This window comes from Oncorhynchus gorbuscha, unplaced genomic scaffold, assembly GCF_021184085.1.
Source record: "Oncorhynchus gorbuscha isolate QuinsamMale2020 ecotype Even-year unplaced genomic scaffold, OgorEven_v1.0 Un_scaffold_1034, whole genome shotgun sequence".
Lineage (NCBI taxonomy): Eukaryota > Metazoa > Chordata > Actinopteri > Salmoniformes > Salmonidae > Oncorhynchus > Oncorhynchus gorbuscha.
Window position 1 is genome coordinate 76,148 of NW_025745941.1, and position 144,179 is coordinate 220,326.

A 144,179-nucleotide genomic window follows, 5' to 3' on the forward strand; every position below is an offset into this window, starting at 1 on the left:
CAAAATATGCAAAACATTGATCATATTCTGTCAAATTGGAGCTGAAAAACACTGCATAAGATTCCTCCTGACCATTGGAGGCCTTGATGCAGGGCTTTACGACACTCTGTAACATTGTATCAGAGGTCATTTACCTTCAGGTAGACAACTACAGGACTAGACGGTAGTAAAAGGAAAAGTGTGAAAGGAATAGGCGAAGTCAAAAATGTGATTGTTTTCCAAGAGACTAACTGATGGATAGCATGTGTTGAGTAGTCTACATGAGATCCACAGAAGACCATGTTCTTCCATCAACCTCTAGTACTACTAGTACACCGTGGGGTGGCTAGGGAGGGTCTCTTTACCCAACTGTGTCACATGTACTCTTCAGAAAACATAGGCTGAGTTAGTACAACTATAAAAGTTATTCCACTGGCATGCCTGTAGGCGTAGCGGGGAAGACACAAACAATGACAAACGTGGCCATTTCAATTTCAGTCTGCTTTCACTAGCAAACAGAACAAACCAGTTGGGAACAGTAGCCCTCTTTGCACAAAAAGTATTCAACCTGATAACTAGTCTGTGACCTTGGCCTGGAACAGGTACTTGCCTGTAACCAGAGTTACAAACGTGGTGGCAAACTCCACTCCAAGCTGTTTAACATTCTATCAAAAAGTTTTCGTTCAAATGTCGAAGAAAAGTTAGGAGAACTACGCTATAAAGATGTCAACGTTTCCATGGATTTTCAGAGTTTTTCGTTGGTGCGATCTCATTGATACAGTACCCATAACGTTGACTGTGTTCATTGCTGCAGTCAAGTTACTGTAGCCAGCTAGTAATGAAAATAAGTGATCTCCTCCGAGCGGTAACCCCCCCCCAACTGCATTGCAAATAATAGATTTACTGCAATTGTTGTATCAAATCCTCGCTAGATTCTTTCAAATTAATTCTAAACATACTTCTTAGATAAATGAATATGCAAAATGTAGCTAGCTGCTAGTTAGCACGAAGTAACACTAGCTATTTGCTAGCTAGTGTCCATGCAAGCGAAGCTAGCTCGTTAACTATTGCCTTTTTTTCTGTAGCTATGTCCCATTACAATGTATTTAAAAGGAGTTAAATAGCTAGAGCAAAACAACTCAACAGCGTTGCCGATTACAGATAAAATATGTTAAATCGCTGTGACTTTTGGCTATGAATATGGAACGCGCACCACACAAAGGAGGGAATGTCTTCTCCTCGAACGACAACAACAATCCCGGTCAGCTTTTTTCCTCCTACACGCGCCGGGTAAGATTGTAAAACTAGAGCAACCATATGGTGCTGGTCTTTTCGTTTATTTGTCACGGAGTCAGACATAATAAAATATAATCTGCAAATGAATATGTAAAATGTAGTAATGATTACCTGGTCCTGAACTTTCATATTGGCTCATTACTCCTCCGTCAGCCATATTGAATATTTAAAACAAATGCATTCAGTCAACTATAGAAGCCCTCCCACCCAGGTCGTCACTGTTTGACCACGCTAGAACCGACGGAAGTAGGCCGACAGTGCTTCAAAAACCTCAAACACGATTTTAAACACTTAGACCCGACTAACCACCAACCCTAACATAATCCTACAATTCGTTTTAGAACAGATATCGTCTGTTCTAGCTCAGTTCTGCATATACTTTAAAAATAAACTTTTGCCCGTCTAGCATGTTCATCTAGTCACGAGCCTAACACTCACCTGGCATTAATTGAGACAATAACACCACTACAAATAAACCATGGCAGAGTGTAGTAATGACGTTTTTCTTTCGCAAAGTGGAATAGTAGCATTGACTATGTTATTTACGCGCGTGTATCTCTTCTGGCTTGAACTGTGCGAGTGCATACAGTACATGCCCATACTTGTAGGGATAGACAGACGCTCAATAGGATATTGACTGCCTTGTCAAAGTGTGTCTTGCTGTAGTCTTCTATCCATAATATAACAAGTAGATAGTATGTATGGGGTAAAATATTGTGATAAAAAACACCCAGTTCAGTAGAGATTAATATTTTGAGTTCCCCTTACAATGTTAAGTGCTATGCGATTTGATTATCATAATTCCTTTTATTTTTATTCTGTCTTCTACTCTTTTCTCATGTTTTCGTTAAAGATGTGATCAACTAGAATCCAGGTCAGTGTTCTTAGGCATGAGGAATGAGATAAAAAAATACAAATAAAACAACCAGATAATTGCTTTAACATTTATTGCAATTATAAATGCTTTGAAATGGATTGCGTTTGTGCTCCAAAAAATGTACAGCATAAATATTTTTTGTCTTGAACAGTAATCTAGTTTAGATTGTTTTGTAGGTTAGTTGTTGCATTTTACAATCAATGCAACAAACAGCAGACGTGTGTTACTCTACTTGCACTGCACAAGCAATGCAGTTAGGCTGAGGCAATATTTAAATATTTGTGTTTTGCGTCCATTTGATTATACAATTGACTATGAGAAATAAACTCGTTTGAGTTCAGAAATCAAAGTGCACATTTTCCTTTTCCATTATAATAAAGCTTAGATATTTGATTTAGATGAGTATTTACATGTCCGAATGATCTATAACAACTACCTATAGAATTATAAAGGTCACCCCACTTCTGAAAATAAAAAGACCACAAGCGATGTTCTAAGAAAGGTGGCTTGTGTAGCAAGTGTGCAATTTTAATTTATTAGCTGAAGAAACATATTAACATTGGATTGAGTTTCTTTCATACTATAAGTGTGACACTGTCTTTGATTGGTTAAGAGTCACTGCTTCTGTAACCATTTGACTTTGATTCTTGTTGTGCCCTCCAAGCTGCAACGATGTCATCGTCCTGCATTTCTGCCTCAGCCCGAGCCCGAGACCTCTGCCTAAGCTCGCTGAGGAATCTGTCCACATCTTCTTCCTCTTCCTTTTCTTCCTTCCTTTCTATCCTCCCCTCTGTCTCCCCTCCACTCTCATATTGTGAGTGATGAGTAAACTTCCTCTTCGATGTATAACTCTCCTCTTCTTCCTCTTCTTCCTCAGTGGCTGTGTAGGATCTCCTAGTCCTGTAGCTGCTGGAATCCGCGCTGTTGGAAGAGAATTTGCCAAGTACACGTGACTCTGTGTCTGCCTGGAATCTGGAGCGATATCTGGATGCGACTTCATACTCCTCCTCTTCTTCTTCCTCCTCAGACGAGTCCCTCCGACCTCCGAAGTTATACACGGAAGCAGATGGCCCTGGATCAGTCTCGTCTTCTGCACTATAGGACGCTGGTTTTCTTGAAGGCGGCATGACGTTGGTTAGCCAATCATCAACACTGGTGTTCCTTTCTTTCTCCAGAGCGGTGGAGAGATTTAGGCAGCCCGAAAGACCATAGCTTCGCGTAGGTGCTTTCTTTTTCTCGGGTGCAGGTGGAAGAGACGTCTTTATCTTTCCCGTTAAATAGTCATCCTCCTTCTCTTCCTCCTCTTCGCCCTCGTCCTTGGGCTTCTTCTTCTTATAGAGTGTGCTGCGCTTGTTATCTTCGACGATCTTCTTCACCCCATAGCAGGCCATCTTGTTCCTCATCTCTGACTGCATCTGCTTGTCCATGGAGTCCAGCTTCTGTAGGTTGACCTGGTCGGCAAAAAGGCTGTAGAGGGGCACGCTGGTGGTGGTGATCTTGCTCCTGCGGGAGCCCAGACCGGAGATGCTGGAGAGATTACTGGTAGAAGAAGCAGCACTTCTACCAGAGAGCACAGACTCGGCCCTGCCAGCACTGACACTGTGATGAGCCAGCGAGCTTGAATAGGACGCTCCACTCAGCATAGAAGCCTTGTCATCGTCCAAGCCACGTCTCGCTGGCCCTACCACACTAGATGTCCCACCGAAACTTAGCACCGATCCAGCCTGGGACGGGGGGAGGCTCATCTCACGCTCCTTCTGGATGAGGGTCTCGGACACCACATTGGCGATCCAGTTCTGAATGCTGGACAGGTCGACCATGGGCTCCCCACCAGGTCCCTGCATTGTGGGCACTGGGATCATGGGGACTTGGGGAATGCCCTGTGGAATTCCTGAGCCCATAGAGGCCTGAGATCTGGTGCTGCGGGCTTGGGATACAGAAGACCTGCCACTCAGCATGGACATGTTGTCATCATTGGCAACACGTCCGGCTTGTGAGCCGTCAGGCTGGGCGAAGAAGGCAGAGAGTGGCAGGGTGCTTCCGCTCATGGAGCTCTCTGTCTCCCAGCCACACATGGACTGACTCTCCTCCAGCGTCTTCCGCGAGCGCTCCAGGAGCTCCTCCCGCCTCTGTCTCCTCTTGGCTGTGGCCGAGTCCTCGCCACGGCTCATCTCCACAATGTCATCTTTTGTTGCCTTGTTGTCCTCTCCAAGCCGCTTCGCCTGTTTCATCTTCCAGGTCTGGTAGGCTGTCAGGTTGACGTCCTCCAGTGCCGGAGTGCGGGCCTCAGCATCGCCATCTCCCTGCTCCCCACTGCCCCATACACCCACGGCTCTTTTCTCCCCATCCCTCCCTTCGTCATTCTTATTCCAGCCAAACTGGATCCTCTTCACCCTCCAGCGCTCCAGGGGAGTTAGGTTCTCCTTGTTCCTTTTGCAGAAGTTGTACATGGAGCTGGTGTCCGAGAGCACGCTCTCCACGTCGTCCTTGATTGTCTGCTTCTTATTTTGTATCCCCTCCATCGCCGTGCTCTCACTGTTGTTGTCGTCGTCCTTCTTGCGGTAGCGCGCTGCCGCCTGCTCCTCGATCTCCTTCAGACGCTGCTTCCATAGGTCAGAGTAGCTGCTGCAACTGGCCGTGGACACTGACTCTGAGGGGGGGTGCCGCGGGCGCCGCTTCAGGCGCTCTTTCATGGCCTGGACGTCCTCACTGGTCACGCTCTCCAGGTCTTCTGTTTCCCCAGGACCCCGCATGCCCCCCAGGAGAGACTCCTCGTCTCCGGCATCGCTCATCAGCTGATGCTCCCACCACTCCTCGCTCTGGTACTTCTCGTTCCTCCTCTGCCACTCGCGGATCATGCTCATGCCATCTTCATCCCCATCCTCTGCATCCTCCCCACCGTCGCCAGCGTCTTTTCCAGGCAGGGCCAGGCCCTCTGTCGTCTCTGCCCGTTCCAGACCCATCTGCAGCCCTCCAAAAACACCGTCCCTGAGGGCGGCGGCTGCGGCAGACGAGGCCACGCTACTCATCACGCTTTGGCTGTCCTCCTCCTCCTCCATCATGATGGAGTGGGCCTTCACGCCCATCATGCTCTCTTCGTCGTCAAACAGGTGGGCGCGAGTGTGGGCGTCGATGACGGAGCATTGGCTGAGGGTGTCGTCATCATCGTCATCACGCTCCTCTAGTAGCATCTCGTTAAACTGACGCAGCTGTTTTAGGAAGCCCTCGTTGGGGTTGATGGGTCGCTTCTTCCTCAGAGTGGTCAGTGCCTCCATGATGGTCATGTGTTGGAAGATCATGAGGTAGGCAGCCACCAGCACAGCGGAGCGGCTCTCGCCCATCATAGAGGACACCAGAACCTTACCTGCAGGAGAAGAAGACAAAAACACACTTCCCATTGGTTACACTTGACATAAGAAATAACTATTTTCCAGGGTTTATATGTAGTTAATTAAAGATACATTTGCAACGTAAGGGATAAGCAAATGACAATACTGATTTCATGAATCTGAAAGTATTAGGTACCAGTTTGATGATAACAGCTGTAGCTGTAGGAGGCTAATACATTTTATGTGCAGGTAGAGCCAGCATGACGTCTGCTCTGCAAGGACACTCTATAACCAGCAGAGGGCTGTATTCCCTTCCAGTTGTGACTGTATCACTCCTAAACACTGTACCCCCCAGTTATAAACTCTGACATTATAACCCATGATATGATAACCCCCAAGGTGCCAGGTTTGAAATGTGATACGTTGCCTACTCCCTCCCTGTAGCGGAAAGGACCGCGAGGCCCCGCAGACCCAAACCTATGACATGAATACTAGTTACTACTGCCTGACATTTAACCTAATTCTTAACAAATATGTATTTATTTAACTAAAGCGGTCAGTGGATCTAATCTATTTGGGGTTTAATTATAGTTGGGGGGGGGGGGGGTTGAAAAGCTTTAGAAGATGATTCACCCGCCTAAACAGAGTCCAGATATAGCTAGGCTATCCCTGTCCATTGGCTCTGAGTGACCTCCCTAAAATAAGACTGACGGCCACCCCTGGTTATGATGAGTAATTAGGAGTAGTCTATAGATTAGTCTAGAATCTAGATGGAACTCCAAGTAGTCTCTGGATTGGTCTAGAGATGGAATTCCAAGCCTCATCATCACTGGGTCCAGTTAAACCAAAGCAAACAATCCAGAGATTGGTTCTACTATGTCCAGGTCAGCCCAGACTCAAGGTCAATGGAAATGGGAGAAAAACATGAGATCACACGAGAAGACGTTCATATCGTATCCATTAAATATCCTGGTAATAGCTCTCCCTCGCTGTCTGGTAGGATAGGTGGAAGTTTCACCATATTACTTTCATCAATCAAATCCAGGTAGATCTACAAATGTATAGGGTGTAGGGTCTGAGGTGGGTCCATTGAGAATTGGGCCTTGATCCACCAATAAGAACACACAAAAGAACACTGACTCACCCTTGTGTGTCAAAGGGCCTCATCCAGGAACTCAGCGCAGGTTCTGAAGTGAGGGGAGATGTCAGACTCTGCAAAGTCATCTACCTCGATACCCATGTAGCCGATGTTCATGCCAGCGTAGAAGGCCTCCCCTGTGTAGACCCCGGTACCATGGGCAGCGTTCAGGATGTGGGTGATACCCATGCGCTTCAGACGAGCTTTATTGACAGCCACGGATCTGCAAAACAGAGGAAGGAACAAGCAACGCTGTTGTTGTTGTGGTCATAGAGTCACGGTTATGAAATGGCTGGTAAGAACATGGACAAGTTTACTGATCCGAAATAGACTGCAATGCACAGGCATTGCAGAGTACAAAGTATTATAAACTGGGTGGTTCGAGGGATGAATGCTGACTGGCTGACAGCCGTGGTATATCAGACCATATAACATGGGTATGTCTCTAATTATGTTGATAACCAGTTTATAATAACAATAAGGCACCTCTGGATTTGTAGTATATAGCCAATATACTACGGCTAAGGGCTGTATCCAGGCACTCTGTGTTGTGTCGTGCGTAAGAACAGCCCCTAACCATGGTATATTGACCATATACCACACCCACTCGGGCCTTGTTGCTTAATTATACCATAGGAGGTGAACAGCTATCTATCTGTCATTCTATTGACACTCAGTGAAGTTGTCTATGGTGAAAGTGAGGTGGGGGTAAATCTAGTTGGAATGATGTTCCATGAGCTATGCATATAACACTGTATTTTGAAGGGCGGAGCATGTGTGTGTGTGTGTGCTTGTGTGTGATTGGTGTATGGGGATATGTAATGCATACAGTAACTTCCACGGCACAGTGAGTGACTCACTTCTCAGCGATGAATATGTTGTTCCACACCTCGTCCACGGGGTTGTTGGGGGCCTCCAGGCGGTCCTGTACCATGGCCCGCTGGATGTCCATCACACAGGGAGTATTATAGGGGCTGCGGTCATCGATCATGTCCTTCACCCGGTTGTACAGGTCCTCTACCATCAGCTGTTCCGCTGTCTCCAACATGCTGTCTGGGGTACTCTCTGCCCTGATACCCCGTTGTGGGAGCTCTGAGGAAAGGAAAGAGCAGACTATTCAGATACACACACACACACACACCCTAGTGCCTAATCCACAATATTACATAATTCATTGCATCTAAACGTGTAACCATCTAAAAGTAACCTATTCAAAGTTAGTTAGTTAGGAGCATAATTGTGGTGTGTTGGGGAACGCATTACCCCAATCAGACAGTCTAGCTATGGATAATGGCTTGGACGTCTCTAGCTGGATATTGCCATAATGAACACATTGTATTCTCAGGTAAGAGATAGAGGTGATTACTCTAACGCTACAGTATAATCAAATCAAACTTTATTTGTCACATGCGCCAAATACAACAAGTGTAGACTTTACCATGAAATGCTTCCTTACAAGCCATTAAAACCTCATAAGGATCCGCCCCTTTAATTATGATTTTTTTTTGTCTAAAATGACATACCCAAATCTAAATGCCTGTAGCTGAGGCCCTGAAGCAAGGATAGGGCTATTCTTGATATAATTTATAACACATTAGATCTGGTAATGCAAGAGAAAGGTCATAATGTATTATTCCAGCACAGGTTCCATTTAGATTTTGGCCACTAGATGACAGCAGTGTATGTGCAAAGTTTTAGACTGATCCAAAGAACCATTGAATTTCTGTTCAAAATGTTGAATGAAAACTGCCCAAATGTGCCTAATTTGTTTATTAATAACTTTTCAAGTTCAAAACTGTGCACTCTCCTCAAACAATAGCATGGTATTATTTCACTGTAATTGCTACTGTAAATTGGACAGTGCAGTTAGATTAACAAGAATTTAAGCTTTCTGCCAATATCAGATATGTCTATGTCCTGAGAAACTTTCTCGTTACTTACAACCTCATGCTAATCGCATTAGCCTACATTAGCTCAAACGTTTCATGTGGGACCCACTGATCCAAAAGTGCAGTTCAAGAAGAGTTAAGAAAATATTTACTAAATAAACTAAAGTAAAAATGTTTTTTTTTAAAGTAACACAATAAAATAACAATAACGAGGCTATATACAGGGGGTACCGAGTCAGTGTGCAGGGGTACAGGTTAGTTGATGTAATTTGTACATGTAGGTAGGGGTGAAGTGACTATGCGTAGATAATAAACAGCGAGTAGCAGCAGTGTAAAAAACAAATGGAGGGTGGGGGGTGTCAATGTAAATAGTCCGGTGGCCATTTGATTAATTGTTCAGAAGTTTTATGGCTTGGGGGTAGAAGCTATTAAGACTTGGCGCTCCGGTACCGCTTGCCGTGCAGAAAGTCTATGACTTGGGTGACTGGAGTCTCTGACAATTGTATTGGCTTTCCGCTGACACCGCCTATTATATAGGTCCTGGATAATAGAGCAGTGCATTGCATGCTGTATGTATACAAGGTCTCTCTGGACTGTCTTGGATTGATTATTTAACTGCTTTTTAAGCAAAATACAATTAACCCTTGTATGTAATATCTTTGTCAGTCCAAAGAGAAGTAGCTTTGTCCGAGACATTGTGTAACCAACCGAATGGCCATTCGGGGACAAAATGGGACAAATACAATATGTATGTGGAGACAGGCACACGCGATGTGCTTGGCACCAGTACAGTATTTTAACTAGGCAAGTCAGTTAAGAGCAAATTCTTATTTACATCGACAGCCTACCAGGGAACAGTGTGTTATTTTGACCTTGTCAGCTCTGGGATTTGATCCAGCAACCTTTTGTTTACTGGCCCAACACTCTATCCACTAGGCTACCTGGCCCAACACTCTAACCACTAGGTTACCTGGCCCAACACTCTATCCACTAGGCTACCTGGCCCAACACTCTAACCACTAGGCTACCTGGCCCAACACTCTATCCACTAGGCTACCTGGCCCAACACTCTAACCACTAGGCTACCTGGCCCAACACTCTAACCACTAGGCTACCTGGCCCAACACTCTAACCACTAGGCTACCTGCTGCCCCAAGCTGCTCTGTATAAGGTGAACCTGCAAACAGGACTAGTGGTGGCTGTTTTTCCCCGGCTTTCTTTGTGGTTCCACCCTTCAACTTTCTTTAACCTTTCGAGAGCTTGGGACTATAAGGTTCTATCTGTATTTTAGTCAACATGTAGTTATTGAAACAGCCTTGTTCTGTTCAATGTTCTCTACCTATACAGTAGTCTAAATACCTCCGTTTATGTTAAGTTCAAAAGAATACAAGATAAAAGTAGTTCAAACTACTCATTCAAACCAATGAGGGTTCAGAACTTCAAAGCCAATTATCTCAGAATCATCTTTTTCTAGATAGAACCTTATAGTCCCAAGCGTTCACTTTGTCGACAGCCATGCTTCTCTAGGTGAACAGCATTTATAACATTGTATTCTGCCAAAAAAGCTTTCATTTAGATGTTTTAAATCATAATGTTCAGATCCACTCACCAAGACAAAAAACAGCATGTGAGTTATGTGTGGTTGGTGGAATGAATCTGTGTCTCACCCTCGTTGATGATTTGTTTGGCAGCTATAGCTGAGGACAGGTGAATGGGCTCCATATAGATGCTCTCGGCATCTGACCCTGATATCATGGAGAATCTGGACTCAGAGATCACGGAGAAACTGCAAAAGTATAGAGACATAGTGATAACCATATAAATATAATTACTAAGCAGACATGGGGGGGGCAAATATATGTAATGTCAAATACTGGAGGTGTGAATGATTTAGCCTGACATGCAGGGTGAGTGGAGTTGGCACTTTTGGGACATTTGAACAGCTTTGAAAATTCCAGAAAATTATGTCATGGCTTTAGAAGCTTCTGATAGGCTAACTTACATCATTTGAGTCATTGGGAGGTGTACCTGTGGATATATTTCAAGGCCTACCTTCCAAGTCAGTGCCTCTTCGCTTGACATCATGGGAAAATCAAAAGGAATCAGCCAAGACCTCAGAAAAAAATTGTAGGCCTCCACATATATCGTTCACCCTTGAGAGCAATTTCCAAATGCCTGAAGGTACCACATTCATCTGTACAAACAATAGTACGCAAGTATAAACACCATTGGACCACACAGCCGCCATACCGCTCAGGAAGGAGACGCGTTCTGTCTCCTAGAGATGAACGTACTTTGGTGCGAAAAGTGCAAATCAATCCCAGAACAACAGCAAAGGACCTTGTGAAGATGCTGGAGGAAACAGATACATAAATATCTATATCCACAGTAAAACGAGTCCTATATCGACATAACCTGAAAGGCCGCTCAGCAAGGAAGGAACCACCTGCCAAAACCATCATAAAAAAGCCAGACTACAGTTTGCAACTGCACAAAGATCGTACTTTTTGGAGAAATGTCCTCTGGTCTGATGAAACAAAAATAGAACTGTTTGGCCATAATGACCATCGTTATGTTTGGAAGAAAAAGGGGGAGGCTTGCAAGCCGAAGAACACTATCCCAACCGTGAAGCATGGGGGTGGCATCATCATGTTGTGGAGGTGCTTTGCTGCAGGAGGGCCTGGCACACTTCACAAAATAGATGGCATCATGAAGGAGGACATTTCTGTGGATATATTGAAGCAACATCTCAAGACATCAGTCAGGAAGTTAAAGCTTGGTCGCAAATGGGTCTTCCTGTAAGGGGCGCGTGACTGGCTGCAGGGAAGTCAGGCGCAGGAGAGCAGAACTGGGTAATAACCAGAGCAGTTTAATAAGCAAAACCAACCGTACCCAGAACAACAAAATATGGGTATAAAATATCCCGTCGTGAACCAGTCACAAGTGCACAAGCACTATACATCAAACAATTCCACACACAGACATGGGGGAACCAGGTGTGTGGGAAAACAAGACAAAACAAATGGAAAATGAAAGGTGGATTGGCGATGGTTTGAAGACCGGTGACGTCGACCGCCGAATGCCGCCCGAACAAGGAGAGGAACCGACTTTGGTGGCATACTTCCAAAATTGTGGCAAAATGGCTTAAGGACAACAAAGTCAAGGTATTGGAGTAGCCATCACAAAGCCCTGACCTCAATCCTATAGAAGATTTGTGGGCAGAACTGAAAAAGCGTGTGCGAGCAAGGAGGCCTACAAACCTGACTCCGTTACACCAGCTCTGTCAGGAGGAATGGGCCAAAATTCACCCAACTTATTGTGGGACGCTTGTGGAAGGCTACCCAAAATGTTTGACCCAAGTTAAACAATTTAAAGGCAATGCTACCAAATACTAATTGAGTGTATGTTAACTTCTGACCCACTGGGAATGTGATGAAAGAAATAAAAGCTGATAAGTCATTCTCTCTACTATTTTTCTGACATTTCACATTTTTTAAATAAAGTGGTGATCCTAACTGACCTAAGTCAGGGAATTTTACTAGGATTAAATGTCAGGAATTGTGGAAAACTGAGTTTAAATGTTTTTAGTTTAAGGTGTATGTAAACTTCCGACTTCAACTGTATGTATTTGATCCAGGTCTAGTGTGCATCATAGTGTGTGACAGTAGTAATCAGTTCTTGTGAGCACTTCTGATGAAAGACGTTCTATATGCTATAAAATTGACATGGCTATACTCTCTACAAATTGACCAGATTGTGCTTGGAAGCTGAATTGAAGTTGGACAATACATTTATTTAACACACTATTAGAGCCCTTGTCACGCCCTGACCTTAGATATCCTTTTTATGTCTCTATTTTGGTTTGGTCAGGGCGTGAGTTGGAGTGGGAATTCTATGTTTTGTGTTTCTATGATTTTCTATTTCTATGTTTTGGCCGGGTATGGTTCTCAATCAGGGACCCTTAGTTACCCCTTTTCCCACCTGTGTTTGTGGGAAGTTAACTTTGTTTGATGGCACATAGGTTTGTTTTGTATTGTTTATTGTTTTTTCGGCGTCATTTCAAATAAAAGAGAAAATGTACGCTCACCACCCTGCACCTTGGTCCAGTTCCTTCAACAGCCGTGACAGCCCTGGGTGGGTCATTTCCCATTACAGAACTACAAGAACAGTGGGTCTCCACGTATGCTTACCTGCTGGGGGAGGGACAGCGGAGATAGTGGGACTGAATAGATTTGACCTCAGTCGCCTCCTTTTCTCTCTCTCCATCAGGCACCGTCTGATCGCCCTCGCTCGGTGACGCCATGGCAACGCAATCCTTCCTTTCTTGTCTTCAAGGATGTGGGAAACAGAAATTTCTCTGATTCACAGAGGAAATTCAGTGGTGAAACAAGCTCAGATTAGAATTCAAGGAATGTACTAATGGACAAAACACAAACTATTGCAGACACATACACACAGAATATGGTTGATAGTTACTGTGTTTTCACTGGATTCCCAAACACAATTATGTGTGTTATGAAAGCAGACATTACTCGTTCAAAAAAAATCTAGTTCTTGATCCTGGAAAGATGTTCCAGGAAACCTGAATGTCTCTGTCATTACCATAACATTAAAACCTGAATGTCTCTGTCATTACCATAACATTAAAACCTGAATGTCTCTGTCATTACCATAACATTAAAACCTGAATGTCTCTGTCATTACCATAACATTAAAACCTGAATGTCTCTGTCATTACCATATGTCTCTGTCATTACCATAACATTAAAACCTGAATGTCTCTGTCATTACCATAACATTAAAACCTGAATGTCTCTGTCATTACCATAACATTAAGGAAACCTGAATGTCTCTGTCATTACCATAACATTAAGGAAACCTGAATGTCTCTGTCATTACCATAACATTAAGAAAACCTGAATGTCTCTGTCATTACCATAACATTAAGGAAACCTGAATGTCTCTGTCATTACCATAACATTAAAACCTGAATGTCTCTGTCATTACCATAACATTAAGGAAACCTGAATGTCTCTGTCATTACCATAACATTAAGGAAACCTGAATGTCTCTGTCATTACCATAACACTAAGGAAACCTGAATGTCTCTGTCATTACTACAACATTAAGTGCAAACCTTGCCTCATAAGAAGTGCATCATTCTAACATATTGCTATTTCTTCACAGCCACATAAACATCTAAGACACACAGCCTCCATTTGTGGATCATGACAGACTAGAGAGATGAAAAGGGCTGTATCAAATGTTCATCACATAAACCCAATAAATATGATAAGGTACGTATGCTTCATCACTCTTAACCCTACTGATAGTCAACAGGCAGTCACTTACTGTCACATCTGAAAAACTGCAATCATCTGAATGTGAAAGCATGAATGTGTGTATGTGTTTTGTGTGTGTATGTGTTTTGTGTGTGTGTGTGTATGTCAGCCTGAGTATTTATTTTTAGCAACAAGGACAGCTGCACAGAGCCTTCAGGCTCAGTGGTGTGACAGAGCAGTGAAAAGAGAGTGAAGATACCACAGTTATGTCCCGTAACCTCCCCTCCCCCCACAAAGGTGAACCTAACCTCGACCCCTAACCTCAGATGTTGTCTCTTACCTGAGCTGGTTTTAGCTGTGGTCCACCTTTCACTGTTGGGACGTTGGGACTGTGGGATTGTAGGGGGCCGAGAGAGAGACCTAAACCAAACTTATAAGAGAGTCCCCAACCCTATCTGCCGCCCCCTCCCCCAACCTTACCACTTTGTGGACACTCCCCCTGACACCTTACACCCCTGTGACATCACCACAGCTTCTCTCAGAGGAACATTATTAACCCTGTGAGCCTGGGGTCCAGCCAAGTCCAGATACAAAGGTGCAGCAATTGGTTAAAGACACACAAATATCTGTTTATTTAGATGGACAATGGATGCACGTCTGATTCGTCTTATAAATCTGTTATTATTTGTGTGTGTGTGTGTGTGTGTGTGTGTGTGTGTGTGTGTGTGTGTGTGTGTGTGTGTGTGTGTGTGTGTGTGTGTGTGTGTGTGTGTGTGTGTGTGTGTGTGTGTGTGTGTGTGTGTGTGTGTGTGTGTTTGATTGTCATTCTATTTAGGGGGTCTGCAGTCTGTGTTATCTCCAGCTGACAATGTCTGGCTCTAAATATATATATATATATATAGAGAGAGAATGCAGGCTAGTCACTGGGTCGGGCTCTTACACCTACCTAAGGACACACAGAGACACACACTGAGACACACACATAGACACACACACACTGAGACACACAAGGACACGCACGCACACACACACACAGAGATACACACAGAAACACACACACAGAGACACTAACACACACCAAGACACACACACATACAGTACCAGTCAAAGGTTTGGACACACCTACTCATTCAAGGGGGTTTCTTTATGCTAATTTCTACATTGTAGAATTTTTTTTTTTTTTTTTTATTTCACCTTTATTTAACCAGGTAGGCTAGTTGAGAACAGGTTCTCATTTGCAACTGCGACCTGGCCAAGATAAAGCATAGCAGTGTGAACAGACAACACAGAGTTACACATGGAGTAAACAATTAACAAGTCAATAACACAGAGAAAAAAAGGGGAGTCTATATACAATGTGTGCAAAAGGCATGAGGAGGTAGGCGAATAATTACAATATTGCAGATTAACACTGGAGTGATAAATGATCAGATGATCATGTACAGGTAGAGATATTGGTGTGCAAAAGAGCAGAAAAGTAAATAAATAAAAACTGTGGGAATGAGGTAGGTGAAAATGGGTGTGCTATTTACCAATAGATTATGTACAGCTGCAGCGATCGGTTAGCTGCTCAGCTAGCTGATGTTTGAAGTTGGTGAGGGAGATAAAAGTCTCCAACTTCAGCGATTTTTGCAATTCGTTCCAGTCACAGGCAGCAGAGTACTGGAACGAAAGGCGGCCGAATGAGGTGTTGGCTTTAGGGATGATCAATGAGATACACCTGCTGGAGCGCGTGCTACGGATGGGTGTTGCCATCGTGACCAGTGAGCTGAGATAAGGCGGAGCTTTGCCTAGCATGGCCTTGTAGATGACCTGAAGCCAGTGGGTCTGGCGACGAATATGTAGCGAGGGCCAGCCGACTAGAGCATACAAGTCGCAGTGGTGGGTGGTAAGGTGCTTTAGTGACAAAACGGATGGCACTGTGATAAACTGCATCCAGTTTGCTGAGTAGAGTATTGGAAGCAATTTTGTAGATGACGTCGCCGAAGTCGAGGATCGGTAGGATAGTCAGTTTTACTAGGGTAAGCTTGGCAGCGTGAGTGAAGGAGGCTTTGTTGCGGAATAGAAAGCCGATTCTTGAATGATAGTGAAGACATCAAAACTATGAAATAACACATATGGAATCATGTCGTATCCAAAAAAAAGTCTTAAACGAATCAAAATATATTCTATATTTGAGATTCTTCAAAGTAGCCACCCTTTGCCTTGATGACAGCTTTGCACATTCTTGGCATTCTCTCAACCAGCTTCACCTGGAATGATTTTCCAACAGTCTTAAAAAAAAAGTGATATACTTTGTTTTTATTGTAGGAACACAACGGAAGTACAAATAAAGTAAAACAAAAGAACAACAAAAAAAGATCTGTCAGTTCCAGCCCAGCGCTCGTCACACCTTCATCATATTACTTACATTGACATCTTGGAATTAGACCTTTTTCAAGTACGAAATGCATTTTTCCAGTATTCCTGACCTCTCTGCTCTTGTGTTCAAAGGTCATATGCTCCATGCGGTGTCTTTCTTTTACAATGTCTATCCATTGTGTCACTGTGGGAGGGTCTTTTTGTAGCCATTTCCTAGTGATAGGCTTTTTACTGGCTGCCAGTAGGACCTTCAAGAGGTACTTTTGTCTATTGTGTAAGTTATCAGCTATTTCACCCAAGTACAAAGAAATTAATGTTTGTTCTATGTCAAATCCTATTATTTTTTCCAATGAAAGATCTTATTTCTCCCCAGTAGGTTTCGATTGTGGGGCAAGTCCAAAAGATATGAGAGTGATCCACCCTCGATAGGCCGCATTCTCTCCAACAATGTTGTAGGGAACCAGTCTGTTTTGATTTCAGTTTAGGTGTTATGAAGAAACGTATAACATTCTTTCAACAGAATTCTCTCCATGACCTTGAGTTGGTGGAGCTTTGTTGAGTCTCTAATATGTTCAACCATGTTTCATCAGTTATTTCAATGTTAAGTTCCTCCTCCCATTTCTTTTTATTATAGTTTTTAGAATGTTTCTTTGAGGATGGAATACCAAAGTAGAGATTTGAGAGTTTTTTTGTTACTCCCCAAGTTGTATGCGTTAGTGAATACTTGGATTAATTTTGGAGGTGTCTGAGGGTCAGTCACTTTTTATCTCCCTTGAGAAATAGTGTCGAACATGTAGGTATCTGTAAAAATCTTTTTTATCCGAGCCATGTTTTTTACTTTGGTCCCCATTCCCAGTTATACCTGCTCTTCTTGTGGGCTATAATTATATACTAGGGCTTGGGTCTTGTGTACGTTAAGCACATACCCTGAATATGTTCCACATGTTTATAAAACATTCATCAATCCAGGTCCACTTGAGCATGGGTCTTTAAGGAATAACAGAACGTCATCAGTCTAGGTCCACTTGAGCCTGGTTCTTTAAGGAATAACAGAACGTCATCAATCCAGGTCCACTTGAGCCTGGGTCTTTAAGGAATAACAGAACGTCATCAATCCAGGTCCACTTGAGCCTGGGTCTTTAAGGAATAACAGAACGTCATCAGCATACATGCATATCTTATGTTCCCTGCCTCTTATTGTTATTCCCTCTAAGGTTGGGTCCTGTCTTATTGCCTGTGCTAATGGTTCCAGGTACAAGGAGAAGAGTGTGGGTGAAAGATTACAGCCTTTTCTTGCCCCTCGCTCTAATTTTATTGTTCGTGACAAATGTCCATTTTTTCTAGCGGTCGGACGCGAATATAGTGTTTTGATGCACTGTGTCACTTCTTCGTTGAAACCAACTCTTTCCATAACTTGGAATAGGTAATACCATCCCACTGAATCAAATGCTTTTTCTGCATCTAGGCTGATTAATATTGCACTTGTCTTATTCTGAGTAATGTGGTCCATGACATGTAGTGTTCTCCTTATATTGTCCTGTGTCTGCCTATTTTGTATGAAACCAGTTTGATCTCCATAATTAAATTCTGGGATTATGTTCTCCATTCTTTTGGCTACAATTGATGCATATAGTTTATAATCCGTGTTAAGAATTGTGATAGGTCTATATGAACTGCATTCCTTCTTACCTTTACCCTCTTTTGGGATTACAGATATGATGGCCTCTCTCCATGACGGTGGGAGACCCCCCTCCCGCAGAGTCCAGTTAAAACAGGTCTTAAGTAGAGGTGTTAGTTGTTCTCTGAAGGTCTTGAACCATTCTGAAGGGAAGCCATCAGGGCCTGGAGACTTGTTTACTTTTAGTTGAGATATTGTTTATTAATTTCTTCGGTGGATATTTCTCAAGGTAGTCCATCATGTTGCTCTGTCCCAATTGAGAGGAGATCAAGTGAGTTTAAAAAAATGCTTTATTGTCTGTGCATCTGCCCTCTCTGGTTGCTTGTACAGATTTGTGTTATATGATTCAAATGCATTCTGTATTTCATCAAATTTGCATGTGATTTTCTTTGTTTTGGGGCTTTTATTTTGAAAATGGTATTCTGTGCTTGTTGTTTCCTGAGTCTCCATGCTAGTAATTTGGTTACCTTTGAGCCTGCTTCATAATATTGTTGTTTCCTGAGTCTCCATGCTAGTAATTTGGTTGTCTTTGAGCCTGCTTCATAATATTGTTGTTACCTGAGTCTCCATGCTAGTAATTTGGTTGTCTTTGAGCCTGCTTCATAATATCGTTGTTTCAGGAACCTGAGCTTTTTCTCTACTTCTTCTCTATAAATCTGGTCAATTTCCTGTTTTACCTTTTGAATCTCTCGTAATATAAGAATGTCTTTGTATTGACTATGAGATCGTTCTAAGTTTCTTAGAACAGCGTTTCCTGTAATTTCAGCAGTTTCTGTGCTTTAATCATTTTCTTGAGAGATGATGTGGCTATGATCTTTCCTCTAATTACCGCCTCAGCTGCATCCCACAATATAGCAGGAGATACTTCCCCATTATCATTATTCTCCAGATAGATGTTCAATTCTGACTTTATTGATTCCTTGAATGCTGGATCATTCAGCATGCTTGTATTAAGTCTCCATAGAATATTTCTTGGTTTGCTATCAAGGTGTAGAGTTAGGTAAACTCTATTATGATCTGATAAGTCGCTCTGCCAGAGCCTACAATCCTTAAGCCTGTGTCTATCTGCACTGTACATGAAAAAATAGTCTAACCTGGAGTATTCTGTGGCGGGCTGAGTAAAAAGTATATTCCTTATCGGTCTTGTGGGTGTCACGCCATACATCGAGCAGTCCTAGATCCTGCAGTATCCTATTGATTTTTTTAGCAACGAGACTAATTTTCCTATTTTGATTTGTGCTGTCCAATTTTGAGTTTAAAATTGTGTTAAAGTCCCCTCCACATATAAGAGTGCCAGAGGTTTCTGTGGCAATTAAATCAAACACCTTCCCGTGGAAGACCATGTCACTTCCTGGGGATGCGTATACATTAAATAATGTAACTTCCTGTAGAAGACCATGTCACTCCCTGGGGATGCGTTTACATTAAATAATGTAACTTCCTGTAGAAGACCATGTCACTTCCTGGGGATGCGTATACATTAAATAATGTAACTTCCTGTAGAAGACCATGTCACTCCCTGGGGATGCGTTTACATTAAATAATGTAACTTCTTGTAGAAGACCATGTCACTCCCTGGGAGTGTGTATACATTAAATAATGTAACTTCCTGTAGAAGACCATGTCACTCCCTGGGGTGCATATACATTAAATAATGTAACTTCCTGTAGAAGACCATGTCACTCCCTGGGGTGCATATACATTAAATAATGTAACTTCCTGTAGAAGACCATGTCACTCCCTGGGAGTGTGTATACATTAAATAATGTAACTTCCTGTAGAAGACCATGTCACTCCCTGGGGATGCGTATACATTAAATAATGTAACTTCCTGTAGTAGACCATGTCACTCCCTGGGGATGCGTTTACATTAAATAATGTAACTTCCTGTAGAAGACCATGTCACTCCCTGGGGATGCGTTTACATTAAATAATGTAACTTCCTGTAGTAGACCATGTCACTCCCTGGGGATGCGTTTACATTAAATAATGTAACTTCCTGTAGAAGACCATGTCACTCCCTGGGGATGCGTTTACATTAAATAATGTAACTTCCTGTAGAAGACCATGTCACTCCCTGGGAGTGTGTATACATTAAATAATGTAACTTCCTGTAGAAGACCATGTCACTCCCTGGGGTGCATATACATTAAATAATGTAACTTCCTGTAGAAGACCATGTCACTCCCTGGGGTGCATATACATTAAATAATGTAACTTCCTGTAGAAGACCATGTCACTCCCTGGGAGTGTGTATACATTAAATAATGTAACTTCCTGTAGAAGACCATGTCACTCCCTGGGGTGCATATACATTAAATAATGTAACTTCCTGTAGAAGACCATGTCACTCCCTGGGAGTGTTTATACATTAAATAATGTAACTTCCTGTAGAAGACCATGTCACTCCCTGGGGTGCGTTTACATTAAATAATGTAACTTCCTGTAGAAGACCATGTCACTCCCTGGGGTGCATATACATTAAATAATGTAACTTCCTGTAGAAGACCATGTCACTCCCTGGGAGTGTTTATACATTAAATAATGTAACTTCCTGTAGAAGACCATGTCACTCCCTGGGGTGCGTTTACATTAAATAATGTAACTTCCTGTAGAAGACCATGTCACTCCCTGGGGTGCATATACATTAAATAATGTAACTTCCTGTAGAAGACCATGTCACTCCCTGGGAGTGTTTATACATTAAATAATGTAACTTCCTGTAGAAGACCATGTCACTCCCTGGGAGTGTTTATACTTTAAATAATGTAACTTCCTGTAGAAGACCATGTCACTCCCTGGGGGTGCGTATATATTAAACAATGTAACTTCCTGTAGAAGACCATGTCACTCCCACTCCCCTGGGGGTTTACATTTAAATAATGTAACTTCCTTGAGACCATGTCACTCCTGGGACCATGTCAGTCCGTATATATTAAACAATGTAACTTCCTGTAGAAGACCATGTCACTCCCTGGGGGTGCGTATATATTAAACAATGTAACTTCCTGTAGAAGACCATGTCACTCCCTGGGGGTGCGTATACATTAAATAATGTAACTTGCTTGTTATCCAGTTTACATTTAACAAGTATAAATCTACTCCTCCTTGTCTTTTATTTCTGACATAAACTCTAAATTAACTGAATTTGGTGTCAAGATTGCAACTCCCCTTCTACTAATTTTGTAAGAAGAAAAAAACGTATTCCTATATCCCATTTTCTTGAGTTTCTCGTGTTCAGGTGGATAAGTGAGTTTCCTGCCAGAATAGTATGTCAACTTCTCTCCCGTTTCATCTCTGCTATTACCTTACTACTCTTGATGTCACTCCCCAGTCCGTTTACATTGAGACTTATGACCTTACTTCTCTTGACGTCACTCCCCAGTCCGTTTACATTGAGACTGATGGGACTGATGGCCTCCGGGGTTTGAGGAGATGAGCCTGTCCGCAGGATGGGCCCCTCGCTCAGATATGAAAATGCGTGACGTCACAAACAAGACCTGGTGGAACCAAAAATAATAAGGGCGTCTATTTCGTTGCTTATTCACATCGGTTAATTACAAGTTAAAAGTATATCGGTCATGCTTGCATATCATGAATCCTCCCCTCGATACGCCCTTCTGTCGCCCCTTTGTCAATGTGTCATTAATCCTTAGCTAATATATATATATGTTATTAACGTGACGCTACTTAGTGTGTTCATAAAGAACACACTTTTGGCTACTCACCCTTGTTCAGCATTGGGGGTAAAATAGGGGACATATTATACCTATTGCCATGTCAACCGTAACAACCCAACATCTTAACAGCTCGCGGTAACTATTAATTTGGTTAAATCTGATTCAGTGTCTTCCACCTTCCCGTTGGAAATGCCTGTGAGTGTCTCTCGGATGTGAACGTCCTCTCTCCGAGGTGGTTTCCCTCTTTCTCCATGACCGTGCTTGTCGACAACGATCCACAGGAGAGCCTGCTGGAGTCTTTCCGCCGGTGATGTCGCCTTTCTCCTGGCGGTATACTCCACTGGGATGCCCCTCGTCTTCAGATCCTCAGCTGCCTCGTCTGCATGCTCGTATGTCACCATGAAATTTTCCAGAAATACCTGCATTTTTGCCGGGAATGGTGTTTGGAAGCGTATACCCTACTCTTTAACTTTCTTAATGGGGGTGTAATCTTTCCTTCTTTTCAGTATTTCTCCCGCTTAGTCATGATCAAAGAACACTCGTTGGCCTTGGAAGCTAACAGGATTTTTCCAGGTTACATGTAAGACTTTCTCTTTGACTGAGAATTTTAGGAACCGTACTATTATGGGTCTTGGTGGGGCGCTACTGAGAGGGTTTGGGGCCAGAGCTCGGTGTGCTCTCTCAATTCCCAGTGTCGTCAGTGTCGTCTTCAAGTATCTCTTTGAATCGACCATCCACAAACTTGGCCATAGAGTCTTTTTCTGCGCCCTCTACTACATTAGAAAGTTTAATGTTGTTTCGACGTGAGAAACCCTCGAGTTCTGTCACGTTTGCCTGTAGTGCGTGTTGGTTTTTCAGTGACTGTTCAAGTATTTCCTTGACTGTGGAGTTCCATGTGTCTGTTTGCCCAATGCGCTGTTCTGCCTCTCCCATTGTTAGTATAATTTCATTATTCCAATATGTTTTCATTAATTGAATTCACTTAGTCTATTTTTTGAGAATTTGTAAGATTTTTATTTGTATAAAATAGACAGAGACCAGTCTTATCAAAAATAGATAATAGTATTTATTCTCGGAGCGCACTGCCATGTAACCACAAACAACAGTTTATATACAAAATATGACATCATAGGTATTCTTTCTCCCGACAGTTCAGAAGTTTTCATCCATCACCATTCAGCAGACAGTTCCAGCTAATGGAAAACCTAAGAAGACACATACTGCCTTATCTGAACATTCCAGAGCTAAGTTGATTCGGTTCAACCATATGTTAATTACCCTTTCTGCTTACTTAAAAAAAACACTTCCAATCTTCTCCAACCTGTCTGGAATGGTATTTATTTAATGTAAGTACCCCCTGTTTCAGGCTCCACAATCCCTCACTTGTGAATTCATATTGTTAATATGATATAACAAAACAGAGTATAAGTTTACTTAGTTACAGTTCTATTTAAAATGGGGATATTGTTTAGTCATTATTCATAAAATTCCTAACACCCATTCTTGTAGATATGCTGTGAAGTTCTTCTTTGTTTTCTCCAAGTTTCTGGTTAATGTCCTTCTTGAACTCATTTATGTGTGCAGTGTGAAAAACTAGGTTGTGTCACCGGAACCCCCTTTTCCAACAGTCTTGAAGGAGTTCCCACATATGCTGAGCACTTGTTGGCTGCTTTTCCATCACTCTGCGGTCCAACTCATCTCACACCATCTCAATTGGGTTGTGGTCGGGTGATTGTGGAGGCCAGGTCATCTGAGCCAGCACTCCATCACTCTCCGTTTTGGTCAAATAGCTTTTACACAGCCTGGAGGTGTGTTTGGGTTATTGTCCTGTTGAAAAACAAATGATAGTCTCAGTAAGCACAAACCAGATGGGATGGCATATCGCTGCAGAATGCTGTGGTAGCCATGCTGGTTAAGTGTGCCTTGAATTCTAAATAAATCACAGACAGTGTCACTTGCAAAGCACCCCCACACCATCACACCTCCTTCACCATGCTTTACGGTGAGAACCACACATGTACTCTGCATCTCACAAAGACAGCGGTTGGAACCAAAAATCTCAAATTTGGATTCATCAGACCAAAGGTCAAATTTCCACCGGTCTAATGTCCATTGCTCATGTTTCTTAGCCCAAGCAAGTCTCTTCACCTTTTAGTGTCCTTTAGTAGTGGTTTCTTTGCAGCAATTCGACCATGAAGGCCTGATTCACAGTCTTCTCTGAACAGTTGACGTTGAGATGTGTCTGTTCCTTGAACTCTGTGAAGCATTTATTTGGGCTGCATTTTCTGAGGCTGGTAACTCTAAGGAATTTATCCTCTGCAGCAGGTCTTCCATTCCTGTGGCAGTCCTCATCATAGCACTTGATGTATTTTGCAACTGCACTTGAAGAAACTTTAAAAGTTCTTGATATTTTCCGTATTGATAGACTATAATTTTTCTTTGCTTATTTGAGCTGTTCTTGCCATAATTTGGACTTGGTCTTTTACCAAATAGGGCTGTCTTCTGTATACCACCCCTACCTTGTCCCAACACAACTGATTGGCTCAAATGCTTTAAGAAGGAAAGACGTTTAACAAGGCACACCTGTTAATCGAAATGCATTCCAGGTGACTAACTCATGAAGCTGGTTGAGAGAATGCCAAGAGTGTGCAAAGCTGTCATCAAGGCAAAGGGTGGCTACTTTGAAGAATCTAAAATATATTTGTGTTTGTTTAGTATACACAGCTGTCATCAAGGCAAAGGGTGGCTACTTTGAATAATCTAAAATATATTTGTATTTGTTTAGTATGCACAGCTGTTATCAAGGCAAAGGGTGGCTACTTTGAAGAATCTAAAATATATTTGTATTTGTTTAGTTTGCACAGCTGCCATCAAGGCAAAGGGTGGCTACTTTGAAGATTCTAAAATCTAAAATAAATATTTTGATTTGTTTATCACCTTTTTGGTTACTACATGATTCCATATGTGTTATTTCATAGTTTTGATGTGTTCACTATTATTCTATAATGTAGAAAATAGTACAAATAGAGAAAAACCCTGGAATGAGGTGTGTAGGTGAGTCCAAACTTTGGTTCTGTACTTTACACCCTTTCTGCCTCACCCTATGAAGAACCATCAACATATCTATTATCAGTTCTGGGTGTGCCTTTAACTCCCATTCTTTCAGTGCAACCAGGCTGGCAGCAGAGTCTGAACACAAAATTACTATTTTAGGCCCCACTTCTTCCACCCATCCCAATGTCCACACTAGTGCTAGCATTTCAGCAGAGAAGACTGAAACTCCATCAGACAGCCACCTCCCCTAGTATACCGGAAACAAACCCTGCTCTCCCACTGCCTGGATCCTTTGATCCATCTGTGAAGATACCCAAGTAAGGATCCCAGGCCCACCGCAGATGGGCCACAACTTCACGGAGACCAAATGCATTCCACCTCATGAAGCTGGTTGAGAGAATGCCTAGAGTGTGCAAAGCTGTCATCAAGGCAAAGGGTGGTTACTTTGTAGAATCTCAAATTATTTGGATTTATTTAACACTTTTTTGGGTTACTACATGATTCCATATGTATTATTTCATAGTTTTGATGTCTATTATTCTACAATGTAGAAATTAGTCAAATAAAGAAAAACCCTTGAATGAGTAGGTGTGTCCAAACTTTTGACTGGTATAGTACACACACACACACACACACACACACACACACACACACACACACACACACACACACACACACACACACACACACACACACACACACACACACACACACACACACACACACACACACACACACACACACACACACACACACACACACACACACACACACACACACACACACACACACACACACACACACACACACACACAAATACGGAGAGAGACACACAGACACACATTCAGTTTTCTGTCGACAGGTTGGCATTTCACTGACATTTTCATTGGATAATGACGTGGAATCGCATCTGCCCTTTAAATATTTGAATCCCAGCTGCGATAGATGATGGTTATTTTAGCTTTCAGTGAAGTGCAACACTCGCTACTAGGGAATTCCTGCCAGAGTTGATCAGAGGTAGTGGTGTGTCCGTGTTCAGGAGAATGGACGAGGCTGAAGTGGAGACAGGTCAGCAGTAGGCTTTATTCACTGCTTGGGAAAGATCTTGCAGCAGGGGACATAGCTTCCAAAACAAACAACATAACTCACCCACCCGACCGTATCCAATGTACAGAACAGAAACAATTTGACCTGACTGCTTCTACGTGTCCTATATGGCCTTCACAAATACCGCTGTTGTCTGTGTTATTGTGTGTGTGTGTGTGTGTGTGTGTGTGTGTGTGTGTGTGTGTGTGTGTGTGTGTGTGTGTGTGTGTGTGTGTGTGTGTGTGTGTGTGTGTGTGTGTGTGTGTGTGTCTATCTCGTTAGAAATATAATTTCAGTCTACCAGTGTGAGCACTTATAAGGACAGGAGAGTTCCACACAGTCAAGTCAAGGCACAAACTTGAAGCGGCACAGCAGAGTACAACAGTGAACAGAACAGTATGACAACACAGAGAAAAGCACTGTACAGGACGACTGATGGTAGTCAGTAGGTAGTCAGTAGACGAGCTCCGAGAAGACGATCAAACTTGACTATCTAGAGGAAGCAAAAGTCGTAACAAGGTTTCCGTAGGTGAACCTGCGGAAGGATCAGACTAACCACCTGACTTCATAGAGAGGGGGGGGGGACAAGGGGCGAGAAAAACCAAGCAAGAGACATTAAAAACATCAGTCATTTAAACCTGAAAAATGTGCCAACACGTAAAACAGACTCACCAAGGTTCTTCCACAGCGCCAGTGTTTCAGACTAACCAAGGTCCATCCACAGGGCCAGTGTAACAGACTAACCAAGGTCCATCCATAGGGCCAGTGTAACAGACTAACCAAGGTCCATCCATAGGGCCAGTGTAACAGACTAACCAAGGTCCATCCACAGGGCCAGTGTAACAGACTAACCAAGGTCCATCTACAGGGCCAGTGTTTCAGACTAACCAAGGTCCATCCATAGGGCCAGTGTAACAGACTAAACAAGGTCCATCTACAGGGCCAGTGTTTCAGACTAACCAAGGTCCATCCATAGGGCCAGTGTTTCAGACTAACCAAGGTCCATCCACAGGGCCAGTGTAACAGACTAACCAAGGTCCATCTACAGGGCCAGTGTTTCAGACTAACCAAGGTCCATCCATAGGGCCAGTGTAACAGACTAAACAAGGTCCATCCATAGGGCCAGTGTTTCAGACTAACCAAGGTCCATCCATAGGGCCAGTGTAACAGACTAACCAAGGTCCATCCATAGGGCCAGTGTTTCAGACTAACCAAGGTCCATCCATAGGGCCAGTGTTTCAGACTAACCAAGGTCCATCCATAGGGCCAGTGTAACAGACTAACCAAGGTCCATCCACAGGGCCAGTGTAACAGACTAACCAAGGTCCATCCATAGGGCCAGTGTTTCAGACTAACCAAGGTCCATCCACAGGGCCAGTGTAACAGACTAACCAAGGTCCATCCACAGGGCCAGTGTAACAGACTAACCAAGGTCCATCCATAGGGCCAGTGTTTCAGACTAACCAAGGTCCATCCATAGGGCCAGTGTTTCAGACTAACCAAGGTCCATCCATAGGGCCAGTGTAACAGACTAACCAAGGTCCATCCATAGGGCCAGTGTAACAGACTAACCAAGGTCCATCCATAGGGCCAGTGTAATAGGAACACAGTGTTTTAGTACAAAGTATTTAAGCTACTCGTTGCATCATCTCGTACTGTGTGTGTTATCATCATTATCCAGTGTGTTAAATGGCTAATGAACTGCTTCCGATGTAATTAAACTGTACCCCGACATCTCAAATGCTCTGAGACTGGTTTATTTAACAGGTGATGCATATTATTTGTTTCTCCATGTTTCTTTCAGAAAACAATGCATATATTTAGTGTAAAAATCCTCTGAAAATATTAGACTGCCATCCACACACCTTCAAGGTTATCTTCCTAGCAACTGGGAGCGTCTTACTTTTGTCATTATAAAAGCCTCCATTTTCTAAATAGCATACATGCCCTCCTATTCACCAGGAAAGCTTGTCAAAGAAGATTTTATGAAGAAATCACTGTGAAAAACACATCTACTCAAGTACGTGGGTGTGGTGAAAATGTCTTGTTCCTGTACATAACATTAGACACTTTAACCATTGTTTGTTCCTGTACATAAGTTTAGACACTTTAACCTCGTTTGTCCACTTCAGAAGATGTGTTTTCTCCCTACTCATCTGGTCGCCTCATTTTCTATGTAGCTCAGTTGGTAGAGCATGGCGCTTGTAACGCCAGGGTAGTGGGTTCGATTCCCGGGACCACCCATACGTAGAATGTATGCACACATGACTGTAAGTCGCTTTGGATAAAAGCGTCTGCTAAATGGCATATATTATTTATTATTATTTATGTAAAAATCAATCAAATGATCACAGTGCTCTTTTCTTTAGCCTCCTCTATTTTCTCCCCTGAGAGAGAGTGTGTGTTATGTTCTGGTAAATAAGTGCTTTCAAATCCAGCATGTAGTTAATAGTCAGAGCACATGTAGCACTGCATAGTGAAGGCTGTTTTACAGACTGAAAATGATAAATGTTACCAAAAATGACCATCACTTGTTTTGAATACAGTGCAATCTGTAGTTTCATCTCTGACCAAAAATGACCATCACTTGTTTTGAATACAGTGCAATCTGTAGTTTCATCTCTGACTAAAAATGACCATCACTTGTTTTGAATACAGTGCAATCTGTAGTTTCATCTCTGACCAAAAATGACCATCACTTGTTTTGAATACAGTGCAATCTGTAGTTTAATCTCTGACCAAAAATGAAAGAAAAGGAAAAGAAGTTTTGAGTGTATGTATGTTCGTGCCGTCACACGGGACTGAAAGTAGATTGCACCTTTACTGGGTTGACTTCCTACTGTTTGCTTGGTTGAGTTCCTGAGTATGAAGCATACAGTTAAATCTGGGATTTAGTTCATGGATTGAACCCAGACAGTTCACTTTCTAAGTGTACTTTACTGTTATCATTATTATTATTATAACATTGCCTCGTTATATTTCTCGTCAATAGTGCATTTGATATATTAACGTATTTCCTCTGTAATTCATTCATTCTAATAATTACAATCATTTCTCTCTAAAAATGCATTTATATTTGAAGAAGTGTACTGCTCTCTTGGTCTGGGTGTTCAGATCTTTGGTGTGCTTCACTGTTCTCTTAATGCAGGTTAACTTCTGCCAGGGCCTCAGAACGGCTATGACTGGTCTCAGTGAAGTACAACTGCTATTCTTGCATTCGTCAAACTTTTCACCTAAATCCAATTAAATGAGTACACAGAGCCCTAAAACCTGACTGTTAAAAATCGAAGCGTCTTTCACAGAGTGGTTGGTCATTAATTCTACATCCAACAACAAGAGAGTTCGCAGGCATTATTATCTAACAATATTGAACCGAAGTACAGGTGAGTGTATTGACCTTTCAGTGACTCACGCAGGCATTATTATCTAACAAGATTGGACCGAAGTACAGGTGAGTATCTTGACCTTTCAGTGACTCAGTCCACACAACAACAGTTGTAGTTCTACAGAGAATCTATTGTTATTGTTCAAGACACTTTGCAAGTTTTTTTTCTTCATCTTGTCAGATTTTCTGCGTCAAAAGGAATCCATCTTGTATCCCGACCTCGGCTCACAGTCAAATGCTGCATCTCTGATTCCCCGCAGAGAGAATGTAGTCAGAACATGGTCCCTGCCATAGCAGCAGTGAATAGAGGTGGCAGCAGTGTCTGTCCAGCAGTGTCACTGTCATTTGGCAGGCAAGGGGGAGGGGGGGATAGACACAGAGGACTCATGTCCCAGGCCGGTGCACTCACAAAAACACATCTATATGTTAGTATATTTAGTAGGTATATTCAAAGGTCCATCCATGAGTTAACATCCTCATTTTAGCCTGGAGTAATTCCTGTTGCTGTGTGTGTGTGTGTGTGTGTGTGTGTGTGTGTGTGTGTGTGTGTGTGTGTGTGTGTGTGTGTGTGTGTGTGTGTGTGTGTGTGTGTGTGTGTGTGTGTGTGTGTGTGTGTGTGTGTGTGTGTGTGTGTGTGTGTGTGTGTGAGTATGTGTGCTAACTGGTCACACCCTGTTGCCCTGTGTGCCTGTGGTTCCAGGCAGTAAAGGCACAGCCACTTCACTCTGCTCCACACTCTCTGACTCCACCTCTGTCTCTACCACTGTCTCTCCCGGAGCACTCCCGTTGGCTACTGCCTCCATCTTCTTAGCTAGGTAGTCATCTAACTGGCTGCTCTTCTCCAGCCCTCCTTCCTCTAGCTCCTCCTCCAGCTGTATGTAGGGGCTGTGTTTCAGGTGGTTGGGCAGGCAGGGCACCAGATGCACTTGTCCGTTGTCACCCAGCACTTTCACGCACGTGTAGAAGTCCTGGGTGGATGATGGGGGCGGGGCCTGCTGGTCCGTAGGCGGGACGGGGGTGGGATTCATCATCATGCTGTAGTCAGTGCCCGGGAAGACCAGAAGCTCCGGCTGGTCGGGGTTTGCTGTTGGCCATTCCCACGAGGTCGGGAAGGCTTCCACTGGAGCCTGGCAGTAAGGGGCGGGGACTGGGGTGTAAGAGGTGGGCACTGGTGTATAAGGGGTGTGGCTGGAGGTTGTCTGGACCAGTAGTTGGCTGTGGATGGCCATATCATAATCCTCCTTCCAGACATCTAGGACCCCCGGGGGAGCCTGGAGAGATTGGTTGCTGTCCATGGTGACAGGCTCCCAGACCTCCTCCTTGCTGTAGCTTGGGGGCTTATAGCCATGGAAGGAGATGAAATGACGGTTGATCTCATCAAAGCCCCCTTTCTGAGAGAGAAGGAAGGAGGAGAAAGATGAGAAGGAGGGAGGAGAAAAGGAGAAAGGGAGGTGAGGGGATAGAGAAGATGGGAAGAGGAGGGGTTAGAGAAGATACGAAGGGGAGGAGATAGAGAAGATGGGAAGAGTAGGGGTTAGAGAAGATAGGAAGAGTAGGGGTTAGAGAAGATAGGAAGGGGAGGGGATAGAGAAGATAGGAAGGGGAGGGGATAGAGAAGATAGGAAGGGGAGGGGTTAGAGAAGATAGGAAGGGGAGGGGATAGAGAAGATAGGAAGGGGAGGGGTTAGAGAAGATAGGAAGGGGAGGGGATAGAGAAGATAGGAAGGGGAGGGGATAGAGAAGATAGGAAGGGGAGGGGATAGAGAAGATAGGAAGGGGAGGGGTTAGAGAAGATAGGAAGGGGAGGGGATAAAGAAGATAGGAAGGGGAGGGGTTAGAGAAGATAGGAAGGGGAGGGGATAGAGAAGATAGGGGATAGAGAATGAGTGGATAGAGAAGATAGGAAGGGGAGGGGTTAGAGAAGATAGGAAGGGGAGGGGATAGAGAAGATAGGAAGGGGAGGGGTTAGAGAAGATAGGAAGGGGAGGGGATAGAGAAGATAGGGGATAGAGAATGAGTGGATAGAGAAGATAGGAAGGGGAGGGGATAGAGAATATAGGGGATAGAGAATGAGTGGATAGAGAAGATAGGAAGGGGGGTAGAGAAGATAGGGGATAGAGAATATAGGGGATAGAGAATATAGGGGATAGAGAAGATAGGGGATAGAGAATATAGGGGATAGAGTATATAGGGGATAGAGAAGATAGGGGATAGAGAAGATAGGGGATAGAGAATATAGGGGATAGAGAATATAGGGGATAGAGAAGATAGGGGATAGAGAATATAGGGGATAGAGAATGAGTGGATAGAGAAGATAGGAAGGGGAGGGGATAAAGAAGATACGGGATAGAGAAGGAGTGAATAGAGAAGATAGGAAGGGGAGGGGATAAAGAAGATACGGGATAGAGAAGGAGTGAATAGAGAAGATAGGAAGGGGAGGGGATAAAGAAGATACGGGATAGAGAAGGAGTGGATAGAGAAGATAGGAAGGGGAGGGGATAAAGAAGATACGGGATAGAGAAGGAGTGAATAGAGAAGATAGGAAGGGGAGGGGATAAAGAAGATACGGGATAGAGAAGGAGTGGATAGAGAAGATAGGAAGGGGAGGGGATAAAGAAGATAGGAAGGGGAGGGGTTAGAGAAGATACGGGATAGAGAAGGAGTGAATAGAGAAGATAGGAAGGGGAGGGGATAAAGAAGATACGGGATAGAGAAGGAGTGAATAGAGAAGATAGGAAGGGGAGGGGATAAAGAAGATACGGGATAGAGAAGGAGTGGATAGAGAAGATAGGAAGGGGAGGGGATAAAGAAGATACGGGATAGAGAAGGAGTGAATAGAGAAGATAGGAAGGGGAGGGGATAAAGAATATAGGGTATAGAGAATGAGTGGATAGAGAAGATAGGAAGGGGAGGGGATAAAGAAGATACGGGATAGAGAAGGAGTGAATAGAGAAGATAGGAAGGGGAGGGGATAAAGAAGATAGGAAGGGGAGGGGATAAAGAAGATACAGGATAGAGAAGGAGTGAATAGAGAAGATAGGAATGGGAGGGGTTAGAGAAGATAGGAAGGGGAGGGGATAGAGAAGATAGGAAGGGGAGGGGTTAGAGAAGATAGGAAGGGGAGGGGATAGAGAAGATAGGAAGGGGAGGGGTTAGTGAAGATAGGAAGGGGACAGAGAAAATAGGAAGGGGAGGAGATGGGAAGGGGAGGGGACAGCAAAGACAGGAAGGAGGGAGGGGTTAGAGAAGATAGGGGATAGAGAAGGAGTGGATAGAGAAGATAGGAAGGGGAGGGGTTAGAGAAGATAGGAAGGGGAGGGGATAAAGAAGATACGGGATAGAGAAGGAGTGAATAGAGAAGATAGGAAGGGGAGGGGATAAAGAATATAGGGTATAGAGAATGAGTGGATAGAGAAGATAGGAAGGGGAGGGGATAAAGAAGATACGGGATAGAGAAGGAGTGAATAGAGAAGATAGGAAGGGGAGGGGATAAAGAAGATAGGAAGGGGAGGGGATAAAGAAGATACAGGATAGAGAAGGAGTGAATAGAGAAGATAGGAAGGGGAGGGGTTAGAGAAGATAGGAAGGGGAGGGGATAGAGAAGATAGGAAGGGGAGGGGTTAGAGAAGATAGGAAGGGGAGGGGATAGAGAAGATAGGAAGGGGAGGGGTTAGTGAAGATAGGAAGGGGACAGAGAAAATAGGAAGGGGAGGAGATGGGAAGGGGAGGGGACAGCAAGACAGGAAGGGGAGGGGTTAGAGAAGATAGGGGATAGAGAAGGAGTGGATAGAGAAGATAGGAAGGGGAGGGGTTAGAGAAGATAGGAAGGGGAGGGGTTAGAGAAGATAGGAAGGGGAGGGGATAGAGAAGATAGGGGATAGAGAATGAGTGGATAGAGAAGAAAGGAAGGGGAGGGGTTAGAGAAGATAGGAAGGGGAGGGGATAGAGAAGATAGGAAGGGGAGGGGTTAGAGAAGATAGGAAGGGGAGGGGATAGAGAAGATAGGGGATAGAGAATGAGTGGATAGAGAAGATAGGAAGGGGAGGGGATAGAGAATATAGGGGATAGAGAATGAGTGGATAGAGAAGATAGGAAGGGGAGGGGATAGAGAAGATAGGGGAAAGAGAATATAGGGGATAGAGAATATAGGGGATAGTGAAGATAGAGGATAGAGAAGATAGGGGATAGAGAATATAGGGGATAGAGAATATAGGGGATAGAGAAGATAGGGGATAGAGAAGATAGGGGATAGAGAATATAGGGGATAGAGAAGATAGGGGATAGAGAATATAGGGGATAGAGAATATAGGGGATAGAGAATATAGGGGATAGAGAAGATAGGGGATAGAAAATATAGGGGATAGAGAATATAGGGGATATATAAGATAGGGGATAGAGAATATAGGGGATAGAGAATGAGTGGATAGAGAAGATAGGAAGGGGAGGGGATAGAGAATATAGGGGATAGAGAATGAATGGATAGAGAAGATAGGAAGGGGAGGGGATAAAGAAGATAGGAAGGGGAGGGGTTAGAGAAGATACGGGATAGAGAAGGAGTGAATAGAGAAGATAGGAAGGGGAGGGGATAAAGAAGATACGGGATAGAGAAGGAGTGAATAGAGAAGATAGGAAGGGGAGGGGATAAAGAAGATACGGGATAGAGAAGGAGTGGATAGAGAAGATAGGAAGGGGAGGGGATAAAGAAGATACGGGATAGAGAAGGAGTGAATAGAGAAGATAGGAAGGGGGGAGGGGATAAAGAATATAGGGGATAGAGAATGAGTGGATAGAGAAGATAGGAAGGGGAGGGGATAAAGAAGATACGGGATAGAGAAGGAGTGAATAGAGAAGATAGGAAGGGGAGGGGATAAAGAAGATAGGAAGGGGAGGGGATAAAGAAGATACAGGATAGAGAAGGAGTGAATAGAGAAGATAGGAAGGGGAGGGGTTAGAGAAGATAGGAAGGGGAGGGGATAGAGAAGATAGGAAGGGGAGGGGTTAGAGAAGATAGGAAGGGGAGGGGATAGAGAAGAAAGGAAGGGGAGAGGACAGAGGAGATAGGAAGGGGAGGGGATAGAGAAGATAGGAAGGGGAGGGGTTAGTGAAGATAGGAAGGGGACAGAGAAAATAGGAAGGGGAGGAGATGGGAAGGGGAGGGGACAGCAAAGACAGGAAGGGGAGGGGTTAGAGAAGATAGGGGATAGAGAAGGAGTGGATAGAGAAGATAGGAAGGGGAGGGGATAGAGAAGATAGGGGATAGAGAATGAGTGGATAGAGAAGAAAGGAAGGGGAGGGGTTAGAGAAGATAGGAAGGGGAGGGGATAGAGAAGATAGGAAGGGGAGGGGTTAGAGAAGATAGGAAGGGGAGGGGATAGAGAAGATAGGGGATAGAGAATGAGTGGATAGAGAAGATAGGAAGGGGAGGGAATAGAGAATATAGGGGATGGAGAATGAGTGGATAGAGAAGATAGGAAGGGGAGGGGATAGAGAAGATAGGGGAAAGAGAATATAGGGGATAGAGAATATAGGGGATAGAGAAGATAGAGGATAGAGAAGATAGGGGATAGAGAATATAGGGGATAGAGAATATAGGGGATAGAGAAGATAGGGGATAGAGAAGATAGGGGATAGAGAATATAGGGGATAGAGAATATAGGGGATAGAGAATATAGGGGATAGAGAAGATAGGGGATAGAGAAGATAGGGGATAGAGAATATAGGGGATAGAGAATATAGGGGATAGAGAATATAGGGGATAGAGAAGATAGGGGATAGAGAAGATAGGGGATAGAAAATATAGGGGATAGAGAATATAGGGGATATATAAGATAGGGGATAGAGAATATAGGGGATAGAGAATGAGTGGATAGAGAAGATAGGAAGGGGAGGGGATAGAGAATATAGGGGATAGAGAATGAGTGGATAGAGAAGATAGGAAGGGGAGGGGATAGAGAAGATAGGGGATAGAGAATGAGTGGATAGAGAAGATAGGAAGGGGAGGGGATAAAGAAGATACGGGATAGAGAAGGAGTGAATAGAGAAGATAGGAAGGGGAGGGGATAAAGAAGATACGGGATAGAGAAGGAGTGAATAGAGAAGATAGGAAGGGGAGGGGATAAAGAAGATACGGGATAGAGAAGGAGTGGATAGAGAAGATAGGAAGGGGAGGGGATAAAGAAGATAGGAAGGGGAGGGGTTAGAGAAGATACGGGATAGAGAAGGAGTGGATAGAGAAGATAGGAAGGGGAGGGGATAAAGAAGATACGGGATAGAGAAGGAGTGGATAGAGAAGATAGGAAGGGGAGGGGATAGAGAATATAGGGGATAGAGAATGAGTGGATAGAGAAGATAGGAAGGGGAGGGGATAAAGAAGATACGGGATAGAGAAGGAGTGAATAGAGAAGATAGGAAGGGGAGGGGATAAAGAAGATAAGAAGGGGAGGGGATAAAGAAGATACAGGATAGAGAAGGAGTGAATAGAGAAGATAGGAAGGGGAGGGCTTAGAGAAGATAGGAAGGGGATTGATGGATAGAAAAAAATAGAAAAACAAATGACTCAGTGAAGCTTGAGTGAACAATGAGTTATAAGTCATCAGGTTGGTGTGTGTGTGTGTGTGTGTGTGTGTGTGTGTGTGTGTGTGTGTGTGTGTGTGTGTGTGTGTGTGTGTGTGTGTGTGTGTGTGTGTGTATGTGTGTGTGTGTGTGTGTGTGTGTGTGTGTGTGTGTGTGTGTGTGTGTGTGTGTGTGTGTGTGTGTGTGTGTGTGTGTGTGTGTGTGTGTGTGTGTGTGTGTGTGTGTGTATTTACCTTCAGAAGCAGGGGATTGATGCCTCTGATGCGTGGTTTGGGAATTGGAGGCAGAAGGAATGCTTTTATCCTACAGCAAAAGAGAGAACCATCAATACACTTTCTACATTTATATTTCATGATATTACAGCCTATGTAGCATGTGTCTGTAATATAGACGGGTTTATATATCAATACAAGATCACTCCTGCACACATTTATCTCTAAACCTGTCCTTTATGTAAAGAATAAAACGCTGTCTTAAGTATTTGAAAGAAATCAAACATGTATTTGATGTTTATATAGTTGTTTACGTGTGTGTGTGCTTCCCTACCTCTTGCCCTGTAGGATAATTCCAAAGCCGATGACTAGCAACAACATGACCCCAACACCGGTCACCAAAAGCAGAGCCAGCAGCTTATCTGTAAGGGACAAAGACAGCACACGTCTAGATCATTCCGTATGCCAACACTGTAATATGGGTCATATAACAGTGCTTCAAATTAGGAGTTGAATGTGGGTAGGTGCAGACAGTAACTGAATCATCAGACAGTTAAGAGTCCCTACCGGGGGTAGATTTGACTGGGACACAGAGTAGGAGAGGGGTGCTCCACTTGCTCCAGAGGCCGTTGTTGCGGGAACGGCATCTCACCCTGACAATGTACTCTCCTACCGGCAGATCCAGCAGCTCCAGACAAGGCTCTCTCAGCAAGCCCTTCACCTGCAGACACACAGGGGGCGATAGTGAGCTGTCAGTAGCAGTTACAGTACACATACATCATTTAGCAGATGCTCTTATCCAGAGCAATTTACAGTAGTGAGTGCATACTTTTTCATACTTTTTCATACATTTTTCATACTGGTCCCCCATGGGAGTCATACCCACAACCCTGGCGTTGCAAGCGCCATGCTCTACCAACTGAGCTACACGTGATAGAGGTGACAGAAGGTGATAGAGTAGTGTGATACTGGTTAAAGTGACAGTTTATATCTGATACTGTTGAAATAATATATACTGTTAATATATAATATAAACTGTTTAAAACAGATCCTTCACCGTTCAGCCAGACTAAACCAACTAAACCTGCGTTTCTGTTTGTTTCTGTTCTTTCTCATTCTCATCTGACAAAGAGGCAGGATCATCGGTCGTAACAGACAAACTCCCGGGTTAACTGTGAAATAAACACATCTTCCTCTTGAAGAATCAATCACGGACATGACATGCTTCCCACGTCACACGCTTAACACCCTCAAATGGTGTTGATAAACACTGCAACTACACCCCTCCCTCTCTCTCCCCCTCTCTCTTTCCCCCTCCCCCTCTCTATTTCCCCCTCTCTCTTCCCGCTATCTCCCCCTCTCTCTCTATCTCCCCCTCTCTCTCTATTTCCCCCTCTCTCTTTCCCACTCTCCCTCTTTCTCTCACGCGCTCTCTCTCGCTCTCTCTTTTGCTCTCTTTCTCTCTCTCTCTCTCTCTTTCCCCCGCTCTCTTTCCCCCTCTACCCCCTCTCTCTATTTCCCTCTCTCTCTCTCTCTCTCTCTCTCTCTCTCTCTCTCTCTCTCTCTCTCTCTCTCTCTCTCTCTCTCTCTCTCTCTCTCTCTCTCTCTCTCTCTCTCTCTCTCTCTACCTTCCAGTTGTTGGGCTCGGCGATGCGTCGGTACTGCAGCTCGAAGACCAGGGTGATCCAACCGTACTGGATGTGGGAGGGATTGGGGTAAACCCAGGACACCATGGCGGTGCGGCCAGCTTCCTCCTCCGTCTCGTTCAACAGGGTGTAGGTCAAGTTAACCGGAGCCTCTGTCTCCACTGCAGACAGACAGAGAGACAGACAGACAGCGGAGAGAGCGTTAGGACATGGACAGAAAGGGAAGAAGTGAAGCCAAGAAAACTGCATGGCGTGGGCTTGTTATGGTTGTATGCTTCACAGGGAGCAAAGAAGAGCTAGAACGTAAGGTGAAAGGAAAAGGCCTAGACTGGCAGTCACGGGGAGGGGTGAATACACAATGAACAGCAAACAGGATGTGGAGGGACAACAGAGGAGACAACAAGCAACATGCTGAGGTAATGGTACATGAATGGGGTTATCTTTTATAATGAACATGTAGAAAGGCCAGTTGGAAGGGGTATCAGAGTAAGAAGGGGAAGCTGAATCGGTTCTGAATGACACATCTCTATTGTTACCATGAGAAAAAGCCAAGAGCCTGGAGAGGAACCCTTCTATTTTCCTTCACATGCGTTACTATTCTCTGTGCATACAGAAGCACAATGTAGACATGAGTGGTGACTGTTTGCAATGTGCATACAGTATTGAACATTCACATGCACGTGTACACAAACACACACACACACACAAATCAGGGTGCTCTTTCCATCGGCTTTGGGAGTGCACTCACTGATGGAGAAGTAAGGGGGACAGAATGTCTCTGATGGGATCAGATGTGCCCTGCTGGGAGGGGACTAACTCCCATTGGACTGGGTTGAAATGAGGAAGAGCTGACGTCACACACACAGGGAGAGGAGGCGTGGCCGACGCCAGACACACAGGGAGAGGAGGCGTGGCCGACGCCAAACACACAGGAAGAGACATCACAAATATCAGACACAACAGTGGGTTAACACAACAGTCATAGGTTGAGCTGAAATAGCAACCTATTCCACATACTACAGTGTACTGAAATAGCACCCTATTCCCCTTAGGTTCTGGTCAAAAGTAGCACACTATCTAGGGCAACTAGAAAGGCAACTAGATTCAGCTGTGGGACGACTTTTGTTGGAGCTAATGGTTGAGGAAAATAATGGAAAATGGAAAATAATGATAATAATTTGTACACTGCAAATTGACCACAACTATGCCCCAAAAGAGATTGTATTTGAAAATAACAGTAATAATAATTTCATACCTTGATTACATTGAGACAACATCACATATTTCTCTTTTTATTTACATTTCTGTGAATACTTGGGAACAGATTTCCTAAATTAAACTCAATTTTAGCTGAATTGTTGCTGATTGTACAGGTTTTTTTTGGGGGGGTAAGAGAAATCGCTAGCCAGATGGTTTTAGATCTCGGGAGCAGGATGCCGTTCCAGACTGTGTGGAGCCCCCAGGTGGTCTATATCAGGGGTTCCCAAACTTTTCCACTTGGGGCCCCCGTTCCAGTATTGGGGAACAGCCTGCCCCCCCCCCACGCATGCGCCATGTCTATTTCTATGGGCACAAGCTCTGTACATGACACAAACCGTTCACACCCTTAGTTTAACAGGTTTCTGTAATTCTACACATTTTGTCATGGGGTGAAAATAACATTTATCAGTTTTAAAGCTAATTTTATTGCAATTCTATTCATTTAGCCATGTCTAATGTGTATACATGTTATATTTCAGTGACTAAAAACGTACAACAATATCTATGGGCTAAAAAACATATATAAATACACTTTAGTTGACATGGGCTAGTTGAGCTGGACATTTCTGACAAGTTATAAATAGCTCTCCAAGTTATGTAATGACTGACATGACAAGAGGAACTGATGATGTACTACCCAATTTTGACCCAGTTTGACTGTGGTCTATATCACCCTGTTCCTATATCATCCACATCCAGACAGTGGTCTATATCACCCTGTACCTATATCAGCCACATCCAGACAGTGGTCTATATCACCCTGTACCTATATCATCCACATCCAGACAGTGGTCTATATCACCCTGTACCTATATCAGCCACATCCAGACAGTGGTCTATATCACCCTGTACCTATATCAGCCACATCCAGACAGTGGTCTATATCACCCTGTACCTATATCAGCCACATCCAGACAGTGGTCTATATCACCCTGTACCTATATCAGCCACATCCAGACAGTGGTCTATATCACCCTGTACCTATATCATCCACATCCAGACAGTGGTCTATATCACCCTGTACCTATATCATCCACATCCAGACAGTGGTCTATATCACCCTGTACCTATATCAGCCACATCCAGACAGTGGTCTATATCACCCTGTTCCTATATCAGCCACATCCAGACAGTGAACTATATCACCCTGTTCCTATATCATCCACATCCAGGCAGTGGTCTATATCACCCTGTTCCTATATCAGCCACATCCAGACAGTGGTCTATATCACCCTGTACCTATATCAGCCACATCCAGACAGTGGTCTATATCACCCTGTACCTATATCAGCCACATCCAGACAGTGGTCTATATCACCCTGTACCTATATCAGCCACATCCACAGTGGTCTATATCACCCTGTACCTATATCAGCCACATCCAGACAGTGGTCTATATCACCCTGTACCTATATCAGCCACATCCAGACAGTGGTCTATATCACCCTGTACCTATATCATCCACATCCAGACAGTGGTCTATATCACCCTGTACCTATATCAGTGGTCCACATCCAGACAGTGGTCTATATCACCCTGTACCTATATCAGCCACATCCAGACAGTGGTCTATATCACCCTGTACCTATATCAGCCACATCCAGACAGTGGTCTATATCACCCTGTACCTATATCAGCCACATCCAGACAGTGGTCTATATCACCCTGTACCTATATCAGCCACATCCAGGCAGTGGTCTATATCACCCTGTACCTATATCAGCCACATCCAGGCAGTGGTCTATATCACCCTGTACCTATATCAGCCACATCCAGGCAGTGGTCTATATCACCCTGTTCCTATATCATCCACATCCAGACAGTGGTCTATATCACCCTGTACCTATATCAGCCACATCCAGACAGTGGTCTATATCACCCTGTACCTATATCAGCCACATCCAGGCAGTGGTCTATATCACCCTGTTCCTATATCATCCACACCCAAACAGTGATTTATCTCTCCCTGTACCTATATCAGCCACGTCCAGACAGTGGTCCTTGGAGCTGAACACTCCGTGGGAGGTCCTGGCCATCACTTTCATGCAGTATATGGTCCAGATGGACGTGTGGCCGCTGTCAAAGTGACAACTGTTGGGGCCGCCCGTTACATAGTCTGGACACTCACGCCTCGGCCCCTTTCTGTGACAAACAAGAAAGGAATGATATGGTCAATTCAATTCAACTCAACTCATTTCTTTGAATGAAGACGGTCTCTTAGGGTACATTGTTCCTACACAATGTGATAGAATGAAAATACCTGCATTTATTGGGGGAAAAAGCCTTGAAATTAAAAATTAATCTTAGAGTAATTCAAGGCGTTTTTTAATGAATGCAGGATTTTATCCTCTACCAATCCTGCAACAAGGAGAGTACAAGGTGTGTACTGTGTATATATATAGTATACAGTACATGGTGTGTACATATACAGTATATTGTTCCTGGTGTGTGTATATACAGTGCCTTCGGAAAGTATTCAGACCCCTTGTCTTTTTCCACATTTTGTTACGTTACAGCCTTATTCTAAAATTGATTAAATAAAATAAAAAATTCAGCAATCGACACACAATACACCATAATCACAAATCCGGTTTATTTAAATTTTTGCACATTCATAAAAAACAAAACAGAAATACCTGATTTACATAAATATTCAGACCCTTTGCTATGAGACTTGAAATTGAGCTCAGGTGCATCCTGTTTCCATTGATCGTCCTTGAAATGTTTCCAGAACTTGATTGGAGTCCACCTGTGGTAAATTCAATTGATTGGACATAATTAGGGGCGGCAGGGTAGCATAGTGGTGAGAGCGTTGGACTAGTAACCGGAAGGTTGCAAGTTCAAACCTCCGAGCTGACAAGGTACAAATCTGTCGTTCTGCCCCTGAACAGGCAGTTAACCCACTGTTCCTAGGCTGCCATTGAAAATAAGAATTTGTTCTTAACTGACTTGCCTAGTTAAATAAAGGTAGAATTAAAAAAAAACACCTGTCTATATAAGGTCCCACAGTTGTCAGTGCATGTCAGAGCAAAAGCCATGATGTCTAAGGAATTGTCTGTAGAGCTTCGAGACCGGATTGTGTCGAGGCACAGATCTGGGGAAGGGTACCAAAACATTTCTGCAGCATTGAAGGTCCCCAAGAACACAGTGGCCTCCATCGTTCTGAAATGGAAGAAGTATTGGACCACCAAGACTTTTCCTAGAGCTGGCTGCCCAGCCAAACTGAGCAATCGGGGTAGAAGGGCCTTGGTCTGGGAGGTGACCAAGAACCCAATGGTTACTCTGAAAGAGCTCCAGAGTTCCTCTGTGGAGATGGGAGAACCGTCCAGAAGGACAACCATCTCTGCAGCACTCCACCAATCAGGCCTTTATGGTAGATTGGCCAGACGGAAGTCTTTCCACAGTAAAAAGCACATGACAGCCAGCTTGGAGTTTACCAAAAGGCACCTAAAGGACTCTCAGACCATGAGAAACAAGATTCTCTGGTCTGATGAAACCAAGATTGAACTCTTTGGCCTGAATGCCAAGCATCACGTCTGGAGGAAACCTGGCACCACTCCTACGGTGAAGCATGATGGTGGCAGGGATGTTTTTCAGCGGCAGCGGCTGGGAGACTAGTCAGGATTGAGGGAAAGATGAACAGAGCAAAGTACAAAAAGATCCTTGATGAAAACCTGGTTCAGAGCACTCAGGACCTCAAACTGGGACAAACGTTTACCTTCCAACAAGACACCAACCCTAAGCACAACGCAGGAGTGGCTTCGGTGTCAAGTCTCTGAATGTCCTTTAGAGGCCCAGCCAGATCCCTGACCTGAACCCGATCTATCATCTCTGGAGAGACCTGAAAATAGCTGTGTTTTAACCTTGTCATTATGGGTTATTGTGTGTAGATTGAGGAGGACATATTTTTATTTAATCCATTTTAGAATAAGGCTGTAACTTAAAACATGTGGATCAAGGGGTCTGAATACGAATGCACTGTACAGTTATAGTACGTACTCTAAGGAGTAGGTGAGGCTGTAGGTGACGTTGTCGTCACTCTCGGAGTTGTTGTCAAGGGGATGCCACCAGCAAGTGAAGACCTCCATGTTGGGCGAGCGGCAGTAGTAGATGTGGGGCCGGGTCGTCACGGCAACAGCACCTGGGGGATAAAACTAGAGGTTAATGACTCTAACAGTCTCTATGGATATCTGCATTCACTGTCAGCTTTTTTCTAACAGACTGATATATTTTTCTATGCACTTCTTCGGTGAATACACGGATCAACAATTTATAAACATGAAGAAATACATGCCAAAATCATTCAGCTATTAAAATAATCCATATTACAAAATGTCAGCCTCTTAACATTTCACTGGGCCTCTCAGGTGCCCTGGTTGTCAGGGAAACTCAAATCCAGGTTCATGACATTTGGACTAACGCAAAAAACTGTTAATCCAGGTTTATGACATGTGGGCGAACGCTAATAACTGTTAATCCGTTAACCGTTATAGAATCTCACAAAGGGTGAGGTGAGTTTGTCTGGATGGCGATGCTGGAACAACCACATGTGATACAAACTAAGGAAGTTTAAACACAAGTGTTTTGTGAAGTTATTTTCTTCTTCTGTCATTGAACTCGAAACAGAGATCTCATATGTTTGAAAACAAACAGTTGTAAAGCATAGCACACACACTGAAGGGGGGGTCTAGTTGCACCAAAAACAAGTTGAAGCTAATATACAGGTTGGTCTTACGACTCTTGTTGAGAGCAGCAGCTGGTAGGAAACTGAACTGAACCCCAAATCAAACAGCAGGACCTCGTGAGAAGGATTACATCTCTAACAGTGATACTCAGGCTGACTGGAACAAACAGTTACTGTTTAAATCCATTTATTTCCCTGAAGAAGCACATTATGTAACTTACAGTGACGTGGACACTTATGAGATAAACATTTTATAGACAGTACATTCTTCTTTAATGATTAACCCATGATATTTTTTATGAGGCTATTAAACCATGACAAGTTTTATGAGGCTAATGAACACGACCGTCTTGAATAAGGCTGTTCAATTGACAGTTAATGTTCTATGTACAGTATTTCCCATGTCAGGAAATACAGTGTTTTTGAGGCAGTACGGTAGTGACAGACTGACTTGTGTCACACACACACACGCACAAACGCACACGCACGCAAATACACACACACGCATGCAAATACACACACACGCACGCAAATACACACACACGCATGCAAATACACACACACGCACGCAAATACACACACACGCACGCAAATACACACACACGCATGCAAATACACACACACGCACGCAAATACACACACACGCACGCAAATACACACACACGCACGCAAACACACACACACACACACACACACACACACACACACACACACACACACACACACACACACACACACACACACACACACACACACACACACACACACACACACACACACACACACACACACACACACACACACACACACACACACACACCCTGCTGTGGAGGTGCATCCAGGTAACATCTGTTGAGAGACTTATAATGAGGTGAGGTCACTAGAGAGAACAGGCCTTGACCTACCCATTGTCTAATGACTGACTGAGATTACTGGTCCATTGAGAAGTATTACTACATACTGTACTTCTTAATGGACCAGTAATCTCAGTCAGTCAGCAAATTAAACAAAAACAAAGAACCTTGTCAATGGATTTTTTCAGAATCACAAAATCCTACTAGGAAAACAGGACCACTCTGGAAACTGGCCTTATAGACTACATGTGACAGGCATATATAACAGTACAGACACTGTGCTGTACTTTAGATAGATATGACATTGGCAGTTTCCTATTCAAAGACGCATGGCAGTGTTTGAGGCACACATACAGTGCTTTGGGAAAGTATTCAGACCCCATCCCCTTTTCCACATTTTATTACGTTACAGCCTTATTCTAAAATTAATTAATTAAAAATCCTCATCAATCTACACACAATATCCCATAACTACAAACCTGAAAACAGCTTTTTAGAGTTTTTTCTAATTTACTAAAAATAAAAAACTGAAATATCTTATTTACATAAGTATGAATTTGAGGCACATAATGAGTTCATGACAACAACGAACAAGATGAAAATAGGGTCTATATACTAAGTCAACATACATACTGGTGTGTCAACCAGAGGGTCAATTTACTGGTGGGAGGAGCGATAGGAGGACAGTCTCATTGATGACGTGGATGTCAGGTTGGATTAAATGTGGAAGACACATTTCAGTTGAATGCATTCAGTTGTACAAATGACTAGGTATCCCTCTTTCCAGTTCCTTTCATTGTAATGGCTGCAATGGAATACATGGAACTTTGACTCTATGACAATGAGCCCATCCTCCTATAACTCCTCCCACCATCCTCCTAGGATGTCAAAATGTAGTAGAGCTATATGCCAGTGTTTGTGGGTGGGGTCTCATTGTCTGAGCGAGACTAGCTGTCTGTAGGTGACGTGTGTGTGCACGTGTGTGTGCATGTGTGTGTGTGTGTACATGTGGGTGTGTGCAACTAACACTGTTACTGTAGTGAATAGCCATTACCCTCTGGCTAATCCCAGCTGCAGATATCAGTAAACAGGAAGTAGAGGAAACTAGATTTAGAAAAAGGACGACAATGCCTCTGAAGATGCTCCTCCTCTCTACGTTTTCTACCATTCATGTGATCTGGATTTTGTCCCTTCCTTCCCTCCTGGGCAGTGCAGTAATCACCTTACTGTGACATGTATTTCCCATTAGTGTAGTATAGGATTAGTATTAGTGCTATGACTGTGGTAATAGAGGGGCTGTGCTGTGAGAAAAAAAAAATCAGAAAAATCACATTGTAGGATTTTTAATGAATTTATTTGCAAATTATGGTGGAATATAAGTATTTGGTCACCTACAAACAAGCAAGATTTCTGGCTCTCACAGACCTGTAACTTCTTCTTTAAGAGGCTCCTCTGTCCTCCACTCGTTACCTGTATTAATGGCACCTGTTTGAACTTGTTATCAGTATAAAAGACACCTGTCCACAACCTCAAACAGTCACACTCCAAACTCCACTATGGCCAAGACCAAAGAGCTGTCAAAGGACACCAGAAACAAAATTGTAGACCTGCACCAGGCTGGGAAGACTGAATCTGCAATAGGTAAGCAGCTTGGTTTGAAGAAATCAACTGTGGGAGCAATTATTAGGAAATGGAAGACATACAAGACCACTGATAATCTCCCTCGATCTGGGGCTCCACGCAATATCTCACCCCGTGGGGTCAAAATGATCACAAGAACGGTGAGCAAAAATCCCAGAACCCCACGGGGGGACCTAGTGAATGACCTGCAGAGAGCTGTGACCAAAGTAACAAAGCCTACCATCAGTAACACACTACGCCGCCAGGGACTCAAATCCTGCAGTGCCAGTCGTGTCCCCCTGCTTAAGCCAGTACATGTCCAGGTCCGTCTGAAGTTTGCTAGAGAGCATTTGGATGATCCAGAAGAAGATTGGGAGAATGTCATATGGTCAGATGAAACCAAAATATAACTTTTTGGTAAAAACTCAACTCGTCGTGTTTGGAGGACAAAGAATGCTAAGTTGCATCCAAAGAACACCATACCTACTGTGAAGCATGGGGGTGGAAACATCATGCTTTGGGTCTGTTTTTCTGCAAAGGGACCAGGACGACTGATCCGTGTAAAGGAAAGAATGAATGGGGCCATGTATCGTGAGATTTTGAGTGAAAACCTCCTTCCATCAGCAAGGGCATTGAAGATGAAACGTGGCTGGGTCTTTCAACATGACAATGATCCCAAACACACCGCCCGGGCAATGAAGGAGTGGCTCCGTAAGAAGCATTTCAAGGTCCTGGAGTGGCCTAGCCAGTCTCCAGATCTCAACCCCATAGAAAATCTTTGGAAGGAGTTGAAAGTCTGTGTTGCCCAGCAACAGCCCCAAAACATCACTGCTCTAGAGGAGATCTGCATGGAGGAATGGGCCAAAATACCAGCAACAGTGTGTGAAAACCTTGTGAAGACTTACAGAAAACGTTCGACCTCTGTCATTGCCAACAAAGTGTATATAACAAAGTATTGAGATAAACTTTTGTTATTGACCAAATACTTATTTTCCACCATCATTTGCATATAAATTAATTAAAAATCCTACAATGTGATTTTCTGGATTTTTTTTCTAATTTTGTCTGTCATAGTTGAAGTGTACCTATGATGAAAATTACAGGCCTCTCTCATCTTTTTAAGTGGGAGAACTTGCACAATTGGTGGCTGACTAAATACTTTTTTGCCCCACTGTACATACATACATATATATAAAGTAAGTCTTAAGATTGGTTTCTTGACTGCATAATGTTTTATCCAAAATGCAACAACAACCGGCGAATTGAATATTCATCTTACTAAATGAAGCACACTGAAAATGTCACTCATTTGTTCCCTTCTGTCCTTGATCAAGCTTCTGTTCTGTCAAAAGGGAATGTATTGCACTGTACTGTACTGGCCACATTGTCCATGATGAGTCTCCCACTGTGAGTTCTGAAGAGCTGCAGGCTACACAGACCAGACCGTGTAGGACGTAGTAGAATAGACAGCCTTCATGTCCTTCTCTCCACCCTATTCTCCCTGAATGAGTTTACATGCAGACACATTATCTGACGATGATAAACTCATGTAAGGGGAAGATGGTGGAAATAGTCTAATACACTGTTACCTTAGCTCAACAACTGCTGCCTTAATTGAACAACTAGCAGGCTAAGCAGATGGCTTAACCAGGAACAAACTGGTACCTCAGCAGCTCAGCTAAGTATATGATTATTCAGTCGCTTCCATAAACCGATATCAAGGTTTAACCAGACCAGCTGTCTTCCTCCCTCTGTAGAGGCAGCGTTGCTATGTCCGTGGGGGCCGGCAGGTAGGTTGGCCTGATATATAATTCACAACTCATGTTCTGTTTTATTCACTGAACAAGCAGCGAAGAGCAGGGTATCACACAAATGACAAGCTGACGCCCAGGTTCCACAATGAGAGGATTGCTGCCTGCCCCACATCTGTTACTCAGACTGGAGGGGGAACGAGACAACAGAATTAGAAGCACTGCCTACTTTTGTTTCAGTTAAATGTTTTCCACAGGAAGGATGAAAATGCTGCGTAATAAACCCTAGTGACTGAATAAGAAAATGTCTTCAGTCCTGGTCGACAAGGGGTGTGGACTGTGGAGGCATTTTTACATCCTAGAATAAACACCATTTATTATAAATGTAACTAGTTATCTAATTATTGATTTACCTAATCAGCAAGCCCGTGATTAGTTTAATCAAGTGGTGATGCACTGACTGTAACTAAAACCTGGGAACCACCTGGACTGAAGAACGCTGTTGTAAAGTATTCCACACTACAAAAGAACAAACAACATTGGAAGTCCCTGGACCGTTTCTAAAGAGAGAGCCACCAGCAAGACATTTGGTCTTAAGCATGGCAGTGGCTGATTCAATGGGGCACACTGGGCTCTCTGTGTCCACTTCTGAGAATTTAGACGTTTTTCTCTTGAACTGAACGCTGCTTAACAAACAACAAATGGGTGCCATACAGACTGAACCCATGGAACGACAGGAATTACCTCCTTTGCCCAAACAAAGTGGAACGGGTGGCACCAGAAATAGAATCCAATTTCAATTGGACCGCAATGTTGCGACTACTGCACAGAGAGACACACAGAGACACAGATACAGCCAAAGAGATACACAGAGACAAAGAGATACACAGAGACACCCACAGAGATACACAGAGACACCCACAGAGATACACAGAGACACCCATAGAGACACCCACAGAGATACACAGAGACACCCACAAAGATACACAGAGACACCCACAGAGATACACAGACACCCACTGAGATATACAGAGACACCCACAGAGATACACAGAGACACCCACAGAGATACACAGAGACACCCACAGAGATACACAGAGACACCCACAGAGATACACAGGGAGCCAAAGAGATACATAGAGACACCCATAAGGATACACAGACACCCAGAGATACACATAGATACACAGAGACACCCACAGAGATACACAGAGGCACCTACAGAGATACACAGACACCCACAGAGATACACAGGGACACCCACAGAGATACACAGAGGCACCTACAGAGATACACAGACACCCACAGAGATACACAGACACCCACAGAGATACACAGAGACACCCACAGAGATACACAGAGACACCCACAGAGATACGCAGGCACTGAAAGAGATACACAGAGACACCCATAGAGATACACAGAGACACCCACAGAGATACACAGAGACACCCACAGAGATACACAGGCAGCCAAAGAGATACATAGAGACACCCATAAGGATACACAGACACCCAGAGATACACAGAGATACACAGAGACACCCACAGAGATACACAGAGACAGCCACAGAGATACACAGAGACACCCACAAAGATGCACAGAGACACCCACAGAGATACACAGATATACACAGAGACACCCAAAGAGATACACAGAGACACCCACAGAGATACACAGATATTCACAGAGACACCCACAGAGATACACAGACTCCCACAGAGATACACAGAGACACCCACAGAGATACACAGAGACACCCACACAGACACCCAGAGATACACAGAGATACACAGAGACACCCACAGAGATACGCAGGCACCGAAAGAGATACACAGAGACACCCATAGAGATACACAGACACCCACAGAGATACACAGAGACACCCACAGAGATACACAGAGACACACACAGAGATACACAGAGACACCCACAGAGATACACAGGCAGCCAAAGAGATACATAGAGACACCCATAAGGATACACAGACACCCAGAGATACTCAGAGACACCCACAGAGACACCCACAGAGATACACAGAGGCACCCACAGAGACACCCACAGAGATACACAGAGACACCCACAGAGATACACAGAGACACCCACAGAGATACACAGGCAGCCAAAGAGATACATAGAGACACCCATAAGGATACACAGACACCCAGAGATACACAGAGACACCCACAGAGATACACAGAGACACCCACAGAGATACACAGAGACACCCACAGAGATACACAGAGACACCCACAGAGATACACAGATATACACAGAGACACCCAAAGAGATACACAGAGACACCCACAGAGATACACAGATATTCACAGAGACACCCACAGAGATACACAGACTCCCACAGAGATACACAGAGACACCCACAGAGATACACAGAGACACCCACAGAGATACACTGACACCCACTGAGATACACAGAGACACCCCCAGAGATACATAGAGACACCCATAAGGATACACAGACACCCAGAGATACACAGAGATACACAGAGACACCCACAGAGATACACAGAGGCACCTACAGAGATACCCAGATACCCACAGAGATACACAGAGGCACCCAGAGAGACACCCACAGAGATACACAGAGACACCCACAGAGATACACAGAGACACACACAGAGATACACAGAGACACCCACGGAGATACACAGGCAGCCAAAGAGATACATAGAGACACCCATAAGGATACACAGACACCCAGAGATACACAGAGATACACAGAGACACCCACAGAGATACACAAGAGACACCCACAGAGATAGCCACAGAGATACACAGAGACACCCACAGAGATACGCAGGCACCGAAAGAGATACACAGATACACCCATAGAGCTACACAGACACCCACAGAGATACACAGAGACACCCACAGAGATACACAGAGACACACACAGAGATACACAGAAACACCCACAGAGATACACAGGCAGCCAAAGAGATACATAGAGACACCCATAAGGATACACAGACACCCAGAGATACTCAGAGACACCCACAGAGACACCCACGGAGATACACAGAGGCACCCACAGAGACACCCACAGAGATACATAGAGGCACCCACAGAGACACAAAGAGACAGTCTATCTAGTGGACTTTGAGGTCAGGGTGTAGTGGGATGTGTGACTCACCGTCTCTGTGGTCATTGTCTGGCTGTAGAAGGTTCTGGGTCAGGGCACTGCATGCTACCCCGGGCAGGACAAGGACCAGCAGCCACAGCATCACACAGCTGTTCTCCAACGATCTGCCAACACACACACACACACACACACACACACACACACACACACACACACACACACACACACACACACACACACACACACACACACACACACACACACACACACACACACACACACACACACACACACACACACACACACACACACACACACACACACAGGATACAGTTACACATCTGACTGGGGGCCTACTGTCTATTTATATAGTCATCAACATCTGGGTTCATCCCCTGATTCAAATCCCCCTGGGAACAGATGGACCAGTGTGTGTGTGGGTGTGTGTGTTCCTGTGCCTGTGTATAATTCCCTGGGTCAAGTCTGACAAGCCCAAGCCAGTGCCTCTCATCTCAAGACTATTCATGAAGGCAGACTGGGAGTTAAATAGAGCTAGAGAGTAGTAGCTTATTCTACTAATCAAGACTAGTGTACATTTATTCAGTTATAGAAACCCCTTGGAAAAGACCACAGAGCTCACTTAGTCATGTAGGACCGGCCATTGTCCAATGTTAGCGCCGAGGGGCTAATTATTTAATTTGGCTGTCTGGTTATCAGCGGTAAGTAAATATAAACACGGTAAATAAAAGCAAAGTAAATGTATTTGTAATATTACTCAAAGGTGCTCATTCTAATTTCCTAAACATTCACTTTAAGGACAGTTTTTGTGATTCTGAGGTGATTTCAGTGATCCTAGTTTACTGTTTCAGTTGGTGGTGGACTGTTGGGGGGGTTGTTTGAGGCTGTTTGGAGGGTCATCTGGTGACACAGCAGTCAGAACATGGTGACACGTGTTCCGAAAAAAGCCCAGTAAAGTTTGAGCATTTGAGCACTAGATATCAAGCCTTTTAGAACTATACTCTAAAGACAAATACTGCACCAAAAAAGCTTAACAGCTTAAAACGGACATCAAAAAGATAAGACAACTCCCACCGGTCCCTATGTCATCAGACATTGGGGATAATCGGCTTTTTGATCTGTGGCTGAAGCAAGTCACCTGCCTCTCTTCTATCCCCAGCCCCTGCCCCTGGCATCTATCCCCAGCCCCTGCCCCCTGCCTCTATCCCCAGCCCCTGCCTCTATCCCCAGCCCCTGCCCCCGGCCTCTACCCCCAGCCCCTGCCCTCTGCCTCTATCCCCAGCCCCTGCCCTCCCCAGCCCCTGCCCTCGGCCCCTGCCCCCGGCCCTATCCCCAGCCCCGGCCTCTAACCCCAGCCCCCGGTCTCTATCCCCAGCCCCTGCCCCCGGCCTCTATCCCCAGCCCCTGCCCCCGGCCTCTATCCCCAGCCCCTGCCCCCGGCCTCTATCCCCAGCCCCTGCCCTCGGCCTCTATCCCCAGCTCCTGCCCCCCCTCTATCCCCAGCCCCTGCCCTCGGCCTCTATCCCCAGCCCCTGCCCCCGGCCTCTACCCCCAGCCCCTGCCCTCGGCCTCTATCCCCAGCCCCTGCCCCTCTATCCCCAGCCCCAGCCCCCGGCCTCTATCCCCAGCCCCGGCCTCTAACCCCAGCCCCGGCCTCTATCCCCAGCCCCCGGCCTCTTTCCCAAGCCCCGGTCTCTAATCCCAGCCCCTCTCCCCGGCCTCTAACCCCAGCCTCTGCCCCCTGTCTCTTCCCCCAGCCCCTGCCCCGGCCTCTATCCCCAGTCCCTGCCCCCGGCCTCTATCCCCAGAGCTTCCAAAAGGGTTCTTCGGGTGTCCCCATAGAATAAACCTTTTTTGTTCCAAATATAACGCTTTTTGGTTTCAGGTAGAATTATTTTGGGTTCTATGTAGAACCCTCTGTTTAAAGTGTTCTAAATGAACCTCAAAAGGGTTCTTTCTACCTGCAACCAAAAAGGATTCTTCAAAGGGTTTTCCTAAGGGGACTGTCATGTTTGTCATTTATTATCATGTCTTGTCCCTGTGCTCCCCATTCTGTTCGTTTCCCCCTGGTCTTATTGGGTTCTTTCCCCATCCCTCTCTCTCCCCTCCCCCTCAGCTCTCTCCCCTGTCGTTCCCCTGCTCCCAGCTGCCCTAATCATCATTTAGTCTTCCCCACCTGTTCCCGATCCTTTCCCCTGATTAGAGTCCCCCTTTGTGCCTCCTATCCCCTTGTTTAGCCCTGTCCTGTCGTGTTTTTGCCCTCATCAGATGAGCAGGTGTCCCAACCGGCCTGCGCCCCCCGGCGACCTGCAGTCTGTCTCTTGTTATTCCCCCCCTAGAGGATTTCTGTTATTCCCTGTTTGGACTTGAATAAACTCTGTTTCTGTTAAGTCGCTTTTGGGTCCTCTATCACCCCAGAAGGAACCCCAAGGAATGGACCCAGCCTTCAGACTCGTTAACCCGTCAAGATCCAAGGAGCTATGCTCGGCAGACACGAGCCCTGCTCGCCATGCCGTGGAGAACCTGGCCGCTCAGGTTTCCGACCCTCTGGACAGTTCCCTACGTCTCCCACCTGTTACTTCCTGGCCCCCGAGCCTCCAGAACCTAGGGTTAATAACCCACCCTACTCCGGGCAGCCCACTGAGTGCCCTCCTTCTCACGCAGTGTGAGATTGTGTTCTCTCTCCAACCCAACACATACCAGAGCTCGGGTTGCTTACCATTTCTTACTGGCCCCCGAGAATGGGGCACAGCTATCCCAAGGGCTGATTGCTCTGTTCCAGAACCGGGTTTTTGACCGTTCAGTTTTTGGTAGGGAGGCTTCTAGGGCCCTGGCTTCCTTATGCCAAGGTGAACGGTCCATAACGAATTATTCTATTGAGTTTCGCACTCTTGCTGCCTCTAGTGAGTGGAACGAGCCGGCGCTGCTCGCCGTTTTCCTCCACTCGGGAGGTTCCTTCAGATGTGGAAGCCATGTTCTAAATGAAGAGCTCATCCGGTGTTTCCTTTCCCATCGCAACCAAACTGAGCCCATGCATTCTTCGGAGTTGCCAAAGTTTTCCAGAGGGGAGGGCCTGGTGAACCTACTTCTCTTCATCTAGATCTTGTCCTTTCGGTCCAACGCAAACCCCCCCTGCAGTGCCTTGATTGACTCTGGGGCTGAGGGTTGTTTCATGGACGAAGCATGGGTTCGGAAACATAACATTCCTTTCCGTTAGACAAAGCCCATGTTTGCCCATCTTCCCAGTATCCCTACCTTTCCCAAGCTGAGACCCCTTCCTTACACCTGTTCCCCCTGGCTAGTATGTCATTCCCAAGCTGCCCCTTCCTCTCATCCCTCCCCCTGTCCTTCCCAAGCTGCCCCTTCCTTCTCCCCCTCCTTCCCAAGCTGCCCCTTCCGGGGACCACTCCTCCTCGCTATACTCTCCGAACCTCCTTCCCAAGCTGCCCCTTCCTTCTCCCCCTCCTTCCCAAGCTCATCCCTTCGAGATTCTGCAGGGAGCCCTTTTCCCCCTCCTTCCCAAGCTGCCCCTTCCTTTCCCCCTCCTTCCCAAGCTGCCCCTTCCTTTTCCCCTCCGTTGTTCCCGTTCAGCTGTTCTACCCTTCCTTTCTCCCCTCTTTCATGTCTCCTCCAAGCTCCCTTCCTTTCCCCCTCCTTCCCAAGCTGCCCCTTCCTTCTCCCCTCAGCTCTTCCCAAGCTGCCCCTTCCTTTCCCCCTCTTCCCGTCAAGCTGCCCCTTCCATTTCCCCCCCTCTGATAAGGTTTCCCCTTAAGCCTGCCCCTGAGCGCAACTATCTCCCCCTCCTTCCCAAGCTGCCCCTTCCTTCTCCCCCTCCTTCCCAAGCTGCCCCTTCCTTCTCCCCCTCCTTCCCAAGCTGCCCCTTCCTTCTCCCCTCCTTCCCAAGCTGCCCCTTCCTTCTCCCCCTCCTTCCCAAGCTGCTGGTCATCCCTTCCTTGCGTCTATTCCCAGCCTTGGCCGACTCAGGAGCGTGACCCCTTCCTTGCGCGCAGACTAAGCTGCCCCCTCCTTCCCAAGACCTCCCCATTCCTTCGACCTCTCCTCATTCCCCGGTCCCTTTGTCTGCGGGGAAGACTTCCCCAGCTGTCCCCCTTCTTTCCACTCGCAACCTTCCCCCTCCTTCCCCAGCTGCTCCTTCCCTCCTCCTTCGCTGTGCGACTGCTTCTTCCAGTCGCGTCCATCCTTGTCTCCAGCTGCCCCTTCCTTCCCGTCCTCCCCCTCCTTCCATAAGCTGCAGCCATGCGTTCTCGGGACGGGGTCACAGCTTCGGGATGTGCTGGACCGTTCACTCATCTTCCGTTGCCACCTCCTCCCCTCTGGTGAGTGGGGGTCCTCATTTATTATCAGCTTGCTCCCCATTTCCTTCCCCCCTCCTTCCCCCCCAGCTGCCCCTTCCTTCTCCCCTCCTTCCCCAGCTAGAGTCCCTATTTCTTCCTTTGTGTTCCCTCCTTCCCTGCAGCCGGTTCCTTGTTTAGTATTCCCCTGATTGTGTTTCTCCCCCTTGTCGTGTTTTTGCCCTTCCCAAGCTGCAGCCTCACAGCTTGGGCTGCCCCTTCCCCTCTACAGACTAGAGGATTTCCCCTTCCTTCCCAAGCTGCAGCCTCACAGCTTGGGCTGCCCCTGATCCTTCTCCCCCTCCTTCCCAAGCTGCAGCCTCACTCCTTGGGCTGCCCCTTCCTTTTCCCCCTCCTTCCCAAGCTGCCCCTTCCTTCTCCCCCTCCTTCCCAAGCTGCCCCTTCCTTCTCCCCCTCCTTCCCAAGCTGCCCCTTCCTCCCTCCTCCCCAAGCCCCTTCCTTCTCCCCCTCCTTCCCCAGCTGCCCCTTCCTTCTCCACCTCCTTCCCAAGCTGCAGCCTCACAGCTTGGGCTGCCCCTTCCTTCTCCCCCTCCTTCCCAAGCTGCAGCCTCACAGCTTGGGCTGCCCCTTCCTTCTCCCCTCCTTCCCCAGCTGCCCCTTCCTTCTCCCCCTCCTTCCCCAGCTGCCCCTTCCTTCTCCCCCTCCTTCCCAAGCTGCAGCCTCACAGCTTGAGCTGCCCCTTCCTTCTCCCCCTCCTTCCCAAGCTGCAGCCTCACAGCTTGGGCTGCCCCTTCCTTCTCCCCCTCCTTCCCAAGCTGCCCCTTCCTTTTCCCCCTACTTCCCCAGCTGCAGCCTCACAGCTTGGGCTGCCCCTTCCTTCTCCCCCTCCTTCCCAAGCTGCAGCCTCACAGCTTGGGCTGCCCTCGGGAGCTGGAGGATAAGAAAGGATCGGCTGTCTCTCATTCTCTCAATTCATTCAAAGGGCTTTACTGGCCTGGGAAACATATGTTTACATAATAGATAATAAACAAAAGTGAAATAAAGAATTTTAAAAAGAACATTACACTCACAAAGGTTCCAAAATAATAAAGACATTTCATATGTCATATTATGTCTATATACAGTGTTGTAACTATGTGCAACTAGTTAAAGTACAAAAGGGAAAATAAATAAACATAAACATGGTTTTGTATTTACAATGGTGTTTGTTGTGGTTGCTGTCACGCCCGGATCTGTTTCACCTGTTCCTGTGATTGTCTCCACCCCCTCCAGGTGTGGCTTGTTTTCCCCAGTGTATTTATCCCTGTGTTTCCTGTATCCCTGTGCCAGTTCGTCTTGTATGTTTCCAAGTCTACCAGCGGTTTTCCCATCTCCTGTTTTTGGCAATTCTCCTTTTTCTAGTCCTCCCAGTTTTGACCCTTGCCTGTTTCTGGACTTTGTACCTGCCTGCCTGCCTTGACCACGTGCCTGTCTGACCATTCTGCCTGCCTTGACCACGAGCCTGTCTGCCCCGCCTGCCTGACCATTCTGCCTGCCTTGACCACGAGCCTGTCTGCCCCGCCTGCCTGACCATTCTGCCTGCCTTGACCACGAGCCTGTCTGCCCCGCCTGCCTGACCATGAGCCTGTCTGCCACTCTGTACCTCCTGGACTCTGATCTGGTTTTGACCTTTTGCCTGCCCACGACCATTCTCTTGCCTATCCCTTTGGTTTAATACACATTGTAAGACTCCAACCATCTGCCTCCTGTGTCTTTATTTGGGTCTCACCTTGTGCCTTGATAGTTGCCCTTTTCTTGTGGCAACAGGTCACTCATCTTGCTGCTGTGATGGCACACTGTGGTATTTCACCCAATAGATATGGGAGTTTATCAAAATTGTAATTGTTTTCAAATTCTTTGTGGTTCTGTGTAATCTGAGGGAAATATGGTCTCTTTTTCTCTCCCTCTCTTATTCTGTCCCAAGCAGGAGTATCTGGTCACCCTGTAACACCTTATGAGTGACAGCGACCTACAGCTAGTGTTCAGCCAACCACAGGGATGCACAGTAACCCGCTACCCTGAAAGGGGAATCCTTTTCAAGTGAACCTGTTCATGCCCTCCCCTCCGCCGTGTGCTATGGGCTCTCCATGTCTTTTTGGTCAACTGATCAACTGACCACCTGACTCAACAGACCAATTAGTAAAGACAACAGTTACATGTAAAAAAAAATCCTGTGTCTGAATATTACTGTGCGTTATGACTGATTTATAAATATGTCTACTCATTGGCCACAAAGCCAATGGTCGGTTGAGTTGAACCTTGGAACAGTTGGATTTCATTCAAAAAGCGTAGCTCTACCAGACACCAGTGTACTGTATTGCTACTGTATATATGAGTAACTCCACTTGACTGTGGTCCGGAGGGAGGCGCTCACATGAGTTTTGCATGGTTAAGTAGGTTAAAATGATGAACTATGTAGGGACTTAATGTCTGAGATGGCAGAACAGCATCCCAGACAACTGTCACAGGAACAGAACTAGCTCCTTGACCCTGTGCTATACAAAACATTAGGAACACCTTCCTAATATTGAGTTGCACCCCCTTTTGCGCTCAGAACAGGCTCAATTCGTCAGAGCATGGACTCTACAAGGTGTTGAAAGCTTTCCACAGGGATGCTTTTGACTCTAATCCTTCCCACTGTTGTGTCAGATTGGCTGGATGTCCTTTGTGTGGTGGACCATTCTTGATACAAACGGGAAACTGTTCAGTGTTAAAAACCCAGCAGCATTGCAGTTCTTGACACACTCAAACCGGTGCGCCTGGCACCTACTACCATACCCCATTCAAAAGACACATATGTTTTGTCTTGTCCATTCCCCTCTGAATGGCACATGCACAATCCATGTCTCAATTGTCTTAAGGCTTAAAAATCCTCCCCTTCATCTACACTGATTGAAGTGGAGTTAAAAAGTGACATCAATAAGGGATCATAGATTTCACCTGGATTCACCTGGTCAGTCTGCCATGGTGTTCTGAATGTTTTGTACACTCAGTGTACATGTATAATACACACTTTTACATGTGTGAAACAGGACAAATAAAAGCATTCACCTAATGATTTTGTATAATTGTTTATTCAAATTCTTTGCGGTACGGAAGGTCCACAATTTCCTAGAGAGACTGGGTGAACTTTTCTGAGATTGGGTAAACTTTCCAATAGTTGCTTAGGCTACTGCAACTGTTTCAGTCTCCAGCCATCGATCATCATCATCATATCTGCTAGCCTGCTTTCATGTCTGCCAGAGATTTCCACAGCAAGAAACATGAGCATTCTTCAACTGAATGGTTCACGCCTGATGTCCTGAATTGCCCTTCGTGCCCACTCCCATACCCTATAATTCTTCTTTCTGACTGTAACGTGTATGCAGGTAGGCCAGAAAAGCTACATCACTGATTGGAAGATGAGTGGCAACCCTGATTAGAAGCACCTGCTGCTCATCGGTTGCTCACTTGTGTTCCCTGCAAATGTGGTTCTCAACTCAAATAAAATTGTACCTACACACGGAAGGCTGCAGAGCCAAAACGTCTGTGTACGCTATCCCAGATGCAGTGAAAATAATAACGAAAAGAAAAGGAAAATGAAGTAAGATTTATGAGAGATCTTTTTGCGTGCAGACACATTACACCCTTTGTTTGTCATTCTTCAACTTATGAAATGAGTTTTATTTGATCCCCTCAAAATCAGTCTGATGTTGGCTAGCGGTCCTTACCGCCGGTCCTTACCGCTAGCAGTCCAACTGATGTTGGCTAGCGGTCCTTACCACCGGTCCTTACCACTAGCAGTCCAACTGATGTTGGCTAGCGGTCCTTACCACTAGCAGTCCAACTGAGGTTGGCTAGTGGTGCTTACCACTAGCAGTCCAACTGATGTTGGCTAGCGGTCCTTACCGCCGGTCCTTACCACTAGCAGTCCAACTGATGTTGGCTAGTGGTCCTTACCGCCGGTCCTTACCACTAGCAGTCCAACTGATGTTGGCTAGCGGTCCTTACCGCCGGTCCTTACCACTAGCAGTCCAACTGATGTTGGCTAGCGGTCCTTACTTCTAGCAGTCCAACTGATGTTGGCTAGCGGTCCTTACCGCTAGCAGTCCAACTGATGTTGGCTAGCGGTCCTTACCACTAGCAGTCCAACTGATGTTGGCTAGCGGTCCTAACCGCCGGTCCTTACCACTAGCAGTCCAACTGTGGTTGGCTAGTGGTCCTTACCACTAGCAGTCCAACTGATGTTGGTTAGCGGTCCTTACCACTAGCAGTCCAACTGAGGTTGGCTAGCGGTCCTTACCACTAGCAGTCCAACTGATGTTGGCTAGTGGTCCTTACCGCCGGTCCTTACCACTAGCAGTCCAACTGATGTTGGCTAGCGGTCCTTACCGCCGGTCCTTACCACTAGCAGTCCAACTGAGGTTGGCTAGCGGTCCTTACCACTAGCAGTCCAACTGATGTTGGCTAGCGGTCCTTACCGCCGGTCCTTACCACTAGCAGTCCAACTGTTGTTGGCTAGTGGTCCTTACCGCCGGTCCTTACCACTAGCAGTCCAACTGATGTTAGCTAGCGGTCCTTACCGCCGGTCCTTACCACTAGCAGTCCAACTGAGGTTGGCTAGTGGTCCTTACCACTAGCAGTCCAACTGATGTTGGCTAGCGGTCCTTACCACTAGCAGTCCAACTGAGGTTGGCTAGCGGTCCTTACCACTAGCAGTCCAACTGAGGTTGGCTAGCGGTCCTTACCGCCGGTCCTTACCACTAGCAGTCCAACTGTTGTTGGCTAGTGGTCCTTACCGCCGGTCCTTACCACTAGCAGTCCAACTGATGTTAGCTAGCGGTCCTTACCGCCGGTCCTTACCACTAGCAGTCCAACTGAGGTTGGCTAGCGGTCCTTACCACTAGCAGTCCAACTGATGTTGGCTAGTGGTCCTTACCACTAGCAGTCCAACTGATGTTGGCTAGTGGTCCTTACCGCCGGTCCTTACCGCTAGCAGTTCAACTGCAACCAGCGGCCGCAACGGCCCTCGAGGAAAAGCTAATCCAGCATTCAGAAGGGTCACTAGGAATGATCATGTGGCCATTAATGTGGCTATTACATGTAGTGGGAACAGAAAAGTAATTTGCAGTTTGATTATTATTGCTAAACTGCAACAGTTATCCTTACAAAAATGATCTGTTCGTTTACCCGTGACATTTTGGAATGTTCAACTGAAATTGTAACTAAGTAACATGTTTGCTGCAAGTAGAACACTTGTTGAACTCACCTCAGGGAACACTGGAACTCTGCCAACATTCCATTAGAGCTCTTTGTCCTCAGACAAATCTCTGATGACATTTTGACCTACTAAAACTCTTTCAATGGCCCTCACAACATCGCCTGAAGACCTCCTCAAAATAGCCTCCTACTCAGAAACCTTTAATCTCTTTTTAGAACCCAGGTAGACAGTCTAGTGGTGCAGTACTGTGACCCAAATACGGATCCTAAGGCATAGGGTCATCATGGCCCAGTGTAGAGTGTCCAAGCCAATACACTACATATGTGCAACTGACATTGACATTTTGCTGTGCCATCACATAGGATGCTTAGTACACAGTGTATGTTCGGCCCACTGGGTTGAAGTCAATTCCATCTTAACTTCTCATCCCCAGTTAACTCTACAAACGGCAGTTGAGGACAGTAATGAAAGACGCCTCATAGAGAATGATTGGCCATTGCCACTGCACTTTAAAACTCACTGGTAAACAGACTTAGCCTTATTCATCACGTCATTCAGCCTCTCTGAATAAGATAGGAGTTGATATTGCCCACAGAGTATTATTTGCCTCTCTTTCACCAGAAGAGTTACTGGCCTGTAAAGCTGCTCCACTTTGATGGAACATCTTGGTTTTTTTTCTCATGTCCAGCAGCAAAACAAAAAAATAGAAGTGGTCACCTTGGTACCAAGAGAAGGCTCTCCATGGTTACAAATGCAACTCTCTCTTGTGCAGCAACAACAGGGAGCCAACGTGTTCTCTTTTAGAGGTTTTGGCACATGGCTTATCTGATCAGGACAAAAGGCGATTGCTGGGTCACACAATTACACCTGGAGATTAAATCAATGTAACAGATGATTTTCCATGGACTTGGAAACAACTAATCCCCTGTTCTACTTTCTCTCACTTACATAACAAACCAACATATTTTTTTCTGAGATTAGTGAGGACTTTCAGATCCAGGGAATATAATAACAAAGCTGGGAATATGGGATATAGAGACAATATGGGATATAGGGACAATATGGAATATAGGGACAATATGGGATATGGGACAATATGGGATATAGGGACAATATGGGATATGGGACAATATGGGATATAGGGACAATATGGGATATAGGGACAATATGGGATATAGGGACAATATGGGATATAGAGACAATATGGGATATAGAGACAATATGGGATTTAGGGACAATATGGGATATGGGACAATATGGGATATAGGGACAATATGGGATATAGAGACAATATGGGATTTAGGGACAATATGGGATATAGAGACAATATGGGATATAGGGACAATATGGGATATAGGGACAATATGGGATATAGAGACAATATGGGATATAGGGACAATATGGGATATAGAGACAATATGGGTGTCACGCCTTGGTCTTAGTATTTTGTGTTTTCTTTAATTATTTGTTCAGGCCAGGGTGTGACATGGGGTTATTGTATTGTTGTATTGGTTTTTTGTAGGCATTGGGATTGTGGTTGATTAGGGGTGTGTCTAGTATAGGCTTGGCTGCCTGAGGCGGTTCTCAATCAGAGTCAGGTGATTCTTGTTGTCTCTGATGGGGAACCGTATTTAGGTAGCCTGGGTTTCACTGTGTATTTCGTGGGTGATTGTTCCTGTCTCTGTGTAGTGTTCACCTGATAGGCTGTATTAGGTTTTCACGTTTCGTTTGTTGTTTTGTATTTGTATAAGTTATTTCATGTATCGCGATTGTTTCAATAAAGACATGAGTAACCACCACGCTGCATTTCGGTCCGACTCTTTTTCAACAAACGAAGAACTCCGTTACAATGGGATATAGGGACAATATGGGATATAGGGACAATATGGGATATAGAGACAATATGGGATATAGGGACAATATGGGATATAGAGACAATATGGGATATAGAGACAATATGGGATATAGGACAATATGGGGACAATATGGGGACAATATGGGATATATGACAATATGGGATATAGGGACAATATGGGATATAGGGACAATATGGAATATAGGACAATATGGGATATAGGGACAATATGGGATATAGGGACAATATGGGATATAGGGACAATATGGAATATAGGACAATATGGGATATTGGGACAATATGGGATATAGAGACAATATGGAATATAGGACAATATTGGAGATATGGACAATATCCTAAAGTCACAGACCTGTCATTACTATAATGATGGTCCTTGAGGTTGGAGAAATCACAGACCTGTCATTACTATAATGATGGTCCTTGAGGTTGGAGAAATCACAGACCTGTCATTACTATAATCATGGTCCTTGAGGTTGGAGAAATCACAGACCTGTCATTACTATAATGATGGTCCTTGAGGTTGGAGAAATCACAGACCTGTCATTACTATAATCATGGTCCTTGAGGTTGGAGAAATCACAGACCTGTCATTACTATAATGATGGTTCTTGAGGTTGGAGAAATCACAGACCTGTCATTACTATAATGATGGTTCTTGAGGTTGGAGAAATCACAGACCTGTCATTACTATAATGATGGTCCTTGAGGGTATTGAGATCACAGACCTGTCATTACTATGAAGATTGTTTTTAGTAGAATAGTTCTCATAATGCCCGGGGACCTTTGTAGTCATCGTACTATATGTGAATGTGTTATAGAGTTTGCCTGTAATGCTGCTTTGCTACTACTGTCATTGTGCATAATGTGAAGGAGGTCATTGTGCATAATGTGAAGGAGGTCATTGTGCATAATGTGAAGGAGGTCATTGTGCATAATGTGAAGGAGATCATTGTGCATAATGTGAAGGAGGTCATTGTGCATAATGTGAAGGAGGACATTGTGCATAATGTGAAGGAGATCATTGTGCATAATGTGAAGGAGGTCATTGTGCATAATGTGAAGGAGGTCATTGTGCATAATGTGAAGGAGGTCATTGTGCATAATGTGAAGGAGGTCATTGTGCATAATGTGAAGGAGGTCATTGTGCATAATGTGAAGGAGGTCATTGTGCATAATGTGAAGGAGGTCATTGTGCATAATGTGAAGGAGGTCATTGTGCATAATGTGAAGGAGGTCATTGTGCATAATATGAAGGAGGTCATTGTGCATAATGTGAAGGAGGTCATTGTGCATAATGTGAAGGAGGTCATTGTGCATAATGTGAAGGAGGTCATTGTGCATAATGTGAAGGAGGTCATTGTGCATAATGTGAAGGAGGACATTGTGCATAATGTGAAGGAGGTCATTGTGCATAATGTGAAGGAGGTCATTGTGCATAATGTGAAGGAGGTCATTGTGCATAATGTGAAGGAGGTAATTGTGCATAATGTGAAGGAGGTCATTGTGCATAATGTGAAGGAGGTCATTGTGCATAATGTGAAGGAGGTCATTGTGCATAATGTGAAGGAGGTCATTGTGCATAATGTGAAGGAGGTCATTGTGCATAATATGAAGGAGGTCATTGTGCATAATGTGAAAGAGGTCATTGTGCATAATGTGAAGGAGGTCATTGTGCATAATGAATAATAATAATAATAATAATATATGCCATTTAGCAGACGCTTTTATCCAAAGCGACTTAAAGTCATGCGTGCATACATTCTACGTATGGGTGGTCCCAGGGATCGAACCCACTACCCTGGCGTTACAAGCGCCATGCTCTACCAACTGAGCTACACAGGACCACGTGAAGGAGGTCATTGTGCATAATGTGAAGGAGGACATTGTGCATAATGTGAAGGAGGTCATTGTGCATAATGTGAAGGAGGTCACTGGGCTTGTTTAACGGACATCTTCTTCCCTTACCAGCTCACATCTAGACTGGGACTCAGGACCTTTGTCTCACAAACACATGTGACTGCCCCATTGATGCCGTCTTAGACATATACGCCACCGATAAACTATTAGGTAGCTTGGGTGGAGACAATTTAAGCTGAGGAGTGATATGGTTAAATGCCCATCTGGAATGCGTCCTGTGTTATGTATTGTGTTAGGCATTTCGCTCTGGATAAATGATTAAATTCCAATATAATCCAATAATTCAATAAGCATCTTGGAGAAAAACAAAAGGGATAATGTCCACCACTAAGTAAACAAAACATTTAGAAATAATTATCATGGGGCTTATTTTCATATCAAGGCAATCTTGAAGAAAAACAAGAGTGCCTTGATGAGAAAAAATATTAAGTCCCACAATACATTTTTCTACATTTTTTTATTTACTAAGTAGTGGTCATTATTCCCTTTACTTTTCTCCAAGATTCTGAATTAGTGAAATATATTGGAATATAATCATTTATCACGTCATAGACTAGCCAAAGAGCACCTTATAACAAGCCTCAAAGATCTTATAGTTATTATACATTCAAGCGCACCAGCACATTGATTTTCCTCCCCAATAAGTAAGTTATTTATCACCAATCAAATCCAGGAACAAGTACCAAGAGCTGGAGCAGCTGACGTTACTAAACTGCTATTACAATGCTATTCCATAGTCAGTAAACTAGTCATATTCTGTATCATGACGATTAAGCATTGTGAATCAGCAGTAAAGATCGTGTGCTTTGATTGGACACTTTGTACAGTACGGGGGGGGGGGGGTTAATACATGGACTCAGGTGCAATCCACTAGTGCTAATTCTATTAAGCATGAGGGTTACTGGGACAGCATCTGACACAGAAAGCTGCTCAACGCCTTGCACTCGTTTAACCTATAATCCAAAATAAAGATGCACGCACAAACTCAGACACAGTCTCTCGTGACAGGCTCGTCTCTCGTGACAGGCTCGTCTCTAGTGACAGGCTCGTCTCTAGTGACAGGCTTGTCTCTAGTGACAGGCTCGTCTCTTGTGACAGGCTCGTCTCTCGTGACAGGCTGTTAACATAGCTGGCCAGTGTTTACGTGAGATTTGGCTCTACAAAATTATAGCCTGCAAATGTCCCATGTTTTGAATGTGTATTTTGCTGCAAGGACTTTTGGTGAAAGGTATTAACTATATACATCAATATACGGTGCATTCGGAAAGTATTCAGACCCCTTCCCTTTTTCAACATTTTGTTACGTTACAGCCTTATTCTAAAGGGGATTAAATAAAACATTTTTCTCATCAAATCTACACACAATAACCCCTAATGACAAAGCGAAAACAGGTTTTTAGAAATGTTTGCAAATCTATTAAACATATAAAACAGAAATACCTTATTTACATGAGTATTCAGACCCTTTGCTATGAAACTCAAAATTGAGCTCAGATGCATCCTGTTTCCATTAATAATTATTGAGATGTTTCTACAACTTGATTTGAGTCCACATGTGGTAAATTCCATTGATTGGACATGATTTGGAAAGGCAAACACCTGTCTATATAAGGTCCCACAGTTGACAGTGCATGTCAGAGCAAAAACTAAGCCATTATGTCTAAGGAAGTGTCCATAGAGTTACGAGGCGGGATTGTGTCGAGGCACAGAACTGGGGAAGGGTACTAAAAAATGTCTGCAGCATTGAATGTCCCAAAGAACAGGCTGGCCTCCATCATTCTTAAATGAAAGAAGTATGGACCCACCAAGATTTTTCCTAGAGCTGGCCGCCCGGCCAAACTGAGCAATCGGGGAGGTGATCAAGAACCCGATGGTCACTTTGACATAGCTCTAGAGTTCCTCTTTGGAGCTGGGAGAACCTTCCAGAAGGACAACCATTTATGAAGCACTCCACCAATTAGACCTTTAAGGTAGAGTGGCAAGACAGAAGCCATTTCTCAGTAAAAGGCACATGACAGCCTGCTAGGAGTTTGCCAAAAGGCACCTAAGAGACTCTCAGACCATGGGAAACAATGTTCTCTGGTCTGATGAAACCAAGATTGAACTCTGTGGCCTGAATGCCAAGTGTCTGGAGGAAACCTGGCACCATCCCTACGGTGTAGCATGGGAGTGGCAGCATCAAACTGTGGGGATATTTTTCAGCGGCAGGGACTGGGAGACTAGTCAGGATTGAGGGAAATATGAATGGAGAAAAGTACAGAGAGATCCCTGATGAAAACCTGCTCCAGAGCACTCAGGACCTTCCAACAGGACAACGACCCTAAGCACACAGCCAAGACAATGCAGGAGTGGCTTCGGGACAAGTCTCTGAATGTCCTTGAGTGGTCCAGCAAGAGCCGGGACTTGAACCCAATTGAACATCTCTGGAGAGACCTGAAAATAGTTGTGCAGCGATGCTCCCCATCCAACATGACAGAGCTTGAGAGGATCAGCAGAGAAGAATGGGAGAAACTCCCCAAATACAGGTGTGCCAAGCTTGTAGCCTCATACCCAAGAAGACTCGAGGCTGTAATCTCTGCCAAAGGTGCTTCAACAAAGTACTGGGTAGGGATGCACGATACATCGGTGAACACATCGGTGAACATATTGGAATCAACCAATATTAGCTAAAAATGCCAACATCGGTATCGGCCCGATGTCTAGTTTAACGCTGATGTGCAAAACCGATGTCAAAGCTGACTTGCATACCTATTTAACGTAGGTACATGACGTAATGACCCCACGTAAAATTTTGCAATACACACGCAAAACAGCATTCCTAACCTAGCCCACAATGTCTGCTGTGTGGATCGAGCAATCAACAAGTTGAGCAGATTTGAAAGAGTAAGAAAATTTCAGCGAGACAACTCAAGGTGAAATCCATTACCGGCAAGATTATGGAATTCATTACCCTTGACAATCAACCGTTCTCTGTCATGGGTGATGTTGGCTTTCGCTGAATGGTCGATCGCCGGTACACACTACCAAGAATGCTATGTTTCAGATGTTGCCATACTGGAGTTACACAGTAATAGCGTCACTGCTATTAGCTTCACCACATACTATGGAACGCCGTTTGGGTCTTTGCGTGTCAAAAAAGATACACGTCAAATAACACAGTTCTATTATAGAATGTTGTGTGTTCTGAATTTGCACGTGCAAGCCAAGCGCCATCACTACTATCAGTAGTGCTATCAAAACTGTACAAAAAGTATGTAAACAAGCAAACACCGGCCACGAACGATGTGTTTACAATACTGCGTTGGTAATGAAGCATTATTTGTTTGACCGCAAATTCTGGGGTACCTAGCAAGCACCAATAAAATCAGCCTGAAACCCATGACCAATAGAAACTGCAGTCATTTTCATTATTCTTAGCAATGATTTAGGAATCCTTGTGAGTAAGTATTAGCTTGGTAGCCACTTGTTGTTCGCCTATTGAAATTGAACATCAGTTCATAAAATAAATAGCTAGCCAGCTACTTAACCCTGTTAACCCTTAACCCTACTTAAGCAGCCAGTTAGCTTCATCTGGCTCGACCGGACCGGATTATGTGTTGTGAAGCTAGCCACAATAAGGATTGAAACAATAGTGGAATTTGCGGTTTGCCTGCAAAATAAAAGTACCTCTTTGAAAGTGATGTAGAAGGTTACAATTGGTGGAACCATGCCATATTTAGACTAGATAATGTTAAACAAGGTTAGAATGTGAAAATGAAATGGGGTATCAGTCTATTCGGTGACACCCACAGAACACAACTGTGAAGGGTTTACGCAAATATTAGCATTGTAGCTCTTATCACAGGACTGTGATTGTGAAATCACCTCCCCAGTCAGCCTATTGTATGTATTGACATTCATATTGCACTGTACAGCTTTACCTAATGATAGGGGATCAATGAAATGGGGTATCAGTCTACTCAATAGCCAAAATATTTTTTCCCAACGTCCTCCTCAGAGTTATCAGACTCGAAAACATTCACGCGGTATTGTTTTTCCTCTTGAATAGTGTTCAATACACTTAGGTTGACAATAAATGTGGCTCAATTCACAGTTGTTTCAAAGTCCCGCAATAAGAGCTAATGTTCTCTGGGTGTCACTGAGTAGACTGATACCTCATGTCATTGATCCACAATCCATAGGTAAGGCTGTACCAGTGAAATAAGTACGCCCCCAATGCAATTCTAAAGTATAATACTTCCAGTGTGATTTCAACAGATTTTTGTCAAATTAACAACTTCTTGTCTTTTGTTGATTTTATATAACAACATTCCAACCTCGTTTAGCATGATCTATTCAATTATGGCATAATTCTACTATGTGTATTCATTTGCATCACTGTCAATGACATACTTTTATTTTGAAGGCTAACCGTAAAGTCCACTATTGTGGCTAATCCTTATTGTGGCTAGCTTCACATTGAAGGGTCCGCCCACTATTAATCAAATAAGAACTGTCTTATAAATGAGGGTTATTTTAGATGATGACACCTAGCTATATAGTTAGCTAGCTAACTATAGCTACTGAAACAGATTATGTAATTTTGCTATGTTTTTGGGGAAGAACATTGTTTGCATCCATGAGCTAGCTAGCTTTTTTTTATGACCAGCACTGTAGGTGCGCGAGACAACTTTACCAGCCTCATAGCATACGTATCGATGAATCGTTGTGACATATGAAATACGAGTGAGAGTGTAATCAATGTGTAGTAACTACGTAAGAAATTAATGAACGCGCTAAATTATTATGTGATGTGCAGTCATATTCAGGTTCTGATTGGTCAACAAGCTTATTTGGCACCTTAATAGTGTTATTTGACACATCAAATAGTGTTATTGACATGCAAAGACCCAAACGGTGTTCCAATCCTGGTTGAGAATGAAATGGCTGAACAAATGAACAATGAAACAGCACAGCAAGTAAGTGAAATAAATAGGTTTTGATTATGTTTTACTGGTAATGGGGACATACATAAATGCCAACAAGATAACTTTTTGGGCAGTGTGGTGTGTGTGTGTGTAACCTTTATTTATCTAGCCAAGTCAGTTAAGAACAAATTCTTATGACGGCCTACCCGGCCAAACCTGGACGATGCTGAGCCAATTGTGCACCCCGCCCTATGGGACTCCCAATCACGTCCGGATGTGATACAGCTTGGATTCGAACCAGGGACTGTAGTGACGCCTCTTGCACTGAGATGCAGCCTTAGACCACTGCGTCCATGTGTGTGTGTTAACTATGTAACTGTACTAGAATGCTTAAAAGGCCCCTAAAATGTTAAATATCGGTTATCGGTATCAGGGTTTTTTTGGCAAGAAAAATATTGGATATCGGTATCAGCCAAAAATGTCATATCGGAACATCACTAGTGCTGAGTAAATGGTAAGAATACTTATGTAAATGTGATATTCCTGTTTTTTTATTTTTTTATACATTTTCAAAAAATTCTAATAACCAGTTTTGCTTTGTCATTATGGGATATTGTGTGTAGATTGATGATGGGGGGGAAAACTATGTAATCCATTTTAGAATAAGGCTGTAACGAAATGTGGAAAAAGTCAAGGGGTCTGAATACTTTCCCAATGCACTGTATAAATAAACATTGATGATCTCCCTGTCTCACTCAGAGATAAAACAATAAATACATGCATCAAAAATGTGTGTATGAAAGTTTCCTTAGCAACAGATACAGTTGCCTTGCAAAAGCATTCTGACCCCTTGGATTTCTTCACATTTTATTGTGTTACAAAGTGGGATTAAAATGGATTTAGTTGTCATTGTTTTGTCAACAATCTACAAACAATACTCTAATGTCAAAGTAGAATATATATATATATATTTTTTAGATAAATAAAAAATTACAACTAAAATATCTTTGTTGCATAAGTATTCAGCCCGTTTGTTTAGACACGCATGAATTAGACCAGGAGTCAAATTTGGCTTAAATATCACATAATAAATGACATGGACTCTGTGTGAAATAATAGGGGTTGACATGATTTATGGCTAACCCTTCCTCTGTCCCCCATACATACATCTTGTCCCCCATACATACATCTGTAAGGTCCCTCAGTCAAGTATTGAATTTCAAGCACAGATTCAACTACAAAGATCAGGGAGCTTTTCGAAAGCCTCATAAAGAAGGGCAGTGATTGGTAGATGGGTAACAATAACAAATCAGACTTTGAATATCTCTTTAATCATGGTCAAGTTAATAATTATGCTGTGGATGATGTATTAAACCACCGTCCTTCTGAACTGAGATGCAGCACAGGAATGAAACTGATCAGGGATGTTACCATGAGGCCATTGGTGATTTTAAAACAGTTACAGAGTTCAATGGATGTGATGGGAGAAAACTGAGGATGGATTAACAACATTGTAGTGACTCCATGATAATTACTTAAATGACAGTGAAAATAATACAAATATACAGAAAAAAAAATTCCAAGTAAGGCATCTTGTGTGCAACAAGGCACTAAAGTAATACTGCAAACAAACAAAAAATGCTGCAAAGGAATACACTTTTTGGCCTGAATGCAAATCCTTATGTTTGGGGCAAATCCTGGTTCCGTCTGATTTACACCAGACACTGGGAGAGGAATTCACCTTTCAGAAAGACAATAACCTACAACACAAAGCCAAATCTACACTGGAGTTGCTTATTAAAGAAGACTGTAAATGTTACTGCGTGGCCAAGTTACAGTTCTGACTTAAATCTGTTAAAAAAAATGTACTTTTGCAAAGCACTGTGGTTCTATTTAGTTTATAATAACCCTGCTGTCTGTCTGTCTGTCTCCCTGTGTTTTTGTTTCTGGAAGGCCAGGGATTTACACAACGTGCTGACAGCTGAGGGAATGTCCTTAGAGCCTGGCTGCACGTGACACTAAAGCTCTTGTAAAGTCCCTCTCCCTTTCTCTCCTTTCTCCCTCTCTTTTTTCACATGTTTATCTCACACTCTGTCCATGATAAGGCTCCAGCTCAAAGTCCCCCTGCACATGCCATTCAGAACTCGGTGAACTCTGAACTCGGTGACCTCTGAACTGCAGCGTATTTGGTGTTTTATAAGTGATGATGTAATGTGTTCAGATGACTGGAGAGGAGGAACACGATCATCTAAGATAAATGTGTGATAACAGGCATACCACCTAGTGGAACAGGGCCACCATATTGGGAAAGAAGAGTGGGACCCGTTGTATTAGGGGTTGGGTGAGGCAAGAGCAACACAATGTCTAGTAATCTGATCATTGGCAAATGAGTGAAGGAGTAGATGTTCTATTGGGCTTTTGATACAATCATTTCAGGTCTCCCTCGTAAAAGACTAGCCTGACTTCAATGGGACATACTGGATAAATACTGTAAATAAAAAGCCAATAATGGTTATAAATACTAGCATGGCCAGTGGCCACCTGCCAATCACCTCAGATACAGACAGTATCATCATATCATTATTATCTCTGTCATATTATTATTATCATCTCACACTGTTCTTTTGTTTTTGTAAATTAGTATCAAGTTCAAGACACTTGACCCTCTGGGCTCTTTAGTCATTCTAAACCTGTTATGATGACTAGGCCGGTCTTACATGTGGATATGGGTTGAAGTGAGGTCCTCTATGTGTACTGATGCACCACCTGGAGCACACTGTAATTCTGTCTCTCTGGCCTCTAGGTAAGTGATACGAGTACATTGCTACTTCTATGTACAATCTCAAACGTAGTTTGTCGATCTATTTTCAAACTACTGGCTCAGTAAAGGTGCCCTATGGGTAGGAGGGAGTTCTATAGGTAGTCATTATGATAATACCTGGCTGACAGATAAACCGTCCATATTGTACTCAGTTCACACATGCAGTATGTATCAGAGACACTGAGAAGGCGGAGGAGAGGGGATCAGAACCCATGACAACGCCAGAGCCTAGCACTGACACACACACACACACACACACACACACACACACACACACACACACACACACACACACACACACACACACACACACACACACACACACACACACACACACACACACACACACACACACACACACACACACACACACACACACACACACACACACACACACACACACACAATGTGTTAGCTGTAGTCATGCCGACATATCTAATGAAGCAGAACTTTTCTGTTAGCTGCTCCCCATGGGGCCGGTTATGGCAGCCTCTAGTTCATCAATATTCTATTCTCCCATTTTGTATTCTTCTCTGCTAATCATTTTTCTCCATGGATTTGGACTATTTCATAAGGGTAATTATTTATGTATGTTTTTAGCATTATTATTATTTAACAACATTTTTATCATTTGTTCAATTATTTGTTATTTTAACATTATGTTTACCCTTGTGTGTGTTCAAACAGATTACTGAATCAATAAAGAATTAAAGAAATAGAGTTATGAAGCCAAACTCTCCAACATGGTCTCAGCAACAGGTTGTAATCTAAACTCTCCAACATGGCTCTGGTCTCAGCAACAGGTTGTAATCTAAACTCTCCAACATGGCTCTGGTCTCAGCAACAGGTTGTAATCTAAACTCTCCAACATGGCTCTGGTCTCAGCAACAGGGTGTAATCTAAACTCTCCAACATGGCTCTGGTCTCAGCAACAGGTTGTAATCTAAACTCTCCAACATGACTCTGGTCTCAGCAACAAATTGTAATCCAAACTCTCCAACATGGCTCTGGTCTCAGCAACAGGTTGTAATCCAGACCAAAGATGCCTGGAGGGGGTTTTCTTAAGTTTACCCCAGATCCCCTTTAACATTTTTATCAGCCATACTGAATTCAAACTAGAGGTCGACCGATTAATCGGAATGGCCGATTAATTAGGGCCGATTTCAAGTTTTCATAACCATTTTTGGACACCGATTTGGCAGATTTTTTTACACCTTTATTTATTCTTTATTTAACTAGACAAGTCAGTTAAGAACAAATTCTTATTTTCAATGACGGTCTAGGACCGGTGGGTTAACTGCCTCGTTCAGGGGCAGAACGACAGATTTTTACATTGTCAGCTCGGGGGATTCAATCTTGCAACCTTACAGTTAACCAGTCCAACGCTCTAACCTCCTCCATCTCATTGCACTCCACGAGTAGCCTGCCTGTTTCGCGAATGCAGTAAGCCAAGGTAAGTTGCTAGCTAGCATTAAACTTATCTTATAAAAAACAATCAATCAATCATAATCACTAGTTAACTACACATGGTTGATGATATTACTAGTTTATCCAGCGTGTCCTGCGTTGTATATAATCAATGCGGTGCAAATCGTTGCTCCAATGTGTACCTAACCATGAACATCAATGCCTTTCTTAAAATCAATACACAGAAGTATATATTTTTAAACCTGCATATTTAGCTAAAAGAAATCCAGGTTAGCAGTATTAACCAGGTGAAATTGTGTCACTTCTCTTGCGTTCATTGCACGCAGAGTCAGTGTATATGCAACTGTTTGGGCCGCCTAATTTGCCAGAATTTTACGTAATTATGATATAACATTGAAGGTTGTGCAATGTAACAGGAATATTTAGATTTATGGATGCCACCTGTTAGATAAAATACGGAACGGTTCCGTATTTCACTGACAGAATAAACGTCTTGTTTTCGAGATGATAGTTTCCAGATTCTACCATATTAATGACCTAAGGCTCGTATTTCTGTGTGTTATTATGTTATAACTAAGTCTATGACTTGATAGAGCAGTCTGACTGAGCGATGGTAGGCACCAGCAGGCTCGTAAACATTCATTCAAACAGCACTTTTGTGCATTTGCCAGCAGCTGTTTATGACTTCGAGCCTATCAACTCCCGAGATTAGGTTGGTGTAACCGATGTGAAATGGCTAGCTAGTTAGTGGGGTGCGCGCTAATAATGTTTCAAAAGTCACTCGCTCTGAGACTTGGAGTGGTTGTTTCCCATGCTCTGCAAGGGCCGCGGCTTTTGTGGAGCGATGGGTAACGATGCTTCGAGGGCGGCTGTTGTCGTTGTGTTCCTGGTTCGAGCCCAGGTAGGAGCGAGGAGAGGGACGGAAGCTTTACTGTTACACTGGCAATACTATAGTGCCTATAAGAACATCCAATAGTCAAAGGTATATGAAATACAAATGGTATAGAGAGAAATAGTCCTATAATTCCTATAATAACTACAACTTAAAACTTCTTACCTGGGAATACTGAAGACTCATCTTAAAAGGAACCACCAGCTTTCATATGTTCTCATGTTCTGAGCAAGGAACTTAAACGTTAGCTTTCTTACATGGCACATATTGCACTTTTACTTTCTTCTCCAACACTTTGTTTTTGCATTATTTAAACCAAATTGAACATGTTTCATTATTTATTTGAGGCTAAATAGATTTTATTGATGTATTATATTAAGTTAAAATAAGTGTTCATTCAGTATTGTTGTAATTGTCATTATTACAAATAAAGAAAGAAAAATCGGACGATTAATCGGTATCGGCTTTTTTTGATCCTCCAATTATCGGTATCGGTATTGAAAAATCATAATCGGTCGACCTCTAATTCAAACCAATTAAAAATTGGATTATTAAAACAGTGTGGGGCTGAAGATGCATCAGGCATACCAGCTGAATCAAAGTGTCAACAGGAAAACATGGAGACTTTCCTATAGCTGCAGTGGACCAAGTCATACTGAACAACTGTGAGATGGTCGGTTCTGGGGACTTTTTAAAAGGTAAATGAATGACTATTAAATTATGCTGACACCAATCTAAAATATAATTTCTCCATACAGAAATAATCCAAGTCACATATTGGTCCATTTGATCAGAAAGGTGTGCTATTTAGCAATAAGCATTATCACCTGTAGCCCAACTGATGCAGCATATTGTCAATAAAGAACATAGGGTTGATAAAGAAATAGACTGAACCATAGGGTTGATAAAGAAATAGACTGAACCATAGGGTTGATAAAGAAATAGACTGAACCATACTGAACCATAGGGTTGATAAAGAAATAGACTGAACCATAGGGTTGATAAAGAAATAGACTGAACCATAGGGTTGATAAAGAAATAGACTGAACCATAGGGTTGGTTGCCTATCTGCATTTACACAATTAGGCTAATCATGTCCTAGATCACAAACTCTAAACAATATCTTTCTTAAAGTTAGCAATATATTGATGACTTCAATGTCACCAAAAAACTCTGTTTTAAACACTATAATGTAGTGTTACACTTAACCCCAGTCTTCACTACAGTATGTGCTCATGGTGAATCGCGGAGCCTAAATCATGTTGCCTCTAAAAGCTCTGGTGCAGCTTGCTGAGTTCGCTCATAGATGTAGGCGTGATACTCCACTTTTAACAATGGCCATTAAAACTGCTTTCAAATGTGTTTTCCAGGCGGGCCCTGGCACAATTTAACCCTTGACCTTAAATCCCTTGGTACCCAACTGATATCAGGGCTGACCAATCAGAGATCTGGGTGCCTTGCATTCTGCCGCTACCATAGCAACACCCTCCATAGCTGGGTTCAGAAGAGCGGGGGGATTTACAGTGGCTCTGTTGAGCTCTGTCAATATAGATGGAAGCCAAATCGATATGGTACGAAGGGATTTCACAGCTCACTGAGGCGTGTGGATCAGCCAGCAAGCAGCCAGTGCCCAGTACACATACCGGTCTGGGTCAGAGAGCTGCACTGAACCATTAAACACACACGCACACACACACGCACGCACGCGCCACAGGTTGCATATACACACTGATAGCTAGGCACACACTCAAACTAATGCTAAAGCCCAACAAAAAAAGGCATATGGGCACACACACACCAAAGCACACACTCCCTGCAAAGCAGATAAAGACTAACCCAGTGCGCTGTGATTAACCAGAGAAGCACTGCAGTCTTCTGCCATTAGACACCTACTAATGAATTCAGAGCCACACACTGCTTCACAAAGGAACTAGTGAGATAAACACACCTCCATGGCCTCCCAGCAGCATAAATCATATGTAAACATCAACAATAAAGAAATACAAGATTGTTATCCCTCCTTTGGTTATTGACATTTTATTTGTAAATGTCAGAAATCTGGGAAGCAACAACCATTCTTCCACAAGACCAAGGAGCGGAATCAGCTCAGCAGTCAGTCTTGATCAAATCCCCAAAAAGACCATGTTTAGTTCCTTGTTAAATCTTATTCATGAAATTCATACTGAAAAACACAAGGCAAAGCAGAATAATTACAAATATAAATGGCATTACAATGTTCGTTACTATACTGCAGGGTTCCCCAACTAGCACAGTTTTATTTGGCCCCCCAAGTTTTCTGAGCAAAATTAAGATTATAATAATTTTTATTTTTTTTTTTACATTATCATTGTTGTACATAAAATACTTTAAAAACACCAGGAAATCAGCTCCAATTGATTTTAATTTTTAGAAATCTGTTCCCAAGTATTCCCACGCAAAATAAAGAGACGTGATTGTATAGAAATGTAAGCAAGGTTTGAAATTATTGTGTTTCAGTCAAATATTATATCTGTTTGGGATTTTTGCAGTCAGTTTCCAGTCTACAATTGATCTATAATTATGTTCTGGCTCTCCAACCATCCGCTCAAGAAATAAATCATCTCGCGGCTCAATCTAGTTGATGATCCCTGCTATACTGCTATAAACGCTTGACTCCATTACCATGTAAATACTAAGCAGAATAAATACAAATACAAATGTCATTATAATGTTGTTACTATAGTATAATGTGTACACAGGTACGGTATTTATAAGATCAGTTATCATTGTTTCCTCCTTGAGCCTTAATTGATCAATCAATGTCACATGTTGGCTGGAGAACGCACATACATCCAATCAATCAGCACCCAATCAATCCAAACAAATAAGCTCCTATCTGGACAGCAATTGGCTATTTCAATGCTTCAGATGGTACAGAACGGAGTAGGCCGACCACATACAGACATAGTCCAATTAAGAACCAATGCCATCAAACATTCACTTTCATGTACCTGGGTAGCAATGAATCCGTATCAGCCACACATATTTTTTTTCAGCCATCAAACCTATGAGGTGTTGTACTGACTCAAACAATGTTTGAAGGGAAAATGGCAAGTTCAATTTACAGTGGCTCTGAAGAGATTTGTCAATAGAATTTCAATCAATCACACTATTGATTGATTGATTGATTGATCAATTGATTGATACAGAAAGTTGCTCCTTTGGAAGGTCAACAAGTGTCTTACAGTCCAGATAAGTCTCTGACCTAAACATATGGTCCAACGGTAATCCCAAGACACCCTCAAAGCCTTTACACGCTCACACACATGCATGACAACAAGGAGTATGTTAGTGGCCTTGTAACAACAATGTAATGTTAGTGTCTGTGCATTAGTTTTAGTATTCATATGTAGACTCCTTTTTTGACCATGTGACCTGACTAGAAAAAGTGTGTGTGTGTGTATGTGTACGAGTATACTGTGTATCCTCTGTATATATATGTGTATGTGTATACTGTGTATGTGTATATATGTACAGTATGTTTAAACATGCATATTCACACGTTTACGTTCCCATTTTGCTCATGCAAAAACAATCAGAGATCAAAACCCCGATATGATTGTAACTAGAGGAGACAGCAGCACATCATCAGAAGCCAGTTCCAAATATTACAATTGACGATTGCGTGATGTGCAACACATTTTCCCACTGTTTACTTACACACATTGGTTGAATGATCATTTCCTCCTCGGTCCTCACTGACAGAGAACGAGTCAGGACATCAGCCTCATCAGTCCTGCAGTAGACCAGTAGCTATTCTTCACACACTTCAGGTCTGTTTGGATCCGGCAAAATTACTCTGTCATGGCCGACTTTTTCACTTGAGCTGTCGTTAGCTCAGACAAAGAAGGTCTGGAGAGGTACATTACACGCAGCTATCTTTGGCCTTCTCCTGACTGCACACAAGTGTGTGTCTACGTACTAGCATGGAGCTCCTGATTGACCCATTCTCTATCCACCTGGTTTCTGAGAAACCACAGCCCATAGCACGGTGACAGCCCCCCCGGGCAGCGTACTAACACAGGCATGCAGACAGAGGCACGGAGGCATTCGATCGGCATAACAGAGGCACTTGGGGTCACTGATGCTGACAGAGTAGGCCTCCTTATCAAGTGGGTAGATAGATTGACACACATACACTAGCATTCCGATGCACATATTTTTTGTCCAATTGAATATGTATATTCACACACACGGACGGACGGATGCACACACGCACACACGCACACACACACACACACACACACACACACACACACACACACACACACACACACACACACACACACACACACACACACACACACACACACACACACACACACACACACACACACACACACACACACACACACGCACACACGCATACACACGCATACACACGCGCACACACACACACACACACACACACACACACACACACACACACACACACACACACACACACACACACACACACACACACACACACACACACACACACACACACACACACACACACACACACACACACACACACACACACACACACACACACGATCTCTACTCACTCAATACATAAACCTTGGAATAACTTATTTTTCTCATTATTTTACTGAATCAGTTATGTATTAACAGCTGTAATGCTTCTTGATCACAATCACCCTTTGTGATTAAACCGACACCCTTATCATATGCTACATGTTTTATTAACAGGATATGCTATGGAGACAAGTATTTATATAACGTTGAGGGTGTAGTGTGTTTCAATAGTCAATGTGTCAACAAGATGAATGTTTGACCCAGAGTTCCATAGTTCCAGCTTGTATAAGACATTTGTTGCCGATCGTACGCATGATCACTCCAGTCAACCTGTCCCGTTGTGAACTGGTTACTGATAGGCTTCATGGGACTGTGAATACATGATCACTCCAGTCAACCTGTCCCGTTGTGAACTGGTTACTGATAGGCTTCATGGGACTGTGAATACATGATCACTCCAGTCAACCTGTCCCGTTGTGAACTGGTTACTGATAGGCTTCATGGGACTGTGAATACATGATCACTCCAGTCAACCTGTCCCGTTGTGAACTGGTTACTGATAGGCTTCATGGGACTGTGAATACATGATCACTCCAGTCAACCTGTCCCGTTGTGAACTGGTTACTGATAGGCTTCATGGGACTGTGAATACATGATCACTCCAGTCAACCAACCTGAACTGGTTACTGATAGGCTTTGTGAATACATGATCACTCCAGTCAACCTGTCCTGTTGTGAACTGGTTACTGATAGGCTTCATGGGACTGTGAATACATGATCACTCCAGTCAACCTGTCCCGTTGTGAACTGGTTACTGATAGGCTTCATGGGCTTCATGGGACTGTGAATACATGATCACTCCAGTGTCCCGTTGTGAACACTCCAGTCAACCTGTCCCGTTGTGAACTGGTTACTGATAGGCTTCATGGGACTGTGAATACATGATCACTCCAGTCAACCTGTCCCGTTGTGAACTGGTTACTGATAGGCTTCATGGGACTGTGAATACATGATCACTCCAGTCAACCTGTCCCGTTGTGAACTGGTTACTGATAGGCTTCATGGGACTGTGAATACATGATCACTCCAGTCAACCTGTCCCGTTGTGAACTGGTTACTGATAGGCTTCATGGGACTGTGAATACATGATCACTCCAGTCAACCTGTCCCGTGTGAACTGGTTACTGAACTGGTTACATGACTCCAGTCAAGGAACTTCATGGGACTGTGAATACATGATCACTCCAGTCAACCTGTCCCGTGTGAACTGTTGATACATGGGGTTATGATCATCCAGTCAAGGCTTCATAGGACTGGGACTGAATACATGATCACTCCAGTCAACCTGTCCCGTTGTGAACTGGTTACTGATAGGCTTCATGGGACTGTGAATACATGATCACTCCAGTCAACCTGTCCCGTTGTGAACTGGTTACTGATAGGCTTCATGGGACTGTGAATACATGATCATCCAGTCAATCACTGGTTACAGTCATGGGACCTGTCACCCAGTTGTGAACTGGTTACTGATAGGCTTCATGGGACTGTGAATACATGATCACTCCAGTCAACCTGTCCCGTTGTGAACTGGTTACTGATAGGCTTCATGGGACTGTGAATACATGATCACTCCAGTCAACCTGTCCCGTTGTGAACTGGTTACTGATAGGCTTCATGGGACTGTGAATACATGATCACTCCAGTCAACCTGTCCCGTTGTGAACTGGTTACTGATAGGCTTCATGGGACTGTGAATACATGATCACTCCAGTCAACCTGTCCTTCATGGGACTGTGAATGATCACTGAACTGGTTACTGATAGGCTTCATGGGACTGTGAATACATGATCACTCCAGTCAACCTGTCCCGTTGTGAACTGGTTACTGATAGGCTTCATGGGACTGTGAATACATGATCACTCCAGTCAACCTGTCCCGTTGTGAACTGGTTACTGATAGGCTTCATGGGACTGTGAATACATGATCACTCCAGTCAACCTGTCCCGTTGTGAACTGGTTACTTAGGCTTCATGTGAATACATGGACAACCTGTCCCGTTGTGAACTGGTTACTGATAGGCTTCATGGGACTGTGAATACATGATCACTCCAGTCAACCTGTCCCGTTGTGAACTGGTTACTGATAGGCTTCATGGGACTGTGAATACATGATCACTGTGAATCCAGTCAACCTGTCCCGTTGTGAACTGGTTACTGATAGGCTTCATGGGACTGTGAATACATGATCACTCCAGTCAACCTGTCCCGTTGTGAACTGGTTACTGATAGGCTTCATGGGACTGTGAATACATGATCACTCCAGTCAACCTGTCCCGTTGTGAACTGGTTACTGATAGGCTTCATGGGACTGTGAATCCAGTCAATGACTGGTTACTGATAGGCTTCCAGTCAACCTCCAGTCCCTGTTGTGAACTGGTTACTGATAGGCTTCATGGGACTGTGAATACATGATCACTCCAGTCAACCTGTCCCGTGAACTGGTTACTGATAGGCTTCATGGGGTGAATACTGATCACTCCAGTCAAGGAACTGGTTACTGATAGGCTTCATGGGACTGTGAATACATGATCACTCCAGTCAACCTGTCCGTTGTGAACTGGTTTTGAACTGGTTACTGATAGGCTTCATGGGACTGTGAATACATGATCACTCCAGTCAACCTGTCCCATGGGACTGTGAATACATGTGAACTGGTTGAACTGGTTACTGATAGGCTTCATGGGACTGTGAATACATGATCACTCCAGTCAACCTGTCCCGTTGTGAACTGGTTACTGATAGGCTTCATGGGACTGTGAATACATGCTTGACAAAGAGATGGAAGTCATCCCTGAAAAAAAATACAAATAAGAAGCAAGCGCATTTATTCCTAATTATTGAGAAATTGTACATTTTTGTTGTAACCTTCTTTCATATGAAGTTGCAGCAATATCTATGTTTGAAAGGTGATTTGAAAAGGGGCTCTCTGTCCTCCAAAATGGGAGAAGAGGTACTTATAACTGCATATTATGCATTTTTGCTTGTTTGTTTGTTATTTTTATGTTATTTATTTCAGGCTGTGTTTTTTATTCATGTTAAGTTGCAGATTGCACCTCTGAATTGTGTTCAGGTGATTCCTTTCTTTAAGAAATGCTATTTAAGTCATAGAAAAGCAACTTTTCTGCCGTGGAAGTGTTGCATTTTAGCATGACCCAAGTACAACTCCTTGACATTATGATGTGGTGCTAAAGTCTGGCTGAGCTGAGGAGCTGGTATATATATATATATACAGCTGGGTAGGATGTGGTTTGAGTTTATTATGTTTTTATTGTCACATACTGGCGCCAGGAAGGCAATTTAAGGATTTTGGGCACTGGCCAGCCAGGTTAGTAGAATGACATTTCTACTAGCCCAGGTGACATTCTCTGTAGCCAAGGGTCCAAAAGCCCAGTCTGAAAAGCACTGGCGATGGACTAGCTTCATTTCCATCCCTGGTCGGCGGTGTTGCTGCTTATCAATTTGGATGGACCCAAATGTTGTTTCTTGAAGAGAAGAAACCTTTTGATTTCCACACAAAATCTATTACAAATTAATTTACATGAATTCTGCCTTAATAAATCACATATTGTAGCCTATCAAAAACATTCAATTAACATCAGGGCTTCATACCAGAGCATTGCATCTCATAATGAATATTGATTGAATTTGGTTAGGCAGCTTTCAGATGTTATACTAATTTCATTTAAATAGCTATGCTCCAGCTCTTGATGCCTTTCCAAATGTTTTCACATGCAAATCCACATATTTCAAATATTTCACATTTCTAAACCACATTCTGCATCACATATAGGCTATTCTACCATACAACTTTGTTAATTTAGAAGCTGCCTGCAATGAAATGTAGTAGACTAGGCTACTATTGGTGTTAGGCTATTGCATGTAGTAGCCTGCTTTTAGTGTTAGGCTATTGTATGTAGTAGCCTGCTATTAGTGTTAGGCTATTGTATGCGTTAGACAAATGCAGAGAACTAATTAATCCATTGCAAAAATGTAGCCAATACAATGCACAGTCAGTAATAGTAACTTCACACAGATAAAACAAAACAGAAAATTAGAATAGGCTAGACTACAGCAATGAAAACAAAAACAATGGATTTAAAAGTGACACCCGGATGTGGGAATTTACCTGAGAAATAACATGAATGTTCTCTCTCTCCTTCAGAATCTCCCTGGTCCCAAACTATGAGCGACTGTCTGCTTCTCACGCGGATTTTGCTCAGTGATGGCGCACGGAATTATCAAAGAGACCTTCGAGGAAATCTTCGGGTAGTTAGACAGAAGACCATTTCTAGTCACCCGCTTCACACGCTCATGAAATTGTGCCTTGAAGGTGAAGTCCTAAAGATATGTATTCTTCAAATAATAACGAGTCACAGTGACATGCCAAAATATGTAACGCATACGCCAAACTCCTCAAACCATCGGTGTCTGTACGCGTCAACGGTTGGTTGTTCGCTATGTTCGAAGCTTCTCTCTGCAGCCAGCGCACCGGTTGGCGGTTGGTTGGCGCGCGCCTCACGGATTATTGCCCGGCCCCCTCGTGTTTTCCAATACCTTGACACATTGTTATGGCTTTCTCCCATTTATTTTTACTAGTGACCTGCGGCCAAGTTATTAGTCTACACATAATTACAAATCTGTGCAATTGGAGTCAAGTAAACGTGTCTTCTGCTGATTGCAAATTGACACACTTGGTCTTGGCAATATGACAGCTCCCCACACACTCACTCAGTAAGATATGACTGAAGGCAGTTAATTTAGACTAATAATAATTTTACATGGATTGAATTTTTTGTAAGCATACTTTATGGCTCGCAAGCATGACAGGTCAACGTTAGCCTGTATTTAGGTTAGGTATCTATAGATGGTTCGTGTGTGTCCCATCTCCTATGTACTATATTATAAACTGGGTGGTTTGAGCCCTGAATGCTGATTGACTGACAGCCATGATATATCAGAACTATACCACGGGTATAAAAAAACATTTATTTTTACAGCTCTAATTAAGTTGGTAACCAGTTTATAATAGCAGTAAGGCACCTCGGCGGTTTGTGATATACGGCTAATATACCACGGCTAACTAAGGGCTGTGTCCAGGAACTCTGCGTTGCGTTGTGCATAAGAGCAGCCCTTATCCGTGGTATATTGGACATATACCACACCTTCTCGGGCCTTATTGCTTAAATACACACACACACATACACACACACACACACACACACACACACACACACACACACACACACACACACACACACACACACACACACACACACACACACACACACACACACACACACACACACACACACACACACACACACACACACACACACACACACACACACACACACACACACACACACACACACACACACACACACACACACAGATCCCTATACGATCCCAACACTGTGAACAGTTTGATAAACAAATCGTGGCCTTTCTCAGAGTTGAATCCTCACTCTCTCAGTGAGGGAGCTTCTGACTGCATCTGTGTGGACTGGAGTGTGCTGCTAGCTGGCCTTGCTGGGACTGGAGCTGAAACAAGAGAGAAGTGTTTTCCTAATTACATTTAACTGCCTGGTGTAATCTGCTTTATCTGTTTCAACCAGAGACAAGGGTCTAATTGTGTCCCCCGCAGACGGTGGCAGGGTGGGGGCCGCTCCCTACCAGCCAGCAGCCTGACCCATGACCAGAGAGAATCAGCCAGAGTCAGGAGACTCTCCCCGGGGATACAGGCTTCTTATGAGCCTCCCATTCCTCTGACTTACATCTAGACATGTGTTAAAGCACATGTGGTTATGATAAAGCCATCGGTGTGGGGTTATGATAGGTTAGGGTAGGCCGATTCTGTTCCTACTGCTGCAGGGGGACAGATACTGTATCTATACTGTAGCATATATAACCTACCAAGCTTTAAACTTTAAACTCAGCGCTGAAATATAGGACTATTCCCTTGTTGATTTGGGCTACTTTGTGTGGGAGAGAGAGCACTCAGCCTTAGGGTATTTGTGTGGGAGAGAGAGCACTCAGCCTCAGGGTGTTTGTGTGGGAGAGAGAGCACTCAGCCTCAGGGTGTTTGTGTGGGAGAGAGAGCACTCAGCCTCAGGGTGTTTGTGTGGGAGAGAGAGCACTCAGCCTCATGGTGTTTGTGTGGGAGAGAGAGCACTCAGCCTCAGGGTGTTTGTGTGGGAGAGAGAACACTCAGCCTCAGGGTGTTTGTGTGGGAGAGAGAGCACTCAGCCTCAGGGTGTTTGTGTGGGAGAGAGAGCACTCAGCCTCAGGGTTTTTGTGTGGGAGAGAGAGCACTCAGCCTCAGGGTGTTTGTGTGGGAGAGAGAGCACTCAGCCTCAGGGTGTTTGTGTGGGAGAGAGAACACTCAGCCTCAGGGTGTTTGTGTGGGAGAGAGAGCACTCAGCCTCAGGGTGTTTGTGTGGGAGAGAGAACACTCAGCCTCAGGGTGTTTGTGTGGGAGAGAGAGCACTCAGCCTCAGGGTTTTTTTTGTGGGAGAGAGAGCACTCAGCCTCAGGGTGTTTGTGTGGGAGAGAGAGCACTCAGCCTCAGGGTGTCTGACCAAGAAGAAATCCACCTGCAACTCCCCATTATCACCAGACCTGGGCTCTGAAGCACCCATTCAGTAGAAGCTCAACTGGTTGGACTGATGGGGGATGAATACTTCACATCTATGATGACTAGATGACCTCTGCCTCAACAGCACCGTGGGAATCAAACTGATTGCCACAGCAATGGTCCTGGAAAAAAGGGTCAGGGAACAATATTTCTATACTCAAAACACTTCTATCCAACCCTTTTGCTGACCACAGAGTCCCTTACTAAGGGTGAGGATTACAATATCAACCATTTCAATACCGATCTGTACAAAATACAAAACCTATCTGCATTGTATTGTATAGATGTTGATGTTGATGTTTAGGGTTAGGGTTAGGATTATCATGTGTGGACAGTAACACTGAGACAAATTCCTTGCAACTACTTGTTGCACGGCAATAACATTTTCTCATGAATTGAGATTCTGATTAATTACAAAAGGTGTTATATAAAGATTCACATGATCTAAATTGATTGGATAAGGTTGTCCTTGTCCTCGCCTGGCTGCCAACATGTAAGTCCAATACAAAGGACTACACCACAGTGTGTGATATCGATCTTGTATTTATTTATTTATTGTTGTTAACAAATGAGGTATGCCAGGCTGCTGTGTGGTCGTGGAGGTGTATGTTTATCTCAGCAGATCCTTTGTGAAGCAGTGTGTGGCTCTGCATTAATTAGTAGGTGTCTAATGGCAGAGGACTGCAGTGCTTCTCTGGTTAATCATGTGTCAGCACGTTGAATTAGTCTCATCTGCTCTGCAGGGAGTGTGTGTGAGTGACGACACCATGGTATTTGAGGTCTGGTGCACTGTGTGTATCATACGTTTGAAAAGCGCTTTACACCTGAAGTTGCAATTGTGGTAGCCTATGTCCTGTGCGGTATGTTCATGCCTACACATGTGGTCACATGTCCAGACAACGCGGAGACATCCAGGGAGACAGCTATTCATTAGGTTTCACTTCCCTGTCAACTCCCTGAAAAGATGAACCATGACATTCCATCATGTTTTAGTCCATTTGAAACACCTGCTCCCCTCAGAATCAGAACTGATTGGCACTCCCTGCAATCCCCGGTCGTTGATGTATAGAATAGGCCTTAGCTACAGTATGACATGTGTCTGTATACTAAGCACCTGTCTGTGTACCCTGCTCTGTCTCTCTGTACTCATGCCATGGTGGAATTTGACAGGAGAGCGCTCCAGAGTGTATTCATATGTGTCTTTTGATCAGACAGTCTATTCGAGGTAGACTGAGCGATATGGGACACAAAGTAAACAGCATAGTCGGTCAATTTCCGCAACAACTAAGAGCGTTGAAGCGCAAGGCTAAACTTCTCTGCTGTTTTGGTCTCGTACCTACCACACTCTAGCAGCGTGAAGCGAACCCGCGCAGTCGCAGACACCGTGTGTGACTGTGTGAGATTGAAGTCCTGTATCTCACTCATCTCAATGTGCGGGGCTGTTCGTTCTCACTCATCTCAATGTGCGGTGCTGCTCGTGGCAACGTCATTTTGCTGAGTCTATCTTTAAGGAAATAGTTTGTTTTATGGCCATATGTAGTATAGGTAGTGTGTGACTTGACATGGCCACAGTATCTCCCTGTAGTAGGAAATCATGGGTTGACATGGCCACAGTATCTCCCTGTAGTAGGGATCATGGGTTGACATGGCCACAGTATCTCCCTGTAGTAGGGATCATGGGTTGACATGGCCACAGTATCTCCCTGTAGTATGGATCATGGTTTGACATGGCCACAGTATCTCCCTGTAGTATGGATCATGGTTTGACATGGCCACAGTATCTCCCTGTAGTATGGATCATGGTTTGACATGGCCACAGTATCTCCCTGTAGTATGGATCATGGTTTGACATGGCCACAGTATCTCCCTGTAGTAGGAAATCATGGGTTGACATGGCCACAGTATCTCCCTGTAGTAGGAAATCATGGGTTGACATGGCCACAGCATCTCCCTGTAGTATGGATCATGGTTTGACATGGCCACAGTATCTCCCTGTAGTATGGATCATGGGTTGACATGGTCACAGTATCTCCCTGTAGTATGGATCATGGTTTGACATGGCCACAGTATCTCCCTGTAGTATGGATCATGGGTTGACATGGCCACAGCATCTCCCTGTAGTATGGATCATGGTTTGACATGGCCACAGTATCTCCCTGCAGTATGGATCATGGGTTGACATGGTCACAGTATCTCCCTGTAGTAGGAAATCATGGGTTGACATGGCCACAGTATCTCCCTGTAGTAGGGATCATGGTTTGACATGGCCACAGTATCTCCCTGTAGTAGGAGATCATGGGTTGACATGGCCACAGTATCTCCCTGTAGTAGGAAATCATGGGTTGACATGGCCACAGTATCTCCCTGTAGTATGGATCATGGTTTGACATGGCCACAGTATCTCCCTGTAGTATGGATCATGGTTTGACATGGCCACAGTATCTCCCTGTAGTATGGATCATGGTTTGACATGGCCACAGTATCTCCCTGTAGTATGGATCATGGTTTGACATGGCCACACTATCTCCCTGTAGTAGGAAATCATGGGTTGACATGGCCACAGTATCTCCCTGTAGTAGGGAATGACATGGCCACAGTATCTCCCTGTAGTAGGGATCATGGTTTGACATGGCCACACTATCTCCCTGTAGTAGGGATCATGGGTTGACATGGCCACACATCTCCCTGTAGTAGGGATCATGGGTTGACATGGCCACAGTATCTCCCTGTAGTAGGGATTGTGGGTTGACATGGCCACACTATCTCCCTGTAGTAGGGATTGTGGGTTGACATGGCCACACTATCTCCCTGTAGTAGGAAATCATGGGTTGACATGGCCACAGTATCTCCCTGTAGTAGGGATTGTGGGTTGACATGGCCACAGTATCTCCCTGTAGTGTTGTTGACATAGTATCTCCCTGTAGTAGGGATCATGGGTTGACATGTTCTCTGTTTTTTACAGGTATGTTGATTGCCTGTTAGGAATCATGGGTTGAAAGCCTGTGTTGTTTAGTGCTGCTGGGAAGGGACACACACACACACACACACACACACACACACACACACACACACACACACACACACTGTAGTAGGACACACACATGGCCACACTATCTCACTGTAGTAGGAAATCATGGGTTGACACACAGTATCTCACTGTAGTACACATTGTGGGTTGACATGGCCACAGTATCTCCCTGTAGTAGGGATTGTGGGTTGACATGGCCACAGTATCACCCTGTTGTACACACACACACACTGACCCATTTTATTTCTGATCTGTGTACTGTATGGTCCCTAGAAAAACCGTTCAGGGAGTAAAGTTGGACCCCAACCAATCAGAATCATCCTGGGAAAGGATCTCTAATAACACCTGACGTGTGTGTGTGTGTGTGTGTGTGTGTGTGTGTGTGTGTGTGTGTGTGTGTGTGTGTGTGTGTGTGTGTGTGTGTGTGTGTGTGTGTGTGTGTGTGTGTGTGTGTGTGTGTGTGTGTGTGTATTTAAGCAATAAGGCCCGAGAAGGTGTGGTATATGTCCAATATACCACGGCTAAGGGCTGCTCTTATGCACAACACAATGCTAAAGCTGAGAGGCGACGTTATGAGGGAACACGGCTGGCAAGGAAGCCCGAGAGGCAGCCCCAAACATTTTGGGGGGGGGGGGGGGCACATGGAGAGTGTGGCAGAGTCAGGATGGAGACCTGAGCCAACTCCCCGTGCTTACCGTGGCGGACGTCGTACTGGTCAGGCACCGTGTTGTGCGGTGGAGCGCACTGTGTCTCCAGTATGCGTTCTTAGAACGGAAGAGATTATCACATTAAGTTACATTATGTCACATACTTTATATCATTTAATAGAGGCTGGTTGGAAACATTTTGGACAAACATTTTGCACAAACGTATACTATATGTACAGTACTGTAGTAGTCAAACGTTTGTACACACCTACTCATTCCAGGGTTTTTCTATATTTAGACTCTTTTCTACATTGTAGAATAAAAGTGAAGACATCAAAACTATGATATAACACTTATGGAAACATGCAGTAACCAAAAAAGTGTTAAACAAACAAACAAATATTTAATATTTGAGTTTCTTCAAAGTAGCCACCCTTTGCCTTGATGATAACTTTGCACACTTTTCGGATTCTCTCAAGATGGTTTAGTGTGCCTTGAATTATAAATAAATCACAGACAGTGTCACCAGCAAAGCAACCCCACACCATCACACCTCCTCCTCCATGCTTCACGGTGGGAACCACACATATGGAGATCATCCGTTCACCTACTCTGCATCTCACAAAGACGTGATGGTTGGAACCAAAAATATCAAATTTGGACTCATTAGACCAAAGGACAAATTTCCACTGGTCTAATGTCCATTGTTCATGTTTCTTGGCCCAAGCAAGTCTCATATTCTTATTAGTGACCTTTAGTAGTCGTTTCTTTGCAGCAATTCGACCATGAAGGCCTGATTTACACAGTCTCCTCTGAACAGTTGATGTGTCTGTTACTTGAACTCTGTGAAGCATTTATTTGGGCTGCAATTTCTGAGGCTGGTAACTCTAATGAACTTATCTTCTGCAGCAGAGGTAACTCTGAATCTTCCTTTCCTGTGGCGGTCCTCATGAGAGCCAGTTTCATCATAGCGCTTGATGGTTTTTGCGACTGCACTTGAAGAAACTTAAAAAGTTCTTGACATTTTCCGGATTGACGGACCATCATGTCTTAAAGTATTGATGGACTGTCATTTCTCTTTGCTTATTTGAGCTGATCTTGCCATAACATGGACTTGGTATTTTATCAAATAGGGCAATATTCTGTATACTGTACCACCCCTACCTTGTCACAAAACTGATTGGCTCAAACGGATTAAGAAGGAAAGAAATTCCACAAATTCACTTTTAATAAGGCACACCTGTTAATTGAAATGCATTCCAGGGGACTACCTCATGAAGCTGGTTGAGAGAATGCCAAAAGTGTGCAAAGCTGTGATGATTCTGCATGATTCCATATGTGTTATTTCATAGTTTTGATGTCTTCACTATTATTCTATAATGTAGAAAGTAGTAGAAATAAAGAAAACCCCTTGAATCAGTAGGTGTGTCTAAACCTTTGACTGGTACTATATAATGGATTTATTTAAAACCATTATATCAGTAGGTGTGTCTAAACCTTTGACTGGTACTATATGATGGATTTATTTAAAACCATTATATCAGTAGGTGTGTCTAAACCTTTGACTGGTACTATATGATGGATTTATTTAAAACCATTATATCAGTAGGTGTGTCTAAACCTTTGACTGGTACTATATGATGGATTTATTTAAAACCATTATATCAGTAGGTGTGTCTAAACCTTTGACTGGTACTATATGATGGATTTATTTAAAACCATTATATCTGTGTTGTATGTGTTTCTGATTCTGGACTTTTCAATCGCATGGACAGCAATGAATCTATCGCTTTCTCTATCTACACATGTCAAGTGCGGTGAGGTTAAAGCTCATTTTTAGGTTCCAGAATTGGTGCACCTGACTCCCGAGACCCACTATCTCTCTTTTCATCCCACTTTTCTCGTCTTTTTTTAATCATCTGCAATGGGTGAAGATGAAAGATCCTGTGCACTGTCCACACTCAACGGAAGCGGGAAATTAAAGGAAGACGATACAAGCAGATGGTATAACAGTCGTATCAGTGAGGATAATCACAAGTGTTTGTCGAAATAGGTATTTGCTAACTGTCTTAGGTTAATTGAGTGTATTCATGTGATTGAGTACATTAAGTCCAGGATGTGGTATTGTTGTAGCAAACAGTGGGACAGGGAAGTGATCCCGGGTCGAGTGGGGTGAAAGGCAAGCATCCTACGTATCACACTAATAGTCTTAACCCAGATGGTGGAATTGTAATATAATAATAAATTGTTGTTCCACCTCAAAAAGCACAAGACAGATTTCAACACCCACCATCTCAGATTTTTCTGAAATCGTTTCTGTAGTTAGAAACAGATAAGATTAGCATAACTGAAATATTATTTTGTTGAAAGATTATTTTAACTCTGATAAATATAGCTAATTGATAGCACCTAAATTGTTCATTTAAATGTATAGGATTCATATAATATTCAATATTACCAACATCATCATCACAACCATTTCAGAACAAAAATTGGTGAGTGCCTATATTTGTCCAATTTACAAGAGCGCTTTACATGCATACATGAATAGGAAATGTGTTATCTGCATATCCCAACTCTACCTGAGAGGTCACAGACTGGGTTTGCCATTATCAACAGTGATCGTGAAGCAATTCACTGCCTTGCTCAAGGGCACATTGACCAATTTTTCATCTTGTTGGCTTGGGGATTTGAACTAGCAACCTCTTGGTTAATGGCCCAGCGCTCGAACCGCAAGGCCACCCAATAGGCGAGGATAGCGAGGATTGTTACATTATTATGGTGTGCGAATCCGTGAATCCGTGATTCTGCGAGCTATCCACACTGCAGCTATTATGGTCTGTAGGTAAGATATTCAAACCCACACATTCAGCACCATTAGTCATGAGATCCCTGCAGACTCAAATTAACCAATGACGCAAGGCATTCGTCTAAATACATGTGACTCAAATGAGATATAGAGCTTTTTGCTCAATGATTCATGGGGCCTATCCAAGACATCCAGCTCTCTGGTGGGCCTGTGCGGAATGGGGATGCAGCCAAGCGAGAGACAAGGCTTGCTAATGAGGGAGCGGATGTCCCGTCCTGTCCTCTAGGCCTGGTGATGTTTAAAAACATCCTATTTTCCCCTTTTAAGCTGCGAATAGCATTTCAGCTTTGTTAACGATATATACTATACCTCCAGTAGGTGAAAGGCACTGTCTGGTTGTACAGGAGGCTTTCAAAACAAAGCAGTGAGAGGTGGGGGAGTGTGCAGAGTTTTAAAAATGTATATGTATTACTTTGAGAGATTAGTACTCTTTCATGGTCATCAAAAACAGGTGGATTTATTTTCACTGTGTATACAGTAGGTAAACGTTGTAATATATGGTGTACTCCTGTTGTAGTCTTTCATGTGACAAATAAACTTTGATTTGATTTAACTTGATTATTTGTAAGATTACTCCAATAAAAATATGGTGGGTATTTTATATGTAAAAAAACAATCAGATGTAGGAGTTCTCTCATTAAAATCGTTAATGTGAAAACATAAGATGTACAAGATGTATATACTGGTGCTCCCCTGTCTGCCCTGGGGAGGCCTTCTGACTGCACAATGCTCCAGAGGGCAGCTGCTGAATTAGGACTAACACCATGCACCATTTTAATGGACATCATTACAGGGCTCATCATACAAAAAACATACTGGGTGATTTTAAAAGCAATAGTCAATCAATAATATAATAATTATTTTAGCAAAACTGTTTATTTTTTATTTACAATCTGTAGAATCTATGAGAATAGGAATGTTCAATTATTTTGTGAAACATCACAGCACAGTTGAAAAATATATGGCAAATAGAAATCCAAAATGGATGGTGTTAAGAGATAGATGGGAGGGGTTGAATGGAGCTGAAGGGTGGGACTAATAGCAAGGTAAAACATGTAAAACATACGGGGTCTATAAAATGTATATAGTTTCAGAGATGCTGTGAAATAGCACAGTTACAAATAGAAATCAAACTGAATGGACATCAGAAATAGAGGAAGGACTAAGAACAAACAAGAGAGAACTATTGTAAAGTAGACTGTGTCTGTAGACTGTGTCTGTAGACTGTGTCTGTAGACTGTGTCTGTAGACTGTGTCTGTAGACTGTGTCTGTAGAGTGTGTCTGTAGAGTGTGTCTGTAGACTGTGTCTGTAGAGTGTGTCTGTAGACTGTGTCTGTAGACTGTGTCTGTAGACTGTGTCTGTAGAGTGTGTCTGTAGAGTGTGTCTGTAGACTGTGTCTGTAGAGTGTGTCTGTAGACTGTGTCTGTGTCTGTAGACTGTGTCTGTAGACTGTGTCTGTAGACTGTGTCTGTAGAGTGTGTCTGTAGACTGTGTCTGTAGACTGTGTCTGTAGACTGTGTCTGTAGAGTGTGTCTGTAGACTGTGTCTGTAGACTGTGTCTGTAGACTGTGTCTGTAGACTGTGTCTGTAGACTGTGTCTGTAGACTGTGTCTGTAGACTGTGTCTGTAGACTGTGTCTGTAGAGTGTGTCTGTAGAGTGTGTCTGTAGACTGTGTCTGTAGACTGTGTCTGTAGACTGTGTCTGTAGACTGTGTCTGTAGACTGTGTCTGTAGAGTGTGTCTGTAGACTGTGTCTGTAGACTGTGTCTGTAGACTGTGTCTGTAGAGTGTGTCTGTAGAGTGTGTCTGTAGAGTGTGTCTGTAGACTGTGTCTGTAGACTGTGTCTGTAGACTGTGTCTGTAGACTGTGTATAAGATGTATGGATTGAAAGTAAAAGCAGAAGTGTTTATTAGTTTACTCCAATTGGGGGATCGGTGGAAGGGTTTGCGGGGAATAATAATAAAGGTATATTCTTCAAAAAGTATGTATGTCTATATAGGTATATGCACGTATATATGTGTATATGTATGCATGTGTGTATGGATATAAATATTTACCCCAAAAAATATGGGGGATTGGAAATGATGCAGACAATTACATTGGAAGCAACATTCTTTCTGCAATATTAAGCTGATCCTCCCTCAAAAAAAAAAATACAAAAACAGGTAGCAAATTCTCTCTCCAACAAGGAATGTAATCAACGCAGGGATTTAGAGTGATTACTTAAAGTGCCCAACACGGAGTCGCAAAGGTTACATAGTGGCTAGTGCTTACTGCTGGACGGGGATACGTGGGGAATAGAGTGTCTGTAAACAAAGGTGTGGGGATACAGAGCAGCCAGCCTAGAGTATACCCCAAAATAGAAGCTTAGATGGAGAAACAAATTAATGCTGTGTTTTAGACATGATGAGCAATGGAACGTGTACAATGACTAATGTGTCTGGTACAATTATGCAACTTTCTCCATTGACATTGTGAGGAGCAGACACCAGCTTACATGTTGTGCTTTCAAAACAGTTTCAATTTTCAGAATGGCTTTGGCTGCTTTTCTATGCAAGTCTCTTATTACGCAATGTGTCCAGAACAGACACTCATATGAGACATGACACCGGAGAATGTAATTAGGGAAAGATTAAAATATAGTCCAACAATGATTGGACTGGTTTAGCAAGTACTTGGAAACACAGGTGGCTGGTGGCACCTTAATTGAGGAGGACAGGCTTATAGTAATGTCTACAACGTAATTAATGGAATGGTATCAATCACATGGTCTCTATCTGTTCTAATCCCTTTTCCATTAATCCCATTCCAGACTTTATTATGAGCCGCCCTCCCCTCACCAGCCTCCCGTGCTCGGAACGCACTATGACTATAGAGAACACATCCTGTAGTGTGCAGGCCACTAGGCTTCCTGTTCATCATCTCACTCTCTCACCTGTGGATAATCTTCACACCTGAGGATGACATTGGTTCGGTTACAGATGAAAGCAAGTAGGGGATAGATCTAATGCATTCTGATTCATTAGGGAGTAAACTCTATATCCTCCCCTCTTTCTCTCTCCTCCCCTCCTTCTCACTCTCTCCTCCCCTCTTTCACTCTCTCTTCCTTATAAAATGCCTGATGTGTTGCCTTCACTCTCTCCATCTCTCTCTTTAAGATGGTGCCCGCCCTCGTAATGCTTGAGAAGGATGTAGTCTTTGCTGTCGAAGGTCAGACACACTTCCCAAAGGCAACAGCAGGTACTTGCTCAGGGACACAGAGATCAGAGTTACAAACCAAGAGGTCATATGTTGGATCACTTGTAATATAGATGACCAGATTCTATTGGCCATGTAGGGCCTGTGGTGCTGTTTTGGGATAGTGGAAGTCCTCTAAAAATAGCCTGCCATAATAATTAAATCTATGTTCAACCCTGGTTTGTTTCTGTACAGAAAGTACTCGTCTCTCTCTCTCTCTTCCTCCCCCTCTCCCAGTCTCCTGCTCTCTCTCTTTCTCCTCTCTCTCCTCTCTCTCTCTCCCAGTCTCCTCCACTCTCTCCACTCTCTCTCTTTCTCCTCCTCTCGCTGCCCTGTAGCAGCTGTCAGAATGGATGAAATTCTCTCACATCAGGAAGATGTTCTGGAGCGAGAGAGGGAGTGAGAGAGGAGAGAGGGAGTAGAGAGAGAGGAAAGAGGGAGTAGAACGATAGGAGAGAGGGAGGAGAGAGGGAGGAGAGAGGGAGGAAAGAGGGAGTAGAGAGAGAGGAGAGAGGGAGTAGAGAGAGAGGAAAGAGGGGGTAGAAAGATAGGAGAGAGGAAGGAGAGAGGGAGGATTGAGAGAGGAGAAAGAGAGGGAGTAAGGAGAGAGGAGAGAAAGAGTAGAGCGAGAGGAGACAAGGAGGAAAGAGGGAGTAGAGAGATAGGAGAGAGGGAGTAGAGAGATAGGAGAGAGGGAGGAGAGAGGGAGGAGAGAGGGAGGAGAGAGAGAGGAAAGAGGGAGTAGAGAGAGAGGGAGTAAGGAGGCAAGATTAAAGTAAGCTCTGGGGATTCAGGTCTTTTCATTTCAGTCAGATCGTTTGTGTTCTGGACACAAACCGTGGTAGTGTTAGAGATGTGAGTGTGGGGTAAGTGCGTGTGTTTACAATGTGTATATTTTCTACGGGATGAAGAATCAAGGGGCAAAATGCACAGCTTCAAAAGTTCACCATTGCACTTAGCACCAGATTTTGAAACTTTTCAACAGAATTGTAAAAAGAGTAGTGGGAATGAATTACCCCGACCCTTAATTAATGCAACTAGAGCTATAGCAGTAACACATCTGACTATTCTGTAAGACAGGTGGCATGGGGACAGCACTTTTCACCACAGTCATCTACTACAGTATATAGTAGTAATATCCCAATGGACTATTCTATGCAATACTCATTATAACAGTACTGTCAGAGCTGTAATTTTCCATGACCCATTTCCATCACTGAGACAGCTGCTAGCTTTCTTGAACTCTCATGTATCACCATAAATGTATCACCACTTGGTTTTCTCCTCCAGTTGTGACTCCAGCGCCTACTGAATACGGCACCCTACTTTGACCTTGAAACCCTGGCCTTGGGAAGTGTTCTAATCCCCCTGAATACAGGACATGGCTGCAGTGATGGTCAGGGTCATAGTAACCACCCAGGGGCTTCAAATATAATGCTCTTTATTTTTTTACTGCAACCCGCCAACCGCAGGAGACCCCCCCCCCTATTAGAGGAGAGAGCCTAGTGCCGCTCTTCATCAGATAGGGGGAGGAGAAGAGGAGGCAGGGGCCTAGGTGGATTCCACCAGCCTGCTGCCTTGGTTGGGTGACTGATTTATTAGAAATCCAAAAAAACATCACAGCTGTTAATCAAAAAGGGCACATGTTTAAATGTACCACAGGTGAAAGTAAGCAAGTACGGTCCAGTACGGAGTCCTGAGCAAATAAATAGTGGGGCTACCCCGTAGGCTTACCGGTAAAACATGAGGCTATCACAATGATCAAGCATTTGTTAATCCGGCCCTGGTGGTGGCAGCCTCCAGCAAGCTAGTAAGTAATAAGCAGATATGGAGGTCAAGCTGGTTCATCCAGTAGACTGCCAACAGAGGCCTGGTTGGCTGGTCTACCTCATTACTGGTCAAAGCTCCCAGAGCTCACAGAGAAAACTACATTAAGTACATTAAAGTACATTAAGTACGATTCCAGGTTCCACCACCTGTGTTATTGATAATATTTGCACTGTGGTATGGTCACTGTGGTATGGTATGGTCATCTTGGTATGGTCACTGTGGTATGGTATGGTCATCTTGGTTTGGTCACTGTGGTATGGTCATCTTGGTATGGTCACTGTGATATGGTCATCTTGGTATGGTCATCTTGGTATGGTCATCTTGGTATGGTCACTGTGGTATGGTCATCTTGGTATGGTCACTGTGGTATGGTCATCTTGGTATGGTCACTGTGGTATGGTCATCTTGGTATGGTCACTGTGGTATGGTCACTGTGGTATGGTCATCTTGGTATGGTCACTGTGGTATGGTCACTGTGGTATGGTCACATTGATATGGTCACAGTGGTATGGTCATCTTGGTATGGTCACCAAGGTACGGTCATCGTGTATCAATCAATCAATCAATCAATCAATCAATCAATCAATCAATCAATCAATCAATCAATCAATCAATCAATCAATCAATCAAATGTATTTATAAAGCCCTTCTTACATCAGCTGATGTCACAAAGTGCTGTACAGAAACCCAGCCTAAAACCCCAAACAGCAAGCAATGCAGGTATAGAAGCACGGTGGCTATGAAAAACTCCCTAGAAAGCCCAGAACCTAGGAAAAAACCTAGAGAGGAACCAGGCTATCAGGGGTGGCCAGTCCTCTTCTGGCTCTGCCGGGTGGAGATTATAACAGAACATGGCCAAGATGTTCAAATGTTCATAGATGACCAGCAGGATCAGATAATAATAATCACAGTGGTTGTCGAGGGTGCAACAGGTCAGCACCTCAAGAGTAAATGTCAGTTGGCTTTTCATATCCGATCATTCAGAGTATCTCTACCGCTCCTGCTGTCTCTAGAGAGTTGAAAACAGCAGGTCTGGGACAGGTAGCATGTCCGGTGAACAGGTCAGGGCTCCATAGCCACAGGCAGAACAGTTGAAACTGGAGCTGCAGCACGGACAGGTGGACTGGGGACAGCAAGGAGTCATCAGGCCAGGTAGTACTGAGGCATATTCCTAGGGCTCAAGTCCTCTGAGAGAAAGAAAGAAAGAGAATTAGAGAGAGCATACTTAAATTCACACAGGACACCGGATAAGACAGGAGAAATACTCCAGATATAACAGACTGACCCTAGCCCCCTGACACAAACTACTGCAGCATAAATACTGGAGGCTGACACAGGAGGGGTCGGGAGACACTGTTTCCCCATCCAACGATAGCCCCGGACAGGTCCAAACAGGCAGGATATAACCCCACCCACTTTGCCAAAGCACAGCCCCCACACCACTAGAGGGATATCTTCAACCACCAACTTACCACCCTGAGACAAGGCCGAGTATAGCCCACAAAGATCTCAGCCACGACACAACCCAAGGGGGGGGCGCCAACCCGGACAGGAAGATCACATCAGTGACTCAACCCATTCAAGTGACGCACCCCTCCTAGGGACGGCATGGAAGAGCACCAGTAAGCCAGTGACTCAGCCCCTGTAATAGGGTTAGAGGCAGAGAGACCCAGTGGAGAGAGGGGAACCGGCCAGGCAGAGACAGCAAAGGCGGTACGATGTTCCAGTGCCTTTCCGTTCACCTTCAGACTTAAAGGTTGAGACTGAGTCTGCGTCTCTTACATGGGTAGGCAGACCATTCCATAAAAATGGAGCTCTATAGGAGAAAGCCCTGCTTCCAGCTGTTTGCTTAGAAATTCTAGGGCCAGTAAGGAGGCCTGCGTCTTGTGACCGTAGCGTACGGCAGTATGGTGTATGTGGTATGGTGTATGTGGTACGGACACCATGGTACGGTCATCGTGGTATGGTGTATGTGGTATGGTGTATGTGGTATGGTGTATGTGGTATGGTGTATGTGGTATGGTGTATGTGGTACGGCCACCATGGTACGGTCATCGTGGTATGGTGTATGTGGTATGGTGTATGTGGTATGGTGTATGTGGTATGGTGTATGTGTGGTATGGTGTATGTGGTATGGTGTATGTGGTATGGTGTATGTGGTATGGTGTATGTGGTATGGTGTATGTGGTCTGGTGTATGTGGTACGGCCACTGTGGTATGGTGTATGTGGTACGGCCACTGTGGTATGGTGTATGTGGTATGGTGTATGTGGTATGGTGTCATCGTGGTATGGTGTATGTGGTACGGCCACCATGGTACGGTCATCGTGGTATGGTGTATGGTGTATGTGGTATGGTGTATGTGGTATGGTGTATGTGGTATGGTGTATGTGGTATGGTGTATGTGGTATGGTGTATGTGGTATGGTGTATGTGGTATGGTGTATGTGGTACGGCCACTGGTACGGCCACCATGGTACGGTCATCGTGGTATGGTGTATGTGGTATGGTATGTGGTATGTATATGTGGTATGGTGTATGTGGTATGGTGTATGTGGTACGGCCACCATGGTACGGTCATCGTGGTATGGTGTATGTGGTACGGCCACCATGGTACGGACATTGTGGTATGGTGTATGTGGTACGGTAATCGTGGTATGGTGTATGGTGTGTGGTACGGCCACCATGGTACGGTCATCGTGGTATGGTGTATGTGGTATGGTGGTATGGTGTATGTGGTATGGTGTATGTGGTACGGGGAGCATGGTACGGTCATCGTGGTATGGTGTATGTGGTATGGTGTATGTGGTATGGTGTATGTGGTATGGTGTATGTGGTACTGGGAGCATGGTACGGTCATCGTGGTATGGTGTATGTGGTACGGCCACCATGGTACGGTCATCGTGGTATGGTGTATGTGGTACGGCCACCATGGTACGGTCATCGTGGTATGGTGTATGTGGTACGGCCACCATGGTACGGTCATCGTGGTATGGTGTATGTGGTATGGTGTATGTGGTATGGTGTATGTGGTATGGTGTATGTGGTACGGCCACCATGGTACGGTCATCGTGGTATGGTGTATGTGGTATGGTGTATGTGGTATGGTGTATGTGGTATGGTGTATGTGGTATGGTGTATGTGTGGTACTGGGAGCATGTGGTATGGTGTATGTGGTATGGTGTATGTGGTACGGCCATGGTGTATGTGGTATGGTGTATGTGGTACGGTACGGCCACCACGTTCATTGTGGTATGGTGTATGTGGTATGGTGTATGTGGTATGGTGTATGTGGTACGGCCACTGTGGTATGGTGTATGTGGTACGGCCACTGTGGTATGGTGTATGTGGTATGGTGTATGTGGTACGGCCACCATGGTACGGTCATCGTGGTATGGTGTATGGGTGGTATGGTATGGTGTATGGTGTATGTGGTATGGTGTATGTGGTATGGTGTATGTGGTACGGTCATCGTGGTATGGTGTATGTGGTATGGTGTATGTGGTATGGTGTATGTGGTATGGTGTATGTGGTACGGCCACCATGGTGTATGTGGTATGGTGTATGCCACCATGGTACGGGGCATGGTATGGTCATCGTGGTATGTGTATGTGGTATGTGGTATGGTGTATGTGGTATGGTGTATGTGGTATGGTGTATGTGGTACGGCCACCATGGTATGGTGTATGTGTACTGCCTCCATGGTACGGCCAAAATGGTCATCGTGGTATGGTATATGTGGTATGGTGTATGTGGTATGGTGTATGTGGTACTGTGGTATGGTGTATGTGGTATGGTGTATGTGGTGTGGTATGGTGTATGTGTACGGCCATGTGGTACGGCCATGTGGTATGGTGTATGTGGTATGGTGTATGTGGTATGTGGTATGGTGTATGTGGTATGGTGTATGTGGTACGGCCACCATGGTATGGTGTACGGTCGTGGTATGGTGGTATGGTGTATGTGGTACGGCCACCACCATGGTGTATGTGGTCATATGTGGTATGGTGTATGTGGTACAGCCACCATGGTACGGTCATCGTTGTATGGTGTATGTGGTACGGCCACCATGGTACGGTCATCGTGGTATGGTGTATGTGGTACGGTCATCGTGGTATGGTGTATGTGGTATGGTGTATGTGGTACGGTCATCGTGGTATGGTGTATGTGTGGTATCGTGGTGTATGTGGTACGGCCACCATGGTACGGTCATCGTGGTATGGTGTATGTGGTACGGTCATCGTGGTATGGTGTATGTGGTATGGTGTATGTGGTACGGTCATCGTGGTATGGTGTATGTGGTACGGCCACCATGGCACGGTATTCGTGATATCGTGTATGTGGTACGGCCACCATGGTACGGCCATCGTGGTATGGTGTATGTGGTACGGCCACCGTGGTACGGTCATCGTGGTATGGTGTATGTGGTACGGCACCCATGGTACGGTCATCGTGGTATGGTGTATGTGGTCATCCCCCCAATAAGCCCCAGAGCATCTCCTGTGTGTCATCATTGTCATGTGCCGTCATCAAAGAGCAAGGCATGACAACAACCATTACACTACAACCAACCAGCAGGAATTAACCAAGAGCCTTTGCTCATTAGTATTAGCAGACAAACAGTGTTGAGGAGAAAAACAGCAGCAACGCTGAACACTTCCTGAGAAATGTCAGAGCCAATCAACAACCTGGACACGGAATCTCCAAAATAAATTCTAGATAGGCACTGCCAGACAACGCACCACACTATTTAGCCTGCATTAACAGTACTCCATGATTAAACCCTGGCTGTCCCTTGGTAGGTGTCCTGGAACGCACTCGGGTCTTAGAGACAGAGAGAGAGACTTGCTTTGGCAATGTTAACACATGTTTCCCATGCCAATAAAGCCCTTGAATTGAATTGACAGAGACAGAGACAGAGACAGAGACAGAGACAGAGACAGAGACAGAGACAGAGACAGAGACAGAGACAGAGACAGAGACAGAGACAGAGACAGAGACAGAGACAGAGAGAGAGAGAGAGAGATTTATTGTGTAATTTGCATCGTTTTCTAGACTGGTTCTGGCGTAGCAGTGACCTTTATACAGTGGTTCCTCAAATACCCTTTTCAGAGGGGCTCCTGAGGAACCTTTTTCAAACTGGAAAGGTTTGTGTGAAAATTCCTTTCTTAGAGTGTAGCATATGTGATGATTTCAATCATCACATTTGGTACAATCCTGAACTGTCTTGTATTGCTCTGTGGCACTGTGTGATAGGCCAGTGACCCAGTACTAGTGGATGTACAACAGAAACACAGTTGTTGAGTGTAATGAGCCAACATTAAAATAGAAAGTTCTGACAAACAAAACTTGACCAGAGTTTAGGGAGGCACCGGAGTGGGACTTGATCAAGGCTCATGGGTACTAAGAGCAGTTCATGGGGTTATGAAGAGGCAGAGGGGGGAAACATTTGGGATGGAGCCGGAGGCAGCATTTTAGCCATGCCAGGCTGATTGCTGGGTTGATGATTGCAGTCTGTAGAGTGGCTTCAGGTGAATTGGTTTGGAGCTATCGACATATCTGCAACAGTGGAGGGCAAAGTCCCCTGTAATGGTGATTGCAGAGTAGCCTCAGGAGGAATGGCTAGTTCAGAGAAACCGGAGGTAGACGGTGGTAAAGCACATGCCTGGTGCCACCGTCCAGGTTCCTGTCATGTGTAGAGGCCTGGAGGTGCTGAAGGGAGAACTTCAGGGTGTGTTTCTCTGGACAGCGGATACTACTAATACTAATGAGTCCTCAGGATAATAGTCATCATGCGCTAGAATGTTGCAGGGGCTCAATGCAGTCAAAAAGGCAGAACCCGGTTTTAATAAATACCACCGGGGGAAAGCAAGGCATTTTCTCCCTAAAGCGGAGACATACCTGGTCACAGATAGTGATGTATTGAGTGTCTTCTGAACACTCAATCACACCATTGATGCACTGTACTGTACAAACATCCAAGTTAACATAACATTTGAAAGAAGATAATATATAATATAAGTCGATAAGTCTTCTAATCATGCAGAGAGGAGTTTCCCCCCATGTTAATGATTTAACGTGCCAAGGAGACCATTACATTCCAGTGCATCAAAGACATCCGCCAGTCGTTAGTGACTGGACATGAAATATTTACAGGCCCTGTTCTGTCAGTCAGCTAAGATACATCAGCAGGATCTTTCTTAGGAGCTGACCAGAGTTAATATTCATGACAATGAGAAACGTGAACATAACGAGGAAGGAGAGTTATGCGCCAAGTCAACTTTATTACTCTACCTCCATAAAATAAATTAAGAGCCAGATAACTCAACACCAAACATTAATGAAATTGTAACTGTATAACTTTACTCGGGGAACATTAGGTCCAGTCATTTAGATTACATTTACATGTCAGCTTTTAGCGTTTAAGATCAAGGTTACAGCGTAGGTTGAATAAAGCTCCTCTTCAATCATTTCAGCTTGTATGCAGAACGTAATGAATGCTCGGGGAGAAAAAGGTGTAGATTCACATGCAGGGCACGGCAGATGTTAATTTCGCCTTCACAGAAGGCAAGAATCGTGGTCTCAGGAAGGCAATGGTCATACACAAGTAGGTAAACAGGCAGGTGAATCAAAATTAGGGCTGAAGGCTATAACTGGTTCTCACAAACGAGCTAGGCTTAGTGCAGTCGTGGCCAAAGGTTTTGAGAATGACACAAATATTAATTTCCACAAAGTTTGCTGCTTCAGTGTCTTTAGATATTTTTGTCAGATGTTACTATGGAATACTGAAGTATAATTACAAGCATTTCACAAGTGTCAAAGGCTTTTATTGACAATTACATGACGTTGATGCAAAGAGTCAATATTTGCAGTGTTGATCCTTCTTTTTCAAGACCTCTGCAATCTGCCCTGGCATGTTGTTAATTAACTTCTGGGCCACATCCTGACTGATGGCAGTCCATTCTTGTATAATCAATGCTTGGAGTTTGTCAGAATTTGTGGGGTTTTGTTTGTCCATCCGCCTCTTGCGGATTGACCACAAGTTCTCAATGCTATTAAGGTCTGGGGAGTTTCCTGGCCATGGACCAAAAATATCAATGTTTTGTTATCCGAGCCACTTAGTTATCACTTTTGCCTCATGGCAAGGTGCTCCATCATGCTGGAAACGGCATTGATCGTCACCAAACTGGATGGTTGGGAGAAGTTGCTCTCGGAGGATGTGTTGGTACCATTCTTTATTCATGGCTGAGTTCTTAGGCAAAATTGTGAGTGAGCCCACTCCCTTGGCTGAGAAGCAACCCCACACATGAATGGTCTCAGGATGCTTTACTGTTGGCATGACACAGGACTGATGGTAGCGCTCACCTTGTCTTTTCCAGACAAGCTTTTTTCCGGATTCCCCAAACAATGGGAAAGGGGATTCATCAGAGAAAATGACTTTACCCCAGTCCTCAGCAGTCCAATCCCTGTACCTTTTGCAGAATATCAGTCTGTCCCTGATGTTTTTCCTGGAGAGAAGTGGCTTCTTTGCTGCCCTTCTTGACACCAGGCCATCCTCCAAACATCTTCGCCTCACTGTGCGTGCAGATGCACTCACACCTGCCTGCTGCCATTCCTGAGCAAGCTCTGTACTGGTGGTGCCCTGATTCCGCAGCTGAATCAACTTTAGGAGATGGTCCTTGCAGGTAACCATGATTGACAGAGGAAGAACAATGATTCCAAGCACCACCCTCATTTTGAAGCTTCCAGTCTGTTATTCGAACTCAATCAGCATGACAGAGTGATCTCTAGCCTTGTCCTCTTCAACACTCACACCTGTGTTAACAAGGGAATCACTGACATGATGTCAGCTGGTCCTTTTGTGGCAAGGCTGAAATGTTTTTGGGGGATTCAGTTCATTTGCATGGCAAAGAGGGACTTTACAATTAATTGTAATTCATCTGATCACTGTTCATAACATTCTGGAGTATGTGCAAATCACCATCATGCAAATTGAGGCAGTAGACTTTGTGAAAATTTATATTTGTGTCATTTTCAAAACTTTTGGCCACGACTGTAGAGTCAAAACGAACAATACATCACAAAGGTACAAACAGAAAGAATTTAATTCGATTTTTTATTTAACTAGGCAAGTCAGTTAAGAACAAATTCTTATTTTCAATGACGGCCTAGGAACAGTGGGTTAACGACAGATTTGTACCTTGTCAGCTCAGGGATTTGAACTTGCAACCTTCTGGTTAGTAGCCCAATGCTCTAACCACTAGAATACCCTGCCGCCCTAAAGATAAGGAGCTGATGAGACCAGGTGAGAAACGGATACAGGTGAAATCAATGAACAAAAATGAAAGACAGGGCTACGTTTCAGAACACAAAGAAACAGGGAAACAGAACATAAGGTTGACTAAGAAAATAAATACAGAACCTTACACAGAATTAACATGTGATTACTGTACACATGATGGATTTCAACACCCTTGGAATGTAATATCTCATACCAGACTGACATCACCTCTCAAAAATAGCCTTATCATTTCAACTGGGTATTGAATTAAACTGAGGCAAATTAAAAACAAGGGTGACCTTTTACTGGGTGTCAGGAGCCAATAAGGACTCGGAACCACAGAGCTGTTGCATTAATATAGATTAGAGCTGCAACACATTCATGCATGACCACCTGATCACTTCAAAGGCTGTAGTCTCTGCTGTGGTCTCTGCTCTAGTCTCTGCTCTAGTCTCTGCTCTAGTCTCTGCTCTAGTCTCTGCTCTAGTCTCTGCTCTAGTCTCTGCTCTAGTCTCTGCTCTAGTCTCTGCTCTAGTCTCTCTAGTCTCTACTCTGGATTTGGTCATACAGGGAGTGTGTCTGAAATGGCACCCTATTCCCTGTAGTACGTTTGACTAGAGGCATGTGGGCCTTCGTAGTGCACTATAAAGGAGATTAGGGGACCATTTGGGACACAACCAGGGATTCAAACAGCATTAATGACATAGAGAAGAACCAGAGTGTTGTTATGGTAGGTGCTACATACTGTATATGTAATGTTGGTGATGTGCTGGTTTACCTCTGTCTATATGCACGCTGACATCCTGTATGACTGCTTTACCTCTGTCTACATGCACGCTGACATCCTGTGTGACTGCTTTACCTCTGTCTATATGCACGCTGACATCCTGTATGACTGCTTTACCTCTGTCTATATGCACGCTGACATCCTGTATGACTGCTTTACCTCTGTCTACATGCACGCTGACATCCTGTGTGACTGCTTTACCTCTGTCTATATGCACGCTGACATCCTGTATGACTGCTTTACCTCTGTCTATATGCACGCTGACATCCTGTATGACTGCTTTACCTCTGTCTACATGCACGCTGACATCCTGTGTGACTGCTTTACCTCTGTCTATATGCACGCTGACATCCTGTATGACTGCTTTACCTCTGTCTATATGCACGCTGACATCCTGTATGACTGCTTTACCTCTGTCTATATGCACGCTGACATCCTGTGTGACTGCTTTACCTCTGTCTACATGATGTCCTGTGTGACTGCTTTACCTCTGTCTATATGCACGCTGACATCCTGTATGACTGCTTTACCTCTGTCTATATGACTGCTGACTGCTTTACCTCTGTCATCCTGTATGACTGCTTTACCTCTGTCTATATGATGACATCCTGTATGACTGCTTTACCTCTGTCTATATGCACGCTGACATCCTGTATGACTGCTTTACCTCTGTCTACATGATGACATCCTGTGTGACTGCTTTACCTCTGTCTATATGATGTCCTGTATGACTGCTTTACCTCTGTCTATATGCACGCTGACATCCTGTATGACTGCTTTACCTCTGTCTACATGACGCTGACATCCTGTGTGACTGCTTTACCTCTGTCTATATGATGTCCTGTGTGACTGCTTTACCTCTGTCTATATGATGTCCTGTGTGACTGCTTTACTCTCTATCTACATGATGTCCTGTGTGACTGCTTTACCTCTGTCTATATGATGTCCTGTATGACTGCTTTACCTCTGTCTACATGATGACATCCTGTATGACTGCTTTACCTCTGTCTATATGCACGCTGACATCCTGTATGACTGCTTTACCTCTGTCTATATGCACGCTGACATCCTGTGTGACTGCTTTACCTCTGTCTACATGATGTCCTGTGTGACTGCTTTACCTCTGTCTATATGCACGCTGACATCCTGTGTGACTGCTTTACCTCTGTCTACATGATGTCCTGTGTGACTGCTTTACCTCTGTCTACATGATGTCCTGTGTGACTGCTTTACCTCTGTCTACATGATGTCCTGTGTGACTGCTTTACCTCTGTCTACATGATGTCCTGTATGACTGCTTTACCTCTGTCTACATGATGTCCTGTATGACTGCTTTACCTCTGTCTACATGATGTCCTGTGTGACTGCTTTACCTCTGTCTACATGATGTCCTGTGTGACTGCTTTACCTCTGTCTACATGATGTCCTGTATGACTGCTTTACCTCTGTCTACATGATGTCCTGTATGACTGCTTTACCTCTGTCTACATGATGTCCTGTGTGACTGCTTTACCTCTGTCTACATGATGTCCTGTGTGACTGCTTTACCTCTGTCTACATGATGTCCTGTGTGACTGCTTTACCTCTGTCTACATGATGTCCTGTGTGACTGCTTTACCTCTGTCTACATGATGTCCTGTGTGACTGCTTTACCTCTGTCTACATGATGTCCTGTATGACTTACTGGTATGCAGTAAGGTCAGAGAAGCAGTGAGTCACTGTAGTTCAATTAGTTCACTGGCTCATTCACATCAAATGTCATCCTGTGGCCAGGGAATTACAGTAGCCTACATGCAGAGTTGACATTTGATATAGTTATTTTAAGAACTTTGAATTTAACAATACTTTTGGGAATTTCCCCGGCAAGCCATGACCCATCTCAGTATGACATGGAAATGACATGCTTGTTAATCACTTCTTATTACTCTCACCAAGACCAAGTTACCTAGTGAAACACATGGATATAAAAGCCCTGTAGGTTTATACCAATGGAAAGGAATCAGTCACATATGGGCACATTACATCGCATAGTGTGAGATTATTTGGGAGAAATTATTGAGACATTTCCAGTACTTTCTTCTCATAAATATCCCCCTGCCCCTTCCCATATTCTGTGGCTCATATCTTCAGACGGCGCTAGGAAACGCTAAATAAGTCATTGAAGTCAGTGCAACTGTGCCCACGCCTGGCCCCAACATGGCTACATATTGAAAACCAGCTGATTAGCATGCCTTCTACAGTATCTCTAGTACTCCTCATCACCTTGATCAAAACAGCCGGGTTACTACAGCAGGGACCCACTTATGATCAATCAGAATCCACTTCCACCAATCAGAGCAAATCAGAAACCAATTAGGACAGAGCACGGAGCACTTAATGTTAATTTGCTAAATGAATGCCTCCATGTTGTAGACTAAAGATACGTCATTTAGTATTGATTGGGAAACTGACATTTGTACCCTATTTAATCCAATTTAACTCAGAGAGTACAAGCCCTATTTGATTAAATCCAGTAACTGGGTTACTGAGATAATGTTAGGACATTTTTAATGCAGGACTGCACATAGTGTACCAGAACCTAGTGGGTTATAGTTAAACTGATACTTGGACTTGTGACACATGGACATAAACACACACAATCTCGCACACATCACAGGGGTCAAGAGAAAAGAGCACAGAGTAATCTGTAGCTTTGGAAGTTGTCAGGTCAGACTGACTGGAAGGGAGATGGAGAGAGGAAGACATTAGTCTCATGTTGCTACAGATGGGATGGCTTTTCTGCAAAGGGTAGATAAGCCTCGTTCACCTGAACGTGGCAGACATTACAGCAGCTGGAGGCCTAGATGATATGGCTCATAGACAGATGGAGCATTGTCGTATCACGGCTACAACTGAGCCGTCTATACAGGGAGAGACAAGCAGCGTTCAGCTGCAGAACTGTAATATATTGCTATAGTAGCATGGTTTAGAAGGGGTGAGAGAGATAGAGCGTGTGTGTGTGGCCTAAGAGGAGACAGCAGCAGTGTTGTTACACATCATGAACACACGTTACCATGGCAAAACCTGTGAAGCAATCACAAGGCATGATTAGTTTGACCTCTAAAACATACCTGCATTATGTATAGGCTCTGGGCAGTATATGTCCTTTAGATAGAATGGAGAGTTGAACGTGTTTCAGCCGCATGGCCCTTCTCAAGACAATCTCTCCCATTCAGACCATGACAGATAGAGGCTGGTGTCACCTTACAGATTATTTTCAAAATTGCTAACAAGCAATTAGTTTTCTAAAACATACCTGCATTATGAAGCCACTTTCCTTTAGATCAAAACACTTCACACAGCCCTTCTGACAATCTTACCAACAAAACACTTCACACAGATTATTTTCTGCTTACAAGCAAAAATTCAAGTCTGCACTTACCAACAAAACACTTCACACAGTCTGCCTTACCAACAAAACACTTCACACAGTCTGCCTTACCAACAAAACACTTCACACAGTCTGCCTTACCAACAAAACACTTCACACAGTCTGCCTTACCAACAAAACACTTCACACAGTCTGCCTTACCAACAAAAACTTCACACAGTCTGCCTTACCAACAAAACACTTCACACAGTCAGCATTACCAACAAAACACTTCACACAGTCTGCATTACCAACAAAACACTTCACACAGTCTGCATTACCAACAAAACACTTCACACAGTCTGCATTACCAACAAAACACTTCACACAGTCTGCCTTACCAACAGTACTGTGAGGGTTCTAGTTCTCATCAACATGTATAGTATAAATCACTCATACTGTACAGTACTGTGAGGGTTCTAGTTCTCATCAACATGTATAGTATAAATCACTCATACTGTACAGTACTGTGAGGGTTCTAGTTCTCATCAACATGTATAGTATAAATCACTCGTACTGTACGGTACTGTGAGGGTTCTAGTTCTCATCAACATGTATAGTATAAATCACTCATACTGTACGGTACTGTGAGGGTTCTAGTTCTCATCAACATGTATAGTATAAATCACTCATACTGTACAGTACTGTGAGGGTTCTAGTTCTCATCAACATGTATAGTATAAATCACTCATACTGTACAGTCTGTGAGGGTTCTAGTTCAGGAGAAGTGTCTCATCAACATGTAAGTCTTAAGTGTCTCCACACCCTGGCAGTCTTCAGGAGAAGTGTCTCTACACCCTGGCAGTCTTCAGGAGAAGTGTCTCACACCCTGGCAGTCTTCAGGAGAAGTGTCTCCACACCCTGGCAGTCTTCAGGAGAAGTGTCTCCACACCCTGGCAGTCTTCAGGAGAAGTGTCTCCACACCCTGTTAGTCTTCAGGAGAAGTGTCTCCACACCCTGGCAGTCTTCAGGAGAAGTGTCTCCACACCCTGGCAGTCTTCAGGAGAAGTGTCTCCACACCCTGGCAGTCTTCAGGAGAAGTGTCTCCACACCCTGGCAGTCTTCAGGAGAAGTGTCTCCACACCCTGGCAGTCTTCAGGAGAAGTGTCGCCACACCCTGGCAGTCTTCAGGAGAAGTGTCGCCACACCCTGGCAGTCTTCAGGAGAAGTGTCGCCACACCCTGGCAGTCTTCAGGAGAAGTGTCGCCACACCCTGGCAGTCTTCAGGAGAAGTGTCGCCACACCCTGGCAGTCTTCAGGAGAAGTGTCGCCACACCCTGGCAGTCTTCAGGAGAAGTGTCGCCACACCCTGGCAGTCTTCAGGAGAAGTGTCTCCACACCCTGGCAGTCTTCAGGAGAAGTGTTGCCACACCCTGGCAGTCTTCAGGAGAAGTGTCGCCACACCCTGGCAGTCTTCAGGAGAAGTGTTGCCACACCCTGGCAGTCTCAGGAGAAGTGTCGCCACACCCTGCATTCATTGCATCCAGTAAGGACATCTGGTCATGTCGATGGTGGTCATAAACCTTCCACCTCCATGCAGAGAAAAAGTATGGAGACAGGAATCGTACTGACATCTTGGGATGTGCAGCAAACTAGTCTGTGACTGCAGCAGAGTGATGGAATGCCACATTATCCCACAGAACGAAGGTAGGGGAGTTTCTTGCCCTTCTCTCCTCCACTGGCACAAGTCGATTATGCAGGTCATCCAGAAAATAAATGAGCCTCTCTGTTGTTGGGGCCAATAAATGGTTTGTGTAACAGCAAACCGTCATTGGTCAGTGCAGCACACATGGTGATGTTAGCTCCTCTCTGGCCGGTGACATCCACAGTTGCTCTCTGTCCAATCACATTTCTTCCCCTGCGGCGTGTTTTTGCCAGGTTGAATCCAGCTTCATCCACAAAGATGAATGTGTGTGCAGTTTGCCTGGTTTTCATCTCCATTACTCTCTAAAATACAGTAAATCCACAGTTTCACAGTACTTTACATTATGCATAGCTGTGTATGTACCTGTTTGGTTATTGAACAGACATCTTACCTGGACATGTTGATACCGGTGTTCTTTCACATGTTCACCGTTTCTCTCAGTGTACAGTGTTCAACTGCTTCATCCTTATTTGATGTTTCTCTGGGACTCTATTGTCGTTGTGCTGACCGTATTCACATTCCCAAAAGTGGTATTGTCTGCCAGCACTCTGTCCTGAATTTCCCACAGTTTTATTGTATTGTTGCCCATTACCATGTCAACAATGGCAATTTCCTGCACATCTGATAATATTCTGCCTCTCCCTCCTGTGGGAGGCAACCTTTGTATCCTACTGAAAAACACAAAAATAATCTATATATTTCAAAATGTCAGTACATGTAAAAATGTGAAAATACTGTACTGCACTGTAATATGTAGTTCAATTATCATTGAAGGATGCACATCTCACCTGTTGTTTTGCCGGGAAATGTATACTAATGATGCAACGGTTGCATCTCAAGGAGAGACCATGGTTTACAACATGGTCAATAATTGTGTCTCTTATCTCATCAGAGAGCACCGCTCTTGTTCTTCCTCTCCTTTGTCCTCCACACATTCTCCTTCTCCCTGACACTCTTCTTTCCCCCAACAACCTGTCTTCCTTGATCCATGTTTCCAAATGAAATCATTCCCAAGCCGTCCTCTTTTGTCTGATTGGTAACAAGACTAAACACAGGACACTTGGGTCGGCTTTCAGCTGAAATTGCAATCAGCTGTGTTTGGAATTATAAAATATTCTGCTGAGATGTTCAATATGCTTCAATCTGGTTACTGCAGAAATGCAAAGCATTTGCCATGATTCTGATTTTTTAACAGTTTTGGAAACAGTGTGTTTTTTTTTTCCAATGGATGAGTATGAATGAAAAGAATGTATGGATGAGTATTTGTATGGATGAGTATGAATGAGAAAAGAATGTATGGATGAATGAATGAGAAAAGAATGTATGGATGAGTATGAATGAGAAAAGAATGTATGGATGAGTATGAATGAGAAAAGAATGTATGGATGAGTATGAATGAGAAAAGAATGTATGGATGAGTATGAATGAGAAAAGAATGTATGAATGAGAAAAGAATGTATGGATGAGTATGAATGAGAAAAGAAGTATGGATGAATGAATGAGAAAAGAATGTATGGATGAGTATGAATGAGAAAAGAATGTATGGATGAGTATGAATGAGAAAAGAATGTATGGATGAGTATGAATGAGAAAAGAATGTATGGATGAGTATGAATGAGAAAAGAATGTATGGATGAGTATGAATGAGAAAAGAATGTATGGATGAGTATGAATGAGAAAAAAAATGTGAATGAATGATGGAGTATGAATGAGAAAAGAATGTATGGATGAGTATGAATGAGAAAAGAATGTATGGATGAGTATGAATGAGAAAAGAGTTCATGGATTTCAGAGACTGTGGTCATTTGTAACGAAGTGAGCTGAGAGTCAGGAAGCAAGTTGAGGGAGTGAGTGTTTTAATAACTAAACACAACATAATACAAAACAAGAACAACGCACAGACATGAAACAAACAGAAACCATAACGCCTGGGGAAGGAACCAAAAGGAGTGACATATTGGGAAGGTAATCAGAGAAGTGACGGAGTCCAGGGGAGTCTGATGACACGCAGGTGCGCATAACGATGGTGACAGGTGCGCGTCATACCGAGCGACCTGGTGACCCAGAGGCCGGAGAAGGAGCACACATGACATCATTGAATGCATTTTGTGTGAAAGCAATGAAAAATGATTCACAGTTTGGTCCACATACATTTCTGTTTCGCTGACTGTGTGAAAAGTTTTGACAATGCATGATAGCAATTGAAATGTTTTTTATTTGGGGAGGACCGGCTCGTGGTAATGGCTGGAGTGGAATCGGTGGAATAATATCAAATACATCAAACAAACCAGGTGTTTGATTCCATTCCATTTGCTCTGATGCCATGCTATCGCTATGGCAGACTAGTATAAGAATACAGTCAGGTAACAGCTCATAGAAGTAGGGTTACTGTAAATGAGTCTAATGACTGTCTGTTAAGTGACTCACAGTGTGACTGGCTCCATCTATATTGAGGTTTCAAAGGCAAAGAGATGATGAGGAATGATTTTCTGTCCGTCCTCCATTTCCCTTTCATCAATCTGTAGAATCACATTAAGTCAATATACTATATCTTACTAGGTAGGACACCCGCAGTAGACAATTCTACAGGGGTTTTGCTGAGAGAGGTATCAATTCACAGACATTGGATGATCTAATTTTGCATCAGTTATTCACACTTTTAAATTGTGAAATGAATTAGGAGGTCTACTTTGACCATTCCTTTTTAACGTCTTGTCCAAATGAATCGAGAACATGCACTTCTAAGAGTAGGATAAGTCCATTGAAATACTGATGTGGTATAGCGACCTCTTGTGGTCATACGGGGCTCTCAAAGGGTTGTTGTCTGCTTGAGTTAGATCAACGTCTCACCATTTGTGACCTACTTCTGTGGAATACTTAATATTTCATGATATTTTCACTTAGTCTGACTGAAAAAGCAATACAATTAAACTAGTTAAGCATAATGACTAGACATCATTATCTGATATAGGTTTAGTTTTGTCTTTCATATTTTATATATTTACATACATTACATACACATTTAAATATATACTTGTTTTTTTTAAATGAAAAACTACATACAAGTTGATTAGAGATTTCACTTCTCCTGTGGAAATCATTCACTTCTGCTGCATAAAAGTCACTGTGTCGCCATGGAGAGATGACTTCCTTTTGGAAGAGAAAGCGGTCCAGCCGATGATCAAATAAAGAAAGAAAAGACTGTCATGGTGCAATACCTTGGGATGACAAAAGAGGTTGCTACATGTACTTCCCTAATGAAATAGCATGCAGTATGGGTGCATCTCATACTGAAGTGGCTTCCTTTCCTTTCCTCCTTTCCTTCATCCCTACTAGGCACACACTGGTTGAATCAATGCTGTTTCCATGTCATTTCAATGAACCAAAGTGGAATAAATGTTGAATTGACGTCTGTGCCCAGTGGGTCTGCACATATGTCGTTGGATAGAGTTGGACAGGTTAAAGCAAATACCTGATGAAGTTAATCACCATGTTGCTTTCACCTTTGCTTTATTTTCAGATCAGTGCAGATGAGGAAGTTGAGAAGAAAAGAGGAAGCAGCATTAGACTATTGAGATGCACCCTCACTCACAGGGGTAGTGGTGGAAACCACATGTCCTGGTCTCTAGTCTATATAACTCAGCACATCACTGTCCCCCTTCCACTTTTCACTCTCTGTCTCTCTCTCTCACACACACACACACTCAATCATCATTTCACCATGGGCAACTTTGCTGCCAACGAGGGACTTTCGGTCTTTGTCATTGTAAGTCTGTCAAATTAAATTCTATAATTACTCCACATTTCTGTTTTGCGGTGTAATGTGCTACTGATCTAACCAGGTGAATTGGGTCTGTTTTAGCTGGTATGGCTGGGAATCAACGCTTACCTGTTTGTCCAGTTCTACATGAACTTCCTGACTGAGAGATGGTTCTACACACGGGTCCTTCTTGGGGTAAGTTTGAGAACCAAAGTCCTTAGATCAGTTTAAGATTTCATACTCTGCTCTTAGTGTATTAGACATCTTGGCAACCCAGAACCAAATATGGAGTGCTGGCCTCTGGCCAACTGTTGTCATCTGTCAGCAGGGTCTTCTGTATTACATATTTAACATGTAGACCTTTATCCTTGTTTGATTTTATATTTACATGTATATTGTACAGTTAGTAGGTCATTCATATTGAATATATGTAGTCCATATTATGTCTAACCCCTCTTGTCTGACAGAGATTGAAACAAAAGAGGAATCACGAGTTGATGTGATACCTTTACTCTGTGGTTACAGCTGTGTGTATGACTGACTACGTGTTCCTCACAGGAAGCCCAGGTGGCTAAACTAAAAGTAGCAATGACCAGAAGTGAAACTGAGTCTGCACTTTACTCTACGCTCCTCTCACTCCTGCTCCGTCCCTGAGGGCCCCTTTCAATTGAAACCAGTAACCAGAAGTTTAAAAAACAGATTCAAACTGTAAAAAATGGTGTTGTTCGACTAATTATTCCCAGTTCCTCTCCCTCTCTATCTAACCCTACTATCACTCCCCTCAGGATGCCCTCTCCTGGGCCAGGGCTCCTGCAGCCTGTCTCAACTTTAACTGTATGCTTATTCTGCTGCCAGTCTGCCGGAACCTTCTGTCCTTCCTGCGCGGCTCCATTCAGGTAACACAGACACACCCCGACCCTATTTCATTCAAATGTGTATGGGTAGTCATCTATAAATAATAGCTGTATCACGTTTTTTCAAACTTTTCCTACACGTTCAGTGTTGCAGTCGCACAGCTGCTCGACAACTGGACAGAAACATCACCTTTCACAAGCTGGTAGCTTACATGATAGCATTTCACACAGGTACCCTACTCACTCACTTAGTTTGCTTTACATTTGCCTTTGATCGCCTTCATTCTTCTTCATTGTTCATCAAACAGATGTCTCTGTACAGATTGTAATCTTTACTTTGCCTTTGTCCTTGCCTAGCGGTCCACATCATCGCCCACCTGTTTAACTTTGAGTGGTTCATGGGAGCCCAGCTGTACAGGAACAGCAGCTCTCTGCCCTTTGTGCTGTCCCAGATTGGCACCGGAGACAATGCCTCCTACCTAAACCCCATCAGGACTGACCAGACCGTGAGTATTATATTAGCTACAGATTTTCATTGTTCATTATGTCTATGACTACCTAGGACACTGTGTTCATTATGTCTATGACTACCTAGGACACTGTGTTCATTATGTTTATAACTGCCTAGGACACTGTGTTCATTATGTTTACAAATGCCTAGGACACTGTGTTCATTATGTCTATGACTACCTAGGACACTGTGTTCATTATGTCTATGACTGCCTAGGACACTGTGTTCATTATGTTTATAACTGCCTAGGACACTGTGTTCATTATGTTTATAACTGCCTAGGACACTGTGTTCATTATGTTTATGACTGCCTAGGACACTGTGTTCATTATGTCTATGACTGCCTAGGACACTGTGTTCATTATGTCTATGACTGCCTAGGACACTGTGTTCATTATGTTTATAACTGCCTAGGACACTGTGTTCATTATGTCTATGACTACCTAGGACACTGTGTTCATTATGTTTATAACTGCCTAGGACACTGTGTTCATTATGTTTATGACTGCCTAGGACACTGTGTTCATTATGTCTATGACTACCTAGGACACTGTGTTCATTATGTTTATAACTGCCTAGGACACTGTGTTCATTATGTCTATGACTGCCTAGGACACTGTGTTCATTATGTTTATGACTGCCTAGGACACTGTGTTCATTATGTTTACAAATGCCTAGGACACTGTGTTCATTATGTTTACAAATGCCTAGGACACTGTGTTCATTATGTTTACAAATGCCTAGGACACTGTGTTCATTATGTTTACAAATGCCTAGGACACTGTGTTCATTATGTCTATGACTGCCTAGGACACTGTGTTCATTATGTCTATGACTGCCTAGGACACTGTGTTCATTATGTTTACAAATGCCTAGGACACTGTGTTCATTATGTTTACAAATGCCTAGGACACTGTGTTCATTATGTTTACAAATGCCTAGGACACTGTGTTCATTATGTCTATGACTGCCTAGGACACTGTGTTCATTATGTCTATGACTACCTAGGACACTGTGTTCATTATGTCTATGACTACCTAGGACACTGTGTTCATTACGTTTATAACTGCCTAGGACACTGTGTTCATTATGTTTATGACTGCCTAGGACACTGTGTTCATTAAGTCTATGACTACCTAGGACACTGTGTTCATTATGTCTATGACTGCCTAGGACACTGTGTTCATTATGTCTATGACTACCTAGGACACTGTGTTCATTATGTCTATGACTACCTAGGACACTGTGTTCATTATGTCTATGACTGCCTAGGACACTGTGTTCATTATGTCTATGACTACCTAGGACACTGTGTTCATTATGTTTATGACTGCCTAGGACACTGTGTTCATTATGTTTATGACTGCCTAGGACACTGTGTTCATTATGTCTATGACTGCCTAGGACACTGTGTTCATTATGTCTATGACTGCCTAGGACACTGTGTTCATTATGTTTATAACTGCCTAGGACACTGTGTTCATTATGTCTATGACTACCTAGGACACTGTGTTCATTATGTTTATAACTGCCTAGGACACTGTGTTCATTATGTTTATGACTGCCTAGGACACTGTGTTCATTATGTCTATGACTACCTAGGACACTGTGTTCATTATGTTTTAACTGCCTAGGACACTGTGTTCATTATGTCTATGACTGCCTAGGACACTGTGTTCATTATGTTTATGACTGCCTAGGACACTGTGTTCATTATGTTTACAAATGCCTAGGACACTGTGTTCATTATGTTTACAAATGCCTAGGACACTGTGTTCATTATGTTTACAAATGCCTAGGACACTGTGTTCATTATGTTTACAAATGCCTAGGACACTGTGTTCATTATGTCTATGACTGCCTAGGACACTGTGTTCATTATGTCTATGACTGCCTAGGACACTGTGTTCATTATGTTTAGAAATGCCTAGGACACTGTGTTCATTATGTTTACAAATGCCTAGGACACTGTGTTCATTATGTTTACAAATGCCTAGGACACTGTGTTCATTATGTCTATGACTGCCTAGGACACTGTGTTCATTATGTCTATGACTACCTAGGACACTGTGTTCATTACTGTGTTCATTATGTCTATGACTACCTAGGACACTGTGTTCATTATGTTTATGACTGCCTAGGACACTGTGTTCATTAGTCTATGACTTAGGACACTGTGTTCATTATGTCTATGACTGCCTAGGACACTGTGTTCACCTTATTATGTCTATGACTACCTAGGACACTGTGTTCATTATGTCTATGACTGCCTAGGACACTGTGTTCATTACTGTGTTCATTATGTTTATGACTGCCTAGGACACTGTGTTCATTATGTCTATGACTGCCTAGGACACTGTGTTCATTATGTCTATGACTGCCTAGGACACTGTGTTCATTATGTCTATGACTACCTAGGACACTGTGTTCATTATGTTTATGACTGCCTAGGACACTGTGTTCATTATGTTTATGACTGCCTAGGACACTGTGTTCATTATGTTGCCTAGGACACTGTGTTCATTATGTTTATGACTGCCTAGGACACTGTGTTCATTATGTCTATGACTGCCTAGGACACTGTGTTCATTATGTTTATGACTGCCTAGGACACTGTGTTCATTATGTTTATAACTGCCTAGGACACTGTGTTCATTATGTTTATGACTGCCTAGGACACTGTGTTCATTATGTTTATGACTGCCTAGGACACTGTGTTCATTATGTTTATGACTGCCTAGGACACTGTGTTCATTATGTTTATAACTGCCTAGGACACTGTGTTCATTAAGTTTATGACTGCCTAGGACACTGTGTTCATTAAGTTTATGACTGCCTAGGACACTGTGTTCATTAAGTTTATGACTGCCTAGGACATGTTCATTAATGTCTTATGTAGTGCTATAAAGGCTTTAGGAATGCATAACGTGTTACAGAGTATTCTGTATTTAATGTAGCTATGTCAAGAGGTCAGTTCTGACCAAGGACAGAATGTTGACAATTGATAGCAGATTATGACAGAGAGGAATCCCCCAGCATAGAAATAGAATCAATAGAATGATAATGTATTTCTATGTTCCTCAGCCCATAACACACTATGACTCCTTCATTACTCATTGTCTGCCTCCTCTGAACAGAGAAATATAATATATGAATAAAACAGATCGTAAAATGATCAGCAAATGTCCCACTTTTTGTAATATTAAAGCAAGTTCATTTTGCTAAGTCAGAAGGAAGCATTTCTGAACATTACCGACTTCCCTAAATAGGTTGAGCAGATAGTCCCAAACACAGCCTCCACACTCCCACCGAGGCAACAACATGACTGCATTACTCTGAAATCCCCCTTCTCTGATTGGGTCAGAACCCAACCATAGTGATGTTCACTACCATCGCGGGGTTAACGGGCGTGGTCATCACCTTGGCCCTCATCCTCATCATTACATCATCCATGGAGGTCATCCGCAGGTCATACTTCGAGGTTTTCTGGTACACCCATCACCTCTTCATCATCTTCTTCATCGGACTCGTCTTCCACGGCTTCGGGTGAGTCAGTTAAAACTCACAAAAATGTGTGCACATTCATTGTTTCTCCATAATACCCCGTTTGAGCCAGTTGAACATTTCCTACAGAGACATATCATATTATTAGCCTCATTTTAAGATATTAAAAGGTTTCATACATGCTTATAACAAGTAATAAAACTATTATAACGGCAGGTAAAGCCCTGCCGTTTTATTTTAAATCTCTCTGAAACGGTTTTCCACAGGCGAATTGTCCGAGGGCAGACCGCTACAAGTCTCCTGGAGAACAAGCCATTGCAGTGTGCAGATCAGTTTGAGTCATGGGGAATGAACGGGACCTTCTGCCCTAAGCCAGAGTTTGCTGGGAACCCTCCTATGGTGAACTTTGACAGCTCAGTTTTTTTTTACATGACTTAAGTGTGCTGCTTCTCTTTTGTAAAGAACATTTTCTCTGTCGGTTTCCTCTTCAGACATGGAAGTGGGTGGTGGGGCCTATGATCTTGTATGTGTGTGAGAGACTGGTCCGATTCTACCGCTCCCAACAGAAGGTGGTCATCACCAAGGTCAGTACTGTCCTTCAAGCCAGCTTGTACACTCCCAAAAGGCAATTTCTCTAACGGACAATTTCTTTTAGATTTAAAGCCAGCGTGATTGAGACAGTCGTCCTTGTTAGAAGACAGCCTTGGCCAAGAACCAGAATCATTTACTATGCAGTTCACGTCTACTCATCCAACAGTTAGTTGTCTCTTTTGTCCTCCATCTTGTTTTTCTTCCATCCTTCTCCTCTCCAGGTGGTGATGCACCCGTCCAAGACCCTGGAGCTCCAGATGAAGAGGAAGGGCTTCAGCATGGAGGTGGGCCAGTACGTCTTCATGCAGTGTCCCTGCGTCTCCCAGCTGGAGTGGCATCCCTTCACCCTCACCTCCGCCCCCGAGGAGGATCACTTCAGCGTCCACATCCGTATCGTGGGCGACTGGACCCAGGGCCTGTACGAGGCCTGCGGGGGGGACAAGAACGAGACCCAGGAGGCATGGAAACTGCCCAAGTACGTGCTTGAATGCAGAGCTAACATTTTCTACGACCACGTCCCCTTAACTAATCTTCGGTTAAATATCCATTAGGTTGAATGTCAATGAGGTTTTTGTACTGCTATTTCTGCACTTCATGTCCCTACTTGACATCATAGTGTAGTTAGTGGGCTGTCATTTAGTACGTGACCATAGGGTAGTAGTGTTTTCTTTGTAATGTGAAATAACGGTGAGGGGAAGTGCCACAAGAGAGGAAACGTGGTTTTCAGCAGTAGTACATTTCAATAATCGCAACATTGTGTAAGTGTTTAAACAGAAAGTATCCAGTATATTAGATCCTGTCATGTTTTTACAATATAAATGTAATTAGAAGACTATTAAACTGTTATATGACTGTAACTCTCTCCCTGGATGCAGAATGGCGATAGATGGCCCGTTTGGTACGGCCAGTGAGGACGTGTTCGGCTATGAGGTGGTCATGCTGGTGGGTGCTGGCATCGGGGTCACCCCCTTCGCCTCCGTCCTCAAGTCAGTGTGGTACAAACACATCCAGGAGAACCAGAACGTCTTCACCAAGAAGGTGAGAGAGGGGCTCTGTCTGTCTGGTTTATTGTCTTTCTAAATTGCAGTGTAGGGTACTTCCCCATTTCATTCCACCAATGTTTCAACTAAAATGTTCTTCATTGCATTGTGATTTGCTTTTCTATTTCATTTCATCAAGTGAGGGAAAATCTCACTGCTATGAGTGCAATGTTAATTTATTTTCAACGTTGGCATCGTTCTTTTAGGCTGCTCTTTGCTTCTTGTTATATGTCCAATTTGTAATTCAAAATTCAAAAGGGCACTCGCACATCTGAGCTATCTTTGTTGCAGGTGCATGGTAACAGTTGAATAAGATGAGGAAAAAGGAGAAACCCGCACACTGCTCTTGATAGTATCACTGCTCTTGATAGTACCACTGCTCTTTATTAAGCTTCACGCTGCGGCCTCAAGGCCTTTGTCAGAGCTTTGTTTTGTCCAATATGTGAAACGGACAATCTTTCTTCCATCTCCTCGATACCAGATCTACTTCTATTGGCTGTGTCCTGAGACCCAGGCGTTTGAGTGGTTTGCTGACCTGCTACAGTCTCTGGAGGGACAGATGACAGAGAAAGGCATGGTGGACTTCCTCAGCTACAACATCTACCTGACCCGCTGGAAAGAGACCGAGGTCAGCACACCACACTTTTCAGCAGGGGCGCAACTATATATCCAGTCGGACAAAACACTCCAAACACTCCAACCAGCCTACCCGACCGCTCGGAGATGTCCGCATGGTCCTAAAGCACATCTTCGCCACATTTTGTATCACATTCCAATGATAAAACTGTGTGGACAAAAATCAAATTTCAGAATGTGGTCCTCCCCCCGTCCCCAGAGAAAGTTGTGCCCCTGCTTTTCAGAGTAATACTGAAGAGAACTAACATTTTCTTAAACTCAAAAGACACACCGATGTACAGATACACAGCACAAACACACACATATTTATGTTGTATGTACAAGGATGAAAGCTAAAAAATCTGCGTTGTCTCAAACTGAATAACTATTGCCCATAGATGAGTGGGACAATGCATAATCACAAAATGAATCTCAAAAAGTGTATTTTTTATTTTTACAAAAGGCTGCTCACTTCAGAGTTCACCATGAGGCAGAGAATGACCCTATCACAGGGCTGAAGCAGAAGACTCTGTATGGGAAACCTAACTGGGACAATGAGTTTACTACTATTGGGACAAAGCATCCAGAGTGAGTGCCTTTCAGCCTCTTCTAATCCAAATGACAGCCAACAGAAATGGCATATTCCAGAGAGACACATGAGTTAGATGTACTTAGATTGTAAAATGTGTTACATGTATAGTTCACAACTTGTGGACTATTCGTAATTAAGGTGTGTGTGTCCAGGAAAAAAGTAGGAGTGTTCCTGTGCGGTCCCACCCAGCTGGCTGACGTCTTGGAGAAGCAGTGCCTGTCTCACTCGGAGGCTGGTGTCAAGTTCATCTTCAACAAGGAAAACTTCTGAGACCCCAACACCCCTCCATGAGTACCAATTATTCCTACTTTATCAAAGTTAGCTTTCAATATTGCCCAGACCCAGTGTCCTCTGGCTTGTAAGCTGTTTCACATTCCTAAACTGTTGTGTTATCCCCAACATAAACAATCAATGGATTTTATATGGATTCTTTGGGTGAATCATGTTTTTTTTAAACTTAAGTGCTCTTATCTCACACAAGTTTATCAGATCATAGCAACAAAAATGGAAGTAAACTTCACTGTTCTAATGATCATGACCTTCCACATCCCTCCTCAGTGACATTTCACAATGGGTTTCTTGCACAAATCTGTGAAGAAATGACCAAACCTACCCGCATTTACCACAGAGACTAGAACGTTATTCTTGTTCTGCAATACAACATGCAAACACAGAAACTCTAGTGTCAAAACTCTCTAGTTCCACTTCCTCCTGTTTCTGGTGTTGTATTTACAAGTTTGTATAAGCAAAATAATATGCATAAAGCTTACTTCATTTAAAATATTTTCTTTTCACTGCACCAGGGATAGTCTACCAGACATTTAGCCTTTGCAGCTTTCTTCAGTGTGTAGGTACAGTAAACGTTTGTCTAAAATGAAAATGAGCAGCAACAAAAAGCTGTTTGGGATGTGATATTCTAGTTATCCCAGCTGCAACTTCTCCTGCTGGATTCAATAGCAGCTGAGAGTTTCTGTAGGCTGGCCAAGTGAGTGATACATTTCAGCGACCAGTGAGCACACTGAGACATGTCAGTCCTATGTGTGTACGTGTGGGAGTTCAGCGTCTCTTTTTACTGAGGTCACAGTCAAATAAACCTAAAGTGCTGGTGAGGAAAAGTCTTGCAGCGTGTGGCTGATGAACTAGACTGCATAAAGTATTGTGATAACGCTTGGCTAGAGTTGTTCTGCATGGTGTTGTATTTGTGCTGCTTGATAAGTTACACACAGACATCATAAAAAGGTTTCATTTGAACGTTTAATGACATTCAGCTATGGGTCCTAGTCTATTGATGACACCTTCCACCCCACAAAATTACAGGCATATTACTGTTTCTATGGAACTTGTTTTATTCTTCATTTGTATAAACAATGATTGCAACTTGAAATCGTGTCTGTATACAATATCCTGTGATCGGTTTACATAGCATTTCCTAAAGCAAGTTTAGCTGATCTGTGATGTAAAATAATGTACATAATAAAGACACTGCTTTTCCTCACCCTATATCAAGGAAGTGGGACAACAGGACAAATAAGCATCCATCAAAATGATGATTTATTCATTATAAGTAAAGCCAACATTATAGTTGGAACATTGGTATCGTAAGGTAGCAGCTTTGAAGACAAGCTGTCATAATAGGAGGATTTCAACTGATGCATTTAAAGTCAATGAATAAAGTGTCTTCAGGGTAGACAGCATTTCAGCCCATCCAGAGCATTTCAATAGATGCATTAAATAGGTCAATAAACCGTGGGGATTGAAGGACGCAGGATTGGCTCAATGGAACGCAGACCGTGGGGATTGAAGGACACAGGATTGGCTCAATGGAACGCAGACCGTGGGGATTGAAGGACGCAGGATTGGCTCAATGGAACGCAGACCGTGGGGATTGAAGGACACAGGATTGGCTCAATGGAACGCAGACCGTGGGGATTGAAGGACGCAGGATTGGCTCAATGGAACGCAGACCGTGGGGATTGAAGGACACAGGATTGGCTCACATTCAACAAATCTGATCTAACAAAGTAGATCTTTGTCAAATCCATCATGATCGATGTATTGTAACGGGCCCACAATGTGGTTACTAAAGTTTGATTTGGATATATTTGGCTGTTTTCACTGCATAACATTTAGAAGTTGTCCCTTTTCAGGTTGAGAAGAAGTGACCGCTAAATGCTAACTCCCATTCCTATAAGCTGGTAGCATAGCTAGCATTCAGAAATCAGTGGTGGTCGTCAGTCCGTTTTTCTTCTTCTAGTATTACATTGTTTTTGATTATTGCATTGTTGGGTTTTGAGTTTGCAATAAAGGCATTTCACTGTACTTGTGCATGTGACATTAAAAATGTGACTCTTGATGACCTGATCATGTCTTGTCAAATGGTGGTCCTTCTGTAGCTCAGTTGGTAGAGCATGGCGCTTGTAACGCCAGGGTAGTGGGTTCGATCCCCGAGACCACCCATACGTAGAATGTATGCACACATGACTGTAAGTCGCTTTGGATAAAAACGTCTGCTAAATGGCATATATTATTATTATATTATAAATATACAAATAACCACATTTTTCTGGAGGGCAATTAGGAGAGTCGGGATCTTTCCTACACGCATTTCCATTGTTTTGGTCGAGTTCCATTGACCCCTTTATCACATCTATAGCCGTATCGCTGCTTGTCCCATTCAGCATAGAACGTACAGTGAGCTACTGATTACTGAATAGCTCCTTCAGGATGGGTGAAGCATTGCACCTTCTATAAGCAGTATCAGGGTTGGTCCTGGTCTAGGGGGTTAAGGCCACAGCAAACACACTGACCACACAGTACATGGTGGTTCTCCCATTTCACTGTGCAGCTCCCTGAGAGAAAGATTACTGAACAGACATTGTAAGCAGCATGAGTCAGTTTGATAAGCAGTGACAGTGCATGAGTCAGTTTGATAAGCAGTGTTTCCTAGGCAGCTGGGGAGGGCTGGTTTAGTGAAGAGACATGTGGTTCCCACCCCAAAGTGCCGCATGTCATGATGACACCTGTTTTGTTGAATGAAAGAAGATTTGAGATAGACAAGATGGCGACATACACATTGACGATTACTTCATGGAGTAAATGTTTTATTTTTAATAACGGCACATTTTCTAAATTAAAACACCACCTGCCACTGGACAGTTCATAATATACATGTTTGGCTGAATCAAGAATGAAGTATTGCCAACTTAAGGTCGTTTTGAAAATTCTCTGTGCTACCAAACAGTACTTAACCTGTAACTCCCAGTAATCGATACCAAAAATCTTTGGTTAAATATCATTATCTGGTGTAAGATTTTGTAACTAGGAAACCCTTTGAACTGAGCAGTGGTGAATGTTATCTTACCATCAGTAACAGTGTCCCAGTAGCAGGAGTTAGCTGTGTGGAGACCAGCACCACTCTTCTGCATGACAGCACAGCTAACTGTAGAGAGAGAGGAACAGGTAGGGGTCAAATTATGATCATCGTTAACAAAATATCAGTAAGCAATTGTGTTTTTTCCCACATATTATTCACTCATTGGCACCATACAATAAGTTTGCATGCTGGATTTACAGTAACATTAACAAGTCTGTGTTCAATAGAGAAGAAGGCAGCCATACCAATGTACTTGTATGACTTAGTCTGTTTGACCAGCAGGGTGAGGGCTTGTTCCACAATCTGGGTTGTCCACTGGTTCACAGTGTCCTGTCTGTAGCCTTCTCCAATGATACTCTGAATACACTGCAAGACAGACAGTTTGGACACACACAGACACAGACGACACACACACACACACACACACACACACACACACACACACACACACACACACACACACACACACACACACACACACCCATTTGAGAAGGCTGGCCCCTTAGCATGTGGGGAGCATGGGACCTGATGTGAACAGTGCTGTATTCAGAGTAATATAATAATATAATATCAGTCACGTTTATAGTGGGGATATGAGTGTTTGTCTTGATTGAGTAACCAGGGGACAAACAAACTGCGAGACTGGATACTGTTTCACATGATACATCACTGTCAATTTACACTTAGTAATAGCTAGCTAAATCTATATTTCAGAATCCATCTTAAATATCCATATTCCCATTTGGTTATTCAAACGTATTGATGCTGAATCAATAGATAACGTTAGTTGTTACCTCTTTCACGGAGTTACTGGCCTCTTCAGAGTTGAAAGAGCCCTAGAAACAATGATGAGTCAGACTTGCACTGGCATCTCTTCAACTCATCACACCTTTCACTGCAGTTAGAATGGTCAAAACTCTAGGACTAAAATGCAGTAATATCAAGGTAGTTACGTAAATGCTGTAACGCAGAGATCGTCTAGGTAGTTTAAACAGTATCTAGCTAGTTGTCTTTTCCACTGTAATTGTATGGCCATTTGGCTAGCTAAGAAGATAACTCGGCTAGCTAACAGGCGTTGTTGTGCTAGCCAGTTAGCTAGCTAACAGGCGTTGTTGTGCTAGCCAGTTAGCTAGCTATCTACATTCTGGATTTCATACTCAAGAGACGAACGAAATAGTTGGTAACATATTCAGTACCTCTTCACTAGAAAATTCCTCCATCCTCGCCTTCTTAAAAGTGATAGAAATAGCTGCTTTTCAGTGAAAATCTGCTTGATAAATGTTTGAGATTTCCTATTTGCCGTCACAGGTGGTTAACGAGTGGAGGGAAGCAGGTCACAGCCCCAAGAAATGACCTGAGGTTCTGTGAACACTGCCACCTAGCGGGCGAGCCTTAAAATAACACAGGATTAAAGAGGACGGCGCTTTCCAGCAATCTCGTTGGATTAATGTGAAAAATGATCAAAGCTTTCACATAAAGTTGTTTTACTAGTATCCAAATCATGAGATGATTGTCACACCAGAACCAAGTTCAAACGGTTTATGAGACGATGAAAATAACATATCAGAACACACACAAATGTCATATTTCCCTGAAAAACACACAATAAAGTTACATTTAAAGTGCAATTGTGCATTTGGGATATTTCAGTCAGCAATAAAGAGTATATCCTCACAGTTCATAACACACAACTACGTTATAAAAGCACAATCAAAAACACACTTTGGTTAATTAAAGACATTTTTGCGCCGTTAAATACAAGTATACACATTTATAATACATGTTTCAGTATATGGGAAGTATGGGAACGGAATGTCAATAAATAGGTCACTTTGTTAGAAGATCGCTAGTGTTCAAAGTGGAGTGGTTGTTTGTTGTGTACAGTCAATGTGCATCCTCTTCAAGGGTTTATTGGTTGTTGGTGCTGCCAGTCCAGTTCTCCAACACCCAATGAGTGGTGTCACAGTAGGGTGCAGGTGGTAGAGCGAGCACCTCTACCACCAGAGTCCGAGGGTGCTCTCAGAGGGGGCTGGGCACCACTAGCGCTGGTCTCTGATGGATCTCTGTTCTCCAGCCCTGCAGAGGGACCCTTGGCACTGGCAGGCAGCTCCCATGCCGGTGCCCTCTGCTGGGGCTTCCGCACTGTCCTCTGTCTGCTTGGCTTTGGAGGAGGACAGGCGTTTGAACAGCAACAGCTGAGAGCAGTAGAGAGGAGAGAACACAGTGAGATCTGACCTACTCAATCACTGACGATCACAGAGCTTTATGACGTGGTTTTCTGTTGTATAGCTTATGCCTCTTTGTTCCAATGACTTTCTGTTATACCTTTCTGTTGGTCCTTGGTTGGTTCTTGGTTTCTCCTCTGTTGTTCGATTCTGCAGCTGAGTGCTGGATGCAGAGCTCTCCTCTGTCGGAGCCAAAGGGCTGGGCTGACCTGAGTCCTCTGCAACTATACACAACAGACACTTCATGATAATCCATCCACCCTTAGCACAGAAATAGTAAAGCATTAAACCACAGAAATAGTTTAAGACAAAGTTCACCTGTCTGTCAAGACATTTCAGAAAATCTTTTTATGCTCACCGTCTGGGAGAGTTTCTTCTTTCACACCCTCTGGTCCCTAGAAAGAGGGAATTCTGTTTTAGAAGTTAACAAACATACAGGTCCTAGATCTGTAGATTAGGGTCATCGGTAGGGTAGCGTACTTGGAGGGGTTCTGCTGTGGACTGGCTCTGACCCTGTAATGATTGTCCCTCCATGTCCTCAGATTTCTCTTTCTCCTCTGCTTTGTTGTTCTCCTCTTCCTCCTCCTCTTCTTCTTCATCATTCTTATGTCCATCCCCCTCTTCAGCTCTTAAATCCTGCAAAAAGGGATAAGAGTGAGTGGGGCAGACTGGTTAAAACAAGCGATAGTAAGTTAGGTAACAGATACAACTTAGTCACAGGAGAGAAACTGCACACACACACACACACACACACACACACACACACACACACACACACACACACACACACACACACACACACACACACACACACACACACACACACACACACACACACACACACACACACACACACACACACACACACACACACACGAGGGAGAGTCGGCACTAAAGAGACGTGAGGAAGACTAGAGGTGGGAGCGTCACATTGATGTGGATAGTGGAGTCACAACAGGGAGCTAAGGGATTACAGACAGGGATAAAGGAAGAAAAGGGATCCCACCTGCCACTGGAACAGTTTAATGCAAACAGCACTATGTATTCATGTGGAGAGAATGTGTTCAACACAAATGATATCATATGTGGTGGGACTAGTTCTTGACACTGATTTTGATAGTTTTAGAAAAACAAATATTTATTTAAACATAAATAAAACTATTCTGTAATAACATTTACATTTTACATTTAAGTCATTTAATATTACAAATTATATCAAACAAATCATGATAAAGAAAAGTACAAAATCGTTGGAGGGCATGCCTGGAAAATAGTAGCTACTATTAGTAAATTGTCTTTACAGAAGAACAAAGTTGAAAAGGGTATTTTTTTAAAAGCATTTTAGCATCAAATCTTAACTGCCGTGTAAAATGGTAAAGGACTATACAAGGAGATTGAAAGACAAGGCTGTGGACATTCAGTTGATAAAGTAAAACAAAATGGAAGTTGTGAATAAAAACAGTGAGACTGTAAAGGCAGTTGATATACAGTAAAACAAAATGGAAGTCGTGAATAAAAACAGTGAGACAGTAAAGGCAGTTGATAAAGTAAAACAAAATGGAAGTCGTGAATAAAAACAGTGAGACAGTAAAGGCAGTTGATAAAGTAAAACAAAATGGAAGTCGTGAATAAAAACAGTGAGACTGTAAAGGCAGTTGATATACAGTAAAACAAAATGGAAGTCGTGAATAAAAACAGTGAGACAGTAAAGGCAGTTGATAAAGTAAAACAAAATGGAAGTCGTGAATAAAAACAGTAGGAGAAAAATCTAGTTGTACAAAAAAAGGCATTAAAATTCTCAATTAAGAGTGTTCCTGAGAGAAGATGACAGACAGCACTGGCTTGGAACAGAACAGATAGGGCTATCATTTGAGATTGAGGTACTGGAGGTAAAACATTGTCCCAGAACTCTTCCCCTTCCCTGACCTCTGTTTGGACCAGTTACCTCTGGCCGCAGCATTCTGATGACTCTCCTGGCCTTCATTAGCTTTTCCTTTATCAACCACCTCTTCTTCCTCCTCCTCATGTTTACTCTCCTCCTCCTCCTCTCTGGCTTCATGTTCTTCTTTCTCCTCCTCTTTTCCTTCTTCTTCCTCACCTTCACTCTCCTCCTCCTCTCCAGGTTCTTCTTCTTCCTCATCATTTTCACTCTCCTCCTCCTCCTCTCTGGCTTCATGTTCTTTCTTTCTCCTCTTTTTTCCTTCTTCTTCCTCACCTTCACTCTCCTCCTCCTCTCCAGGTTCTTCTTCTTCCTCATCATTTTCACTCTCCTCCTCCTCCTCTCCAGCTTCTTCCTCATCTTCACTCTCCTCCTCCTCTCCAGGTTCTTCTTCCTCCTCCTCATGTTTACTCTCCTCCTCCTCCTCTCTGGCTTCATGTTCTTCTTTCTCCTCTTTTCCTTCTTCTTCCTCACCTTCACTCTCCTCCTCCTCTCCAGGTTCTTCTTCTTCCTCATCATTTTCACTCTCCTCCTCCTCCTCTCCAGCTTCTTCCTCATCTTCACTCTCTTCCTCCTCTCCAGGTTTTTCTTCTTCTTCCTCATCATCTTCACTCTCATCCTCTCCAGCCTCTTCCTCATCTACACTCTCCTCCTCCTCTCCAGGTTCTTCTTCTTCCTCATCTACACTCTCCTCCTCCTCTCCAGCTTCTTCCTCATCTTCACTCTCCTCCTCCTCTCCGGCTTCTTCACCCTCCTCCTCCTCTTCACTCTTATCGTCTTCTTCCCTCTCCTCTGCAGTACTGCTCTCTTCGTCTCCTTCCTCTGTTCCACTGCCTGCCTCATTCTTATCTTTCTCCTCTACAGATCCTACACTCTCATCCTCACCCTCTTCCTCTCCATCTTCTTCATCCTCCTCTTCATAATTGGATTCCTTACTCTTGCTCTCAGTGTCACTATGCGATACTTCCCCACTCTCTTCCTCCTCCTTGCTCTCTCCGCCCCTTCTTCCTCCTCCTCTCCCTCTCCTCCCACTGGGCTACTTGTCCCGTCACCCTCCTCCTCTTCCTCCAGTCCACTCTCCTCTTTCTCTGCATCCTCTAACTCACTTTCGTCTCCCTGATCTGTTTCAGTCTTACATGGCTCATCTCCTCCTCGCTCTCCTCTAATTCAGAGATCCCTCCATCCTCCCCTCTACCTTCACTGTGTCATCATTCTCACCGTTTTCCTCATCTGTCACCTCATCACGGCTCTTGGCCACTTCTTTTCCACCCCCACTTTCTGCCCTCCTCATTCCAACCCCTCCCTCACTCTCTTCCTCTTCACCCTCACTCTCCTGCTTGGCCGGTGTCTGATCGTCGCTGCTCCCTGTCTCGTCTCCACTCTCCTCCCCTCTCCTCTCCTCCTGTTCTCTGTTGTCTGGGGACCAGAGTAGGACCTGCATTGCTCCTCCTCCACCCCCTGATCAGAGCTCCCCTGGGCAGGGATGATGTTGATGCAGACTGCTGTTCTCTTGCCTCCTGGTTCGGAGGCCATGGATGCAGATGACTGGCTCCAGGAAGACTGGGCCCTCAGCACTCTGTCTGCTGAACCTCTGGGCCCTGCTCTGACTCCGGAGTGACACACTGTCTGAGGGAGAACCAAACTGTCTGGCTGTCACTAACCCCACACCTGACCCCAGAGAGGTCACTCCGGTCAGTAAGCTGTGCAGCGGTGTCTGTTCAGGTGGTTCAGTCATTGGTTTGCTCTTTTCTCTTTCTGTGTTTTCATTCGTCGTTTTTGTGGCACTTCAGACACCAGGTCTGGTTCAGTTGTCTTGTCCACAGGCAGTGCATCAGTTAGCTTAAGGCCTTGTGAATGACTGCCACTCTTTCTATCTGATGTTCTCCTAACAGCTACATGTTGACTTTTCACCTTTGTAGATATAGAGTTGACCTCTAAGAGAGTCTTTTTGACCTCTGCACTTTGACCTTTGGCTGCGTCCTTTATTTGGATTGCCTTAGAATCCACGACAAACAGTTGTTTTTTCTGTGCGGATGGACAGGGTTTGGACTTGGCCGTGCTAATGTCCCCTATGCTGGAGGGCTTGGCAGGGCCAGCCTTCGGCTCAGCAGGCTTTATCGCCTCCAGAGCCACAACGAGGTTCTCCTTGCCACTGCCTTTGCCCTGGGCAGCCCTGTGGCGTGGTCTCTTCTCTACCACCAGAGACCTGTCACTGGAGCTCCTCAGCAGCTCTGTGGGCAGTGCCCCCGCGGGTGGGATCCACCCTCCTAGGGGTACAGAGTTCTGGCTGTTCCCCAGCCTTACCACGCCCTTTCACAAGCTTACCCTTCCTCTATCACCAGCGCCAGGAAGCAGAGGATGAAGAAGATATGAAAGAGTTAGAGGAAAATAGTAAACATGCAGAGAAAACAGAATGAAGAACTCAACAGTGCTCAACGCTGAAAGAAAAACATAGACAGATGGTAGATAGTCACTGTAAATGGTACAGGGAAGCAGAATGGCTAGTGTGACGTAAATGAAAGTGTATGCCCTGAGTTCCTCAGTCAGACCCTCCCTTGTTCAGGAAGACTATTGATAGTGCCGAGTAATTTTGCAAGGAGCTTGCCGGTCGGTGCGCAGAAGCTGCTTGATCATAATAAGAAAACTCCTTGGTTGACAGTTATGCTGTGTGTGCATCTTACCTTCTGTACAGGGGACAACGTCAACGTCTTGTAACTGGGGTCCATTTTCATCACATGAGTCTGCCACAAAGAAGAGACTTTTGTGATAACTTCTGTATGAAAGCGCCACAGAATGTACAGGACAGAATTGGGTTGGTGACTCACCATGTTGAGGAAGTCCGTGGTGTCTCCCAGATCTTTAACACTCTCGTTGTCCATCATGTCTCCCTCATCCCTTCCCTTCTCAGCTGACCGCTTTTCTGCCACCAACAAAATATCACAAGAATCTTTTCACTTCTTAAAAAGGAATATATAGGCTCAAGAGAAGCTAGGAGAAATGTGAACAGTTGCATTGTGATGTGATAATGAAAAAGGGACCATGCAATGCTTCACCAAGGAATATGCGTGTTTTCTAAATAGTTCAACATTTGAAACAGATATGCCTGCAATGTAATGTAATGCAATGTAGATACCCTTCTTGTTAGACCCAGTGCTCCTGTGTTGGTGAATGCCGTTGTGCACCTTTCTGTTGGTTAGCTCCTTGGGGGCAGACTGAGGGGATGGTCTGGCTGGACACGGGCAGGGGTGCGGAGGTATTGAGGTGTCCAGACGTCAGGGGGTGCAGGGTCCGGAACATGAGCCCAAACTGCTCCGGGGAACGCTCCTGAAACAGAGAACACAGGGTTAGTTAGCTGTGTTAGCTTACTTATATCCACTACTTGTTAGGCCCATGATTAGGCTCCATGTTGTTACTTATATCCACTACTTGTTAGGCCCATGATTAGGCTCCATGTTGTTACTTATATCCACTACTTGTTATGCCCATGATTAGGCTCCGTGTTGTTACTTATATCCACTACATTTTAGGCCCATGATTAGGCTCCATGTTGTTACTTATATCCACTACTTGTTATGCTCATGATTAGGCTCCATGTTGTTACTTATATCCACTACATTTTAGGCCCATGATTAGGCTCCATGTTGTTACTTATATCCACTACTTGTTATGCTCATGATTAGGCTCCATGTTGTTACTTATATCCACTACATTTTAGGCCCATGATTAGGCTCCATGTTGTTACTTATATCCACTACTTGTTAGGCCCATGATTAGGCTCCATGTTGTTACTTATATCCACTACTTGTTATGCCCATGATTAGGCTCCATGTTGTTACTTATATCCACTACTTGTTATGCTCATGATTAGGCTCCATGTTGTTACTTATATCCACTACATTTTAGGCCCATGATTAGGCTCCATGTTGTTACTTATATCCACTACTTGTTAGGCCCAATGTTGTTAGTTATATCCACTACATTTTAGGCCCATGATTAGGCTCCATGTTGTTACTTATATCCACTACTTGTTAGGCCCAATGTTGTTACTTATATCCACTACTTGTTATGCCCATGATTAGGTTCCATGTTGTTACTTATATCCACTACTTTTAGGCCCATGATTAGGCTCCATGTTGTTATTCATATCTACTACCTGTTAGGCCCATAATTAGGCTCCTTGTTGACAGTGCTGAAAGGTGAAGGACGTCGAGTTAGGGATCTCCTTAGAGAACCAGGCCGCTAACATTAAAACAAACACTGACTCAATAGTTTCAGACAACTATCTGAGGAACTAGACCGCAACATCCCAGGGACATGTGGCAGTTCAGGGACTGGATGTTGAGACTCCCAACACTCCCATTTTTACATGTGTGGACCCCCAGGTCAGTACCCAGTACCCACCCTCTCTCTCCTCCTGACCCGGGCAGAGGCTACTGTTCAGGGAAGCAGGGGTGGAGGTGAGGGTGTCCCCTAAGAGCTCTGTGTAGGACTTCTCCAGGTAGTCCTCTGTGACATCATTCTCCTCCAGAGTCACTTCCTGGCAGCTCTTGTCTCTGGGCTTGGCTAGAACCAGCATGTGGCAACCTCCGCACGTCACCTGGAACAAAGACAACATGTAATTGACCTGAATCTTGCACTAGACAAAATTATAAGATAAGACTGGATGTCCAACTATCATCACTTTTTTACGCTTTCAGGGAAAAATCTAAACTTGAGATAAATGTGCAAAACTTTCCATTTGGCATCAGCCATGTTATGATGTCAAAGTGACATTCTCAAATAACAATTCAGCCTTCAGTTGAAAACATGAGGTACAGTTGAAGTCGGAAGTTAACACACTTGGCATTAAAACTCGTATTTCAACTACTCCACAAATTTCTTGTTAACAAACTATCGTTTTTGGCAAGTTGGTAAGGACATCTACTTTGTGCATGACACCAGTCATTTTTCCAACAATTGTTTACAGACATTATTTCACTGTATCACATTTCCAGTGGGTCAGAAGTTTACATACACTAAGTTGACTGTGCCTTTAAACAGCTTAGAAAATTCAAGAAAATTATGTCATGGCTTTAGAAGCTTCTGATAGGCTAATTGACATCATTTGTGTCAATTGGAGGTGTACCTGTGGATGTATTTCAATGCCTACCTACCTGCTTCTTTGCTTGACATCATTGGAAAATCAAATTAAATCAGACAAGACCTCAGAAAATAATTTGTAGACCTCCACAAGTCTGGTTCATCCTTGGGAGCAATTTCCAAATGCCTGAAGGTACCACGTTCATCTGTACAAACAATAATATGCAAGTACAAACACCTTGGGACCACGCAGCCGTCATGCATTCTGTCTCCTAGAGATGAACATACTTTGGTGTGAAAAGTGCAAATCAATCCCAGAAGAACAGCAAAAGACCTTGTGAAGATGTTGGAGGAAACAGGTACAAAAGTATCTATATCCACAGTAAAATGAGTCCTATATCGACATAACCTGAAAGGCCGCTCAGCAACAAAGAAACCACTGCTCCAAAACGACATAAAAAAGACAGACTACGGTTTGCAACTGCACATTGGGAAAAAAGATAGTACGTTTTGGAGAAATGTCCTCTGGTCTGATGAAACAAAAATAGAACTGTTTGCCATAATGACCATTGTTATGTTTGGAGGCAAAAGGGGGAGGCTTGCAAGTTGAAGAACACCATCCCAACCGTGAAGGACGGGATGGCAGCATCATGTTGTGGGGGTACTTTGCTGCAGAAGGGACTGGGTGAACTTCACAAAATAGATGGCATCATGAGGAATTTAAAATTATGTGGATATATTGAAGCAGCATCTCAAGACATCAGTCAGAATGTTAAAGCTTGGTCGCAAATGATTCTTCCAAACGGACAATGACCCCAAGCATACTTCCAAAGTTGTGGCAAAATGGCTTAAGGACAACAACGTCAAGGTATTGAGTAGCCATCACAAAGCCTTAACCTCAACCTTATAGAACATTTGTGGGCAGAACTGAAAAGCGTGCGCAATCAAGGAGGCCTACAAACCTGACTCAGTTACACCAGCTCTGTCAGGAGGAATGGGCCAAAATTCACCCAACTTATTGTGGGAAGCTTGTGGAAGGATACCCGAAAACGTTTGGCCCACGTTAAACAATTTAAAGGCAATGGTACCAAATACTAATTGAGTGCATGTAAAACCTGAGCCACTGAAATAAAAGCTTAAATAAATCACTCTGTTATTATTCTGACATCTCACATTCTTAAAATAGTGGTGATCCTAACTGACCTAAGACAGGGACTTTTACTTGGATTAAATGTCAGCAATTGTGAAAACTGAGTTTAAATGTATTTGGCTAAGGTGTATGTAAACTTCCGACTTCAACTGTACATACCGCTTGGACGTTGTACTTAAGGAAGCGTGGACAGAGAGTGGGCTTGAATTGATTGGTGAAGTTCTCCTCTCCCAGACCCAGCTTCCCATGTCTCCCGTCCCCAAAGGTATAGAGAAGACCATTGTCTGAAACCATGACAACTACGTGTCAGTCAACTTAATAGACGCAAGCAATGTTATCATGGCAAATGGCAATGGAGTTTATTCATAAAATGCTCGTACCACTGTTGTATAAAAGTTTGCACATTTACAATGTCTTTGTAACATTTTCTGAATTATAACTGTTTTGGGGTGAAAATTGTGTCCACTAAGCCTGTTTACCTGTGATGACAGCAGTGTGGTTCTCCCCACACATCACCTGTCGTACTCGGCCCTTCCTGAAGTGATCCACCGCTCTGGGCAGCCTCGCCTCAAAGATGAAGGTCCCCTGGCCCAGCTGACCAAACTGACCCAGGCCAAAGGTGTACAGGTCCTCCTCTAGAGTCAAATCAAACACAGCGCTACATGGTTAACCCACTATCTCCTGATGCTTTGTGCCATGGAGAAAACCCCAGACAGTTTCATTACACATATAAAACATAAAAGAAGTACACAACCACAAACAGGTACAACAAAATCTTATAACAATGTGCATTTAGACTTTACACGACCTACCTTCACTATTTGGATAAATACAAGCATTTTAAGGACACTTTCAAAGTGGGACCAAAACCTGTTCATGGGACATGCTGAAAGCCACAGCCTTGTGAGAGTCAACTGTCCATTGGTTGACACCAAGCTGCCTACCTGTCACAGCCACGGTGTGCCCGCTTCCACATGCCACCTGGGTCACCTGGTCTGTGATGCCCTTCACCAGCTGGGGCATGCGGTGTCCATCGAGCTGACCCGTGGCCAGGCCCAGTTTGCCGCTGTCGCACTCCCCAAATGTGTACAGGCCCCCGTCAACTGTGACAAAAGAGATTCCCTGTTGATTAATTGCATTAACATATTTACCTATTTTTATATCTATACATTATTCTACCAACCCAAGAAAAATGACATGTTCATACACAATGGGGTAAATCCCTATTCCTACAAAGTTGTGGAATCATGTGACCTGCCACACTGACAGTGCTGAAGTAGGCTATGCCATTGTCCCCTCACCAGTGACGAAGGCAGAGTGGTAGTACCCACAGGATACCCAGGCCACTGGCCGACCCACAGTGACCACCTGGGGGGTCAGGGCACTGCTCTCCTTCCCCAGGCCGATCTGACCCTCAGTGTTGTCACCCCACATGAACAGCGTCCCACTCTCTAGAACAAGGACATCATCACCGTGATTATTTACAGCAAAACCAGGTGAGGAGGAGCAACAGAAATAGACAGTTGATAGTAAATTAGTGCAACTCTGGTCTATGAAGTAAAAATGTTTGTCATCAATATGAACCAGAAGACACTCAATAGTTGTAACTCAGAGGTTGTGACTTATAACGGGAGAGTCTTACCTGTGAGGGCAGCAGAGGTGTTGGAGCCGGCAGAAAGCATTTTGATTGGTCCATGTGAACTGAAGAAGTCCACCAATTGGAAGGCTGTCCTCTCCTCACAGTCTCCCAGACCTAGCTGACCTTCGTTGTTTCCACCGGTAGAGTACACGTTTCCCCCGAGCTGTGGACAGGACACATACATGAATCAGTGCATTCAAGGGTTTTACTTTATTTTGACTATTTTCTACATTGCAAAATAATAGTGAAGACATCAAAACTATGAAATAACACATATGGAATCATGTAGTAACCAAAAAAGTGTTAAAGATAATCAAAATATATGTTCTATTTAGATTCTTCAAAGTAGCCACCCTTTGCCTTGATGACAGCTTTGCACACTCATGGCATTCTCTCAACCAGCTTCACGAGGTAGTCACCTGGAATGCATTTCAATTAACAGGTGTGCCTTGTTATAAAAGTTCATTTGTGGAATGTATGTCCTTCTTAATGCATTTGAGCCAATCAGTTGTTTTGTGACACGGTATGGGTGGTATACAGACAATGGCCCTATTTTGTAAAAGACAAAGTCCATATTAAGGCAAGAACAACTCAAATAAGCAAAGAGAAACGATAGTCCATCATTACTTTAAGACGTGAAAGTCAGTCAATACGGAAAATTTCAAGAACTTTGAAGTTACTTCAAGTGCAGTCGCAATGAGTCGGTGTCCAAATCTTTGACTGGTTGGTTGGTTGGTTGGTTGGTTGGTAGGTTGGTTGGTTGGTTGGTTGGTAGGTAGGTAGGTAGGTAGGTAGGTAGGTAGGTAGGTAGGTAGGTAGGTAGGTAGGTAGGTAGGTAGGTAGGTAGGTAGGTATGTATGTATGTATGCATGTACAGTGGGGCAAAAAAAGTATTTAGTCAGCCACCAATTGTGCAAGTTCTCCCACTTAAAAAGATGAGAGAGGCCTGTAATTTTCATCATAGATACACTTCAACTATGACAGACAAAATGAGGGGGGAAAAATCCAGAAAATCACATTGTAGGATTTTTAATGAATTTATTTGCAAATTATGGTGGAAAATAAGTATTTGGTCACCTACAAACAAGCAAGATTTCTGGCTTTCACAGACCTGTAACTTCTTCTTTAAGAGGCTCCTCTGTCCTCCACTCGTTACCTGTATTAATGGCACCTGTTTGAACTTGTTATCAGTATAAAAGACATCTGTCCACAACCTCAAACATTCACACTCCAAACTCCACTATGTCTAAGACCAAAGAGCTGTCAAAGGACACCAGAAACAAAATTGTAGACCTGCACCAGGCTGGGAAGACTGAATCTGCAATAGGTAAGCAGCTTGGTTTGAAGAAATCAACTGTGGGAGCAATTATTAGGAAATGGAAGACATACAAGACCACTGATAATCTCCTCGATCTGGGGCTGCACGCAAGATCTCACCCCGTGGGGTCAAAATGATCACAAGAACGGTGAGTAAAAATCCCAGAACCACACGGGGGGACCTAGTGAATGGCCTGCAGAGAGCTGGGACCAGAGTAACAAAGCCTACCATCAGTAACACACCACACCGCCAGGGACTCAAATCCTGCAATGCCAGACCTGTCCCCCTGCTTAAGCCAGTACATGTCCAGGCCCGTCTGAAGTTTGCTAGAGAGCATTTGGATGATCCAGAAGAAGATTGGGAGAATGTCATATGGTCAGATGAAACCAAAATATAACATTTTGGTAAAAACTCAACTCGTCCTGTTTGGAGGACAAAGAATGCTGAGTTGCATCCAAAGAACACCATACCTACTGTGAAGCATGGGGTGGAAACATCATGCTTTGGGGCTGTTTTTCCGCAAAGGGACCAGGACGACTGATCCGTGTAAAGGAAAGAATTAATGGGGCCATGTATCGTGAGATTTTGAGTGAAAACCTCCTTCCATCAGCATTGAAGATGAAACGTGGCTGGGTCTTTCAGCATGACAATGATCCCAAACAAGACGCATTTCAAGGTCCTGGAGTGGCCTAGCCAGTCTCCAGATCTCAACCCCATAGAAAATCTTTGGAGGGAGTTGAAAGTCCGTGTTGCCCAGCAACAGCCCCAACACATCACTGTTCTAGAGGAGATCTGCATGGAGGAATGGGCCAAAATACCAACAACAGTGTGTGAAAACCTTGTGAAGACTTACAGAAAACGTTTGACCTCTGTCATTGCCAACAAAGGTATTGTATTGAGATAAACTTTTGAGTATAAAAAGTATTGAGATAAACTTTTGTTATTAACCAAATACTTATTTTCCATCATAATTTGCAAATTAATTCATTAAAAATCCTACAATGTGATTTTCTGTTTTTTTTTCTCATTTTGTCTGTCATAGTTGAAGTGTACCTCTATGATGAAAATTACAGGCTGACTAAATACTTTTTTGCCCCACTGTATGTATGTATGTACACTACCGTTCAAAAGTTTGGGGTCAATTAGAAATGTCCCTTTTTGTTAAAGAAAAGCACATTTTTTGTCCATTAAAATATCATAAAATTGATCAGAAATACAGTGTAGACATTGTTAATGTTGTAAATGACTATTGTAAGTGGAAATTGATTATTTTTTATGGAATATCTACATAGGCGTACAGAGGCCCATTATCAGCAACCATCACTCCTGTGTTCTAATGGCACGTTGTGTTTGCTAATCCAAGTTTATAATTTTAAAAGGCTAATTGATCATTAGAAAACCCTTTTGCAATTATGTTGAAGCTGAAAACTGTTGTTCTGATTAAAGAAGCAATAAAACAAACCTTTTTAGACTAGTTGTGTATCTGGAGCAGCAGCATATGTAGGTTCGATTACAGGCTCAAAATTGCCAGAAACAAAGAACTTTCTTCTGAAACTCGGTAAAAGGCCTTACTTAAAGGCATAGTTCTTGCAGGACACAAAGAGTCAACTTTCACTTAGTAATATGATCATAATTTGGTACATGTCATCATTTATATTGTATCTGTGGTCATAACTGTGTACTTACAAGTGTAAACTATAGTGTGATTTCTTCCACAGGCTGCAAGCCGCACCTTTTCAGACTTCAAAGCTTAGAGAAAAACAAGAATGAGAAAGACACCCATTTTCAGATTGCAATCAGCCACAATAGCAGGCCAACCCTCTCTTTCTCTCCTCTGCTGCCCTCCTGCTCGGGAGATTAGATTATTCCAGATTACAGACCCTCCAGATTGGAATTACCGCAGTGACAAATCTCTTTGTCTCCTGCTACTAGTATACCCATTCACAATTTACAAAACAACAGCATCATTACTTAGTTTAAGCCACAGAAAATCCAACTAATTTTGTGGGGGAAAACATCATTGGACATTTGATTTCAGTAGCTATATTGTCTGTCGTCGTCCCCCACTCCCTCTTGTCTAGTACATTCAAGGGGAGATAAGCAGCTGTGTATGACAGCAATACAAGAGAGTACAGCTTTTGACCCAACACAGAGGGAGAGCAAATTTAAACCCACCTTTCACACAAGTGGGCTTGTTCACCATGGTCTTTGATCCCAAACCCAGCTGACCCCAGTTGTTACTGCCAAACATGAAAAGCTTGCCATTCTCTGTTGAAAAAAATAAAATAAAACCACTTGAGAAAGCTACAGGAACAGCGACATTAATACTAATAGAAGCTGCAGTTGAGCAGCATTTCATTGGCATAAAAATGTATTTTAAATGTGTGATAGGGTGTGTTAGCAAATTATTTTATGTTACTTCAGATGTTGCATGTTCTTCAGAATTGCAGGCCCATTTTCATATGGCTCTGATCACCACCATCAATTTAAAAACGTAATCGGTCACTGACCTGTTATCAATGCTGTGTGCTCATCCCCACAGGTGATTTTCAGAGGTACATCATTTTTCAGCCAAAATTTACTGGGGATGTTATCTGCAAATTTGCTTTTTCCAAAGGTGAAGACTGCTCCCGTTTCTGTTAGAACACAAACAACATTGATCACACTTCAAACAGCTAGATAGCAGGCTAATAATACACACGGCTAGATGGGATACCAATTGACGTCAAATGATGCATTTTTAGCTAACCCTAACCCAACCTTTTATTTTTTTTTCAATTTAACTAGGCAAGTCAGTTAACTACAAATTCTTATTTACAATGACCGCCTACCCCGGCCAAACCCGGATGACGCTGGGCCAAAGGTGCACTGCCCAATCCCAATCACGGCCAGATGTGATAGAGCCTGGATTTGAACCAGTGACTATAGTGATGCCTCTTGCACTAAGATGCATTGTGTTAGGCCGCTGCACCACTCGGGAGCTCCAGTTCCAATACTTTTTTTAAAATTTCAATATCAAATAATTTCTGGGTAACAATGAAGTACCTTAATGTGATTGTTTTCAATTAAAAGTCAAAAATAAACAAAAATAGTTAGCAAATACTAGCAATTACTCAAACAATTTTACTAGGACTGTTGGTGTGGTCTGAATGGGGAGGGGAAAACTGGAAGAAAAAACTAGCTGTTATTGGCAGAGGTTTGGAACTCTTTCTTATTGGTGTTTTAACTAATTTACCCCCAAACTCCATCCCACCAAAGCAGGCTGAAATTACAAGTGTGTTTTTTCAAACAGCTAAAAGGACATTGTCATAATTTCCACAATTTCACAGTATTATTGCAACCTCATGGTATGGAAATATATATATATAAATAAAACACTGGGAAATCACGTTGTTGGCTGCACTGGCCCTTTAACCCAATTCTCATAACCTACTACTCAAAGTCCACTCTGATATAAACTATATCCCATCTAGTCCAAACAAAAATACACCACTAGAAGCTAATTTAGATAGCTTACTACCTGTTAACCACATTACTACCTGTTAACCACATTATCAAAGATACTGATAACTTTTCCCTTTTTCCTGTGACATTATTCTCCGTGACAGACGTAAACAACGGCGCACATGGAGGTTGTCCCTTGTTGCCAGCTTGTTAGCTAATTTTAACTAGCGTTAGCTTGCCTGGCTACTTTGCTCATGCGTGATAGTTTATGTTAGCTAGCACACTAGCTAACGTTAGCAAGCGATATATTTCATGTTCATTCCGAAACATTTTCAAACGGGTGAATAATGTTAACTAGTTAACGTTAGCTATATAGCGAGCTATCTTACCAGGTATCTCGTCTTCTGTCTCCCCTGCCATCGTAGTGTCAAATCGGCTTAGCAACTACACTACACAGGGTTAGCTGCTTCTATGCGTGTTGTGTGTTGTTATCGTCCGAAACAACCCGGATGTAAACAAAATTTCACCTGTAGCAACCAAGGCTGCGTTTCATTTTGTGTCGAGTCGCACCCTCCCCTGTGTCATTTGTTCAGTCCCCTCGCACATCTGGGGCGTCTGTTGAAAGCAAATGGCAGAAATAATGTTCCCTTTTGCTTACATTCATCCAGTGGTCTCAGATGTGAAGGGGAATGAGGCAGGGCAGAGGGGAGGAAGCATATTATAAACTGAAAACCAGCGCAGGGATCAACTTCTATACGTTACGTTCCCTTAGTCAACGAATGGTTGCGTGTAACGTCATCGATTGTGTCATCGACTGACAGATTGCTATAACATTATGATGCGGTTAGCTGATATGTTAAATACCTATCCAGGCAGTGTAAGATATGGCAGGCGTAAGGAACACCTGGGCAGAGGAACGTGCCGACAGATAAGAGGGTAAGGTAGTTACCGGTATCTTTTGTGCGGTCAGTGCCAGGGGTGTATTCATTAGTCGGATACCGTTTACTCCAAACGTAAAACCAATAGTTTTTATTGGACAATTTCAGTTTCGTTCAAACCGGTTTTTCAACAGACAATCAACGGAATCAACTAATGATACACCCATGGTCAAAGATGGTTTTTAACTCTGTGGCTAGGTTTCCTTAGTCTGGCTATAATACCTAACTCTCGAAGTCCTCCTGACTTCACAGTTAGCCTGGACGAGGCTAACTGGCCTATTAGACTATGTTTGTGGAGCCTATGCCCCCGTTGGTTGCTAAGATCTTTCCCTTGCAGTTTCACGATACGTTGCAATCTCAAGCATCTCACATGGAACACCAGCCTGTCAATTCTGTTACCAGTCTGTGAACACTCTTCACACCTTGTCAGATGATCACATGAACTTTAGTCACTCTCCAAATGGCAATACCT

General features: G+C 43.7%; 5 protein-coding genes and 1 pseudogene across 10 annotated transcripts in view; 1 reads left to right on the forward strand and 5 right to left on the reverse strand.

Moving 5' to 3' along the window:
- Positions 1–1,848, reverse strand: part of LOC124021054 (POU domain, class 2, transcription factor 1-like) — a 13,366-nt gene extending 11,518 nt beyond the window's left edge. The window contains exon 1 of one of the 5 annotated variants that reach the window (XM_046336374.1): positions 1,714–1,848. In XM_046336374.1, the coding sequence (XP_046192330.1) occupies positions 1,714–1,720 (7 nt within the window). In that variant the 5' untranslated portion in view covers positions 1,721–1,848. Of the gene's footprint in view, positions 1–1,386; positions 1,634–1,713 lie in introns of those variants that run through there. The other 4 variants (XM_046336370.1, XM_046336373.1, XM_046336371.1 and 1 more) reach the window with 4 other exon arrangements.
- A 357-nt stretch (positions 1,849–2,205) lies between these two features.
- Positions 2,206–14,259, reverse strand: dusp27 (dual specificity phosphatase 27). Its single transcript, XM_046336369.1, is given in 7 exon segments — positions 2,206–5,516; positions 6,626–6,640; positions 6,643–6,842; positions 7,480–7,711; positions 10,176–10,294; positions 12,699–12,836; positions 14,131–14,259. Coding segments are annotated over 6 exon segments (3,435 nt in total). The 5' UTR covers positions 12,812–12,836; positions 14,131–14,259; the 3' UTR covers positions 2,206–2,760.
- Positions 14,260–25,626: 11,367 nt separating this feature from the next.
- Positions 25,627–83,269, reverse strand: LOC124021050 (prolactin receptor-like). Of its 2 annotated transcripts, none has more exons than XM_046336365.1 (9): positions 82,894–83,269; positions 50,789–50,901; positions 42,725–42,866; positions 40,698–40,867; positions 37,448–37,626; positions 36,387–36,540; positions 36,154–36,241; positions 35,841–35,910; positions 25,627–30,425 (listed from the first exon to the last, which is right to left on the reverse strand). In XM_046336365.1, exons 1-9 carry the CDS (start codon positions 82,905–82,907, stop codon positions 29,700–29,702), a joined length of 1,656 nt encoding a protein of 551 aa, XP_046192321.1. In that variant the 5' UTR covers positions 82,908–83,269; the 3' UTR covers positions 25,627–29,699. The 2 variants fall into 2 exon arrangements, with proteins under 2 accessions (XP_046192321.1, XP_046192322.1); XM_046336366.1 differs by lacking the exon at positions 82,894–83,269 and adding an exon at positions 77,848–78,439.
- A 31,480-nt stretch (positions 83,270–114,749) lies between these two features.
- Positions 114,750–122,941, forward strand: LOC124021056 (cytochrome b-245 heavy chain-like). Its single transcript, XM_046336377.1, has 13 exons — positions 114,750–114,901; positions 114,998–115,090; positions 115,681–115,791; positions 115,896–115,980; positions 116,107–116,255; positions 119,625–119,806; positions 120,031–120,163; positions 120,256–120,348; positions 120,577–120,830; positions 121,231–121,393; positions 121,877–122,023; positions 122,474–122,598; positions 122,755–122,941. The coding sequence occupies exons 1-13, from the start codon at positions 114,857–114,859 to the stop codon at positions 122,870–122,872; spliced, it is 1,698 nt and encodes a 565-aa protein (XP_046192333.1). The 5' UTR covers positions 114,750–114,856; the 3' UTR covers positions 122,873–122,941.
- Positions 122,942–125,376: 2,435 nt separating this feature from the next.
- LOC124021051 lies at positions 125,377–126,460 on the reverse strand (annotated as a pseudogene).
- Positions 126,461–127,935: 1,475 nt separating this feature from the next.
- Positions 127,936–143,342, reverse strand: LOC124021052 (X-linked retinitis pigmentosa GTPase regulator-like). The gene is made up of 17 exons (XM_046336367.1): positions 143,159–143,342; positions 141,836–141,961; positions 141,501–141,593; positions 141,001–141,074; positions 138,011–138,170; positions 137,670–137,819; positions 137,313–137,471; positions 136,848–137,003; positions 136,528–136,652; positions 134,530–134,736; positions 133,322–133,463; positions 132,965–133,059; positions 132,821–132,880; positions 128,681–128,836; positions 128,559–128,595; positions 128,301–128,424; positions 127,936–128,170 (listed from the first exon to the last, which is right to left on the reverse strand). Exons 1-17 carry the CDS (start codon positions 143,187–143,189, stop codon positions 127,936–127,938), a joined length of 2,130 nt encoding a protein of 709 aa, XP_046192323.1. The 5' UTR covers positions 143,190–143,342.
- Positions 143,343–144,179: the final 837 nt, after the last annotated feature.

Bases quoted from the DNA above. Each gene is read 5' to 3' on its own strand.
- LOC124021050 (XM_046336365.1), bottom strand. The intron at 37,627-40,697 runs GTACAGGGAGAG...GTCTGTCTGCAG, and splicing joins TCTGGACGTGGCTGATATAG to TGGAGACAGAGGCTCCGGTT. The intron at 36,541-37,447 runs GTAGAGAGAGAG...GTGTGTCTGCAG, and splicing joins CCGAGCCCAACAACTGGAAG to GTGAAGGGCTTGCTGAGAGA.
- LOC124021056 (XM_046336377.1), top strand. From the start codon at position 114,857: ATGGGCAACTTTGCTGCCAACGAGGGACTTTCGGTCTTTGTCATT. The intron at 115,981-116,106 runs GTACCCTACTCA...GTCCTTGCCTAG, and splicing joins CATGATAGCATTTCACACAG to CGGTCCACATCATCGCCCAC. The intron at 122,599-122,754 runs GTGAGTGCCTTT...GTGTGTGTCCAG, and splicing joins ATTGGGACAAAGCATCCAGA to GAAAAAAGTAGGAGTGTTCC.
- LOC124021052 (XM_046336367.1), bottom strand. From the start codon at position 143,189: ATGGCAGGGGAGACAGAAGACGAGATACCTG. The intron at 137,820-138,010 runs GTAAGACTCTCC...TCCTTGTTCTAG, and splicing joins CACCTCTGCTGCCCTCACAG to AGAGTGGGACGCTGTTCATG. The intron at 137,472-137,669 runs GTGAGGGGACAA...CTTTTGTCACAG, and splicing joins CCACTCTGCCTTCGTCACTG to TTGACGGGGGCCTGTACACA.